The sequence below is a fragment of the Aedes aegypti genome, chromosome 1, assembly GCF_002204515.2.
Source record: "Aedes aegypti strain LVP_AGWG chromosome 1, AaegL5.0 Primary Assembly, whole genome shotgun sequence".
In the NCBI taxonomy this organism is placed as follows: domain Eukaryota; kingdom Metazoa; phylum Arthropoda; class Insecta; order Diptera; family Culicidae; genus Aedes; species Aedes aegypti.
The window spans coordinates 98,127,300-98,271,364 of NC_035107.1; the positions used below are offsets into that span (position 1 = coordinate 98,127,300).

Sequence of the window (144,065 nt, forward strand, 5' to 3'; positions counted from 1 at the left end):
CTACGTTTTGAATTTTGTGTCACGTTTACCTCGTCCGCGTTCTTTTTTTTCTCAATTCCGCTGGAGAAAATTTGATTCGGCGGTGCTACGTCTTTGGTGCTACGCCACGTGCAAATGTTCTGTGGAAACAAGTTTTTAGAAGTGATAGATGTGTTTTCATCGGAGATGATATCTGAAGATGTTTTGTGAAGTTTTGTTTTTTACTTTTATTCGATTTGCTTGCGTTTTGCTCGAGAGTGTTCTGTAATGGCACCATCAATTGAATTCGTTTCGCGTGACTTGTTTTTTTTATCTCCCGTGCGTGTTAATTCAAAAATTGAATGTGGTTCGTGGATGTTCGATTCGGGATGAATTAAGAACTACACTGCCCATAACTGCATATTTGTAACATTCGACAAAAGTAGGCATTGAGTAAATGGCATACAAAGTGTGCATTTTAAGGCAGTATGGGAGGAAACTAAAATTTCTCAAAATTACAAGGAACTCAAAAGTGCTTATTTGAGGCTGATATTTTGTACAACGCATATCGCATACTAGGTGATACTCAGAAAATTATTCTGATAGAAATTTCATTGCTATTACATTACGAGGCTCATGTATAATCTCAATGTGACTGTTATGCGATTATATATAATTACCAATAATTATATAATATAATTACCAATAATTTAATAATTTAATTACCAATGTGACAAAACAACTTGGTATTTTTTTCGAATTTTCTAGAACAATCTCACAGATTTCAGTAAGTTGATCGAAAGTAATTATCATTTGATGACTCTCCATGGTATTAACTCCAATTTGTCAAAAATGTCGAATGTGACTGTTATGCAGTTATGGTCAGTACAGTGCGTGCATTTTGATAGGCAGGGCTAAATTACGGCTCACGCTATTGTTCAGCGACAGATTGCAGCGGATTTTCGAAAAAGGAATTTGGTGAGTTTGTTCTGATCAGCAGCGCAAAATCACAATGCGTAAATACTAACCATTTGTCGGCCAGAACGTCTACCGAACGTATCCTATGTCACTACCCTTTCCATCAACATTCCACAACATCCCGTAACACCTATGAGAGGTCGTAGAGTTCTCTGCATCTTTCTTAAGTAGGTGTTCAATCAATCATCCTTTCCTATCCCCCAGCTTTCGCAAGGACGTGGCCAGGACAGCTCTCGATTATTGGAGGATGCGTCAATCTTGTCCAAGAGTTAGAGGTTAGTCCCAAATCTCTAACTTTGGTAACGGACGGGAAGGAGGCAACCCTCATACAATGGTCTAGGACTGTACCACCTACGAATTTGTGCGAAATGCTTAATGCTAATGCTAATTACTGAAAAAGATCGTGAAAAATCTCACAAAATCAGAGCGACTGCTATTCAATGGACCATCGAGGTAGTCATGAAAGGGAGTGGGATATTTCGCATAAGGACGTTTGTCATAATGGGCATTTGAGTGCCTAGCATAGAATCCGGCTTTGAAAGATTGAGAAAAATTACAAGATGATCATGATTATATATTTATTGAGTTGTAATTTGTACATAGATTTTGCACATTTCTTATCGATCCCGTTTCCCGACGATGCGCATATTCTTCACGCATCCACAGAAACGAGACTACGACTCGTATCCATTGACTAGAACTGTTATTTGCGGTGCCAACGCACGTGACCAGCTAACACTATTTACATGATTAGAAGTTGGTATTCAATGTACAACTATGATTATCCTCTAATTTTATATATAAAAAAATATTACTAACGCAAACTGAACGCAACAAAATCTGAACGGAATACAATCACACGGACTAGAAATCGGTTGCACTTCACGCACACTTCTCACTGTAACTTTTGTTCAAACGTGATTTCCTGACTTGTCCAAACCGTGCTCGACAATGTTGACAAACCCCGAGCCTTCGACTGTTACAACTTCATGGGGAGCCGCTTCTTCTCCACATTGTTGGACAATTGCCGGAAGGACATTGCTGGTGCTAGAACCGACAGCACGTCGTCAAGTCATAATGTTGTTTCCGAAATAGTTGAGATTGAAATCGTCCTCAAACAGGATTTGGTCCTCGTCCTGGCTGGAGCTCATGTTGATGCCCAGTTCGATAGGATCGATCGTGGTGATGTAGTAGTCTGTTGGCGGCACGGCGTCGGAACGGTGACCTGTAGCCGATCGAAGTCCGCACTCCTGAACTATTTCCTCCTTTGAAACAGGATTCAAATAGTCCGCTAGATAGTAGTCTGAAAATATACATAAGTGGTTTTTGGGATCAGAGAGCGCTGACAGAACGTGGGAAGATCAAGTACCGGAATCAAGCAATGCATACGCCTGGAAGTTGTTTGAATTGATCGGATGGACAATCTGAACCTCGACGTTTCGTCGAACGCCGTTCAGAATTTCACCGGCTGATCGTTTCAGTTCCTCACCTTGAACGACCTCAAATTGATTGTTCGGGATATTGGCATACATTGGCTGTTGGGCGCCCAGGGGTGGCTGTAGACTCTGTCCGGATGAGCCCGGCTGCGCGTGGCGGTAATCTAAGGACTGGATGACATTCTGTTTAGAAACTTTCTTGGCTTTGGATAACTATGGTTGCAATTTACCTCATTAACGGGTACCTGACCGGGAGAGTGTGGCTCGTACTGCGCTAAACTGGCAGTTGCCGCAGCTATTTCCTCCGAAGTCGGTGATCCTGGTGGAGGATCTTTCTGGGTTTTGGCATTTGCTGCTTCCATCTTGAAGAACAACTCTAATCGTTGGCGTTTCTGGAAACAATAGTAATTTTACGTAAAAGCGGTATCCTGAATCAAGATAACGAATCTTCAACTTACATGCTCCCATGCTAGGAAATTTGCTTCGGAATCCCTGCTGGAGATGGTCCACAGGTGGCCTGCTCCTTGCGGTGCCTTATTACCTTTCCGGAAATGTGGGTTGATCGAGAGGTTATGACGAACCGAGTTCTTCCACCGATCATCATTCGATTTGTAGAACGGAAAATGGTCTCTGAAAGTGAAAAAAAGGAATTTATTTCATTACTTTTTTGTTTGGTACATTACTATCATTTCAAACATTACTTTCATTTCTTATATGGCGTTCTTTGTTAAGCAATCATCCTAATTTGGTAAAACTAAATTAAGCTTCATTAATATTTTATTATCCACACATTAAATTTGATTTGCCGTTGCGGTTCAAAATTCTCACATGAGATTTGTTTTCACCTGCTTATACTGCCGTAAATCGCAAGTCAGTCCCATCCTGTATAAAATAGGCATTGAGAAAATGGGCGGTGAAATTTTCAATTCGTTTTCCATACGAATTTAAAAAAAAAATCCAAAAGGATTGCAACATGTAGGGGAAGCCAGTGTTTCTCATAACTCACGCTTGAGATTTTTCATGCGTGAGCTGTCAATCACGCAACTCCGCAGTCAAACATTTGGGTTTCACGAGTTTTTGACGGGTTTTGCGACTACTTAATCATTTTTTTTACAGTTTGAGTTGATTGAGTGATTTTGCATCATATCTCAAGCATGAGATTTGCGTAGCAGATCTATAATGAGTTTACTCTCACGGGAGAGCGTATTGATTGAGATTTGAGTGTGAGTCTATCAACGCTGTTATGGAATATTTCAAGATACAGATTGACGCAATACGCTGTGCGGATTCTACCCCATTACCCCGAATCCCATTAACCCGAATGCCATTAACCCAAACGCCATTACCCCGAATTCCAAAACCCCGAACGGCCCATCACCCCGAATGACATTACCCCGAATTCCAATAGCATGAGGAACTGTCATCAATATCATCATGTCAAGATAATTGTTAATTCGGGGAAATAGCATTCGGGGTGATGGAATTCGGGGTAATGGTACATTCGGGGTAATGGAATTCGGGGTGATGGCATTCGGGGAAATGGTATTCGGGGTAATGGGGTAGAATCCGCTGTGCGTGTTTTTGTTTGAATATTTACACGGGTTTTCAGAAATTTTTTGTTCTAGCATAAACATGGTGTTCGGAAAATCTGGACAAACAATTGAAAATGACCCAAGAGGTCTTGAGCCTTTTTTCAGAAAAGTTGCTGTTGAGCCCTTCTTAGCCCGCCCACGCAAACTAACACCAATATCAGAAAGATTGGTGTTAGCTCTTCCTGATAGTGGTATTGGTGAGCATGATCGAGTTGAATTGGGCTCAACAGCGTCTTGCAAAGCTAGTGATTACCAATGTCGATGTGCCCTTTTGAAATGTTTGTCTAGAAATGTGTTAAAAACATCGAACTGATTTCTCATTTCGACACTGAACGAAATCTCCTGCCATCAACTGATTGATTTTTGCCTCATCCGAGCCCCATACCTATTTTCAGACACAAACAAGATGATTTTCATCGCTGTCAAAATCTTTTGTTTACAAATCGCATCGTATGAAAATCATCCAATCGAAAAATGATTTATATTGAAATAAATTAAGTTTAAAATAGAATGATTATCAGACAGACATGTAAACAAACTCCATTGCATTCTGTTTCCTGATTTAAAATAAATCTAATTGAAAATAAGTAATCAGCCATTGATGGTTTCCACTTCCTTTATTTTGATGAGCAATGCAATATAAAAATCAATTTATAATTAACACACTAATGAGCCGCATGTAATTTAGCTGCATGAAGCAATTCACAGGACACTTCATCGCATTAGCTACATCAATGTCCCTGCATCGAGCCCTGGATATAGGCGATGATCGGTTCTCAGTCGCCTTGAAAATAATGAACAGGATGCAAGTAAATATGTTCTAGAATACTTCCATAAAAATGGGCAATTCCTGCGCAATCCGTGAAGAAATGCCAAGTTCCGCTGCTGCCGCCATGTTTTTGTTTAGATTGACACGGATGATTTCAGTTCAAGGAGCATTTGCTTTCCGAATGAAGTTTTAGACTATAATTGAATGATTTTTGGTTTGGGACATGGAAGAAATGAAAATCCATCATAAGTCGCATGTTATTCATATGTGTTGTAAAACTACTACAACTATCAACACATTGTCATACATTTTTTCAGCAGTTGGTGAATGCATCATATTATTTAAAACCATTCCAAATCTCGCACAACTTATGATCTCGCCCTAAAAGCCATTGGTCATTCTCATTCTGAGAATTTGAATGGAGTTACAAGTTATTTAACAACGTTATGGAGAAGAAAGTATCATTCTCTACCTGCCTGTGGTGTTTGTTTCGATGCTTATTCATTTATTTGCTCAGAAACAACGAGCTACACACGTGGTTACCAATGGCTTTTAGAGCGTTATCCCAGATTATGCGAGAAATGATGAATATGAAGATTTGTAGCCATGTGAATTACAAATCATTCAATTTAAGGTAGGAGCTTTTGTTCAGTGGATGCAATGGATCATTGAAGGTAACTCATTTGGCACTCACCGCATCAAAACAGCGGCGCCACCGTATATGTCAAACACACGAGACTGAGGTGGCGCAATCTATGCGTTTCATAGCGGCCGTTTTGGCAATCCGGAGAAACGTCCTTTCTTTCATTATTGCCACGTTAAGTGACAGTATTGAAACCCACTTTTTTTGAAGGAAGTTGTGAATTTAGAAATTCACCCTTACTTATGTTCGTGGTAACAATAATATTCAATAAATATTCAGATGTTACCTTTTGAGAAGTGTTTTCCCAAGACGATTGTAATATGTCAGAAACCCCTATTATAGCAAAGATACTATAATTGTTTTTCTCACTGAACACAGATGTCACCATAGCGAATAAGCTATTGTAAGAAATATCTAATGTCTACTGTGTAGACTTCCTGTACATATTGTATATAAAAGATGCAGGCTCCCTAGGATAGCCCTCTTAGACCTAGACGATCCACTGGACAGTAAATGATGATTAGAAGTGGATGTTCTGGTGTTTCAATAGTAAGTCCGAACACGTCAACCATGTCCAAGGAGGATTACCACAGTCAGCTTTTGCCAACGGGTCCAACGAAACATCAAAGGCTCGAGTCTTAACGAAAGTCGCAAAGGGACCAATAGGCTTAAAACGTAGCAAAAGTCCCTTATTATGCAGCTTCAGGAAGTTTCGAAGCGTATTGCATATTACTACATGGGTTGCTCCTCTTCAGTACGTCGCATTGCAAAAGTTCTCACGCTTTGCTGACCGAGCATAACCAAATCGTCAGCCGTCGCGCAATGGCTTTCAGACAAATCCTTTCCCCCTCGGTAATGGATACCTATAAGGCTTGATCGTGCAAACGTCAATTCAACGGAAATTTATGTGTCACGACATGCCCCTCGGAGTCCTCGGAGAATGTCCTTCCCGTCCTGCCCGGTTCTCGTGACCGATGGACGATGCTCGGTGAACCGTGAAAATGGTACACTTAACTGCACCCCCGAATGGCCATTACACACCTGTATCTGTTTTCTAGTAGGATGCATGCGGCGTTGCGTTCCATATCTGCTTTCCACCTCCCTCATCAAATGTTTCATATCCTTGTGCCGAGCTACGATTCGAAACCTCGTATAAATGTTTACGCTGAAACCATTAATCATGCACCCAAAAGCTCACACCGTTCTATTCCGACCAGTCGACCGAGTAAGGGTATGTGGTATAGCGAGGGATTCCGTCAAATATGTACCATTCGAAACGAAATAACGAACGCTACGGAATCCAATGAGGCGAAATCTCCAGGCAATGGACATGCCCTATATCAACTGCAGCGATTTGCAGTAGACAGGATGTCCCGGGCCCGATCTATCTGACAAGCCAATCGAGCCCTCTGTCACCATAGAAGATGGTGTCTCCATGCATGTCGATAGCCTGGAAATCTCGATTACTTTTTCAAATCGAGAATCACAACCTGTCTTCTAAAATTGTTTTAAAATGAATCACCTTTTTAACATTTTGTCGCCGTGTACATCGCTTAAATTCTACGTACAATCAGCTCGCGTTAAAAAAACTAGGTAGTTTCTATTATTTCCCACAAAAATAATTATAACAAAATGATAAGCCGTTTCATTCAGTCACTTTCGTCGTTTTTCTCCCAGTGTAAAATCGCCTCAAGTAGTGTTTTGTTTTGATTCGTGGTTAAGTCACTTTGTCTCTCCATACAACGGAGCGGTGAAAGTATCGGTTGTGTTACAAAAGTTGAAATTCTTACTTACGCCGTTTTGTGATTCCAGAATTAGACGGATTTTTTTCTGCGAAATACGTAGGATCGATGAGGTAAGTTTGTTTACTATTTTGACTAACGACTCAAAACGAGTCACTATTTTAACTTGAGGCTACTTAAATAAGTTTTCAAGAAATATTTGATATCAGATTTCGTTTCGTCCAACAGAAACATAATTCGCCGAGGTGTTTAGGGATTAAAAAAACATCAACTTAAATTTTGAGCAACTTCCAGTTTTTGTTGAAAGGTTTTGACGTTTTGAAGTTCACATGTAAACGACGACACACGTGTCAGTTTCAATTTCAATTTGTACCTACATTTGACACGTGTTTCGTCGTGTACTTGCCAACTTCAAAACGTCAAAACCTTATAACAGCAAGATTTCACAGGCGGGAATTGCTTACAACTTGATCATTAATTAACTGTGCAACTTCTACTTTGTTAATAAAAATCCATATCGCATATCCTTACAACCGACCACTGCCTACATCTACGCTAAATTTGCAGCAGGACGACGAATGTCCTGTGCGGAATTCGTCTGGGCAAAGTAGGGTAGCCAGGGTAGCGTAATGAAGGGAATGAGGAAACCAATATCCGCAGTCCATAAATGTAAATGTTTATTCATGTGGAACCTGTGCTGCTGCTTCCGTGTGCGCTTTGCTTTGGGGTCGCGAACAGAGCTAGAGCTATCGTTCCTTAATTTTTATGGTTCATACATGACGACAAGACAGATAGTGTATACTGCCTATGCCTACCCACGGCAACGTCGTCATCGAATGGAAATTCAGGAAGGGAATCAGTTGAGGAGTTGTTCAGCAGGAATATGAATGCGACATGTGGGAGACAGGACAGGTTGAGGTCGTAAATTATCTCGACGACCGAATCGTCTACTCAGTGTGTATCGTACAGAATTCTAGATTGAATGAACAATTCAGCTAGGGAGATTTCCATAATCGGAAAAATGAAATATTTCCAATACCACATGGGAAGTAATTAGCCTCACAAAAAAAAAAGATAATTTACACCGTCTTCAGCCAAGAAGATAGAAGAAAATATATAGATTGACAAGTCGGGTTATTCTACTCCCCGAGTAAGGATGGGTGATACCAACTTGAAACGGCGAGTAGGCAAATAGTGAGATTGCCCCCGTTCCGGTAAAACCTTGAACGAAATTCGCGAACAGTTCGAAAAAAGAGGAACGGGAGATGGAACTGAAGTTCGAAAGGGCGCAAAACGAGAAGAAGATCGCCGAAGAGCAGGGCCATCAGAAGAAGCTTGCTGATATGCGGACGGAGATGGAAGAAAGACTGAAGCAACTGAACTTGAAGCGGAGTGAAGTGCCAACGGAGGCTGAAAAGGTTCCAAGGCAGTTTGAGACAACGGAGCGGAGAGTTCGAAGAAGCGGTCGCTGAAGACGATGAAATCGTATAAAGTGAAGCTAGGGAAAATGCTCGAGAAAGGAAAGTCGGGAAAAATACAGTCTGCGAAAGCAGATTCGGCAAAAGTGTGTCCAAATGATCCTAGAGGAGCCTACCGCAAACATTCGACGCTGAAATTCACACAGAAGCTCGCAAAGAAGTCGTTTGGTGTTGGAGGTCCATCAAGTCTGCCGGAAAGTTTCCTGATCAGTCACGAAGTGCATGAAACGCCCTTCGGACATCCAGAGATCAGATCCTCAAGAAGGAAGAGAAGAAGCACGGAAGGACGATGCAGAAGAAGAAGAGTCATCCGGAGAAGATGAAAGCTGCGCAAGAAAAAGGTCTCGACGAGGAAGAGCGCTCCGAGGAGGACGATGTTTTTGTCGAAGGCGTAGAAGAGGAAGAAGAAGGTAGAAGAAGGTCGCGTCGGAGACGTAGAGAAGCGGACGTATATCGACGTGTTCATCAACGAGGGCCGACGAAGGCGCAACTGTCCGCCCGTCAATTCCTGTCCAGCAAAATGCCTATGTTTGCGGGAACCTGAAGGAATGGCCAATGCTCATAAGCAGTAATGAGACGTCGAAGAAGGTGTGTGGCTTTTCCGACGTGGAGAATCTGGCGCGACTACAAGAGTGCCTGAAAAGAGAGGCGCTGAAAACGGTACGGAGTAGGCTGCTCCTGCCGAAATCAGTCCCGAAGATCAACGAGACGCTGCGCATGCTGTACGGCCGGCCAGAGCGTCTGCAGAATATGCTGCTATCAAAAGTAAGCAACGCAGCGCCACCGAAAGCAGATCGACTGGCGTGTTTCATCAGTTTCGGTGTATTAGTTCAGCAGCTTGCCGATCACCTGGAAGCTACCGGGCTAACTACAAAATTATTAAACCCGATGCTAATCCAGGAGTTGACCGAGAAGCTGCCCGCTGGAACACAGCTTGAATGAGTGCGGTACAGGAGGAAGAGCAAACTGGTGACCCTGAAGACACTATCAAACTTCCTCTCGAGCATCGTGAAGGGTGCCAACAAAGTGCAACGTAGCTGATGCTGTGACAAAGTGGGAGAAAGGGAACACCTTCCGTTCCGATGCGCCGTGGTTCCGTGCCCCAAAGTTCCTCTAGAGATCGGCTCAATCCGACCACTTCGAAGACGAGATTAGAACGCTGAAGAAGAATCAACAGCTCACAACAAAGCAACTTCACCAGCTGGAGAAGTCCAGCAGCTTGTACAGGTTGAGTCCATTCCTGGACGATGATGGAGTGTTACGGATGGAAGGCAGAGCGGCGCGAGGATCGTCGCCACCTTTCGAGCTGCGCTTCCCGATAATTCTACCGAAGCAGCATCCTGTGACAAACAAGCTGCTAGAGTATTACCACCAGCGAGTAGCCCACGGAAACGTGGAGACTGCCGTAAACGAAATCCGACAGCGGTTCAGCATCGCGAACTTGAGAACGGAGATGAAAAAAATTGCATCTGGTGTAAGGTGCAGATGTGTCGCCCGACGAACCCTATGATGGCTCAATTTCCGGAGTCGCGTGTCACGCTGAACCTACACAGAAAAAAATCCGTTCTCGTATCCGTGAACAGCAGGCGTGAGCTCGTCAACAAGCAAAAATACACCGTGAACTAGATCATGTATACGAGACCAATCATGGTAGTTCACGGTGTATTTTTGACAGTTCACGTTTTCCAGAACGCTTTTTTGAGCGTGTACCACCATTCAGCCATACCGGCGTGGACTACTGAGGACCGGTGACAGTGGCTGTTGGCCGCAGAACGGAGAAACACTACATCTGCCTCTTCACGTGCATTACGATGAGGGCTATCCACCTAGAGATCGCTTACAGCCTGGCGGCTCAAGCGTGTCTGATAGCGTTAGGCCCACAGCCCAATGTGAACGGCAACGCGGTACAACGGCAAAACGGCATGCCCATTTTGATCTACACATTACTTATCAATCCCATGTTGACTAAATCTTTTTCAACATTGATTTGACAAGTAGAGTGTAGCTCAAGATGGGCATGCCGTTTTGCCGTTGTACCGCGCTGCCGCTCACATTGTGCTTGGGGCTTTACGGCGATTCGTGTGCCGCAGAGGAAAACCGTGGGAATTTCACTTCGACAATGACGCAAACTTCCAAGCTGCAAGCAAGGCGATTGTGCAGCAGATTCAAGCCGCGAGTGAAGACGAGTTCACAGATTCCAGAACCCAGCGCCCCACATGGGAGGAGTTTGGGAGCGTCGATGGTCGGACGATAACCGACGAAATGTTGGTGACGACGATCGCGGAGGCCGAAGACCTGATTAATTCACGGCCGCTGACGTACGTCAGCCTAGAACCAGGAGCGGAAGCAGCGTTGACGCCGAACCACTTTGTTCGTGGTGTCGGTGCAATTGAGATGCCGTTCCACGAACCAGCGAAGGCAAGGCACTTCGGGATCGCTACAAGCGGTCACACTAGCGGACTAGCTCTGGGCTCGCAGGGTAACCGTGGCGACCTGGTGTACATCGCTGACGAGGCCATGGCATCCGTGGCATCGTAACCGAGATCTACCCAGGAGCAGATGGTCGAATCCGTCAAGCCATGATCAAGACAGCGAACGGTATGTTCCGAAGGTCGGAGACACCCAAGTAACCACTAGCCCGCTTATTCGCCTTTTTGGGCTTATAAGGCTGTTATACGGCTAAAATAGGGCATTTCAGCTCTATAATAGTCCTATATTAGCACGGAGGGTGAATTAAAGTGCTATTTGGTTCCCTGGTTAAAGCTGGCGGTGCTCCATCGTATTAAGCATTGATCAGTGAGAACTGCAATTTTCCCAGTATTGCAGTGAATGATGCTGATACAAACCGATGCCAAACAATTCTTTCTCAAAACGGTTTTAGCATTGTACAATAACATTTTGATAAATCTTAATCTCTTTTTGGAAATAATGCATAGAAAATGCATCTCACCGTATTCTCAATCCGTCGTATCGTTTTCAACTCCGTCGCAATCAGTTTCCAGATTCGTCTCACGACTTACGGCTCACTGTGATGTATTGAGTGGTTAAAACACAACATATCAACGCTATAATAAAATGCTTTACTAGAATATATAGATCTACGGGCATCTCCCTCCATTCCTTCAGCATGATGGAATATACTAATTTCCTTTAAAATTAATTGTTCGTCATCAAAATTCAGCCCAAACATATGAACACAATTCCTTTTGACCGTACAATTCTGGCATTTGCTCACAGTACAGCGAAAACAACACAATCAAAGGAACCGTATTTTTACGTCGAGCGTCGCGCACACATTGATGCGCACAAACTTTTTTTTCTCAGTACGACGGATTGAACTTTGTTTACATTCTCAATTATACGCGGCGGTTAAGGAAATTTCGTAAAATTTTGGGATTTATTGAAGTTTTACGGCGTGTGATTGGAATGAAATCCTTCAGTGAAGAAGTACGAAGGTTTTCCATAGTGAAAATAAGTGCCCGGCAATGTAAGTCACACAGGGGGCGGGAAGAAACTTGTGTTAGAAAGTGGTGTGACTGATGTCGATCGCTAAACATTTCTCTCAAATCGTGTTCGTCCATGCGATTTCGGTGAAAAAGTGTAAAGTGGATAATTGAACTGAAGTTATTTATCGAAATACAGTAGTTTCATTACATTTTTGGTGTACAGGTGGATGAATCATAAAAGCTTTCACAAAATTACATTTGGAAAATGAATCTATGTTGCAGGTAAGTTGGAATATCCACCGTAGTGGAACATTTTAAGTTTGATACGACGAATAGTAGCTCTTACGACGAAGTAGAACGAAACCCTAGGTCAGTTTGAAGATTGAAGATTTTTTAAGTAGATAAAGATGAGGAAAGAGTGCGAAATCGTTGAATTTGTGTAATAATTAATAACGTAACATTTAGGAGTACTGGAAAGCACCTTAGGTACAACCGCCATACCTGAAAGAGGAGAAAATTACTCTACAAACTATTGCGCATTTCTTTCACCACTGGACTATCGCAGAAGTTTTTACAAGTGCGGAAATGCTAATAAAAGTGCGCGATTGCTTTAAATCGAGTCGATGTCTTCAGCGGGGTTATTCCACGAAGTCCAAACTACAACCCCGCTGAAGACACCGAAATGAGTTGATGCAATCCCGCACTTTTTTTTCGCATTTTTGCACTTATAAAACCGCACTTCGCAGTCAAATAGTGAAAGAAATACACAATATTAAATGTAAGTGAACAATTGGAAAAAAGTATTTTGAAGAAGAATGTTTTAATTAATTATGCACCTGTTGTCTTAATTCCGATCAATACATTTAGTTTCAAGCTGTTGCAAAAGTTTCTTTAGGGTGGTCCAAAAAGGAACAATAATATTACTAGGGGAAATCAGGGTAAAACCGACACTGTGGGTAAGCTCGACACCCTTTGATTTTTCATATTTTGAACAGATTTTCATGCAGTTTCCACCACGCTCTATCATAACTAGTGAAATGATGTATTTCGAATGACATTACAACGGGCGCTACCGATAAACTGCCAAAATAAACAACAAAATCATATTGGATAACATAAAGCAACAGCAGTTGCAATATTTCGCTATTATACTTTAACTATTTCGCATGTGAAATTTTTAAAATGTCATTATTTGTTCTACATCTACATCATTATTTACTATTATTACGTTGATACAACATGAAGGAGAAATTATTTTTTGTTTTTTCGACAGCTGAAAACGCTATTGAAAAATAAAAGTCCACTCGGGGTAAGATCGACACTTTCATTTGGGGTAAAATCGACACCTTTCTTTGCTTCATAATCTAACTTCAGGGAATCTTTGTGATCGGAAGACTATCTCTGTAGTTTATTTAAGTATTTATTTTCAAATTCCAGTGAAGTTCACGGATGGCGAACTTGGTTTCATGTATAATATGACACTATATGGCTTTCCACAAGCTATCATTAAGTATTAAAAAAATATTTCTATGTTATCACTTTCAACTTATTTGATGAAGCTTGAAGAAATTTTTCTCATTTAAAACTGCAGAATTAGCGAGATGGACCAACTAGGTCCGAGCTCTAAAGACAGCAAAGAAAAAAAAAAAATGCAGAATTAATAGAATTTGAAATATTTTCACATAAATTAATCTTATTGTTTATTTACAAACAATTAGGTTCGACAGTTTTTATTATCTAAAAATAATTACACTTTTCTGTTTTGTTAAAATAAAACAGTATTTATTTTCACACCCAATCATTCGCTACAACTTCATCTTCGTAAGCATTCCATTAACACAAATTAATAATATCCATGAGTATTCACCCCAACTTTATAATCTTAGCATGCGACATTTGAAATTTTCTCATATATTCAGTGGATCTTTGACCTCTCCTCAATAATTTATGTAATATGTGAATATTCCATTTGGAGGGAGGGGTCATAAATGTCAAAAGACATGTATAAAGCATTCTTTTGAATATGCAATGTAATGGTGATGTTCACAACGTATAAATTCTACTCAAAGTGGATGTGTCGGTTTTACCCCAACAGGGTGTCGATCTTACCCGCACTCTCAATTGTCTCACCCAAAAATGATGAAATATCAATTTGATTTAAATCACACAGTTCGAACGAAACGTGTAAATTTCTGAGACATATAATGCACATAATTGGAGCGTGGACTGTCATGGATATTTACATGATATGTCATGTAAACTTCAATTATATGTCATGTAATCCAGCAGGATCCTGAGTGATTACATGACATATAACACATCTTTACATGATTTGAGACTTAAGTTTACATGACGTCATGTTTACATCGCATAAATGAAGTTTACATGACGTGTATTCTTCATTTTTTTTAACAGTGCATTATATAATCTTAATAAATCATCCAGCGATCGCAAGGATTGATAGATTTATAACCAATATGTGATTCTACAACAATTTTAGGTTCGTTTAACAAACGAAAGTACATAAATTTTATCAAAAAGCTTAGGGTGTCGGTTTTACCCCGAATTCCCCTACATTCCCGCTATATATCGCACAATCGAGCATGGAGACAAATTCATGGTAGTTATGTAAATTTACACGCTTTGAAGCATAAATTTGCGATAAATTCTATAATGATTTGACAACAAAGATTTTTTTTAGAATTTTAGAATTTAAGCTAGAAATCTACATCCTATGAAGAGATCTTGAGATTACAGCAACATAAAATTATGAAATTACTGCCGAGTTTCAGGGAATATCAGTTCTTTTCTCGAATATCACTTTCCTGAATGACTTATTTCCCCGAAAAGAGATGTAGTTCAATAAGATGCTAGCAAACTAGGAAAAATTGGAAACAATTAAATTAAAGAGATATTTGGCCAATATTAACTAGACACTAGATGTGGTAAAAACGAGAACAGTAAAACTCGAAGGAATCGCCAATAATATAAAGAATGGGTGTGTTTAGTGGGGCCCAGATAGCCGTAGCGGTAAACGCGCTGCTATTCAGCATGACCAAGCTGAGGGTCGTGGGTTCGAATCCCGCTGGTCGAGGATCTTTTCTTAAAGGAAATTTTCTCGATTCCCAGGGCATAGAGTATCTTCGTACCTGCCACACGATATACACATGCAAAAATGGTCAATCGGCAAAGAAAGCTCTCAGTTAATAACTGTGGAAGTGCTCATAAGAACACTAATCTGAGAAGCAGGCTCTGTCCCAGTTGCGACGTAATGCCAGAAAGAAGAAGAAGAAGAAGGGTGTGTTTAGAATCGATTAATTTTTATGATCGTTAAGAATTGATTTTCATATATTATTCACCCGTATAAGCCTGAGTGAAAGAAAACATTCTAAAACCCTCACCGCTCAGCGAATTCTTAAAGGATTCAAATGATTTTTTGTCTGTTCACTGGCCCACATATCTAGTTTCTGGAAGTGGCCAGAGGAACTCAGAAATATTCCTGTGGCCGGAGTTATTACGGTGGATCACTGGGTCAGGTCAGGTGAAAAGGGTACTATGCGTTTGTGCTCCTGAAGGTAGGCAAATTTCAAGTAACAGATAATTTCCGGAATCGGTTATAATGTGGCCACTAAATGACGGAATTTTAAGAAAATTGCATCAGTGTAAACCTTTTGAGAAACGATTGAATTGGATAACTATGAGTTTTGCATTTGAATAATCCTACAAATGACCATTTTCGGGTCCCGGGACTCCTCAAACATCTGTGCCAAGCTTATGGGAACGCATTTTAATGCACAATTATGTTTGATTTCTACTCTTCAAGAGATGAAGCGGTTTAGTATCTAACAAATCTACAACCGGTTCTTCCGGGCATTACGTCCGAATGGCCACATCAGGTATATTTTAAACGGTGCAAAGCTCTTTATTTATAATGTTGAATATCAGATCCTAAAGGTTTATGCAAATTAAAATGGTTGTCATTGCAAATAAAAAAAAGTTACTTGGCATGTCCCAAAAAAATAGCCCTTTTTTACCCGACCTGACCCAGTGACCCACCGGAATAACTCCGGCCACAGGAATATTTCCAAGTTCCTCTGGCCACTTCCAGAAACTAGATATGTGGGCCAGTGAACCAACAAAAAATCATTTGAATCCGTTAAGAATTCTCTGAGCGACGAGGGTTTCAGTATTTTTGCTTTCACTCAGGCCTATACGGGTTAAAGGTCATTATTTTTCAAAGCTTCACACAGTACATCGTGCAAAATTTATGAATTATTGTAACTACGATATAGATAGGTTATTTTCATGTGACCTGCTATAAAATTCTCCACATTCAGGTGTGAACGATGATAAAAGCTATTATTATCCCACACGTCGCATTAATCATGTCAACCTGAAGCGCAAGAACTTTCTTGCTTTTGTCGTGCATTCTGCTCCACCGTTACGAAACCACAAAAGCAATATGTCATTCGTGGGGCACTGAAATTGGACACCGCATTTTCCATTCGTCTTCGCCCATGCCACAGAACCGCGAAAAACTGTCGGAAAAAGCCTCCTGTCATGTCAGGAACGATGTAAATCACCTATCTCCGCTTTTGACGAATGGCTTTCTTCCGTGTGATGCGCGAAACGAAATATTATTATTGCGATTTCTTACAACATGATTGATTTTCCACCGATTACTTACGAGAGATTCTTTGTGGCAAACGGCGGTGGAAGTTGCAGATTTTCTCTCTCTGCACTATGCACCCAACTACGGTTGGACCCTTCCCTCTTCTGATGCCATACTTTGTGACATGTGATTTATGGAAGTCTGTTTTTGCTTCAGTCCAGTGACTCAGCTACTGACAATGTTGTCTCCTATTGTGACAAAAATTTCAACCAGTTAGTCATCAAGTAAGATTTAACCCTATAAAACCCAAACTAGTGTAAATCGCTATCACACAATTACATGGCTTTTGATTAAAAAAAACTCATCTGATTTTAATATATAACAGCTTTCTTATAAGCATGAGCATGATTGACCGCCCGTAGTAACTACTCCGTTATTGCAAAAACAGTAAGGAACGTGCAGGAAAGGCAGCGCTAGTAAAAAAGCTGAAGGCGCTATTCGGTTTAGTGCTAGAAGGGGTATACTCAATGTGTAATTACTGGTGATCACTAACTATCACTAACAAACTATTTTAATTATAATTACCGAAGGGTACATCAAATTGTCTATCCCAATGCAGTTTCTTTACATACTCGACAAGAGTTTTTGGACGTGCATGATTTTGAATATTTTGAAAGACCAAGTGTAAACAGTGAACCGATCTCAGCAAAAAAATACTCAATGGTACATTCAAGAATTGTCCATTTTCAAGTATCTCCTAAATTCCGAGAAGAAATTTCTACATAGGTAGTTGAAAACATTCAACCCTTATAAACGCAGCCATTTGTCCTGCAAATTGCACTAGAAATTCAGAGGATAATTAAATAGAGTAAAGACTTCAGGAACTACCGCACAGGCGCATGTCCATTTCCACAGCTCCTTTCCAAATCCCACAGCAATGTTGTTGGTTGATTCCATCCACTTTTGCTAAATTTGGCTGAATCCAATAATGGCACCGAACGCAAAGCGTGGACAGGGAAAACTTTTTTGGGGGTGAATTTTCCTTTCTATAGAAGAATCCCACCCGTAGGCATCGACCCGCCAGGACAACGCTAACGTCGCACCGGGGGCATTCAAACTCTAGTGGAACTAGTAGCGTAAGTAGTTGGCTTGCCTAATTGACTCCAGACACGAACGAAAAACTACAACTTTCAGAAGCGTGACTATCGCATAACTTGTATTTTTCTTCTTTTTTCGGGTGCATCATCGATCGATGATGATGGCGATAGGAGAACATAGAACGAGGCAAAGGAAATGAAAATGTCACACAGAAAGTTATGAATATCATGTGGGCACGAATGATTTCGTTGCAACAAAAATCACGATGGTTATGAATGATCAAATTTGAAACCTTTGGGGCCTTCCTTAGCCGAGTGGTTAGAGTCCGCGGCTACAAAGCAAAGCCATGCTGAAGGTGTCTGGGTTCAAATCCCGCTCGGTCCAGGATCTTTTCGTAATGATAATTTCCTCGACTTTCCTGGGCATAGAGTATCATCGTACCTGCCATACGATATACGAATGCGAAAATGGCAACTTTGGCAATGAAAGCTCTCAGCTAATAACTGTGGAAGTGCTCATAAGAATACTAAGCTGAGAAGCAGGCTGTGTCCCAGTGAAGACGTAATGCCAAGAAGAAGAAGAAGATATTGTCATATCTTTTAATCTTGATGTATGAAACTCCATATGAAGATATAATTGGATGTTTGGAAAAAAAAATGATATTTTAGAATAGACACTAATTGAAAGCTGATAAATAAATTTGAAGATGACGTTCCATTCGAAAAAAAGAAGTTTATGTTATGAATAAATAGGTAGTACTATTTTTTTTCTCTTTTTTGTTACGGATTTGCAGTCCATTATGTTTACTTTCTAAGGAAAGTATTCATTTTCGGCAGATAGCGATATGTTAGCCAGCATTAAGTGTAATTGTGGTAACAGTATGCTACATAATCTTTAAACCCAATGTTACTACAATTACTATTATTTTTTGCTGAAATATCTCTGAATATGCCGATATTGAATACTTTCCTATAAAAGGTGTTTTTCCAATAAAACACTTAAGACTTTGTGTAGAATGTTGAATTGTAAATGTATACCTGGTTTGAATAAAGAGAGTTGCAGCTGCTGATTGAGGTATCAGTCAGTTAGCTGCCCAGTTGAAGGAAACATCTACTGTATTGTATTTATTTATGATTTGCAATCGGATGTGGACGGGCTAGTCTTGCTAGGATCTGCGTGGTCTTAGCGGACTAGCTCTTCAACAAAAACGTGAAGCGATATAAATGGTAACAAAAGCAGCAAACCCGTCTATCTAAGAATAAGAAGCGCCGCCTGGAAGAAGCGGAATGTGAAGAAATGGAGCAGCTGCATCGTTCACAAGAAACGCGAAAGTTCTAGAAGAAGGTTAACGCATCCCGAAAAGGCTGCGTGCCACGAGCCGAAAAGGATGATAGAATCTTGACGGACGACCGTGAGGTGATTGAAAGGTGGGAGCATCACTACGACGAACAGCTGCCGGAGGAGTGGAAGCAAAGGATCATATGCTATTCCAGATTATCTTCCGTCGTCTATCACCAAAAGCAAATGAGTTTTTGGGTAGTTATCAAGCTGGTTTCATCAATGAGCGCTCGATGACGGACCAAGAAATGCTGTAAATACCAAGTCCCAACGCATCACCTGTTCATTGATTTTAAAGGGGCTTATGATGGCAGTTAATCGTGAATGCGTCGAACACAAAGTACATGTTGATAGGCGGAACTGAATGTGACAGGACTCGCCTAGGAAACAGTTCACGATAGACGTTGATACCTTCGAGGTGGTGGGTAAGGTTGTCTACCTCGGATCCTTGCTGACGGCTGACAACAATGTTAGTTGGGAAATACGAAGGTGCATCATCAGTGAAAGTCGTGCCTACTATGGGCTCCAGAAGAAACTGCGGTCAAAGACGAAAGATTCACCCTCCTGTTGGGGTTTCCGAACGCCAAGTGCCAAAGACGATCTTCGGCGGCGAGAACGGTGTGTGGCGGCGAAGAATAAGCCACGAGCTCGCCCAACTCTACGGCGAACCCAGTATCCAGAAGGTGGTCAATGCTGGAAGGATACGCTGAGCATGGCATGTTGCAAGAATACCGGACAACATCCCTGTAAAGATGAGTAGCTCTTTTCAGCACACCAACAAACAACAATTGTCCCAATGATGCCTTAACCTAAACATAATTTGTTAACAATAAAAAATATAACACATAAGGATATAACTAATCGACATTTAAATTGGAAAACAGTACATAGAAATTACGATGAACAGTTTCACGAGACAAATTAAAATCAAACACAGAAGCGGCCCTATGCAACGTCCGTTGCATGTCTATTATTGCGCTGTTTTTTTCGTAATTAGTGCGTTGAAAAGGTAGTCTTAACAACGAATTATTTCGAAGCGTTCTAGGACGAACGTTCAAGTTCACCGACCCTAGACTATCAGGGCAGTCAATACGGCCTTGTAAAGTATCGGCTACAAATAGAGCTCTCGAAACGTCCCTTCGCACTTCAAGTGTGTCGATATGTGTTGATCGACATCGAATTTCATAGCTCGGTAGATGGAATGGATCACGCCAAGGAAGTCGACGAAGAGCGAATTGTATGAAACGACGTTGTACTGATTCGATCCTCTCTATACCATTCTGATTGACTGTTTAACGAGAAGCTTGTGACGATCGACGCGCCACCATAATTCATATAACGGAGGGTATTAGAACTAATTTGGAGGTGATGATTTCGCAATTTGGAGGTTAACATCACCTCCAAACACTAGCGATTTTGCGGTGGGATGTTGACGTTTGATCACGAATAGTAAGGATGCCATACGCCCGAGCAGTATTCGAGATTGGATCGAACTAGCGAACAGTACAACGATTTAACACAATACACATTCGTGAAGTCCTTTGCGATGCGAAAGATAAACCCTAACGTACGGGATGCCTTCTCTACGACATATGAAACATGCCGTTTGAATGTTAGCTGGTTGTCTAAAACTACACCTAGATCCTTCACATGATCTACTCGCTGAATTACGGTATCATGCAGCCAGTGTTGTGAAAAACTCAATTTCTCGCAACTCACGCTTGAGATTTTTCATGCGTGAGTTGTCAATCATGCAACTCAGCAGTCAAAAAATCATGGATGAGTTGGCTCACCTTTTTGACTCATTGTCTCGTATTTCCACAGTTTACTCACACATGGCAATAATTTCTTGATAGTCTTGTAAAATTATAGTATTCTTTTCTAACGTAAACAACATCATCCGGGTTTCACGAGTTTTTGCCGGGTTTTGCGACTGAATCATTTTTTACGGTTTGAGTTGATTGAGTTGATTTTGCATCAAAATCTCAAGCGTGAGATTTGCGAAGCAGATCTCTAAAGAGTTTGCTCTCACGGGAGAGCGTGTTGATTGATATTTTGAGTGTGAGTCTATCAACACTGCATGCGGCTTGTAGTCAAAAACTACAGGATCGCGAATTCTGTCAAAAGAAATAATGCTGCACTTGTCAGGGTTAAAAACCATACAGTTCGGGGTACACCAGTTCTTGAAGTTGTCCAACTCTTGTTGAAGCCGAATTGCATCGGCTTTAGAACGAATCCTCGAATAAAGCTTCAAGTCATCAGCCTAGGATAAGCGAGGGCCATGAAGCACTTAGTTGGCATCATTGAAGTATAATAGGAATATTAGCGGTCCAAGATGACTTTATCGCTCAGATACTGCTTACTGTGAGACATCAATGTATCCAGGACTATGAGTTCAAACAACTTGGAAATGGAGAACAAAGACGAAATGCCACGGTAGTAGTTTACGTCCTTTCGATCTCCTTTTTTTGTGGACAGGAAACATGATGGCGGTTTTCCAAATAGACGGGAATAGGTTGAATACAAGTCGAAGTGGTGCGATGAGGTTATCGATGTATTTTTAAACGAAAACGGCTGGAATGCCGTCTGGTCCAAGGTTTGTAGATGATTTTAATCAGTATTGATAGACTCGCACTCAAATATCAATCAATACGCTCTCCCGAGAGAGCAAAATCATTAGAGATCTCTTTCGTAAATCTCACGCTTGAGAAATCAACTCAATCAACTCAAACCGTAAAACATGATTCAGTCGCAAAACCCGGCCAAAACTCGTGAAACCCGAATATTGTTGTTTACGCTAGAAAGGATTACTATAATTTTACCAGACTAACAAGAAATTATTGCCGTGTGTGAGTTAACTGTGGTAATATGAGACAATGAGTCAAAAAGGGGAGCCAACTCATCCATGATTTTTTGACTTCTGTGTTGCGTGATTGACAACTCACGCATGAAAAATCTCAAGCGTGAGTTGTGAGAAATTGAGTTTTTCACAACACTGATTTTAACTGCGAGGCAGCTCTAAATATCACGGCGTCATCGATGTCGAGGGAGCTCAGAGTGCTCCCTACCAGCAAAGGAACATTGGATGCAGCTTGGTTGACTTGTTCATCGGAAAATATTTCATCGCAGAAAGTACTCGCAAACTTGTCAGCAAAAAGTTGACTGACTTTTTGTGGCTCTGAGGTAACTTCACCATTAAGAGTCATGGTTGAAGGGAAACCTGACTTCTTCCGTTGAGAACTCACATAACTCCAAAAAGATTTTGGCTTTGCCTGCAGGTTTCGCTGGATTCCGTGTTGGTAATGCCTAAAACTTTCACGAATTCGCAATTTGTATTCGGCGTTCAAACTCCGATATTGATCACGCAACGGAATCGTGCGGTGCTTACAATAATGCCTTAGTGCTGCTTTTTTTTTGCGGTTTTTAATGAACTAAGCTCACGTGTAATCCATGGTTTCCTGTTACCATTGAAAGCATCCTTGGGCACATGCCGATCAATTACATGCCCAATTATGTTTGAGAGAGTCATTGCCGCCTCATCGGGTGTCCTACGTTAGGCATAAACACGAAAGGCGGAAACACAAAATGCAGAATTTCGAAAGGCAGAATTAACAAAAGGCAACTACGTACAAAAGGCGGAATCACGAAAGGCAGAAACACGAAAGGCGGTATCTCTAAAAGCAGAACCACGAAAGGCGGAATCACATAAAGCTAATTAAAAAGACCTCCTAATTTTAATTAGCCTTATGTGATTCTGTTGATTACTTTTAGGAAATAATTAGGCACTGTTTGCCATATCACTCAAATAATCGCAATCCATGACGTCCTCTCTATTGATTCTATAACATTCTCCCGAATCTGATCAGCTTGAAGCAGCATATGTTTCTAAGAAAGGACAATGCCTGCTAACTCTTTAGTGCCTCGTGGCTCCAAACATGTTCAAGGTGATAAATCCAGGAAGAAAAGCCGATGATTAAAAGAAGGAAATATCACTGAAAATAAATTATTTTTTTTTCCGAAGAATATACTATGTTCATCATTCGGGCTAATGTTACTTTCGGGCTAGGGACGTAGATCCATATGATATACGAATGCAAAAATGTTATCTTTGGCATATAAGTGTGGAAGTGCTTATTGAACAAGCAGAGATGCCGGTTCTGTCTCAATGGGGTCGTTATGCCAATAAGAAAAAGAAGAAGCAATAAAACTGGCTAGATTCATGGAACACTTAGAGCACACCTAGGCCTAATAGAAATAAAAACAGGCGCGATTATGTCATCCAATATAAAATTCGCGTGGGAAGATATTTTTCTGTCAGAATGGGGGGCACCATAGCGTAACGGAGGGCATTGGACCCATCACCTATGTATTAATAGGCTAATACCTAAATACAAATTGAAAAAAAAAAAAAATGAAACTGTATGCAGGATGCTACGCTTTTCAAAAGGGAGTCTAAGTCCGCTTGGAGATTTTTTAAATGTTGCTTTGAATGGGAAACGCAAACAGCTCAGTCTAATTATCGTTTAGAAGCCTAAGTAAATAATTTTAATATGCTTTTTGACTGATTCTGCCTTTTCAGATTCTGCCTTATGTTATTTTCCGCCTTTTGTTACACGTCTAAGACAGTCTGCCTTTTGTGATTTCGCCTTTCGTGTTTCCGCCTTTTGTTAGGGTCCCGGTTTCCTGTTACCATTGAAAGCTTTCTTGGGCATATGCCGATCAATTACATGCCCAATTATGTTTGAGAGAGTCATAGCCGCCTCATCAGCATCTCGTCCATCCTGAACGTTTAACTAATCGATGGAGGCAAAATATTCAGCAATTCCACCATGGTCAGCTTTCGGAAAGTCATAGGAAACAGGAAAAATTCCTTTCATTTCGATTGTACGGCGGTCGTTCAACGTAAGAATAAGGCAATCCATGAGACAGCTGCGATCAGCTGGTATTTTTTGTTTACCTTGTGCTTTTGACGTTTCGCAATCGGAGTGATTTTCGATTACAAAGGAAAATGTTAAGCTCCGATAACACTCGCATGATTTGTTTACTCTTTCATTTCGGTTACATTCACACTTCTAGTTGTCAGTCCTATCACGAAAAGTGCTCATGGATAGCCTTATTAACGGAGGGTTATGCCTTGCTTGCTTGACTGACGGCAAGGGGGCAATCGAAACTGTCGGAGCGACATCCTAAGCGCTTACAAAGCAGAGATCAAGGGAACGATTGTTCTCGTTGATCAAGAGTGGTTAATTTGACGTAAAGTGGCTGAAGTAGTTTAGTTGCACCAACGTGCATCGTAGAGCGGTCAGGATCGGGATGAAGGAAACCTTGATGAGATGGTTGCCACGAGTTTCTAACTGATAGGAAAAGTGCTTTGTTATGTGGTCCATTCTGTTAATAAAAAAAGGCTGATATGCAAAGGAATAGCATAAAAATGCATTAAAAAAATATGAAGGAAGGGTAAAGAACTATTTGGGAACTTCCATGATTCTCTTTGGCTTGAAGGTTTTTGCTCGGCTGAATTGTTTGAAACTTTGAAACCAGAATGGCTTTAATACGGTTGTAGGACATTTCCTAGAAAGTAAAACCCCTGAACGACATTCCCCAGAATGACGTTCCCCAGAATCCCATTCCCCAGAATGAGACATTCCCCAGAGATCCATTTCCCAAAATAGGACATTTCCCAGAATCGTTTTCATACGTTTTTAAAGAGTAAAAATTAATGAATTTGGTTATTTAGATTTTATTCAAAATGTAATCCCTGAATTGATTTGAATTCTCTGAAGCTTCGAATCCCGGATACCGACGCCAATTCATCCAAAATATTATTTCACCACAATCATTATTATGGATCTCAAGCGAATAAAATCGGAGTTGAGTCCAAACAAAAATCTTTTAAAAGGCGATTGTTTTTTTCCTTGTCTCAGGCACACCATCTAAAGGGTCGTCCTAATACCACTTCGTCTTTCAAGGGGGGGGGGGTTATGGTTTTGGCCGAAAGCCATTTCTCTGAATGACTCGTTTCCTTGAAAAGAGATGCAGTTCAAACAGATGCAAGAATTGTCTTTAGGAACTGGGCGCTGAACTAGAAAGAATGATTAGCAATAAAAAAGAGTTCGGTTTTCTAGGGAATGTCCCATTCTGAGAATGTTCCCATCCCAAAATGTACTTTAGTCGGTGATTCAATTCTCAACAAAAATACCGCAACAGAAACATTGATCTCTTCTATTCTTGTTGCAATAATATTATTCCGCAACAACAGTTCATCACAACTTGGACAAAATATAACAATAATCGAGCACCGAGTGTAGCGCAATTTTTTTTGATTTGCATTGCAATTTTCCACAAGTTGATTCGTGTTGAAAAACGTTGTTACATTATTGAATAATATGCGAAATAAATAGTTTATGATTGTTGAATAGTAAGTATCATCCTTGTTTTTCATTGATATAAAAAGTGCCCTGCTGCATTGTACTTACACATATACACCCAACTGAAAAAAGCGTAATACTCTAAACTATGTTTGTTAACCAACAACAGATATTGTATAGACATGGAAGTTGTTGTTCTGTGGGAAAATCTGGTGTAGTGCCACACCACAAAATCAATAACAACATAAGTCACTGTAAGTTAAGGTGATTATAAAACGAAGTCAAACTTTGAATTGTCAAGTGCACAAGTCTGGAGAATTTGACAACCGTTCACGTTGAAAATCGATCAAATTGGTTGCTTGCTGGTGGTGAACAATAAGATAAACTTTCAATGCGAAGCGCTGTTTGATTCTCAAGCCTTGAGCTCTTTAGTCGAGTGGTTAGAGTCCGCAGCTACAAAGAAAAGCCATGCAGAAGGTATCTGGTTTCGATTCCCGGTCGGTAATGAAAATTCCCTTGATTTCCCTCAGCATAGAGTATCATCGTACTTGCCACACGATATACGAATGTGAAAATGGCAACTTCGGCGAAGAAAGCTCTCAGTTAATAACTGTGGAAGTGCTCATAAGAACACTGAGCTGAGAAGCAGGCCCTGTCTCAGTGAGGACGTAATGCGAAGAAGAAGAAGAAGAAGAGCTTTTCATAATTCGAGGTGTGACTTCGTTCTATAATTATCTTAGTATTGAAATAAAGAATGTCATGAGTTTATTACAGTACTTGTTTAATAACCCTGCAATTTTCTGTAAAAGACAATCAATTATGCTTTTGAAGCTTAGATCGATCATTTCATTGTTATTTTTTCAAGAAATGGGTCCGCACAAGGCTAATAAATTAAACATTTCATTTCAAATGTCGATATCTGCGTCATACTCTGCTAAAGAAACAACCTCATAAAAATTCCATACCAATTTCGCTCTCACCCTCCTAGTTTCATATCGAACAAAAGGCTATTGGACTTGGACGACCCAACCCACACCACCAAACTGCACTAGGTTCTGCCCAGCAGGCAGCACAATGGTGGACAGCAAAGATGGCGACCACCCTCAATTCGACCAGCTCGCCTAGGAAAAAAAGTGGACATGCGCACAAATCTTGCTCGGGCTTTGAACGGACTCCCACCAATAGCGCGAGAAAATGGGAACGTAGAATAATGATAAGCTTCTTTTTGCGGTTGAAAGGGGATTGTAACTCTGTCCCCGATATGGCCAATGACAACGAAGCATTCTGGGAATGGAAAATGCGACATGAAATGAGGTTAAATGGAGGCTATATGGTAAGCATTTTTATTATAGGTTGCGGTCGTAAAAATAATACGACGGTGATAATGCCCGATGGGGATGGTTTATTACGCAAATGAAATGGGAAAAAAACATAAAAAGGTACATGGGATAAACGAAGACGCAAATATACTGGTTCCACAGAAACGCTCAAAATTAAATCAGCGTCAAAATTAATGCACGTCTATTTGTTTCAAGCGAAAGCGTCGTTTGCGTGCAAAAATTTGTTTATACACTTCCCACCAATCGAACCACAATCAATCATCCATCCAGCTAGTTCATTTACCCATTTACCCAGATATGGCGACGCCCGTTTGATGGCGCGGATAGCGATTTTTCCTTGACTTTGGCCAAGGCCGTCGCCTAGGAGTATACCAAAGCGCGCCTCCAAATCCGGAAAACATATATTTAACTCTTCGCCGAGGTCCCGACACTGCCGTTCAATGGAGTAGAGTAGTTCACTGTCGCTAACAACAACAGCAGCAACAATATCGTCCCGAAACATATTATGGCACAACAATAAACAAGCAACATTACCAACAATTAGATATGCAATCTGTATCTCATCACGGAGTGTCTAAAACTGGTATTGTCGAAAAATAAATGCCCAAAAATTTGGTACCTATCATTCGAGAAATATAGGTTTTCGACTATATAGGGTAATTTACGGCTTCGGCACCATTCGACTGTTATTGGCTACCAAATTTGAAACACCAAAGACACAGCGTTTTTCTATTAAAAACACCAATGAAAACATTCAGATGATTCTTTGTTCTGTCAGCTTCCCTCTGACGAGATTTCCGAGATTGTACAAAGAGTTTCGCCAAAAATGTGATCAATTCGAATGAATTCGTCTCAAAATGCGGCTGTTTCGGAGCTGCCGAAGAAATTCGCCGACAGTTCTTATGGGAAAGCTGCCGAAGAAAACGAGACTGCCGACAATAGTCACACTGGCAAGAGATGTTTGAAGCGTTGTAAAATCGTTTCCAAAAAGCTTTTAACAATTCTGCCCGTGTGAATCGATAGAGAATTGAGCAGCGCATAAATGTTAACAGACAAATACGTATTTTTTCTGCTGATGTAAGAGATTATTGCAAAAGAAGTGCAGCATCGGCTTAGGCTGCCGAGAATACGTAAATTCCCTTATATAAATCATTATTAGTGAACTGACTGAGTTACCATCAGGTATGAATTAAGCATTAAGCATTGTTATATCCAAGCCTCTTCTCCCTCCATTTGAAATCTTTTTATCGAGAGCATCAAGCAACGCTATCGCATGAGGGCTCACCATAGAACTTGAAACTATTGAGAACCAGAGCTGCAGGATGGCTATGACCGTGGTCATCATGTAAAAAACAAACGAGCAATGCTGTATCGTGTCAGCACCGAGGATGCAGCCGCTCTAGCACGATTTAGGTAGTGCAATCCTGGTTAGGTGGCCTATTGAAGATTTTTCACCAGTCGAGAAAGGTAATAGTAGAGCATTTTACGGCAACAAATAAAGGACAACGATTGAAATGTCGGATCTTGAAACGTGAGAGCTTTGAATGAATCCGCACGTGTTGGGCTCTGGCACTTGCACTAAGGAATATCGGCGTGAACGTGACTGCTATCCAGGAAATACGCTGGCCGTAAACCGGAGAACATGTATTCCGAGCGGAGGATCCCATCACCAACACTTCACTCAAGTATCAACAGCAGCAGTGACAGAGCAAAACGAGGAGTTGGGTTCATAGTGATTGAGATGCAGATGAATCGACCGAATCTGTGTGTTGAGAATGCAGAGCAAGTTCTTCAACTAGAGCAGTGATTCCCAAAGTGGGCGAATTCGCCCCCCGGGGGGCGATTTTTAAGCCCAAGGGGGCGAAAATTTGTAAAACAGAATTTGGGGGGCGAAAAATCCAGAAAGGGGGCGAAAAGGTTAACACGGAAGCATTTGAAAATAATTACTCATAATCTTTTAAGGACACACATCTGAAGGTTAATCAATTCAAAACTTAACTAATTCCAGAAATATTTTACCTTGGATCGATATGTTTCCAATCAGGGTAATTTTAAAATTATGATAGACTACACTTTATAATTGTCAAGCACAAGTTATTCATTCAGGTTTTTTAATATCATGTGAGTTTTAAAAATGGCCGGTACTTGAGATTTTCACAAGGTCAGATGATTAGCCACAGATAACATTTAAAACACAACATATTTTGAATGTACAAAACATGAAAATTTTTAGAACTTTTTGCAAATGCCCAATATTTTATATAGGGATTTTTTCATGTGGGAACTCTGAGGTTAGGAAGCTAATGTTTCTTTCATTGGCATCCAGCTTTTTAACAGAATAATAAAATCTACGGTGCCCATTTTGATGTTTTGGTTTCACGGTTTCTTATCATTTCTAATGGTACACATCAATTTCTTGTTGTTAGAAAAAATATGAGTTGAAAAAACATTATGGATTGTCATATATTTGTTTGGTGTTTTGGATTGAATAAAAAAAATCGTTCCCAGAAACGTCACACATTTATTCATCACAAATTCTGAAAATTATTGCAGTGATTTTAGTAATAAGAGATAAATCAGTATGAAACCACCATTAACGAATCATCCCCCAACTACGCCACAAGTAGACGCCTATGCATATATTACACTCAATTAGTTCAAACTGGGCCGAACTTGTATCGAAAACTGATTCAATAGCCTGTAATGCACGCAAAATATTGTTAAAATTGCTATTATAAATTGCATCTAGTAAATCATTCCTAACCATTTTGAGATATCGATATTCAAGAAAATATTTTTAAATGTACATAATAGTTATTGTGGATATTGAATAGATTCTGTAGATATGCGAGTCGAAGACATTTTTTGACGTACAGCACTTAATAAAATAAAATATTGAAATCAAATATCAGGGGGGCGATTCCAGATAAATGTGGGCCTCAAGGGGGCGAAAGTTGTAAAAGTTTGGGAAGCACTGAACTACAGCATGATCAGCATATATGCATCAACAAACAATAAGCCCAATGACAGGAAGGATGAGTTCTATTAGAGTAACACGTGCTGTTAACCGAGTTCTCAGTTGTCATAGATGTCAGGACCTTTCAAGGTCCTAATATCGACTCGGATAATTATGTCGTATACGATAGCTATAGCTAAAGTATATGCTCGGTTATCCAGTGTCACGAGTTCCAATATTGAAAGAACGCTGCACTTAAATATCCAATGCTTGTCCAATGCAGCTATCCCACTGCACAGTACCGCCAGCAGCTAGAGGAGCAGTTGAAGTTGAAGAAGTGAGGTTGAAGAATCAACGTTTCTGGAGATGTCAACAGCGGAGATATTACAACAACGGCACAGGAAGTGATTGGCACTGGACAACGACTAAGACGAAGCAATTGGTTCAATGAAGAGTGCCAGAGAGTGACAGACGTGAAGAATGTCACGAGAAGCCGTATGTTTGTTGCCGGTAGAACGGAGTATGGTACAAATCAGCGAGTGCCGAAGAAAAGCGAATCCACCTCAAAAAGAAAAGGCAGCATGAAGAAAGAGTGGTAGCTGAAGCTCAAGACAGCATTACCCGGAACGATATGCGGAGATTTTATGCAATGGTCATAGGCGTGCTGCACAATACTGGCGGTGGCTGCCAGGTGGAACGTGAATGGTGAAAATGGAAATGTAGCGAGAAACAGAATGAGCATTGATGATGAATATCAAGCTGTGGACCCATCGACTATAGAAGAAATTTAAGATGCAATCAGCGAGGTAAAAAACTGAGGGGCTGTCTGGAAGAACGAGATCCCACTTTTATTACGCTGTTGACGTTATCCCACTCTGCGCAGTCTGCAAGTGGTTTGCTCTCGCATGTTGAGCAGACTGCCTATTCATCTTCTTCCGCTTCTCTGTCTCCTTCCGTCGTTCATCCTCTTCTTCCCTTCTCGCTTCCTTCTCCTCTTGAGATCTTCTGGCGTCGGAGGTTGTCACCAGTACCGGTTAGGGAGACGTCCGCACTGATGGTGCCCCGACTACCGGCGGCTATCGCAGGGGAGATCTTCGTCTTCTTTCTTCGTCAGGCTAACTCGATTGCCGAGGTCGGGGTTGAGTTCAGGTTCATTAACGCCCCGACGACCCGGCACTGCTCTCTGCCTCTCGCTTCGCTACTCTTCCCATCAGTTTCTCTGCAAGATAGACGTTATCTTCACCACCATATTGTTCACCAGATAGCAAAGGTTAGGACCATTTTGCTTAGCATTCTGTCTGCATTGACGTCCTGTCCAAAAGCAGCCGCCGCCTCGCTTCGTTCCGTGTTGAACCTCGGGCAATCGAAGACCACATTTTCCGGCGTTTCTTTTCTCTCGCAACACACGAGACAGAACGGTGACAGCGCGTGGCCGAACCGATGCGAAAACTGTTTGAAGCAACCGTGACCTGACAGGAACTGCGTCAGCTGGAACTTCACCTTGCCATGCTCCCTGTTTACCAAGTTTCGACTCTTTCGGGATGGGTCAATGGTTTCACTTACCTTTCTCAGAGGTATATCATTCTTGCTGGCACTTGACGAGCGAGCCGATCCTTACCAATTGCCTCACCTGTCTAGTGCCTCTTCGCTGATAACACTCGATGTCTTCTTCCAGGGTGATTCAAATCGGAATCATCCTGGTGATAACACATACTGCCACTAATATTTTTCTGTAGCGCTTGCTACTCTCATTGCCTTGAGCTGGAACGTGCTGTGGTTTTTTTTCTGATTGTGCTTGGTTTGCAGTGCTGCACCACAGTATCGACGATGATACGCTAGTCGAAAGGCGCCTCCTCTCGGGCCATGAGCGTTCGGCATGATCCTTGTAAGTGCATTGGTCGCCTTTGCCGCCTTCTCACATGAATAGTCGACTTGGCTGTTGAAGTTAAGCCGATCGTCTATCATCACGCCCAGGTGTCTGAGTGACCGCTGTGATGTAATATCAGCCTGTTGAACCCCTTTGCGATTGCTTACTTCGTTTTGCGGTGGGCTATCTTCAGCTTGACTTCATTCACACTAGCGCTTCCACTTCCTCTTGCCTTTCGCCTATTACTACAGCAAAGCCGACCATCTCGAAGCCAGGTAACTCCAGTGATAAAACCCTGTCGTACATGCCATTCCACAACGTCGGATCCAGTATGGAGTCGGTTACATACACCAACACCCGATTCTCGAAGCAGCTCTGCAGAATCCGGCACAGATAGTCAGGAACCTGCATTCCATGCAGTGCTGTGGCAATGGCCTCCCAACTGGCGCTATTGAACGCGTTCTTAACGTCAATCATAACTACGGCGCAGTAACAAGTTCCTCTTCGTTTTTGCTTCGATGCCTTCTCGAGCCTCTTCATGACCATCCGAATTGTGTATACCGTCGACTTTCCCCTCTGGAATCCGAACTGTCTCTCTGATGATCCATTCTCGCTCTCCGTACATTTGGCCACCTCGTTTATGATGACCCGTTTCAAGAGTTTGCGCAGTGTATCCAACAAGCATATAGGCCTGTATGATGATGGATCACCAGGTGATTTTCCTGGCTTTGGCAGCAGCACCAGCTTTCTGATGTTCCATAAATCTGGAAAGTACCCTTCGTCAAGGCATTTCTTTATCGTCTTCCAAAACATACCCGGGTACGCTAGGATAGCCGCTTTAAGTGTCACAATCGGTATTCCATCCGGTCCGGGGGCCTTTTTCACCCTCAATGTTTTCGCCGCTGCTACAAGTTCGCCATTGGAGACCTGACGAGTTTCGGCGTTTGCTTCTTCTTCGTCGACATACGGTGAGGGTGGCCACGGTGTCAGATCGTGCGTTGGGAATAGACCCTTGACAATAACCCTCAGTTTTTCAGCACACGTTTCAACCGGCATTGATGGACCCTTGACTTTCGTCATGGCCACTCGATAAGCGTCGAACAAGGGGTTGGCGTCAGCTGCTCGGCACAGCTCCTTGTAGCACTCAGAATTGCTCAGCGTTTTCTCGCATTTGAAAGCAGCTCTGCCTGCTCGGAGTACGACCTTTCGCTCCTCTTTGACTTCTACGTTCCTTGCTCTATGGTAACGCCTTCTGGCTTTAAAACAAGCAGTGCGGGAGGCGTTGCGCGCCTCGTTCCACCAGTAAGCGGGACATCGATCGTTGCGGGGCTCCCGTTTTCGTGGCATCGTTGTATCACATGCCCATCGTTGTTGTCAGCCCTTCCGCATCTCAGTTCAGGGCATTGCTGTCGGTGCGAAGTGCCTCAACGAAGAGATGTTTGTCGAGAGCCTTCGCCTCCCACTGCCGGTGGCCAATTGTCTTCCTCTGCACTGCCGCAGTATTCCACTGGCCAATCTTGTAGCGTATCGCCTGGTGATCACTATGGTAGGTCGAAGATCGACTCCCGTCCGTCTTTCCAAGATGTGCTAACGGTGCCTTCGTTGCACAATCGTGCGTCTAGCTTAGCTAGAGCCTCCAGTAGGTTGTAACCTCTGACATTGGTTACCCTGCTAAACCACTCCACGGCCCATGCATTGAAGTCACCTCCAATCAGCACTGGTTTTTGATCAACTAGCCCGTCGGTCAACTCCTCCAACATCCGATTGAATTCTTCGAGTGTCCATCTTGGAAGCGCATAGCAGCACGAGCCCCACGTTTGAGCTGGTCACCACTTCCTGGGCGGGAAACCTAAACCGTCACTTATATCGCCGCTGCGCCTGTGCTATCCGCCTCCCCATTGGCGTTATTGAGTGGTACTCGATACGGTTCAGCTATTATCGCAACCTCACACTCAGTTTCTGTTGACGATTACCACAGCAATTGCTGAGCGGTGTCACAATGATTCAGGTTAATCTGAGTTACCTCCGTTACTGTTGGGCTGCGATCGCCTTTTGGTACGCACGATAATTGAAGCTGCCCGTCGAATGGGTGTTTCCTTCCACCAGTGAGCAGAGCAAGCACCATGGTTGATTCTTGCAGTCTTTCCCAAAGTGACCTCTACATTTCCTGCACAGTTCGGTACTGTCCAAACCTTTACAGCTCGCCACCGGGTGTCCGAATAGTAGCCGAATCGTCGCTGACCGTCGTATGACCTCCTCTTCAAAACTGCATTGCTTACGCTGCTCCTTACTCATCTTGCCCACGGTTGTTATCTCGTCCAGATATCTGCACTCAACAACTGCTTCCTGAGTAAGTGCTCTTACGTCGGGAGATCCTAATTTGGTCGCCTTGTTCGCCAAATATTTCGTGACTTGCTCCTGATAGGCCAAGCTCTTGATCGCTGGGTCAACACTTGTGACATGTGACAACTACGTAACCAGTTTTGGTGCCGTAACTTGCAAACGGAAACTAAATTCGCTCTGTATAAAACATTGATTATCCCGGTGGCTCTCTACAGATACAAAGCGTGGACATTGAAGGAAGCAGACCAGAAAGCCTTCGGAGTTTTCGAGCGTAAAGTGCTGCGGACAATACTCCGTGGGAAACTCGAAAATGCTCGAAAATGGTCAGCAGATTCCAATGGGTTGATCACTTAATGCGAATGTCGGAAAAAAGAATAGGGCAATATTCAAAACTGAAAAGGCAATAGATGGCTCTTTTTCAATGGTAGTAAAAACGAAATCCTGAAGCAAAGAAAGCATAACGGAAGGTGAACTAAACATAAAAAGTTATGTTTTAACTTTACACTTGATTTCTTATCACTACTCTTTTGATCCAGTTTCCCAATAGGGCGATATTCAAAACTGAAAAGGCAATAGGTGGCTCTTTTTCAGTGGTAGTAAAAACGAAATCCTGAAGCAAAGAAAGCTTTACGGAAGATGAACTAAACACAAAAAGTTATGTATTCACTTTACACTTGATTTCTAATCACTACTTTTTTGATCCAGTTTCCAAATTGCAAGTAATTTACGTTTTTCATTATTTTCCATACGTTTTGACAGTTCTCCGACTACCTTTCTTCCATGCGCTTGTGTTGAAAGTTTGAGAAATTTGAGATTCCAGCGTAGCGAGATCAGTGAGTGGAATACAAACATCAGTGTCGCCGCTCGGCGGCCGGTAAAATAATCTAAATGTTCGAAAGGTTGTTGTCTGTAATTTTTGCCGCTGGCGCCAACTGTTAGCGTTTGAGAACAAAATAAACAGTCATTACCCTATTGTGAAAATAATATTCTGCAGGGAACCAGGTAGAGGTAGGCGACTTCGAGGAAGACCACAAATACGCTGACTGTACGCAATGGAAGAAAACCTGACGACCCTAAACGTTCGGGGTAACTGGAGAAGAATCGCTCAAGATCGACGAATATTGAGCTCTACAATACGCCCGGCAATGGCGTGACGGTACGCTGTAGCAATCAAGGTACAAGCTAGAAATGCTACGTCCATTAGTTAAGGACTCCTCTCCTCTCCCTCTAAAATTCTACTTCATTTATTACGACTCCAAACATCTTTTGATGCTTAATCCAAACCTGATTATTACCTAGTTAGTTTACAAACTGATAATGACGCACTAATAGAGAATATTTTAAACCTGGGAGGGAGGCATCGATACTACACACGAAATTGGATACAATTGTTTTCCAAATTGCAAGATAACTCCAGTTTGCCAACGACAATCAAGGCAGGCTTAGTGAAAATCGCTAGTTTTCAAGTGTTAATTTTCAGTTTTAATGAATACAGTAAAAAAAACCTCATTCCAATACGTTACATTTAATAAGAATTAACGGTGCTCTCGTGACGTTACTTTTAAATGTGCATGAATTGATTCTAATTCGATTTTTGCTATTTTTGATGAAATGCATAAATATGCTTAGGCTAATTACGCGCTTTTATCATGTTTGTCCATTGTTTAAGATCCGGGCTCACAGTGACAGTTCGTGACAGCAAAATCTCGGCTCACTGTGACGTAGAGAAATTTTGTATTGGTTTCTCCCTCCCAGTTTTAAACCATTTGAATATCCCATCAAAACAGCCTAAAGCCTTTCAAATTACAATTTCTCCCGATACCTTCGTTAAATTTTTCCCAAAATGATGGAGAAGATACTCAAACACTACATATCTTGAATGAAGCATCCCAAATATGTGAATATTTTCTTTTTCGTTAATAACGATTTCAGACACACCGTGCCCTGCTTTTCACTCTTCGGGCAAAGGATCTAAACCCATTGACTGGCGTCGTTGTAATGCACCGGAAGGGCAGGGGACAGGAATTTCGCCAGACATACCCTTACGATAGATACGCGTGTTCTTTTCGCACGCCATATGCCACACTTTAACCGGATTTTTGTTTACAAACGCCAAACAGATTACCTACCGTTGCTGCTCCTTCAATTACAATTAGACCGAAACTATCCGCCTGAACTCGGGAATCAGCTGATTTCCGAGCGGTATCCTGGGATCAGTGCCGGAGGAGCAGCACCTTGTTTATTGTTTGTAAATATTTGCAGTGGCTTCCTATTTAAAATAATCATTCAACAACGACGTCGGCGGTGGCGCCCGAGTTTGTTGATTGGCCTTTTGGCGTTGTTGTGATGATGAGAAGTGCTTTTTATACACGTTTGATGTATAGGAAATCCGATATAACACCTGAACCGTGTAAACAAATAGCAACATGTGCCTCTTGAAAAAAAGGTGTCTCAATGTCAAAAGTCTTTGACCGAGCAACGGAAACCGAAGGATCACATGGCGAAGGACAATTCAAAGGATGGTCTACTTACGAAATCCATTGGTAGATGCCGGAAACCGTGAGTTCTCCTTTATCTTCCAGGGCATACTCGATGAGTTCGGTATAGGTGAACGGCGGCTTTTTCGTCCTGTTGAGATAATCATTGAAATCATAATCATTTTTCAATCCTGCACAAAATACGTTCATAATGAAAAACAGAAACTCACACTTTAGCAGTGGCGGCCGATGCAGCAGCAGCACTGTTTTCGATAGTAACGTTTTCCGCCACGTTCATGTCGTCTTCTTCGATGGCCGTGGTTTGATCCAGGCCCGAGTCGGATTCCAAATGAACTCCGAGGGCCGTTGTTGAAGTTGATGTAGAGGTGGCCGTTGGACCTCCCGATGACGGACCGGTGCCATTTTTCGGTGCTTGCTTGCGTTTGGCTTCCGGTGACAGATGAGGAAGATCTTCCAGCTTGAAGTTGAACAACCAGGATAGATTCTTGTCCTCTATGTCTTCTGGCGCTTCAGGGGTGACTGGTGGTTGTACTGTCAGAAAGGAAAAGAAATGAATATGGTTGGATTCGATGAGTAATTATGAGATTTATTTCTGGCGCGCTATTTGCGCGGACAATGATCAATTAGATAATTAGACTAATTAGAAAAAAGTGATTTTTAAAAATGTACAAAAATATTTTAAATGTTTGATGCTCCCACTTTCTCTTCCTTCTAATTGATTGGGGCAGGTGAATCATATTATTGTCATTAATTACCATACAAACTATGTCAATTAATTTAGCCGACTATGGGGTCTATTTTATAAGTCGAATCGATCAAAATGAGTCGACTGGAGTCACTGTCGACCGAAAAAATCGCTCGACTCAGCTCTGTCATTCGAGTTTTTCGACAGTTGTCACTCTATGTGACTGGATTACTATGGGAGTCGACGGGTGACATCTGAAATATGCATGCTTGCTTTGATCGACAATGAATACAGACGAGTCACATGAATCTGCTCGATTTACAAAATAGGCCCCTATATCCTAAAATGTTGTTTTCCCGTTAATTTGAATACAGTATGACCCATTAAAAGTGAAAATTGTTATATCATGTTTTAAGATTATTTTTATATAGAAAATGGAAACGAAACAAAATTTTAATTCATTATTTATATTGTTTAATCTTTTTAGAATCTGTTTTTTGCTTTGGACATGATTTTTATCTGTTACTTTCTTTTTCATTCAGTCATCGAGTTCGTAACTTTTGTGATGAAAGCTTTCGAAACGTCAACGATGGGATGAGATACTTCACAGACCTTGACCTATATTAACTTATAGAATGGATTCATACAAGGACCGCTGGGGACTTAAACATATATGAGAATAAACGGCTCATTCTGGAGAGTCATGGTTGAACCTTTGTATAAGTGTTATAGATGGCTCTGTTTTGCTCAAAACCTATGAGCTAGTTTTGGTCTAAGTTGTCTCTTACCGAAAGAACAAACTTCTTCCTCAAAAACGCTTATACACCTCTGAAAAACAAAAATGATTGAGTCGTTTTTGAAATGCAATATTCAAGGAAAGTATTACTGAAATCGGCCAACAAACTAACTTTATAAAGTTGCTGGAAATTTGTGAAATGATACTACTCTAATTTAATTTTTATATTATTGGTCTTCCCACGAAAAACGTATGTTATCAAAAAAATTGTCACTGAAATAATGATCACAAATTGAATACACTTATTTTCAATCTGATAATCTACGAACGAGACTTGCACACGTTAGGATATACGCCACCATAAAATAAAACAATATATTTATTTGTCCATAAAATTGGGATTAGGTGCATATAGTCGGTGTTTAGATAGACCGGGCTAGATGATATTTAGGCGATCAATAGATTCGCTAAGGACTCCTTCAATACTGATATTTCCGATTCTCTTTTCATACAGATGTATCATCATATAGATCAGTTCCATTATTACAGCAAATGCAAAGATTTTGATTTTTCGAATGCCTGGGGTACGCTTTCCTGAAACCATTAAAAAAATACTTGGTCTAATTTGTCTGAACACCAACCATATAATCGAAGTACATGAAATCGAGGGTCCATTATATCGAAATATATTTGTACAGTAGACCTGGTCATGTTTGAAAAAATATAATAAGAGTTTTAACATTGTTTGAACGAGATTTATTCTCCACAGTAACCAGAAATCACAGTTTCCTGGCATATAACACACATTGCCATTAGTTTTTCAGGCAATATAATAAATTTATCAATTCATTAACCATTAACAGCTCACATAATTCTCTAGGCAGTAAATTACAAAAAATGTAAAAAGATCGAACACCGCATCGAAACCGGTGCTCTTGGTTCACCCACAGCGGATTTACAAATATGCTTCTCAATTAACTATTTTTAACAATTTATTTTCGTAATATATATTGTAACTTTAAACGGGTTGAGTTCAAGATATCATCATGTTCTGGAAATTAAAATTCCTAAATTTTCATACAGGTTTGTTCTTCAGAGAGAATACTTAGCAAAAATAGTGATTTTCATGAACTCCGAAGCACAAATCTCAACCAAACGGTGTTAAAACTTGCTCCATAGAATTGAATTAACTATTATAAATAATACATGTAGAGGTATTTTAGATAATTTTTAGTGTTTCGTTTGGTGCTCATAAATTTTTAAAGCTTGAAATTAGGCCAAAAACACATAATTGATTTGAAGCATAACTAAGTTTTCTCCAAATTGACTGAAATTTCGACCAGGTTGTCATTTTGACAAGAAAATCCAAATATTAGTTGATTGGTAAATTTACAGACTATTTTGAAAATATGAATAGGTCTATTGTACAGCATTGTGGAATTGGCCACTTCCGTCAGGGTATAAAGAACATGTCCAGTGTGACCAGGCAATCCAGAATAATCGTTGAACTTTCTTACAGAACTTTTCTCTCATTACTTGACGAATCATGAAGTTGGAGGTGTTGCACACATTATTTTGAAAAAAAAAAACTAAGAAAATTGCTATTACCCTCGAGGTATCCGGAGTATGTCCAGTGTGCCCTGGTTCTAATGGTCATTGTAATGTACAGGACATTTATTATCGTAATTGTTTCCACAAATCATGAAGTGGAACGCATGAACGGTTTATACAGCATTGTGGAACTGTCCACTTCCTCAAGGACATTCGGAAGATGTACGTTATGACCAGGTCAATCCTGAATAGTCAATGAACTTCAAAACATGAAGTTTGATGTGTCCAGTGTTATGAAAAACTCAAATTCTCATAACTCTCTCCTGATATTTGTGAGTTGACTCATCTGTTTGATTCATTAGCATAAAGCAGTGTTTTCTTATTAGTATGATAAGAATTATAATAATCTTTTCTAACGTAAACAACAACATTCAGTTTTCACGAGTTTTTGACGGGTTTTATGACTGAATGATTGTTGACGGCTTGAGTGTGATTGAGTTATTTTGCATGAAAATATCAAGCGTGAGATTTTAGAAAAAGATCTCTAATGAGTTTGCTCTCGCGGGAGAGCTTATTGGTTGAGTTTTGAGTGTGAGTCTATCAACACTGTATATGTCGCATGAACGATCGTAGAATTGTACACTTCCGCCAGGATTTCGGATGTCCTGTATGAACGGTTTGACCAGGTCAATGCTGAATGGTCGTTGAACTTTATAATGACCATTTCCTTTCATGCTTCTGGAACACATCTGCCACAAATAAACGGATTTTCGTGTCAACAGAGGTCGCAAACGCTTAGTTGTTTCAATTGTATATATCGATAGTATTTTATGTGTAACAATATAAAAAAGCACCAGTCGAAAAGTGAAATATCATATAGGGTCGGTGTTCCCTTAGTGGACGGTCCCCTATAGTCGCACTAGTGGCGTTTTACGGCCGTTTCACTGGTAATCGTAGCAAAATAATTTTTGACATGAAGATCAGTAGCTATTTATCTAAGTACCATTGACACACAGCTCGATTTTGTTCAAAAAATGATCGAAATAGTTTTGCTTAAATTTTAGCTCCCTTGCACCTATAGTTAACCTATTATTCCTATAGTAGCACTACTAAGAGAAACTATTTTGTTATTAAACAAAATAGTTGATAAATTAGGAACTTTTTTACATCAATCGAACGCTTTTGATCCACACTTCAAAGGAAAAATATAAAAGTTTTGTAAAAATACGGTTTTGATTTGTGTTTTGCCTATTCCGTGAGGCTAGTGCTACTATAGGAACAGAAATTAGGAATAGTGCTACTATAGGCACATGTGTTCCTATAGTGGCACAGGCGATAATAAATACAAAAACATGAGTTTTCTTATGTTTCATAATTTTTCCACAAAGCCAAGATAAAAAGCTTTCAGATGATCTAAAAATAATCCCGCTGGATTTATTTTTCGATTTTATACGAATATTTGTTCTTAGCTATGCGGCTATTGGTACATCGACCCTATGTATTGGCAACACCGCCTACTACTATTATCATTCCCAGCACTGGTCATGCATTCGCAACGTTTCATGGGTTCATTATTCTCCACCAGTATTTCAAGTAGAGACCAAACTCTTCTTTCAGGCATTCATATTGCATAACCAGCCCATTTGAATCTTCTAGTAGGTAATACGATAAATATTATCCTCTTTTTCTTCTAATTTGGAAACTGCTAGTTTGAACAAAGCACAAGCACTGACTTAGGGCTGTTTGGGCACGTCAGGAGATAATCATCAATGTTAACTTCCTTTTCCCGATCAGCCTAGATAGCCGTGTAGTGTCGGTAGCGGTTGTTTCAATTGGCTAAGAATTAACACTACGGACTGCCTGTTCCGGTGGTAAAAGTCCACCTCACAGGTGACCCCTAATTCATGCGGCTTTAAGCTTACCATGCCTAAGAATGAATGGTTAGGGGGGTCTAAATAAAACCTAACCGCAAACGGAGCCTGTGGAGTACCAGGGCGCCCTCTACAGTATTATGCCCTTTCTGTGCTACCCGGAGCAATGGTGCACGTGACCTTGTGTTTCTCCGAGATAATCGGCTGCCCTTCTTCAGTCTCAACCCTGAGGCTAAATAAGGGTGGGATTATTAATACGTTGAAATTTAGTTTAAATTTTCACCTTAATGGTTTCGCATTATGCGTTTTACACAGTGTATTCTGTGCTTTTCGCCTTTGGCGACTTTTTAGAGATACCGATCTGATTTTTTCGCTGCTGGTCTTTTTCGTGCTGAGATTGTGAAAAACTTAATCCTGCCTAGTTTGGGTAGTGGCTACGGTTAGGATAGCTTAGTTAGACCAATCTTCAGCATACAATATCAGCAACGATCAATCTTTGTAGACTCATGCAAATGGTACAGTTCAAGTGGCGCTAGTCCAAAAAACTTACTTTTGTGAACTTTTATCTAGGTAACCTTGTGGACCCAGTTTTTGCTACTTTCAGCAAACATGAAATGGCAAAGTCGCGTTCCATGCCTTGTGCATGCGTGCTCGTTAATAAAGCAATCGTTGCTACACTCATTTCTGAGTCAACTACCAGAGATGTATGTGCTGTCACAATTGATATTTCTGTTGGTGACCTCAATAGGAAATACGTCTTTCATTTTGTGGTGTATTTACTACATGATGAACCATCCCCTATGGATGATTTCAAACGAGTTGTCGTCCATTGCCTATGAAAAGGCCTTCTGCTGATTGTGGGCAGTGATGCTGATATTCATCACATGATCTGGAGCAGCTAAGATATCAATTTGAGAAGCTCCAGTCTGATGGAATGAATAAGTAGTTCAAATCTTGGATTACTTATTATAGGAAATTGCCGCACCTTCATGGTATCTGCTAGAGAAGAAGTGTTAGACATAATGCTCTGCTCGAGGAGAATCAGTCACGAGTTGACGAATAGGCATGTATCAGATGATGAATCATTATCTGATCATCGCTACATCTCTATATGAATGTAAATTCGCAGACTTTGCATTTATTATATTCCACAAACTGGGAATTAGTTATGACCAAATTTCATGGATTCTCTCCGTCCATTGGAAATCCTAGTGATCTGGATGTTTCCATTTCCACTGTGAATTGGGACACAATTGTCCTTGCTTCGAGTGATCTCACAATTGCTTGTCACTTTGCTTATAGGAAATGTTCCTCACAACTTCCTTCGCGGGACGAGTGGACGATTCCAATTACTTGGTAAACACTTATTAAGTGAAACTGATTTCAGAAACCTGAATCTTCATGACATTCTGTTATTTTTAACCAGCTGTGGTAATGAGCTATAGGCTCTCTTTACGCTCATGCGTTTTGCAGTGCCCTTATTAGGGCGCTGTTCGAACCCAATGTGGTATTGAGCTACATGCTCTCAATTCGCTTATGCGATCTTCCCTCTTCAAGGGACCCCACTCCTATTTCCTCCCATCTTTCCCTTCCCCTTCCTCTTCCATCGGGTAGATGATGAAATAGGCTCAAATATGGCGATGGCACAAATCTCCCAAATGGCGGGGAACGTGCCTCTGGAGCCGGCCTTCTGATACCATTGACACACAGCTCGATTTTGTTCAAAAAATGATCGAAATAGTTTTGCTTAAATTTTAGCTCCCTTGCACCTATAGTTAACCTATTATTCCTATAGTAGCACTACTAAGAGAAACTATTTTGTTATTAAACAAAATAGTTGATAAATTAGGAACTTTTTTACATCAATCGAACGCTTTTGATCCACACTTCAAAGGAAAAATATAAAAGTTTTGTAAAAATACGGTTTTGATTTGTGTTTTGCCTATTCCGTGAGGCTAGTGCTACCATAGGAACAGAAATTAGGAATAGTGCTACTATAGGCACATGTGTTCCTATAGTGGCACAGGCGATAATAAATACAAAAACATGAGTTTTCTTATGTTTCATAATTTTTCCACAAAGCCAAGATAAAAAGCTTTCAGATGATCTAAAAATAATCCCGCTGGATTTATTTTTCGATTTTATACGAATATTTGTTCTTAGCTATGCGGCTATTGGTACATCGACCCTATGTATTGGCAACACCGCCTACTACTATTATCATTCCCAGCACTGGTCATGCATTCGCAACGTTTCATGGGTTCATTATTCTCCACCAGTTTTTCAAGTAGAGACCAAACTCTTCTTTCAGGCATTCATATTGCATAACCAGCCCATTTGAATCTTCTAGTAGGTAATACGATAAATATTATCCTCTTTTTCTTCTAATTTGGAAACTGCTAGTTTGAACAAAGCACAAGCACTGACACAAGAGCAACAAGAAATGTATCGCTCACACAGAGTTTCAATCAATTTTGTTTTTAGCTCGCTGTTTTTATTTTTATGGAATGACATTCACACACGGGAAAAAATTCTGTGGTATAATTTACTATTGTAGCAGACTACGCCTATGTTTAAAACTGTCATGGAATTTCAGAACAAATTACTATGTTTATGGTATACCCCACCACATTACTGGTACATTTGACAGAACTCATTTTCATCCATCAGGTTTCGACTACAGACATGGTAAAATCAACCGCATTTCTGGTCTGCTGAAAATTAAACCCCCCTAAAATGGTAGTTTTTACCGTACATTTTTTTTGCGTGTAATGTGTGTAAAAATACACCGCAGTAATAGAAACAAATAAAGCAAAATGCAAATTTTAACGGATTTAATATTGCGTAAATTGCGTTGTTAGTGATAATGCAGTTCACTAACGCAATTCATTGTTTTAGGGATTCTGTAAAAAGTTTTTTTGGAGACGATTAAACATCCTATACAAAATTTGTAATCAAAGATACGGGTTCCATAAAATTACCAAATGCTCCTAGCTGGAACTATGAGTTTCCTAACTATACTCTGGAGAATACTCAGGGGATTCATGGTTTTAGAGGGCATCTCAGACATTTCAACGGATTCTGCAGGATGTCTAGAGGTTCCTAGTGGACACTGTGAGTTTCTTGCGGGATCCTGAGAATGTGTAATTGGTTATTGGGAATGCTGTGCGAAATCTGGTGATTCCTAATAAACTCTTTCAGTTTCTAGGGTATCATGTGAATTCCTATCGGGATATTGTAGATTTCAGGCGAAATTTTGGGGATTTTAAAAGCTTTCCAGTGAAATTTGGAGAGTATTAGTGGTAGCCTTAAAATAATGAACTTTTGAAAATATTCGCAGGAGACTTGAAAATTTTCAACACTAGTGCAATGGAATCTTAAGATGTCAAATCCCTTCGGAATACTAAGTAAGATCCTGAGAATTATAAGTGGTATCCTGTGATTTGCTAGCAAGATGCTTCAGAGTCCTGTAAATTTTCGTAGGTTTATAACATAAACAGGGTGTCAATCAAACATAATGAATTCAATATTCTTGCATGGTTTTTAACATTGGCTTATTATATTCTTAAGAAGTAAGTTTGGCACATTTCCGATTTCAAATAATTGCAAGACTAACCCAAATGTATTGAGGTGTCTTAAAGGGAGCTGTTTTCCGAGCTTTATGACGGAAGAGAAAAGTCCATAGAACTCACTGGATTCAATTTAACATAATTTAAAAACTATACTAACTATATACCAAGCAACTCCTATCCCTACCTCCTCGTGGTACTGGCCGGGGTACGAGTAACCTTGGGGAAGATCGGGTAACCAACCCCCGGTGGGAACTTTGGTCGTATGCTGACAGGGAAGGGGGGGTTTGCTTCTGCAAACCTTGAGCGTCAGTACTCCATGTTAGGAGCGGCTCACAACAGCGTCTGTTCCCCATGTCAGGGGCGGCTGATCATCGTCCGAGTGCCAGAGAAGGACTCTAAGCTAAACTGCGCACTATGGCCCTCCGAACATTTAGGGGGAATGGTCCTCCGGAAATCTAGGGGGTTGGTGTCAGGCCCTGCAAGCCAGCCGTAAAAATACACCAGCACAGGAACGTCAACGAGAGAATACGGACCGGAACAATCGGCAAAGACCACAGCGACGAAAATGGACTAGCGATTGGAAACTCGGTACGTGGAACTGCAAATATCTCAACTTCATCGGAAGCACACGCATACTCTCCGATGTACTGAAGATCCGCGGTTTCGACATCGTAGCGCTGCAGGAGGTGTGCTGGACAGGTTCGATGGTGCGAACATTTAGAGGTAATCATACCATCTACCAGAGCTGCGGCAACACACGTGAGCTGGGAACAGCTTTTATAGTGATGGGTGATATGCAGAGGCGCGTGATCGGGTGGTGGCCGATCAACGAAAGAATGTGCAAGTTGAGGCTCAAGAGCCGGTTCTTCAACTTCAGCATCATAAACGTGCATAGCCCTCACTCCGGAAGCACTGATGATGACAAGGACGCATTTTACGCGCAGCTCGAACGCGAGTACGACCGCTGCCCAAGCCACGACGTCAAGATCATCATAGGAGACTTAAACGCTCGGGTTGGCCAGGAGGAGGAGTTCAGACCGACGATTGGAAAGTTCAGCGCCCACCGGCTGACGAACGAGAACGGCCTAAGACTGATAGATTTTGCCGCCTCCAAGAACATGGCCATTCGCAGCACCTACTTCCAGCACAGCCTCCCGTATCGATACACCTGGAGATCACCACTGCAGACGGAATCACAAATCGACCACGTTTTGATCGATGGACGGCACTTCTCCGATATTACTGACGTCAGAACCTATCGTGGCGCTAACATTGACTCCGACCACTACCTGGTGATGGTGAAACTGCGCCAAAAACTATCCGTCATTAACAATGTACGGTATCGACGCCCGCCTCGGTATAACCTAGCGCGACTGGCCCAACCGAACGTCGCTGCCGCATACGCGCAGCATCTCGAGGTAGCGTTGCCGGAAGAGGGCGAGCTTGACGAAGCCCCTCTTGAGGACTGCTGGAGCAACATAAAAGTAGCCATCAACAACGCAGCCGAGAGCATCGTCGGGTACGTGGAAAGGAGGACATGTGACGATTGGTTCGACGAAGAATGCAGGCAGGTTTTGGAGGAGAAGGATGCAGCGCGGGCTGCAATGCTGCAGCAAGGAACGCGACAAAACGTGGAGCGATATAAAAGAAAACGAAAGCAGCAAACCCGCCTATTCCGGAACAAAAAGCGCCGCCTGGAAGAAGCGGAATGTGAAGAAATGGAACAGCTGCATCGTTCACAAGAAACGCGAAAGTTCTACGAGAAGCTTAACGCATCCCGAAAAGGCTTCGTGCCGCGAGCCGAAATGTGTAGGGATAAGGACGGAAGCATCTTGACGGACGGACGTGAGGTGATTGAAAGGTGGAAGCAGCACTACGATGAACATCTGAATGGCGCAGAGAACACAGGCGCCGAGGGTCACGACAGCGGAGGAAGTGGCTACGTCAGCACGGCGGATGAAGGAAACCAACCTGCCCCCACATTGAGGGAAGTTAAGGATGCCATTAACCAGCTCAAGAATAACAAGGCCGCTGGTAAGGATGGTATTGGAGCTGAACTCATCAAAATGGGCCCGGAGAGGTTGGCAGCCTGTCTGCACCGGCTGATCGTCAGAATCTGGGAAACGGAACAGCTGCCGGAGGAGTGGAAGCAAGGGGTCATATGCCCCATCTACAAGAAGGGCGACAAACTGGAATGTGAAAACTATCGTGCGATCACTATCCTGAATGCCGCCTACAAAGTGCTATCCCAGATTATCTTCCGTCGTCTATCACCAATAACAAATGAGTTTGTGGGAAGTTATCAAGCTGGTTTCATCAACGGCCGCTCGACAACGGACCAAATCTTCACTGTACGGCAAATCCTCCAGAAATGCCGTGAATACCAAGTCCCAACGCATCACTTGTTCATCGATTTCAAAGCGGCTTATGATAGCATCGACCGCGAAGAGCTATGGAAAATCATGGACGAGTACAGCTTTCCCGGGAAGCTCACAAGACTAATAAGAGCAACGATGGACGGTGTGCAGAATAGCGTGAAGATTTCGGGCGAACATTCCAGTTCGTTCGAATCCCGCCGGGGACTTCGACAGGGTGATGGACTTTCGTGCCTGCTGTTCAACATCGCGCTAGAAGGTGTCATGCGGAGAGCCGGGTTCAATAACCGAGGTACGATTTTCACAAGATCCAGCCAATTTGTTTGCTTCGCGGATGATATGGATATTGTCGGCAGAACATTTGGAACGGTGGCAGACCTGTACACCCGCCTGAAACGTGAAGCGACAAAAGTCGGCCTGGTGGTGAATGCGTCAAAAACAAAGTACATGCTGATAGGCGGAACCGAGCGCGACAGAGCCCACCTGGGAAGCAGTGTTACGATAGACGGGGATACTTTTGAGGTGGTTGATGAGTTCGTCTACCTCGGATCCTTGTTAACGGCTGATAACAACGTTAGTCGTGAAATACGGAGACGCATCATCAGTGGAAGTCGCGCCTACTATGGGCTCCAGAAGAAGCTGCGGTCGAGAAAGATTCACCCTCGCACCAAATGTACCATGTACAAAACGCTTATAAGACCGGTAGTTCTCTATGGACATGAAGCATGGACCATGCTGGAAGAGGACCTGCAAGCACTTGGAGTGTTCGAACGAAGGGTGCTTAGGACGATCTTTGGCGGAGTACAGGAAAACGGTGTGTGGCGGCGGAGAATGAACCACGAGCTCGCTAGGCTCTACGGCGAACCCAGTATCCAGAAGGTTGCGAAAGCCGGAAGGGTGCGCTGGGCAGGACATGTTGCAAGACTACCGGACAACAATCCTGCAAAGATGGTGTTCGCGTCGAATCCGGTTGGCACAAGAAGGCGAGGAGCACAGCGAGCGAGGTGGCTTGATCAGGTGCAACAAGATCTGGAGAACGTGGGCCAAAATCGAAGTTGGAGAGACACAGCCATGGACCGAGTAAATTGGCGTAACATTGTTAACGAGGTTTTATCAAATTAATTGATGTAACACCAACTAAATAAATAAATAACTATATACCAATGATGACGAGATATTTCTCGAGAAGGAACTTTTCAAGGACTTCATACTATCCCCATTTTCAATTTCCAGTCTATCATGAAGGCACTAACCTGTAGATTACTTCGAATAATAATAGGACATTTGGATTCATCTCTTTTAGGTTTTAGGGATAACACATCTTCAGTATGACTAGCGGCCCTCAGGAAAAACGTCTCCGAAAAACTATCTCAGTAACAAGCAATCATTTCAAAAATTTTTAAAGATGTATTTTGTGTTAACATATAGATATAGACATATAGAGAAAAGGTACATGGACATTGATTTTTCATTATTTTCAATGCGAGACCATCTTTCCAATATTTTGCTGTTCGGATAATTTGCGGACACCCTGTATTAAGCACAAATTCTAAAATATAGGGGAACCTGGTCCAATTCGGACTCTGTTCTAATTCGGACCATCAAGCATTTCTTAATACTAGCGCTATTGTAAAGATCGTATATACCGTTTTTCTGCTCACCGTTTGGCTTAGATCTAAAATTATAAATTTGACGCCTTTCAGTTCAGTCGGTGTGCGTTATTGCCAAGCTTCTGTAAACGACAATAATATTTCAGCTGCACTAATTGAATAATATGATTTGTTCGGAAAAATAGGAAAAAACAGCAAGTCAAATTGTCCCATAATGAAAAGAAACCGCATATCAGTCCCACTACAGACTTCCGCACCGTAGAACACAAAAATGTAGCTTGTTTTGATCATCTTTATATTTTTCTCGGAAACATATCGCAGTCATAAGCAAGTTGTGAAAGTTTCATTAAGATTGGAACATATTCTAACCTTTGAAATTTTTTGAATATTCGTATGGAAAACGAGTTTGAAAACATAACAACCCATTTTTTCAATGCCTACTTTTTACAGATGGGACTGATCTGCGATTCACGGCAGTTTAGGTCCCATAACAACTGTGCAAAATTTCAGCCCGATCGGAGAAACTATATTTTAGCGCCAGCCGTTCAAAGTTTGTATGGGATTTACTATGGGAAAACTTACTTTTGCAAAGAAAAATCAACAGAGGTCGCCCATTGACCTCTATAAAAATTTCGAACACAGATCTCGATAGGTATATCTACGATGAACAACATTGCCGAAGACCGAAAAGCAATCCGATGCTTGTGAAAAAAGTTATTAAGTAAAGACTATTCGGAAATTTTGCCTGATTTTCTTATTATTGTTATTCCTTTACGTGTTAATCAACGGTGCCTTGCCAATAGGTTTTCATTGAATAATTTTTTTCACAAATGTCGGATTGTTTCGCGATCTTCGGCAATATTTTACATCGTAAAAATAGGTACCGAGATATGTGTTCAGAATTTTTATAGAGGCAAATGGGCGACCTCTGGTGATTTTTTTTTTGCAAAAGTAAATTTTCCCATAGTAAATCCCATACAAGCTTTGAACGGCTGGCGCTAAAATATAGTTTATCCGATCGAGCTGAAATTTTGCACAGTTGTTATGGGACCGAAATGCAATCAAAAAAGTGGACTGGAGCGAGAATCTAAATTTTGTCCCACACTAGTGATCATACCGTTGACTCTCCACATTTTGGTGTTCTATCCCGATATATCTCCCTATGTCGAAGATTTTTTCGATCTTTTCATTCTGCAAACATTTTCACTTCCCATTTCTCGATATCCTGCTCATCTCGATATCTTCCTATCTTGACGTGATTTGCGCTTTCGATTTTCTCTCCGTATCACAAAAAAAAACATGATCATCAGCTTTTTCAGTATCAAAGACTGAAAAATTGCCATACTATATTCGACAAAGTTACTGCATATGTTAGGCAGCAACTTTTGACATTCACAAATTTTTGATTAATTTACACATAAGTGATATTAAATTTTTATTTTCTCTGTTTGTCGTTAACAGCAATTGGTGTCTTCGACAAAAATGTTGGAATTGTTAAATGAAAAAAAGTTGTGGAAGACACTTTAACTCTAGCTATTAAAGGATTTATGACGGTTTTCGTATGAAAACCAATTCAAAAGTACAAATACTCACTTAGCTTTTTTCGTAGCGGTTTTCATGGCTTGCAATGTTCTGGGACTATGTATATATTTTCAAAATACAAAACTTTGCTGAACATACCAAGACAATATCTTTATTTTTTCTATGAGTTATAAGCATTTTATTGTCCAAAAAATTTTTATACCGCAGCAAGCTTTAAAGCGACACAATTAATATTCTTTGATCAGGTTTTTAATATTACAGAATGACGTATTTCAGGGTCACTGAACTGTCCTTTAATGCTCATATAAGACATCAATCAGACGCTCAAAATTTAAAAGGCTGCAATAGTAAAAGCATCCACATAAACTTCTCTGACGTGTGCTTCTATTAAACAACTGTGTGAATGTCAATACCCATTATCAAAGGCTACTAGACTAGATTTTAGGGATTCAAAATAATTTGCGAAGATGAAATGACGTCTGTTTGTTTTCATTATATATCGATAATTCTATAAGTCGATGGTCCCTTGAAAATCGAGTTATGGAGAGTCGACTGTAATTAAAATTTTTTTTTTTAAAATGGGTACCATTTTTGGAAACGGAAAACTTTGACTTTGTTGCCATAAACGTAATCCCACTGTACTCCATTTTCTTAACGCCTACTTGTGTCGAATGTTACAAATATGAAGTTATGGGCAGTATACTGCCGTGAATCGCAAGTCAGTCCCATCTGTAAAAAGTAGGCATTGAGAAAATGGGCTTTGAAGTTTTCAAACTCGTTTTCCATACGAATATTCAAAAAATTCCAGAGGATTGCAACATGTTCCAATCTTAATGAAACTTTCACAACTTGCTTATCACTATGATATCTTACCGAGAAAAATATAAAGATAATCAAAACAAGTTGCATTTTTGTGTTCCATGATGCGAAAATCTGTAGTGGGACTGATTTGCGGTTACTTTTCATTATGGGACAATTTGACTTGCTGTTTTTTCCTAATTTTTCCGAACACATCATATTATTTTATTAGTGCAGCTGAAAGAGCATTGGAAAAGATGTTGAAAACTGATTGATTGATTGATTGATTTGACTTTATTAACGAGATTTTTAGCCCTGGGCTAGTTCATCTCGGGACCAACGGCTTCACTTCCCTTCCGAAGGAAGTCGTCACTATAACTTTTTACGTCATAAGTGACTATGTCGGGGATGGGATTCGATCCCAGGTCCTCGGCGTGAGAGGCGAGTGTTCTAACCACTACACCAGGTCCGTCCCCATGTTGAAAACTGAACTCAACTCAATTTTGACGAAAATGCAGATGGGACTGACTTGCGATTCACGGCAGTATAGATAGCACAGAACAGATAGCCATCTTAGAACAAAAAGCCATTTTCGGCTAGAATACGAGGAAACACTTTGAAGAGTAGGCGAATAAAACATTGTTTGTCCCATCGGAATTTAGAGTGCAGGATATTGACGTTAATTTCGTCTAAAATGGTTTCCTTGGCTCGTATAATTTGTTTGACGTTATATAAACCTAAGACAAGACCGGACAGGTCAAAGTACAAAAATGAAACCAATTGCCTGTCAAAAAAGACCACTTCTCATTGGTCGTTTTGGCAAAGGCCTACTTTTACATCGTTGAGTTTGATTGCAACAGGGCACTTTGTTGCTAGCCCGGCCGTGTTGCTAATTCATTTGTTAGAGTTTTCATCAAAAATTTGGAAATTTGAAATGAAATATTTTTGTTTCAAATCTATTCATATTCGATGTTAGGTTCAAAGCATGTGGTCCTTCAATGTTAAAATACATAAAAATGCATTATTGAGACCAATATAATGGAAATTGTGTCAATTCTCTCTAAAATATCGTCGGTCTTGAATTAAAACCTGATTTGTTTTTTAATATAGCATCCTTAATGCACTAAATGAATGAATCGCACAAGAAACAATCAAATTATGAGCCTTTATATTTGAATTTGTTCACAAGATTTGCTTCAAAAGGATACTGGTAACACTGGCTTTTGTATCGTCAAGGTTAATGACTGAAACACAACGGGGCAGTCTTAGTTGAGCTGTCACGTCCTGTCCTAGATATAAACATTATTGATCTGCTATCACAGTAAGCCTTGAACCTAAATCGGAACATTTGTCAACAAAGGCCCGAAACTTTAAGCATTACAAATATAAACAGTTTTCCCCTGATAATTGGCTTTCACATTCTTTTGGATTGGGAAAGTGTAGAAACATGGTATGGCAACTGGTTACATGCTATATGTGGGACCGGAGTTTTTGACATGAACCAACAATTGCCAACCTTCTTCAGCCCCTTGTGGCACGGTGAATGAATTTATTATCGAAAAAAAAAACATTAAATTCAATCATGTGTACCTTTTTCATCCATCGTGTAATGCTCAAGCATGAGCCATCATCAAACAAAATTTCGTTCGAATTAAAGCCAATTCTCATGGAAATCTATGAACGCATTTCAAATTTCATGTGCAGTGCAATGAAACACGCAGCGGCTCTTCCATCACGATCGCGTTAACACTCTCGTGAAGGATGTGGTTGACATTATTCATTCATTACTATGAATTGAGTTTTCTTTATTGTTTCCCACCAAAGGTTTGCTATGATGTAAGTAAAACAGAAAAAATAGCTGTCAGTCTGTTGTGCAAGTTTTTAGACGAGTGCAAGGTTGATTAATTTGTCGTGGTGTTACGCTATTTTATTTCATTGATATAAATGAATACAATTTTAGTTTTGCACAGGCACCATAAATTTGAAATGCATGAAAAAGATTTTTATCAAAATCTTCAGACTCAGCGCCTGTCATGGCACGTTATATAGCGCATCATATTTGCTATCCAGAGGAGAATTGATGGCTGACTTTTGATTCATAGCCAGTGAGAAGAAACGATAACCTTATTCTGGTATTCTACCAGAGTGCGTTCTCCAAAATTAAAAAAATATAGCGCATTTATTAGTTGTTGTTTCTGTAGTTTATTAAATGGAATTTATACTAATCGTTGGTAATTTATCTCCACGAATTTCTTAAAAAAATCGGGTCGAAGTGCGGAATTATATCGAACCGATTAGGCGTCTTAAGCTAAGTATGCTGTTTCGCTCAAGAAAAGTAAAGAAATTCCCTGACTGAATGGGTCAAGATATTTCTTACAGGGAGCCCCCCTTGAAGGTACATTTCTCTTCTCAATTGCGTACTGGGATCAAAAATGTGATTTTCTTGACCATTTCTGGGGAAGAAATTTTTCACGCATCGAAATAAGCGATTCCTTTTCATGTCAGTAGGAAACCAGCCTTTAACCGCAATGTTGAGCGTGATATGAGCAATAAGCGTGGTGTAAATACCAAACTAATCCGATATTTCTAATATGATTTGTGGTTGTATCATAATGGTCGCCAACTCTAAAACTAACTCCACTTCATTGTTTTTTTTCTCAATATGTACAGAATAATTATTGTTTGTATAACTGATATTAAGGTGATTATAAAACGAAGCCAAACTTCGAATTTTCAAGTGCACAAGACTGGAGAATCTGACAACAGTTCGCGTTGAAAATCAATCAAATTTCCTGTTTGCTGGTGGTGTCCAATGGGATACATTTTCAACGCGGAGCGCTGTTTGGTTCACAAGTCTTGTGCTCTTGAAAAATTGAGGTGTGGCTTCATTCTATAATCACCTTAACATGGATGAACATGAGCCTGGTTCAGTAAACCAGCAGGCCGTTCAAACGTCAAAAGACATTATAAGAAAAAGTTTAGAATATAGTTTTTGGTGAATTTACGTACAATTGCTGACCCGACATCCCAAGTATCACTATATTAGCTGAATAACTACTCTACATATTCAACTAGGCGAATTAAAAATCAATAGACCTGATGAAGAGAAGTTTTTTTTTGTTCAAAATCCTCTGAAATGCCAAAAAAACCTGGAGACTCTTGAACAAATACACCAAGCGTTTAGGTCACATACCATTTATTTTGAATTTAAAAAAATGTAAGTTTTTAAAAATATCTACCTTTACTCTCTTCTTAGTCTGATCATCAAAGAAAAGAAAGACCCGAAAAAGTTGAGGAAATGTTATCGAAAATTATGTTCAAATTGTAAAATAACTTACTACACACATTGTTGTATAAGAAAAATAAATTCCAAATCTGGAATATTGTGCGAAATTTGCATGATATTATTTTGTTAATACAGTACTACACAATTGTCAAGTTTGAAGGCTACTAATGCTTCGTTTGACCTGAAGTTTTCACCACAGCTTGTAAATAACTTGACAATCGCTCAGCTGGAAATTTACAGTATCTCACAAAAAACCTTTTGAGTTATAACAAAACACAAATTAAGACGAAAATGGCAATAAATCCTCCTCTGTAAATATGACACATTTGTTGATACTTACAAGTTTGTTAATAAAATTTTACAGTAAAATTGCTTGTTTTCAAAATTATTATATGCCGTTTTTGCTAAATGTTATGTTTGCAATAAGTGAAGAACATTGTGTGTAAAAATAGTGAATTTTAATTCAGGAAAAGTTATGTCTGAGCTACGATTAAAATTTCAAGTTAATCGGAGCACTAGAAGCCGAGGTCTATGCTTCCAAACTTGACCATTTTGTGTTCAGTAACTGTAATTTAAATTTCTGGAAAAATTGCAGATTAACGTTCAAGGCTCCGTCATCGAAATCTTTGTCATCATCGAAACTTCAAAAGCAGTTTTTCTGTTAAAAACTAAAAATTATTCGATGCAAATGTGTTCACTGTATTTCGGTTGGAGAATACAATACAGTGAACACATTTTCCTGATAATTTTCTTGATTTAAGCCTGATTTGCTACTGAAAAGGAATCGCTAGAGAAATTTCTCGCCGATTCCTTGAAGAAATTTTTCTACAGCGACTCCCATTTTAACACGGCATAAAAATTAACAAGGCATGCTCTTTACTGATGTAAATATCAAGTTTGATTGTAAACATGTGACGTCACTCCTATCCTACCATATACCTTCCGGACCACTAGATCATTTTTTTAAGAAATTTTTTGAAGGTTGATAGGAATGACGTCGTCAAGTAGCTGTCAGTTTTCGGAATATACAGTCGACTCTCCATAACTCGATATTCAAGGGACCATCGACTTATAGAATTATCGAGTTATAGAATGTACCGAAACAAAAAGTCACAAAACCGAAGGAACAAATTTCTGTATTTCTAATGCATAAATGATCACCTCTGTAAGAAAATAATTTTATTTTGTTGATTGTACTTTACAAACTATTATTTGAATTTTTTTTCGAAATTCTCGAAAAATCAAATTATTTTGATTGACAATATGTTTTTTTATTTCCATGTTTTTCATCTTTCATTACAACTTGCATGTATTTTTTCATCTCCAAACAAGAATTGGATCACTTTTCTCCAAATAAGAAAGATTTTTAAATAGATATCGAGTTATGGAGAGAAATTCCCCTCTCACGTGACATCGACTAGTAGAGATATCGAGTTATAGAAATATCGACTTATGGAGAGCACGATGTATGGACAATTGAAGGGACCGAAAAATCCATCGAGTTATAGAGTATATCGAGTTATAGAACATCGAGTTGTGGAGAGTCGACTGTATCACCTTCTTAATATTTGTACATCGTGCATTTGAACTGACATTTCTTTTCAACTGCGTACTGCGAGCAGAAAAAAGCGCATTCTTGATCGATTCCATGCAGAAATTTTCCATGCATCAAGATTGGCCGAGAAATTACTTGTCAGCAGCAAATCAGGCTTTAGAACGAAAAAACTGCTATTGAAAATTCCGAAATCAATGACGGCTCCTGCCCCCTTAAATTAAAGGTTATGATATTCCTGAAAGATCTAAAAAATGATTTAAACGAACATTTATCTCATTCGTAAATAAATTCAGTTCTATAAACTATTGTACGATCTTATTACTAAAATAGGGAGGAAATACAAAACCATCTAACGTTAGACATAGACTTAGACTAATAGAAAACATTCCACTTTATCTGGAGATTACCTTTCTTTTACAACAACCTTAGAGTAGAGATCTCAAAAAATATTTAGACGAGTTTTCTTGTCTAATTCAGTACATTTTTCGAAAACTTTACAGTGTAAAAAGCTTGCCCGCCGCCACCATGTGCGCTAGTGTTCGCGTTAATTTTGGCAGCTGTTTTTGTTGTCATCTTTCCCATCTGTTCTGTGTAGATAGTCTACGCTTTGCTATGTATGTTATGTAACCGCAAGTACATATGTGTTTAGTGAAAAAAAATAAAGATAATAATAGCTGCAATTGAATCAAAGTTTATTTCACAAATAGCAAATAAAGTAGACGAGAAGTGAGAATTCAAATTTAGATATTTTTCACCTATTTCACGCTTCACTACCCACAATTATTGTTCTGTTTTGTCCCTTCTTTTTGTTGACCACCGCGCACCGCTTATGACCCTATCATTTTCACCCCGTAACGACAAATTTCACTGATCATGTCAACACACACGTGACCTACCGCTTTGGGCGGACACACAACAGGAAATTACGATTTAAATGCCATATTGAACTTACCTCGTCTAACATTCCCCGCGCCAACTCCAGCGACTGAAGCAGCCGTCGAAGTCCTGCCACAGCTGCTGGACGTAACGATCGTCAGTTCTTGCGTTTTCGTGTGATTACTCCCACACTGAGGGTGAACCGCTTGATGAACGTGGAAATTACCCTGCTGTTGGTGCTGAAGTTGCTGCTGCTGATGATGATGATGAGGTTGGTGATGGTGGTGATGATTATGGTGATTGAGCAGGTCCTGCTGGAGTTGTTGATGATGATGATGATCGGCGCTAACTATCGGAAACGCGTGGTGACTATCGGTTTGGATAGTCAGGGTCGGCTTCCGATCCAAGTCCAGCAACTCTTGGGTGCTGGTCCACGTGGACGAACTGATATCGGTCAGCACAATCCCATTGCTGGAAGTGGGAATTTCCTGGGCGATCATTTGCGATTCCGGAACCGGAATTGCTGGAACGCTTGCACTTCCGGACACTTCATAGATGTAACCAAGTTGCTGTTGTTCTTGGTGGATGTGATTCTGATTATTATTACCGTCACTTGCGGCAATTACTTGAAACTCCGGAGTCGGACCATGGAACGCCTGTCCAAACCCATGGAAATGATCCACGTCTTGCAACTGCAGGTGATTATCCTTGCGAACCTTGTGAATCGAATGACCTTGGTCTTGATAATGATACGCCTGGAAGCGCTCTTCACTGTGTTTCCGCTTGAGCTGACGCATTGCCGAGATCTGGTCAGTTTGATCCGTTTCGTACTGTTCGAGGGGAACCATTACCGAACCACTTGCACTAGCACTGGTCACTACCGTGAAAGGGGGCGAAGAACGACTCATTTTGATCTTTAGAACACTTGCACTCCTATTTATTATTCAACACTTTGACGTTTCGATTTAACTTTACCATCCCAGGTGTCTTGGATCCCGTCGCAAATCACTTTCAATCGAATTGCACCTCGCTTCCTATGATTGCACCACAAGCCCACTTTTCGATTCGGCCACCATGTTTGATTTCTCCCTTTCTACGTCGTCCTTCCAGGCTCGATGTCGCGATAAGAAATTTTCCACCGTCTTGGCCTGAATTCAAAATGGCCGACGAACTGATTCAGACTAGAAAATCTACTAAGACTACATCTTCCAATAGAGTTCGATAAACTACTTAAAAGTTCACATTGTATCTTTAAAAATAACTACAATCCCTCACATGGCACTTGAGAAATCCTAAACTTTCCACCAAAATCCACTTAAGCTTAGAACTAGGTTTTCCTACAGAGGACCCGATCCAAGGACCTCAAAATTCCCAGAGCCAGGTCCAACCACAACTGGCGAGTGTCTGTACAAGACTGAATCGGTTCTCAACGGTGTGACTCGGAAAAGGTGTCCTGAATCCGCGACGAGCCTGTTTACAGGTACCCTTTTGGGGGAGGGATGGCTACCGTTTATTTGTATTGTGTGCATGAGCAAAAACCACCACGGCGAGAACTAGTGAGGTGGAAAAACTATAAACGTTTCCGGTTGAGTGAGTGAGCTCAGGATTTTCGCCTGCTTATAGGGCAGTGCTTGTTCGAAATGCGAAAGAGGATTATTCCATAAAGCATTTGAGTTGGATTGAAGGTGTATTGATCATATAACGATATATGTATAATTATGTATGATTCGCTTAAACATTAATATATTCTGCGAAATCAAGGACAGCTAATGGTCTGATATCAGTGCTCCATAACACTGTAGATTTTTTTTCTCTCAAAATACCGCTCACGTTGTAAAGACTGATAAAGAGTTTGGGATCGTCGGCTATAATAACGTATTAAAATCTACATTTTGGTGTTGCAAATCTCCAGCATTGTCCACATCAAATTTCGTTTGCAAAGACATATCTTTGCACGCCAAGATAAATATCGATGTATGTTCTATATGTATTCCTCTCAGCTCTCAACTCATTGAAAGTGAAGCTGATAGGATTGATAACCACTTCATTGAACATTTTAAATATACCGTAATCCGGGGTAACAATGGTCAGCGGAATAACACTGATCGGAATGACCAATGTCGTAAAAAGTTCGAATTAACATTCATCTATGGAATATTTTCAATGCATGAGCTGCTGTTTCTTATATCTATTAATTTATGAAAATCAGATTTTATTTTCTAAATTCTAATTGTTCATTCGTAAATTTTTCAACTTTTCAAAACAACCATTTCTATGATCATGGATGACACTACCGAAGTTTCATGTCTCGCAAAAGTTCTGCAAACGATATGAGCAAGAAAAATATAGTTGATACTAAAAATGACAACGCTGAAAACATTTCCGTTGTCAAAACTTTTAATTAAGCAAAACTATCAGTAAAACTGGGCTGTCCATTAACCAAGTGGTCCCCCTCATGGTCATGTGGTCGGTGTTCAGACAGACTGGACTAGACGACATTTTGGGGTTCTAAAGATACGTTTACAACTCCATCAATTCTTTTTTTTGTTTTCAATGGTATTTTTATACAAATAGCAACAATTCGATAAGTTCCTTTATTACAGCAAATATCGCAAATATGTTGATATTTGGAATGCCAGGGCTAAAATTTTAAAATTGTATGGAACGTGGCCATTGGCCAGGATAAATAGTAGTAGTTTATACGCATGTATTGTAGGACGGTTCAAATTTCATAGCTTTGCATTCCGATTTGCTCTTGATGCTCTAAGAAGACTAACTACTAGATATGGCCGGATTTGGTTGTTGTATTCCGGGGCCGGTTCCGTCTTGTTTCTAGCGTTATGTCTCAACCCATGCCCCTCAGCTTGTTCTTGTTGAAAAGCTGCGAGTTTATCGCTATGGCTATATGGCCTCCTAAACATTAAGTTGTCATACTCGAATAACGATTTCCTGACGAATTATAACTTTTGACAGCAATCGAAATTTTGGGACAAGATTCAAAATTTGCTAACCTGGTTTCTTCAGGACTTCTCTCGAAATATCTCCGGAGACTCTTCCAGAGATTTTATAAGAAAATCCTCCCAGATAATCTCTATCGTAATTCATACAGTGATTTCGGCAGGGATTTCACCAAGGCTTTTGCCAGAGATCTCTCCAGGAAGAACTTTTGTTCGACATGAGACATTTAAGAACGTTTCTGATGGGGCTACAGAATTACCTTCATCAATTCCTCAAGAAGATCATCCATGGGATTTTTTGCATGGATATTTTTTTGTTTAGAAAATTCGTGGTTCCTTCAAAAATTCCTCTAGTAAAATCTTCCAGGAATTCCTTCTAAGATCTGTTACAGAAATTCTTTCAAGAATACTCCGGAATTTTTTGCCAGGGATTTTTCAAGCGGTTTCTCCTGGTATTCCTTCAGAGATTTCTAAAAAAAATCGTTCAGAGATCTCTACAAGAATTTCTTTAGGAAAATCTTTATAAAAATTCTTGCAGAGACATTCTCAAGGCATTTTCCAGGAATTGTTTCAGGAGTTACACTAGGACAATCTCTATAAAGATTACTCAAGATATTTCTCTAGTAATTTCTCCAGAGCTTCCTCTGTGGATTCCTCCTCAGATACATACAAAGATATCCTCAAGAAGTCCTATCAAGATTCGTCCATGAATCACCCCGATTTTTTTTTTTGGATTCTTCCACGACTCGCTCCATGGATTTTACCAGCAATTCTTCCAGATGTTCAACAATTCACGCATTCTTCAAGGAACTCCTCAAGAATTTTATCCAGGAATTCTCCCAGAGTTACCACCAGGAAAATCGCTACATGACTTACTCCAAAAATTTCTCCAGATAACACTGCAGCAATTCCTCAGAGATTTCTCGAAGAGTTTCTGTTGAAATTCTTCTAGAGATTCAGACATAATTTCCTGTAGGATTTTCATCAGTAATTATCCTAACAATTTCTCTAGGGATTTGGAAAATCTCTCCATAGACTCCTGCCAGAATTTCTTCTGCATATTTTCCAGGAATTCAACCGAGGATTCCTCCAGAGCAGGGGTATTCACCCGTTTTGGCCTGTGAAGCACTTAAAAAAATTGTTGGGCAGATTTTTTGGTTATGAAATTTAAATAAAGCTCGTAAATATTCTAAATTTTGTATCACAGTTTTAAAATTTAGTTTATTTTAGAAGTTGCATGTTCTTCAGATTTTTTTCGACTAGAATAAGTATCCCAACAAAACTTTCAAGAAAGGTCAATAATGATCAATATTTTGACACCTTCTGTATAAGACTCGTAAAATGCCATCAACCATAACTTCGAAAACATCACAAGGTGAATATATTTTAAAACCCCTTCTAAATTTTCAAGAGCACGTATCAAGAAAAAAACAGTGATTTTAATTGAAAATGAACGAGCTACGAATCGATCAAATTTTTAACGCGGTCTGTTCTTTGTTTACTGAATGTGTACTTTTGAAATAATAGGCATGGCTTTACCGTATTTCAAAGAATAAGTTGAGATATTTTATGGCGTAAGTACAAATTTTCAAAATAGTCACGGAGCACCTACCAAGACTTTGCGGAGCAGAGGTTCCTCCATGGATTACTCCAGAAACCCCTCCATGAACTTTTCCAGGGATTCCTGAAAAAAACTTGTAAACTCTTGAAAAAAAAAATCATCGCGGTTATCCTGGAGAACTTCTTATTCTTTCTTATGGAATCTCTGGAGGAATACATGGAAGAATCTCTGCAGAAACTGAAAGAAGAATTCTTAAGGGAATCCCTGGAGGATTTTTGGAGGCCCAGAACGAATCTCTGGATAAATCTGGAGGAATCCCTGAAGGATAACCTGAAAAAACCATTAGAACAATTTATGTAGTGATTTTCCTGGGAAAATTTGTCAAGGAAACTTTTCAGAAATCTTCATTGGAGTTTATGAATTTGTTTCTTGTAGAGTCCTCATATGAATTTTTGCTCGAATCTCCGGAAGAACTTCTGGAGCTATCTCTGGAAGAAAAAACTCAGGAATAATTCGTAGAGGAATCTCAAGAAGAAATTCTGGAGAAATCACTGGAAAAATATCTGAAGTAATTCTTTAAGAAACAGTCGTAGTGTAACCTGGAGAAAGCTATGAAGACATCTCCAAAAAAAATCCCTATAGAGATTTGGTATTTTTTGGAGGAATATCAGGAGGAATCTTAGGAAGAATCTTTGAAGAAATTCTTAAAGTAATCACTGCTATAATTCATGTAAAAGTTTTCTGAGAGTCATTGAAGAAATTCTTGGACAAATGTCAGTAAAGATTTTGCTTTTTCTGGTAAAATCCCTGGAGGAATCTTCGAAAGAGTTTCTGTGCTATAGAAAAGTTGACGTTATTTGCTTTTCACTCTCCGCATGGATCGCATCTCAGCAGGCAGCAGATCGGCTTGCTCTGACCGGGCGTGCTTCTCAGGCACAGATATCGATAGCGAAGCACCCCCCAGCCCCCTTTTTGTACTGCTTCGCTCTAATCAAACTGACCGTCGACCGGCTGAGAGAAGATGCCGTCCGAAGCCATCACCGCTTCCGCCGCAATGAAGAAGAAGAAGAGGAAGCAGTCCACGGGAGAATAATGTGGTTGTGGCCGCCATCGCAGCCCTAAACGAACGGAACGGGTACTCCCTGCAGGTGATCGAGAGATACATCGGCGGAAACTACAACTGCGATGTCGGGAAGATTGACAAGAGTGAAGTGTAATCCCGGGAAACTGTGGCTGAGTAGAAGGAGGAGGAGAAAAAGAAGGCAGTTCCTAAGCAAAACCCCACCAAGTTTCAAAGACCGCCGCGTTGAAGGACCCCCAAAGAAGCCGCCACCGCAAACCTCATCGGGCGATGAGGATTTCAACCAGTGCGCCTGTCCGTGTTAACACTCCCCCAGATCTAAGCGACATTATACGGCAACAGCAACAAACAGTCGTAGCGATTTCGCTGATGTTTCGCTACATTCACTGTTTGATGAGCGCGTCTTAGCCACAGCGACGCGATTTTGCTGCGATTTGCGTCGTGTCAGTCAAGATGGTTCCAAAGAAGAGTGCTTGCAGCGACACAACAACGAAATCGCGACGATTAGTTGTCGCTGTCGCCGTAAAAAGTCGCATAGATTTGGGGAGCCATAATTCGAATTGTTTGTCCATATTACTCGAATCTTGAATCTCACCGTTCAATCGGCCCTTTTCAGGGCCAACAAACGTGTACTATAGACTTATTTGTGTAATATTCCCTCAGTTGTATACCACATACTTTCTATAATCTCTTGATTCATCTCGTAGCATCATACAATATCTGATTTGTTATGAATAATTCATTAGCCGAGTGGTAAGAGTTCCATTCCCGGTCGGTCCAGATTTTTTCGTAATTGGAATTTCCTTGACTTCCTGAGCATAAAGTCTCATCGTACCTGCCACGCGATGTACGAATGCGAAATTGGCAACTTTGGCTAAGAAAGCTCTCAGTTAATAACTGTGGAAGTGCTCATTGAACACTAAGCTGAGAAGCAGGCTTTGTCCCAGTGAGGACGTTATGCCACGAAGAAGAAGAATTGACAATACGGCAAATTGAAATTTACGGTGGCGATGACGATATCGATGAATGGGGCACTTCTCCAAACGGAGAGCTCCTCACTGATCCTAAATTCACATACCATTACATTCTGAATTATAACTTAAGGAAGGTTGCAATTATGACAATTGACTTGAATTCAAATGCAGAAAATCACATGGCGTAGTTAACGACATGCGGTCGTGTCTTGTACGCAACCTCCATATTTTAAAGTATTTTACTTTGAAATCCGAAACTCTGAAAAAGCTTCCGAACCAAATGACAATCATAGCACCTTTCATCTATCATCAAACATCCTATCATATGCGAAAAGCTACCGCACTGTTGTTAAAGTCTGACCCAGAATTGATCGAAGTTGTGTCCATAGTAGTCCTACGTCAACCCCAATTTTAGTTTGGTATAAAAATGGCGGTTTTCTTGAATTCTCGTAGATTTATGGTAACGGTCGTATTTTGGACCCCCTAAGGAAGTGATTTTAGTTTTTTGTCCCAATTAATTGATTGCACAGCGTTATCAAGTCAGAGAACATGCCAAAATGTAGAGAAAAGCTTCCTCTACGAGTTAAAAATGCCCATACGGTCATGTAGGATTAAAAAAAAACATCGAAAATAGTTGAATTGTGAAGCACTGTTTTCCATTATTTTGGACACACCAATACATTTTGGACCCTCAAAGTATATACAGTATTGGACAAAACAATTGCAACTTTTTTGATTTTCCATACAAAATGACCAACTTTGGTAAGCTAGATCTCAGTTATTTATCGTCCGATTTAAATGAATTTTTCACAGAACATCAGATATAACTTGAATTTTAACATATATTTTTGAGTGATTTTTCCAAGCACGGGTTTATAAATTATAACGGTTTATCTAAAGTGTAATTTTCGACGAAAAATTGAAAACTATTTATCTCAAAATCTGATAGCCCTTAACAAAAACTGTCTTCAGCAAACTTGTTCACCTCGTTAAAATCTACAACTTTGCTGAAGATACCATGAAGCTATTCCTTCAATATGTTTAGTTATGTCATTTCTAAAAAATCGTCAAAAAAATCACTTTAGTCAAACCGTTACTGCTTTTGAACTTGTGATTGGAAAAATTACTCAAAAATATATGTTAAAATTCAAGTTATGTCTGATGTTCTGTCAAAATTTCATTCAAATCGGTCTATAAATAACTGAGATATAGCTTACCAAAGTTGGTCATTTTGTATGGAAAATCGAAAAAGTTGCAAATGTTTTGTCCAATACTGTATTTTGGACCCCCGGTACTTTTTATCGTTTGCCAACAAAGTTCACGACACTGGTTGTACAATATGCTTGCCCATAGTCTAATCAATCAATTGACAATGGAAAACCGAAGAAATTCTACGCTTTTAGTTCAGAATTTTGAAAAAAAGTTTTTGTTTACATTTGCAAAATTTCTGACGACTTCAATTTCTGAGTGTAACGTGTTGTAACGGTTGCATGGATGAACCGATTAAATTAAATTGATTTCAGATAAAATAAACACATTTTCTATGCACAAACGGTTGATGCAAGTGCGGAATAGTCCTATCTTTACAAATGGCATGCGGATTAAGTTGGTTTTTCGATTTGAACTGGGAAATTTGCAGGAAAATGGCCCAGGGGGTCCAAAATATATAGAGGTCCAAAATATATTGGTTACCCTATTCAAACAGACTCAAATCAGAAAAGTTAACAAATTTACTTTATCAATCCTCCGTGTTTCGCAGACGAAATTCTACACGTTCCGCTCTGAACCAACTCGATTTTTTTTTTCACTTTTAGAACGTTTAATTTCCGGATTTGCAAAACGACGAAAGTAAGATTCTCCACTTTCGCAACCTGACCGCTACTTTCGCCGCTTTGTTGTATGGGAGACAATGATTGAAACGGCTTATCATTTTGTCATACATTTTTTGTGAGAAATGATAGGAACTACCTAGTGTTTTAACGCGAGCTGATTGCATGCAAAATTTAAGCGATATACACGGTAAAAATGTTAAAAAGGGGATTCATTCAAAAACAGTTTTAGAAGAAAGGTTGTGATGCTTCTCATTTAACTTTCTCAAAACAGTATGAAAGTTATTTACGTCGATTTGAAAATGTAATCGAGAATTTATAACAAGCACGTCATTATTTTTACAACGGCTTTTCTATTTGCCCATCGCTTGAATACGGGAATTGTGTCTTCCTCATGGGACAGAATTCTCGCGTCGAGAAGTCGGGCAAATTATAAATCCGTTGTCAAAATGAAGACTGCGTAGCCGAAAAGCATATTTCAATAAAACACAAAGTCAATTCTCTACCAGCTTTTACAAGCACCTTACTTAACCCCTCTACCAGCAATTTCATTTTTAACCGTAAAAAATAACATCGCGGTTATTTGTTTTTGTTTCTCAACATTTTTGCACTATTTTTTACAAGTTCTCCAAAAACTCATCTAGATTAAAAGCCGCATCGGTATTAATCATTGGTGATCTGATTTTGAAGATATTCCGATATTCCTTCGGAGATCTACATTCTCCATATAAAATGTCGTTGGCGACCATTTTGATTTTGGTCAATTAACCAAAAAATAAAAATAAAATGTGTACTATACAATGCCAGGTAATAGGGAGCTACCCTGAAAATAAAAATACCAATCGGGTAAATATTCTTGGAGATATCTAAAAAATAAGATATGATGTTGTTTTCTAAGTTATCAAGATCTTTTATTGGCCAGCGTGGTACCAGAAACCTTAATGCTCATTACTCGAAGACGACTACACCAAATTGCTTCATTTTTGCACAACATACTCTAATTAATGTATTGTTCCAAAGAGTGCTGTAGCCGGTGCAATTTACGTGGGTTATGGCTACGCGTCGGTCCCCCAAGGAATTTTCGAATATCGCCGGATCGCCGGATGAGCAATGATCAATATCGACACAGATTCTAAGACTAGAAGAGCTTTTTGAGAACTTGTGAAAAAAATGATGCAAAATAAAATAGAGAAACAAAAAAGTTATCGCAGTTTGAATATTTTTGTGGTAAAAAAAATAAGCTGTTAACTAATGGTCTTGGAAAGAGTTCGGAGCTATTCAACGAAATTATTGGATGAAATTTTACTTTTTATTCATTAAATCCTACAGCACTGGAGATGGATCGTAATGATCCCACTCCTTAATCTCATTGAACAGCGCCTTACCCGGGCTGGCCGTCGCCGAAATCTGCTTAGCTCCGTACAGCAGATAATTTTCATCCAGCTCTCCCATGTTAACTCCGCACTGCAGAAGTTTGGCCGCGACTCGCAACGCTTTCGCCGATGGAAGCTCCTTCGTGAAGTCTCCAATGAACGCGATGCCAATCGACTTACTGTTGTACCCCTTAGTATGAGCTCCAACTCGATGCCAGCCAATTCCTTCGTACACGTTTCCGCCATTGGCCACCAAAAAGCTGCAAAAAAATGGTGAGAAATCAACCAAATAAATTTCTGGTTATTAACTTAGTCGAACTTATATAATATGGTATTTTACAAACCGTTAATACTTCTCAAAAAAGGAATTGAACCCAGACGGGTTTTGGACTCCAATTTTCTAACTGTGAATCAAAAAGGAGGATGGATGTCCTCCATAGTTTAAAGTTTCATACAAAAAAAAATCCAGAGGTTGTGCAAAACGATTGTTTTATCGTAGGAACATTTAAGGTCACTCAACCCCCTCTTTGTTGGAAACTCAGACTATGCCCATGAGAGGCTTACACTTCAGCAATCCTTACTTGTAACCAATGTCGCTCCACTTGTTCTGCTTCTGGTGCTGATCCTGAATCGATTTGACGATCTCCTTGCAGACGGGCATTTCGTTGCAGCTTTGCGTTGCCGTATGGTGGATCACCACATGCTGGACCGGTTTGATCTGGTAGGTAACGTTGGACGATTTGGAGGCACTCCATCCGGCACGTTTGACAATGTTCGGACATCCGTTGGGATCCTGTGCGAGGGCGATCCATGCCTGGAAGCCGATCACAACAAGAAGCACCGCCTTGACGAAAGTTGACATCTTATCACGCTGTGGGATTGACTTAGACTGAGTAGAGGAGATAAACCAGTTTTTTTGTGTACGATTCGAGTGATCTTCTTCATATGAAGTAAGGAAACGAGCGAGAGAATGAAACGCAAACGAACGTTTGTTATTCTCGATTGGAGGGGAATGTCTTGGGGATTCACCTCGTACTAAGCTGAAACGGTTAACATAGTTGATTGTACGCAGTCATGCTGTTGCAATAGGGAGGCTATAATGTGGGCGCAAAATCACTTGCAGAGAAAGTAATTAAATTTTAATTATACGTATGATTGTACCACATTAAATCTCACAAATGTAGTCTCGGTATCATCTTCTAATACCCAACGAAGGATTGGAGTACTTAACAAAATTTTGATCATACATACAGTCACCCCACAGTTATGGATAGCACACAGATATGGATCAGAATTGGCTTAAAAGGTGAAAAACACATCAAATCAAAGTTACAATTATGCAAAACACGTTTTACCCGTATAGGCCTGAATGAACTAAAAAAAGTTAAAAATCTTCCCGCTAAGCGCACACTAAACGGATTCCAATTATTTTTTGTCAATATGCTGGTACACAACTCTGGTTTCTGGAAGTGGCCAGAGAAACTTTGGATTGTTTCTGTGGCCGGAATAATTCCGGTGGGTCACTGGGTCAGGTCGGGTGAAAAGGGTACTGCGCTTTTGTGCCCCTGTAAGTAGGCAAACTTCATTTCACAGATAATTTTTGTACTCGGCTAGAATGTGAGTACTATATTTAAGAATTTGAAGAAAAAAGTGTGAGCCTTTTGAAAAACGATTGAATTAGATAACCATGCTTAATGCATTTGATTGATCCAACGAATGGACATTTTTGGGTTCCTTAGGCCATCTCAAATTTACAATAAAGTGGCAAACTTGCATCTAAACATACGTGCCAAGCTCATGAAAACGCATTTTAATGAACGGTAATGTTTGATGTTATGTTCGTGATTTGAAATGGTTTAGTTAACCTACGTGAACTATGGTTCTATACATTATCGTGAACAATTACAATATGCTTCCACAACCAATTATTATATTGTTTCTTTCGTAGGAAATGAAATGTCAACAATATTCCAAGAAGCGTCGTTTGATAACTGTGGGGCATTGAAAACCATACCACAGTTATGAATAAAAAATTAGACGATTCCGAAAGAAACGCCAAAACGTATGCTTTCACAAACGTTACCATTCGTTTACCTCGCAGTCAACAAAATATTTAAATCACTATGACTTTTTAGTTTCTCGATATTTTTGCACAATTTTTTCACAAGTTCTCAAAAAACTCTTCTAATTTTAGAATCTATGTCAAAATTGATCATTGGTGTTCTGGATCCGACGATATTCTAAAATTCCTTGTGGGACCGATGCGTTAACCATAACCCACGTTAATTTCTCAGGCTACAGATTTTTTTTATCGTATTTGGATATTCACTCAATATTTCATTCATAAGCTCTATCTGAGGGGCTGATGTGCCGATAACGCTGATATCGTCGACATACGCAACCAACAAATCGTTGCCACATGCTTGTTCGAGCCTACACTTCAGCGGTTGTAATTAAAGATCGAATAGATGCATGGACAACGGATCACCCTACCGGACCGAACGTTGCATTTCGAACGGACGTGGGAGACGCCCGTTGATAAGCAGCCGAGAGTTGGATCGACTGGCAATGCGCGTGAGAAGAAAGACGAGATCCTGACTGAAGCCGAGCGAGCACATGGTGCCGAACAGGAGACTGCCGGACCCGATCGAACGCGCTCTCCAAATCAAAACTTATAAACTTACCGGCGCGCCGGCGGTTACGGAGACTCGCAATCCGGTTTTTAAGAGCTTGAAAAATGTTGCTCTCCGAATTGGAGCATTTCTGCCCGTCGCTCAGCACAAGGTGGGCTCGAGTGACGCACTCTAGCCTAGTTTTGAGAATGCGCGAGAAGAGTTTGTAGTCGCTGTTGAGGAGCGAGATGGGTCGATACTATCGGGCCGTATTCTCCCCTCCCTTCTTCTTCACCAGCACGATGATGCCCTCCACAAAAACAGGGCCTGCTAGTGTTTCGTTGAGCAGGAGATTGAGCTCCCGATGGGTTACGTCGAGGAGACGCAAATAAAATTCCCGAATAGAATACCATCATTGCCGGGGGAACGCCGTGGGGCACTCGCTCAGATGGCAGAGAGGATTTCGGTACCAGTGGTGATCTCGTCCATGCAGGCTTGATTGATGGGATCATCGGAGGGGATCACACGCTCGCATGTAAATCCGTCAACGTTGTTGTTTTCTGCTACTGTTTCCTCCGTGTAGAGACGCGAGAAGAAATTTAGCAGATTCGCTTCGAGCGCTGCTGGCTCGGCAAAGGTCTCATACTCCTCCGTTCGCAACTGGGTGATGACGGTCCTTCTCTTTCGTCTCTCCCACAATTGAAATAACGAGGCGGGTTCTCCAGCCACGTGCGTCTCGTTCATTCGCATAAACATGTGCGAAAAGTTGCGTTGAAGCGCCAACATTACGCCAACATTACGCCGTCTTACGCTAGCCGAAGCTCCGCATTAACGTGCTGAGTGGGATAGCGCAGATAGTAGGCGAGAGTGTCGTTGAAGAAATCCTCCCTTGCTGCGCGCTGAGCAGAGCCGAAGGGAGCGTAGAGGTTACAGATCGTGGTATCATGCACTCGCAGAGCAATTAGGTGGTTGTCTTGGCTTTTCTCGATGTGAGAGACTTGAATGTTTTCTTTCAGAGCAACAGCTGTTCCTCTTCTCGTATGGTCCACTTCTTGCAGACACACAATATCGAGACTTTGGCTGTTGATGAAGGTGCACAGCGCTGCTATTTTCGTGGATTGGTGATGGTGCCGATGTTGCTGGACGCGATATTGTAGGATGTGAGAGCCATTACTATTCGTGATCAAACGTCAACATCCCACCGCTAAATCGCTAGTGTTTGGAGGTGATTTTAACCTCTAAATTGCCAAATAACCTCCAAATCATCACCTCCAAGTTAGTTCTAATCACCTCCGTTATATGAAATATGGTGGCGCGTCGATCGTCGCAAGTTTATCGTTAAACAGTCAATTGGGAATCCTCATGCCGCTCGTCGTCATCGTCTTCTCGGCGTGGCTTTTTGCCGGGTGGTCAACCTATGCTTCGCCTGCTGCTCGTAGATGCCGACGATTCATCGATCTCGTTGCCGTTGCCATTCTTGCTGTTGCGATCGCAGCGTATGGATCGGCTTTTTGAACAAGTCCACCACAGCAATATTGGGTTGGGTAGCTTCGGTGGCTTGTTGAGTCGATCGGTGAGACGACGACGAACCGTGAGCGCGTTTATGTTGCGGGCTGGATGGACTTTTTGTTATCGTCACCGGGGCAGACTGTTCGGTCCGACTCGGGGGCTCGGTAGCTCGGGAAAAGCAGCCGACGAAATGGGGTGAGGTGAGTGATGGCGCGGTAGGACCTACCGGTTTCTCGGTGGTTTCACACCGGTCGATTTTTTCGGTGGCGGACGGTTGCCACTCTGCTTTGCTACGTTGGCGTAGCTCTTCTACACCAGAAGTTTTATTTGTTGTGGACACATGATATGCCAGAGTGTGCCTGCTCTTTGCAGAGCTTGCATGATATCAGCTGCCCCTTGTACACCACTTACGCCGGCTGCCATGGTGACCCACGAGTCGATGTTTTGGTTTAGTAGCATACGGGCCGACCATATGCCGAGTGGTACGCCGGTGAACTCGTAGCCCTCTCCCCACGTTAGTTCATGGATTGAGATCACTTCACCGAACGCACGCAAGAACTCCACGATCTTCTCTTCCGGGGAGGTCGTGGACCTCCACCTCAACACTTCCATCTTCGATGGTTAATCGAAGCTTGTGCTTTTTCCCATCTAAATCCACTTCGTGTCAATCGTTATGTTCGTCCACTATTTTCTGTGCAGCGTCAGGTCGCTTCAAAGTTTGTATGGGAATTACTATGGAAAAAGCAAACATGCCATAGTGCTTGCCCATGTGCGCTTGAGTCTTAGAGCCAAGTTGGTAGTGAAGACCGTTTTCAAATCGGGTGCCTCAGTAATTTGTTATTGATTTTTGTATGAATTGAAAATCTTCGCTAAAAAAATGAATTAAAAGCTGCAAAACGAGGGCTAAACGAGTTTGAACTTTGTGTAAAGAAAATTGTCCAAATAAGGACTGTTACGAACTAAATTTGAAAAATTCAAACAATGATAACTTTCGCTTTAAAACCAATGCATCAATGCATTTCAAACATGTAAATAACACTCTTTAAAGCTTTGTTTGTGTGGTAATAGACAGAAAAAAAGTTAATTTATTTTATCCAAATGCATAGAAAATTCAAAACACGTGTGTTGGCACTATAGTCGGAACTGGTAACCCTATACATAGCTCAGCTGAAATAATAGATCTGTTGAAGAAGAGACAGTCTGTAAAAAGTTGAATTCGAGAAGGATTGTTTGGAAAGCACACTCCTAAAAATGGAATTCACATGTGACCTAATCCAATCAGCACTGAATTAATTTGTGACACAAATGCATTTACAACACAATTTGACGTTTCTTTTGATTTGAAGTTCAAAAACGTGAAATGAAATAAGATTTTCAATAAACGCTCTCTAATTTAACTTTGCAAGCACATGTAACATTTGCGTCAATTTTCTAATTTTACATGTTACATGCCGTAGAATATAATTATGAGGCATGAATTTCAATTTCAGAAGACCTAAATTTACATGATCTTTGACTTTTTGCTGGCATCATGCCAATCATTGAGTTTTTTTTTCAACATGGCCGGTTTAGTACGTCGCAACCTGGGAGGGAGGCACAGATAGTACACACGAAATTGGATACAATTTTTTCCAAATTGCAAGATAACTCAAGCTTGTCAACGACAATCAAGGCAGGCTTAGTGAAAATCGCTAGTTTTCAGTTGTTGTGTACCTTCGATCTTTCTGGAAAAACATTGAAAAAGGGCAGGTTTCTATGCCATTAATTTTCAGTTTTTATGAAAACAGTGAAAAGAGCCTCATTCAAATATGTTCTATTCAATTAGAATAAACGGTGCTCTCGTGACGTTACTTTTGAATGTGCATAAATTGATTCTAATTCGATTTTTGCTACTTTTGATGAAGTGCAAAAATATGCTTTAGCTAATTACGCGCGTTTTTTAATGTTTGTCCATTGTTTTAGACCCGGGCTCACAGTGACAGTTCGTGACAGCAAAATCTCGGCTCACTGTGACGTAGAGAAATTTTGTATTGGTTTCTCTCTCCCAGGTCGCGACCGTTCTCGGGAGTGTTTATGTGCGAAATAAGTGAAAATTTATTTTAAAGAACTTGATTTTTGCAAATATCATTTTGCAATGAAACTGTTAATGGTTTGCTTCAAACGGAAAAGTGTGGATGTGCGGTGCCTACACTGAACGAAATCTCCCGCCATAGATTATATGATTTTTGCCTCATCCGAGCCCCATACCTATTTTCAGACACATTCAAAATGATTTTCATCTCCGGTGAAATCATCTGTTTACAAATCGCACTGTATAGAAATCATCCTATCTTGAAAGTATTTTCATCCTTTCAAAAGATGCTCGAGTTTCATTATTTGATTTTCATACGTCAATGTAAACAACCGCCATTAGATGCTTGATAATAATAAAAATTATACAAATCGACTTCAAACGATAACCAAACGTTTATAGTTTTATACACATTATATTTTATTGTAAATTAACAACATCACAAATTCACATTAATCCAGGAATTATTGATCTTCTGGCCGCATGAGCCGCAGGCGTCGACACCTGCATGAAGCGGCTGCTGATGTGACTCCAGAATTCTAACTAAAGCCTTTGGGATGCACAATTTGTGGTTTTTGTACACTTGAATGCGAGCTTGAAAGTAATAAACATAATTTCTATAGAAATAATTCTGGAAAAATCCTTCATAAAATGAAATTACCTGTGAAATCCAAAAGGCAAATCTAGGAACACCACGCTACTTCAACCATTTTTAGGTAAACATTCCAAGAATAATTTGAAGTTTAGGATCGTTAGTTTTCCGTATGATGTTTCACACGATAGTTGAATGATTTTTGATTAGGAGCATGGTAGAAAATAAAATCCACCAGTTGTTGCATGGTACCGTAAAATCGGGTGTAATTGATCAGAAGGGTGAAATTGATCATCGTATCACACGATTTTAATTATTCGCAATGGAGCACAAATATCAATGTAAGCTGCAGTAAACGAACGTTGATTGTCGTTACTATTGTCGAACAGTGTGTTGTGAAGTTTTTTGCGTTATAGAATGTTTATTACTATGAAAATAACGTAAAATTTCAAAATCATGCACGTATTGACAAACACCTATGAACTTTTATTTCTAAGCAAGGATTTGAACATGGTCTAAATCTGAAAGTTTGTGAAGATGCTTGCGATATATCCCCAAACCAGATTTCATCACCAAAACTCGTACCAATCAGCTAATATGGTTGAAATAATTGAATTTCTGTTAGATATCATTGAATTCATTAAAAAATTGCATAAATTTAGGCGTTTTTCGCATAATTCTTGAAATTTAACTATTCGTTATTTATATAAATATTGCATTGTTAAGAATTTTACAAGCATATTCGAATTCAGGGAGCTCAAATTTATCATATAGAGTTGTTTTGGAAACTAACAATAATGTCATTGACAAGTGATCAATTTCACCCCGAAATGAGATCCTCTGATTTTTTATTTTAGAGGTATTTGTTAACACTAAAATGACATTTGTTGAAAATTTTCGGTACGTAAGTCGATGAGGCTCACCTTCGTACTTGTTTTCCTGCATTAAGTTGTTTGGCATTGTTAACATTATAGAAAACAGACTTGAAAAACCATGAAAAATGATCAATTTCACCCGAAATTACGGTATTCATTTGTGTTCTCTTAATTCAACTGTCTACTTATTGTCATACGGAAATATAATAAAAGTCATTTCAGAATTGGATGATTTTTGTTCAGATGCATGAGGATGCATCATACTCCTTCATAGTCATTCAAAATAAGGAATATAAATATTTTAAGCCTTGTGTATTACAAATCATTCAATGTAAGGCTGGAGCTTTCGTTCAGTGTAGTAAATAATGAGTCACGAGGCTTGTCAGGTGTGAAAATTTGCTTCATTTGGCGTGCGTCGGCTGATATTTGCCTAAAATTTGGAAGAAGAGGTTTCCACTGTTACCATCAGAGTTTCGTCTATCAAAGTAGTACAACTGATGAAAGAATCATTTTTTGCTACACTTTAAAGGTTTGTCGTCCCATAATATAGTGTGCGTTTGCCGAAAATAAAGCAATTAAAATGTGTTTCAAATGTTACTCCTGTGAGCAGTGAAGGAGTCTACACAATGTGTCAAGAAGGCAACGATCATTAGTTTATTTTCCAAACTGTTGATAGTCGTATGTGTATTCATAGTTTATCGTCAGCAGCAAAAGGTATAAGTATTGAAATTTCTTTGTTCAAAATACCGTTTTGATTCATATTACGGACAGCTTTTAATTCCGGACACTCCACTTTGTATGGGAAACATTTCACACAAAATGTTTCAATTTTTGCCGTTCAAAAGTTCTCACTTTCAAGGCTCGTATTAACAAACATTCTCCATAGACATCTATGAAAATTTATAATGCCCAACTTCTTTAGGCGTCTCTCTAGTGGTTTAACTATTCAATTTGATGATTTGACTTTTCTTTTTATGATTTGTTTGGTCTGTCCGGAATTCGAATCGAAGTTTCCGGATTATGAGGCAAAAGTAAGAAAGCGTCCGGATTAAGAATCATGTAAAGTCCACACAATTCTATTTATTTAAAATTTTTCATGTTTTGGAATCGAAATCTTCACTCACCATTCGAAAGTTTAGGGGTTTGAAGGTTCGATAACAGGGAGGAATCATACGGAGTGATTTATTTTACATGCTTATTTGTGAGTTATACTTCACTGAGGCCTTAAGTGTCCGTAATATGAATCAAAACGGTATATCCGTATCTACGCAAGAGCATTCGTTGATATGTTCTTGAGGCAACGAAGACAAAATAAGCACAAAATTACACGTCGTGACGTAAAAGACAGTTGTTATGGCTTTACGTCCCGGCGTGTATTTTTTTTGGTTTTTTGTTGTCACGTAATTTTAAGAACAGATGTAAATTTATGTCAAATGATTCGCTTCTTTTATGTGCATCCAAGAAGACGTAAATTTACCTGACTTTTTATAAGAGTGCAGCTTCATTATAATTAGTTGTTAGACGGTTTGAAACCTAGCGGCTAGAAACACTGATTGCAGTATACTGTTATATGTTTTTATGTTAAATTATAATTTTAACCTATAATATTACAATAAATCTATTTAGTTTAAGCTGATCAACATAGAACGGCCTTTCGAACTGCTACAAGAAATCAGTGTCGTGATTGAATCACTCCCAGCACCTCAACAACTTGAATCGATTTAGAGAAAAAATAATAATAGAAAACTGGTGGTATAGTTTTGTCTATTTTCATGTTAACCATTTTGAGATTAATGAATTTATGCAACTTAAAGGTTTATGAGTTTGATCCTTTAATAATTTGCAGTAATAGAGGATCCGTGCACATTTTGAAAGTGCTATTCATGCATTTTGAGTGCTATATCAAAATTTTGGTATGAAACATATTTTACTTTTGCTGGCTCTACGTCGTTCAACGTATTGAAAACGATGGAGCCAGAAAACCAGTTTTCGTTCCCTACCATAGGAAAATATCTAAAAAAACTTGTGTTATTTTCTCATAGAAAGTCTCTAGCTCTTCTCTGATAATGTATTCAGATTATGATAAAATTCTGTTTAAGTCGTGGGACCTCTTAGGCCCTTCTTCTTCTTATTCTTCTTGGCATTACGTCCTCACTGGGACAGAGTCTGCTTCTCAGCTTTGTGTTCTTTATGAGCACTTTCACAATTATTAACTTAGAGCTTTCTTTGCCAAAGTTGCCATTTTCGCATTCGTATATCGTGTGGCAGGTACGATGATACTCCTTTGCCCAGGGAAGTCAAGGAAATTTTCATTACGAAAAGATCTTGGACCGACCGGGAATCGAACCCAGATGCCTTCAGCATGGCTTTGCCAAGTAGCCGCGGACTCTAATCACTCGGTTAAGGATGGCCCCTGTTTAGATGCTAATTAAATAAATTATTGAATAAACTCAAAATTAACATTACGGTATTCACTGAGCTGGTCATCAATTTATAGCTTACAAACAAAACTTGATTTGTAGTTTCACATTTAATGTTTATTTCCCACAATGTTTCCATTAAGTTTTTAACAATCACACATTAGCAGTTGATTGTAAACTTTTGAGGGTGAGAGATGTACAGCACACCTATCCCTCTGGCGGTCGTCACCGGTACTAGCGGTCAAAGCTTCGTTTCGCCACGAACTGCGTCGTTCGTCCGTTCGCTCGTGTAGTTTTTTTTAATGTTTGGTGTATGTTTGCTTGCTGACTTTTCACGGTCGGTAGGTAGGTATATTTTTCATTTATATAAAAATAAATCGTAAGTATTGCGATTTAGAAATAAATACCATACTTAAAGCAAAAACAGTCTGTTGTTCATCAGCACACGACGGCTCAGGTTTCTGGCAATCGTGGCCTTCAATCACAATCCTTGGAAGAGTAGCTGCAGCAGTCGTCGCTTTTGATGCAAACCACTCGGTGCGGTACGTCGGGAGGAAAGACATACGCACCGAATGCAACGTCCATCACCTTGACGTGGCGCAGCTCGAATGTTTCTAACTCCGGAGGCAGCTGTACTGGTAGCGAATTGCCCGTCACGGTCAATCCGAACAGTTTCAGCGACTGAAATGGCAAAAAAATAAAATTAGGATTTTTAATTATTCTAATACACTTGTAAAAATTGAGTAAGAGATCAAATTCTTGACACTGTGCTAATTTTCGACCCATTGGTAGAGCTGTTTCTTTTTTCAACTTTGAACAGATTCATTCTTCTTCTTCTTGGAATTACGTCCTCACTGGGACAGAGCCTGCTCTCAGCGTAGTGGCAAGTACGATGACACTCTATGCCCAGGGAAGTCAAAAATTTCCATTACGAAAAGATCCTGAACTGACCAGGAATCGAACCCAGACACCTTCAGTATGGTTTTGTTTAGTAGCCGCGGACATGAATTTTAAATATTCATTACGTTTTGTTTGTACGATTTTTAAGAAATTTGCATTCATTTGTCGGTTATACTACTCAAAATATTCTACTTTAACCCTACCTTCAAATTCCGATTACGGAATATTTGAGCAAACACCGGGAAGGAGAGCTCCAAGTTGGGATTGAATCCACACAACGTAATCGAGGTTACATTGTTGCAGTGTTTGAACATCTCGTTCAGCATCTGATCGCACTGCAGCGGGGCATTGTACGCGATCAGCGTAAACTCGGTGATGTTCCGGAAGTGCGGGATCAACCGATCTAGATCCGGCCGAGCCGAGCTGACGCGAATGCTCAGTTCCCGCGTGTTCGGGAATGGTTGGAAGAAGTGTTCTGGGATGTCCGAAGCGTAGAGGTCGAGCTGTAGTTTTTCCAACGGGGATTTTGTGGTTAGATTGAAGTCAGAGGCTCCGTTTCGGGACTGACGTAGAGTGCTGAGCATGGGAGCAGCCACGTTAAGGATGTGATCGTTTTGATTCGTGATGTTGAACCATTCGAGGTGCTTCAGGACGGGTAGGTACAGAGTCCTATTGGACTGCAGTTTTGCCGTTTCCAATCGGAGATGTTCCAGCCGTGGGAATACTCTGTCCGCCGATAGGAATCCTTTAGTTAGATCAACATTGTCTAATAAGAGTACGCGTAGTTGCAGACAGTGGCGGTGTATTGCTTCCAAAATGACGTCATCAGCCTCCCACATTTGAATCGATTTCAGATTTGGCATATTAGAAAACATGCAATCCCAGTTACGGGATTGTAAGTCTTGTGCTTTATGTGAGATGGTGAGATGTTCCAAGGCATCCAATTTCTGTTCGAAAAATCGGTTCCACATTCTCGGATGTAAATGAACCTTCAAGGATTTTAAACACGAAGTCTGACTCAACTCCATGAAACTGTTGTGCCAAGACACTCCACGATCTGAATCAGAATCGCCAAATCGTACCACCGCGGAATGAAGCTTAGGTGCCTCTATTACAAACAACGGCCTCTTATTCTGTAGATAATCACTAGATACAACTTCTCTCCAGAATAGTGTCTCCAATTGGTCCAGCTTTAAGACACATCGATCGGCTATCAATCTGCTATCCATCGTTTCGGTAGATACTTGAAGCTTTCGAATGCGCGCCAACAGCTCCCCATGCGTGCGGAAGAAATCAGAAAGCATTTGACCGAGGGGTGCGTCAATGATCAGCCCTTCCAGCAGGCATTTCTCGTCCAGTTCCTTCAGCATCCGATTGATCGACGTCAACACCTCCGGGCCCGAATCCTTGCACCATTTCACATAGGCCACTCTATAATCGCGCTCGCTAGCCTCTACCACTGCCTCATCTACCACAACCACCTGCTCCTTGTCACCGCTCGGTCCCCAATCTCCCCGACTCACCTCGATGCACAAATTGCGACTTAGCGAACGGGAGAAGACGGCCTCGTTCCATCGGCGGCATACCAAGGACAGCGGTTTCCGATCCCAGAAGTCGAGATTCTTGAAGATCTGCTCGTAGAGCTCCAACGGTAGACTATCCCAGGACATGTCTCTCTTCCAATCCAATCACGGAACGACGGGACGGCGACCAGACAAACCGACGACGATGACGACGCAGTGGAACTAGGCTCGCACGCGAACGAAGCTAAATGACTACTGGTAGCGGGTTGTGGTATTAGCTTGCAGTACAGGTAAATGCGTATCGGGAAAGGGCCCGAGAAGCTTCGAGAAATTTCAGCGTTAGCTTTGGTGGTGTGAACGCGCATGACCGTTTTGTTGCAATCACGTTCCTCTAGATGTCGGTATTTTTCTTGGAAAAGCTTTCCCTTTTGTGTTCACTCTAGGAAGATTATATTTGTACAGGAAACTGTATTGCGTTTAAAATACTTGATCAATAATAAAGTTCATGAAATATTTCTATCAACATACATCTTTGGATTCATGAAAAATTGTCAAATAGTTACCCAATTTCATATTCGTACAACTATTTATTAAAACTCAAATATACAGCATTTTTAAGCAAATTTTAATGCTCTATTTGATTGCTCAGGACCTTCAATTCATTGGTCAGGTGAAGTGTAGTGAATTTGGATAATTTATGAGCGGACATATATTAAACTTAAGTAAATTTTGTTGATGGAACTAATTTAAAAATGCTATTCGTGAACACTGAAAGAGTTTGCATTGAAATGTATTCAGTTTAAATTGAATATAAGCATATTTTGTTACCGTTAGCGTAGCTACGGATAAATTGAATATAAGCACATTTTGTCCCCTATAATTTCAGAAAAGTGTTTTATCATACCTTTACCACTCTTCTGAAATGTTATCTTCCATCAATGTTGATCATTTATTTTCCTAAATAACATGAAGAGGTTAATTTTGAAATTATCTGTAGAAAAAATTTGAACCACGAACTTTGTTATACAGCATGCAGGCCCGGATTTGGGGGGGTGCCGAGGGGGCCCCCCGAGAAGTGAATACTGTTCAATGAATTATTTTTACATTAATGATTAAAGATTTTAAATTGAAAATACAAATCCGATACCATTTCTAACAGAGATATTATGACATGAGATTATATTTTTTTTAAGTGAGTAGCTAATTCAATACGATGTTTGTCTCATTTTTCCAGTACCAATGAAAATCCTCTCTGATGAAAATCATCAAGGTTATATCAAAAACTTTAAAACTTTTCGCGGGTTAATAATAGCAAGCTGTCGCAACTTTTTGGAGAGAAACTGTCAAAATTACAGTGCTCTTTGTCCTGGAATGATCTTGAAAAGACGAAGATACTCGATAATTCGTGGATTTTCCTGATCACGATTTTCCTATCACGATACTGAAGCAGCTATTCTATCTGAAATCCTACCGGAATTTCGATATTTCCATATTCTACTGTAGTATTTTCCAGTTGTATTTGTATATATTTGTATAAATATTTTCTTTGTTTTCTTGTAATATATCAAATTTTAATAAATGCTTAGAATTATCTACAGTTTTGACCCAAATCCACATATTTCGTTTGAATATAGCAATATTCACTAAGAGTTTAGAATATATCATAATTTTGGCCATAATCTACAGAATTTTTATACAATTATACTTTCCCCGATTCTTAAATTATTATCTTATAGATTATCAAGGTAATTTTGCTATGGTCTTTGCAGGATTTCCGCTTGATAGGCTATTTACAGATACTAGAGCATCATCTGCAAGTTATCTAAGTGTCCATAGTTCTTCCAAACTGTTGTTAATATCGTAACATTAAAACTATAAAGCAAGTAACTAAGACTTTATCCTTGGGCACTAGGCCATCCCTTATTTTTCGAAAATGCGAAATGTTTTTAGTTCGTTATTATAAAGTGCTCGTTTTGGTAAGAAAAAAATCAGGTAAAATTTTGAAGTCCCTACGTGGACGCTAAGTAGTCCCCCAAAGGCCTTAAAGGTATCAGGTGTATATGAACCCCGTGCGCAAATCGAGCTCGCTGCTCTAGTGCACGCTTCGTGACTACGTTTGTTTTCTTTGTAGTTGTTGATTTTATGTAGGCGTGCACTGTAATAAAGATGTACAAAGTATAAAATATTATTTTAGTAAATAAGTTCCTGTCAATTTGTCAAATCAGGTAAAAATAACCTTATTTTTCTTTATTGTCAACATTTACCCTACTACGTGGTACTGGCCAAACTAATAACTTGTTTTAAGCAATAAAAATCTATTGAACAAAGCTAGTTGATATATAATTCACAATTACAAAGGAAATAAACTTGGAGAATGTGTAACTAGTGGCTGTTTATACCCATGTAGCGTGCCCTAGAGCAGCAAGCTCGATTTGCGCACGGGGTTCATGTACATGCTTTCCAAATATCTTATTTTCGTAATACTAAGCTTTCCCGATCATTTTGTACCAAGGGCCCCTGTAAAGAGATCTGACCCGGGCCCCCCGAAGCCCAAATCCGGCACTGATCAGCATGCTACCCTACACCATGCTGTTCATTAGGGTGCGGCTTATTTTTCGAAGGTTCTTTAAACTAAAAATTCGTGTGGTCTTCTGAATTCAAATCACACACTCAGGCAAATGGACTATCGATAAACATAGGAACCCCTTATAAAAATTCGCCACAATAAATCGGGTTGAAATTCATAAATTTGCCTTATGAAACCAGAATTTGGAAACAAAAAAGTTTACGCGGCAACCTGGAATCGAACCAAGAACCTTGCGATCGATAGGCCCGAGCGTACACCACACGCCTATCGACGCCTTGATGTAGAGTGATGCTAAAACGATACATAAAGCGTTCGTATTGCAATAATCGTTCCACCTTTCATAAGGCAAAATGTATGAAATTCGATAGTCCAGTTCGCTGCGTGCATCAAAAGGGAAACCTCAAATTTTGAGCCAAAAATATTAAGATTTAGATGTGGCGCAAGCAACTTAAAGAAGAATTTTCAAGTTTTGAAAAACGACCATCAGTGAAGTCGTCATAACCAGTGCTGGGAATGGTAATAGTAGTAGGCTTGAATTTCGCGAAAATCACGTGGTCTTCCCAGTACAGTAGTTCAAAAACGTGAAACTCATCAAGCAGCCTATGTTGGGTGCATGAATTTTCTAAATCGTTAGTGTCATTGAAGGCTCTAAATGCGGAAAATAGACCATTTTTCTACAGTATTTTTGGGTTGCCCTTAGCAACGGGTATTTTGCAATTTTCAAGACTTTTTGCCTACAGCAGCGATGGGCGTGAGATTCACTGGCTTCGCTGACTGTGATTGGCCTTGCTTGGCTACTATAGACTGAATTTCAGAATTTTTCCCAACCCTGGTCATAACTTTGTTAGTTTCAAACCAATTTTAAAGCTCTTAGCATCATTATTTTAAAAATTAAATTTATGAAAAGTTTGTGGAATTCTAAATTTATCTGAAATCAAAACTAGTCTTAGTTAAACGCAGTTTTCTTAAAAAATTTCCTCTATTTACTAAAAAAAACATTTTTGTTTGACCATAACTTTATGAGTACCATAAAATTGAGTGTAATTGATCCGAAGGGTGCAATTTTATCATCGTATCACACGATTTTATTTATTCGTAATGGAGCACAAATATCAATGTAAGCTGCTGTAAATGAACGTTGATTGTCGTAACTATTGTCGAATTGTGTGTTGTGAAATTTTTTGCGTTAAAGTATTCTAGTATTCTAGTTTTTAGGGTGTTGGAAGTCATTCCCACATAACAACATCGACACTCCTTGCAGTTGATATTGTAAAAAACATTGCTATTTTCCAGCGGTGGAAATGGATCTTTTGCAGTTTTATACAGAGATTTAACCACTTTATTATTTATAGGTGTTATACCGACTGATGGTATCTGTAATGGGTAGCTCCGGACACTGAATAAATTATTTTAAACTCTGGTTTACAACTCACACTTCGATTTTATTTCACCTGTTCAATCTGTTCAATTTGTCCCACTATACACGTCACTAATTCCCGATCCATCTCCTTCTCTCACCCAGCTCCCTCCCAAGGTAATCTACTTTCAGGTTCATCTCATTTCTGTTGTCATAGTAGTAGTAAATTCCTACATCCCACTTCACTTCTTTTTCTTACAAATTTTTTATGCTACATAATCTTGGAACTTTTTCGGAGCCAAACGTGTTCGCTTATCTGATACCTGAGCACCTGTATCCACAGTTGATTCTCCCTGTTTGAAGCCTTTTGCTCATCACCTGCTGAAACTTTTGAATATCCTTCATCTCTGTAAACTTCGTCCAGGTCCGTCACACTCGGGCTCAGATTGGGTACCACTTCTAGTACTGCATTTGATCCCTCGGTAGTGCAAAAGGTACCCAAGTTTGACAGATCGCAGTACACTTTTCACGGCATTCTAGATTACCTTATGAGCCATAAAATTTTGGGCAACTGCAAGGGACATGGAGGTCTTTAATTTGTCTTTGCTTCGTCTCTCCTCAATAACTCTCCCTCATTATCTAGATCTGATCTTCACTCCTGCTCCTGCGCTTTATCTTCTGCTTTCTTTACATATGATACATATCGCTTATATTCGACACCTGATACCGTAGACTTAATCGTAACTTCTGCTCTCTTTTATCCATTAACTACCTTGAACCTATGCTTGGCTGCTTGGGCACGTCAGGAGTTAATCATCAATATTAACCTCCTTTTCCCGAGCAGCCTAGATAGCCGCGTAGTGTCGGTAGCGGTTGTTTCAACTGGCTAAGAATTAACACTACGGACTGCCTGTTCCGGTGGTAAAAGTCCACCTCACAGGTGACCCCTAATTTATGGTGTGATGCGTACCGTGCCTAAGAATGAATGGTTAGGGGGGTCTAAATAAAACCTAACCGCAAACGGAGACTGTGGGGTACCAGGGCGCCCTCCACAGTATTGAGTCCTTCCTGTGCTACCCGGAGCAATGGTGCAGGTGACCTTGTGTTTCTCCGAGATAATCGGCTGCCCTTCTTCAGTCTCTATCTTGAGGCTTAATAAGGGTGGGATTATGAATATGTTGACATTTAATTTAAATTATCACCTATATGGATTCGCATTATGCGTTTTACACAGTGTATTCTGTGCTCTTTCGCCTTTGGCGACTTTAAATAGATACCGATCTGGTTTTTTCGTTGCTGGTCTTTTTCGTGCTGAGATTGCAAAAAGCTTAATCCTGCCTAGTTTGGGTAGTGGCTACGGTTAGGTTAGCTCAGATCAATCTTCAGCATAAAAGAACAGCAACGATCAATCTTTGCAGACTCATGCAAAATGGCGCAGCCCAAGTGGCGCTAGTTCAAGAACCCTACTTTCGTAGAGGGAACTTCTATCTAGGTAACCTTGTGGACCCAGTTTTTGCTACTTTTAGCAAGCTTGAAATGGCAAACTCGCGCTCCATGCCCCGCGCATGCGTGCTCGTAAATAAAGCAATCGTTGCTACACTCATTTCTGAGTTGACGACCAGAGATGTATGTGCTGTCACAATTGATGTTTCTGTTGGTGACCTCAACAGGAAATACGTCTATTGTTCGGTATATTTACCACATGATGAACCATCCCCAACGGATGACTTCAAACGAGTTGTCGTACACTGCGTAACAAAAGGCCTTCCGCTGATTGTGGGCAGTGATGCCAATGCTCATCACATCATCTGGGGCAGCTCGGATATCAATTTGAGAGGCTCCAATCTGATGGAATACTTAAGTAGTACAGACCTTGGATTACTTAACATAGGCAATCGCCCAACCTTCATGGTTTCTAATAGAGAAGAAGTGTTAGACATAACGCTCTGCTCGAATAGAATCAGTCACGAGTTGACGAATTGGCATGTATCAGATGAGGAATCATTATCTGATCATCGCTACATCTTCTTTGAACATTCAAATGTAACTTTGCGTTTTAGGAATCCCCGGTCAACAAACTGGGAACTCTACATTGAATTGGTTGCGACCAAATTTCATGGATATTCTCCGTCCATTGAAAATTCAAGTGATCTGGATGATGCCGTTGATACTACAACATCCTACATTATGGAAGCTTTTGAAGAAGCATGTCCTCTGCGGTCTGTAAAGACTACAAGAGGGACCCCATGGTGGAATTCCGATCTGACTAGACTCAGGAAACAATGTAGAAGGAGTTGGAACAGACGCCGTTCAGCTGGATCAGAGTCGTTCAAGTCAGCTCGCAAGGCTTACAAGAAGGCTCTTCGTTCTGCTGAACGATCCGGCTGGAAAAACCTTTGTACAAATGTTTCCAGTTTGAGTGAAGTCAGTCGGTTGAACAAAATTCTTGCAAAATCTAAGGATTTCCAAGTGAACGAAATTCGCTTACCTAATGGTGACTTTACTTCTTCCGATGAAGAAGTTTTAGAATGTTTATTCAATACACACTTCCCCGGATGTGTGGACATAGCATCTACGGATGAACCAAATGTCTTTTCATGTAGTTACGAGTCTCTGGCCTCGGCTCGCAGTATCGTAACTACTGAATCGATTCAATGGGCACTTAATAGTTTTGCTCCTTTCAAATCTCCAGGAGCGGATGGGATTTATCCTGTTCTGCTCCAAAAGGGATTTGAGTTTATCAAACATGTTTTGAAAAAGCTACTTGTAAGCAGTTTTGCTACCGGGTACATTCCCAAATCCTGGCGTGATATTACTGTAAAGTTTATCCCAACAGGAGGACGTGCGTCGTATGAGGAAGCGAAGAGTTTTAGACCAATCAGTCTGACCTCTTTTCTTCTGAAATGTCTGGAACGCATTATCGATCATCACATCCGTGATGTTTATTTGGCAAACATGCCTCTTCATGTGAATCAACATGCTTACCAATCTGGAAAGTCCACTGTGACTCTTTTACACAAAGTTGTATACGATATCGAGAAAGCATTCGCTCAGAAGCAATCCTGCTTGGGTGTTTTCTTGGATATTGAGGGTGCCTTTGATAACGTGTCTTTCGATGCCATATTGGAAGCAGCACGAAACCATGGGCTACCTACAATGATTACCAATTGGATTCATCAAATGCTCACAAACCGACATCTCTTCTAGACATTGCATCAAGCAGCGATTCGAAAATTGAGTGTTTGCTGATGCCCCCAAGGGGGAGTCTTGTCACCACTTTTGTGAAATCTCGTAGCAGATACGCTATTGAGGCAACTCAATAATAGCGGTTTTCCAACATATGGATTTGCCGACGACTATCTAGCTCTGATAGTTGGTATGTGCATAAGCACCCTATTCGACCTGATGCAAAGTGCTCTTCAGGTAGTCGAGAGTTTGTGTCGCCAATATGGCCTTTCGGTTAACCCGAATAAAACATCTATTGTTCTTTTTACGGAAAGACGAAACCGCGATGGAATTCGACCTTTACGTCTTTTTGGCACTGAGATTAATGTGACTGATCAAGTAAAGTATGTCGGAGTCATTCTAGATTGCAAACTTTCATGGACACCTCACATTGATTTCAGAGTCAAAAAAGCTTGCATGGCCTTCGGTCAATGCCGGCGAACCTTTGGTAAAACTTGGGGCCTCAAACCCAAATATATCAAATGGATTTACACAACAGTTGTTCGACCAATATTGGCATATGGATGTCTTGTGTGGTGGCAAAAGGGCGAATTGAGAACAATCCAATCAAAATTGGGCCATCTCCAAAGGATGTGCTTGATGGCGATGTCTGGTGCGTTCTCTACAACTCCCACAGCAGCGCTCGAGGCCCTTTTCGACGTTGCGCCACTACACATATATCTTAAACAAGAAGCACTTTCTTGCTCTTACCGTTTATGGGTACTGGATCTACTGGAGAAAAATCCAGTGAATCGTAGATCTACACACACTTCGTTGTTTCCACTTTTGGTGAATTGGGACAAAATTGTCCTTGCTCCAAGTGATCTCACAATTGCTTGTAACTTTCCTTACAGGACATTTACCACACAATTCCCTTCACGGGAAGAGTGGACGTCTGGCTATTTGGAAAGAAGTATATCAAACAATATAGTATGTTACACTGATGGCTCCCTTCTTGAAGGTAGAGCTGGTGCAGGAGTATATTCTCGTGAGCTAAGGCTGAATCAGTTTTACTCACTTGGTAGAAACTGCACCGTTTTTCAGGCGGAAATATTTGCTCTTATGTGTGGAGTGCAATCAGCACTTCAACAGCGCGTAATGGGTAAAGTCATATACTTCTGTTCAGATAGTCAGGCTGCTATAAAAGCTCTCGCTTCGGCCAACTCAAGGTCGAAGCTTGTTACCGCATGTCGAACTCAAATTGAGGAACTGAATTCAGTCAACTCTGTAAACCTTGTATGGGTACCTGGCCATTCTTCCATCGCTGGAAATGAATTGGCTGATGAGCTAGCTCGCGATGGAGCATCGCATGACTTCATTGGCCCTGAGCCGGCTATTCCAATTTCGAAGTGCTGGGTGAAGCTTAAGATAAACTCTTGGGCGGCAACTCAGCACAAGCAATATTGGAATAGTTTGGAGTCGTGTCGTCAACCAAAATTGTACATTTCTGAGCCATCTCCAAGGGTGGCGAAGTATTTAACAAATCTGTCAAAGCAGAATTGCAGTTTCTTGGTCAGAGCGTTGACAGGCCACTGCCGACTCAACTATCACATGGCAAATATTCAGCGTGCTGACTCATTTGTGTGTGATAGTTGTGACTCCGATTATGGAACTTCGTATCACCTGATATGTAACTGTCCAGTTTTTGCGCAAATGCGATTCCAATTACTTGGTAAACACTTATTAAGTGAAACTGAATACAGAAGCCTGAATCTTCAGGACATTCTGTTATTCTTAACCCGTTGTGGTAATTAGCTATAGGCTCTCTTTACGCTCATGCGTTTTGCAGTGCCCTTTTTAGGGCGCTGTTCGAACCCATTGTGGTATGGAGCTACATGCTCTCATTTCGCTTATGCGATCTTCCCTCTTCAAGGGACCCTACTCCTATTTCCTCCCATCTTTCCCTTCCCTTTCCTCTCCCATCGGGTAGATGATGAAATAGGCTCAAATATGGCGATGGCACAAATCTCCCAACTGGTGGGGAACGTGCCTTTGGAGCCGGCCTTCTGATACCTGATACCTGATACCTTGAACCTATGGCGCGGTAAATGGCTGGGCATGGCGTACCATTGGTACCTCGCGTACCTGCAGGTATAAAATAGACCCCTTTGTGCGGTCCTTAGCCTCTTGCTCAGCAACTCCTATCCCTACCTCCTCGTGGTACTGGTCGGGGTACGAGTAACCTTGGGGAAGATCGGGTAACCAACCCCCGGTGGGAACTTTGGTCGTATGCTGACAGGGAAGGGGGGGTTTGCTTTTGCTTTTGCTTTTGCAAAACTGGAGCGTCTGTACCCCATGTTAGGAGCGGCTCACAACAGCGTCTGTTCCCCATGTCAGGGGTGGCTGTTCATCGTCCGAGTGCCAGAGAAGGACTCTTAGCTAAACTGTGCACTATGGCCCTCCGAACATTAAGGGGGAATGGTCCTCTGGAAATCTAGGGGGTTGGTGTCAGGCCCTGCAAGCCAACCATAAAAACACATCAGCACAGGAACGTCAACGAGAGAATACGGACCGGAACAATAGGCAGAGACCACAGCGACGAAAATGGACTAGCGATTGGAAACTCGGTACGTGGAACTGAAAATCTCTCAACTTCTTTGGAAGTACTCGCATACTCTCCGATGTACTGAAGACCCCGGTTTTGACATCGTAGCGCTGCCGGAGGTGTGCTGGACAGGAGCATTGGTGCGAACGTTTAGAGGTAATCATACCCTCAACCAGAGCTGCAGCAACACACGCGAGCTGGGAACAGATTTCGTAGCGATGGGTGATATGCAAAGGCGCGTGATCGGGTGGTGGCCGATCAATGAACATATGTGCAAGTTAAGAATCAAAGGCCGATTCATTAACTTCAGCATAATCAACGTGCATAGCCCACACTCCGGATCATAGGAGATTTGAACGCTCAGGTTGGCCAGGAGGAGGAGTTCAGACCGACGATTGGAAAGTTCAGCGCACCCCGACTGACAAACGAGAACGGTCTACGACTGATAGATTTTGCCGCCTCCAAGAACATGGCCATTCGTAGCACCTATTTCCAGCACAGCCTCCCGTATCGGTACACCTGCAGATCACCTCAGCAGACAGAATCGCAAATCGACCACGTTTTGATCGATGGACGGCATTTCTCCGACATACCCGACGTCAGAACCTATCGTGGCGCTAACATTAACTCCGACCATTACCTGGTGTTGGTGAAACTGCGCCCAAAACTATCCGTCATCAATGATGTACGGTACCGACGCCCGCCCCGGTACAATCTAGCGTGACTGAAATAACCTGATGTCGCCAATGCGTACGCCCAGCATCTTGAGGCAACGTTGCCGGATGAGGGCGAGCTCGATAGGGCCCCTCTCGAGGACTGCTGGAGGACAGTCATAGCAGCCATTAACGACGTTGCCGAAAGCGTTGTCGGATAGGGGTAGTCGGGGCGATTTGGCCAATGGGGTGATATGAGCACCCCTTGAAAACAGCAAAAGTTCTTGAAATTTCATCTGAAATAACATGTAACCCTAAAGCAGACAAGGAAAAGAAGCAATAGATATGCTACAAGTCAGTGTTCTTAACTCAAAGAAAATTAAATAAATGGAGTTCGAAAAAGCTGCCCATATTGACCCGGATAGCTCTTTCAAATTTCATCATTTTAGAATGATGAAATTTGACTGATAGTATGTTTTTTTAAATTTAACCCTTTTGTACGGAGTGTTTATAAATACTAATAACTTTCAAGTGTAGTGAAAAAAACATTATTTTTTAGATTATATGAAATAATTTTACAATCAAAAATAGGGTGCTCATTTCACCTCATCGGTAAACAATCGACTCAAAAAATGTCAAATTTTGAAAAATCTATCATTCGTTCGGGAACTTTATAAGACAACGGAAATCATACAGATCTAGTGTATTAATCTAAGAATTATTGGAAATCAGGCAAAAATCCAAGGTTTTCATAATTTTTTCAACACTTTTATTGACTTTTTCTTAAGGTGGCCAAACTGCCCCACTTTCCCCTATGTGGAACAGAGCTCAAGAAACGATTGGTTGGACGGGGAGTGCCAGGAGGTTTTAGAGGAGAAGAATGCAGCGCTGGCTGCAATGCTGCAGCATAGTACGCGTTAAAACGTGGAACGATACAGACTGAAGCGGAAACAGCAAACCCGCCTATTCCGGGACAAAAAGCGCCACCTGGAAGAGCTGGAATGCCAAGAGATGGAGTTGCTGTACCGTTCTCAAGAAACGCGGAAGTTCTATCAGAAGCTCAACACATCCCGCAAAGGCTTTGTGCCACGTGCTGAGATGTGCCGGGATCAAGATGGGAGCATCTTGACGGACGGACGCGAGGTGATCGTAAGGTGGAAGCAGCATCGTAGTGCTGAATGGCGCAGAGAACACAGGCACAGAAGGTCAGGACAGCGAAGGCGATAGCTACGTCAGCACAGCGGACAGCGGAAACCAACCAGCTCCCACGATGGGGGAAGTTCAGGATGCCATTCAACAGCTCAAGAACAACAAGGCCGCTGGCAAGGATGGTATCGGAGCCGAACTCATCAAGATGGGCCCGGACAGGTTGGCCGCTTGTCTGCATCGGCTGATAGTCAGAATCTGGGAAACGGAACAACTACCGGAGGAGTGGAAGCAAGGCGTTATATGCCTTATCTACAAAAAGGGTGACAAACTGGAAACTGTGGAAATTATCGTGCAATCACCATCCTAAACGCCGCCTACAAAGTGCTATCCCAGATTCTCTTCCGTCGTCTATCACCTATAGCAAACGAGTTCGTGGGAAGTTATCAAGCAGGTTTCATCAACGGCCGCTTGACAACGGACCATATCTTTTCCGTGCGGCAAATCCTCCAGAAATGCCGTGAGTACCAGGTCCCTACGCACCATTTGTTCATCAATTTCAAGGCGGCATACGATAGTATCGACCGCGTAGAGCTATGGAAAATCATGGACGAGAACAGCTTTCCCGGGAAGCTCACAAGATTGATCAGAGCAACGATGGACGGTGTGCAAAACTGCGTCAAGATCTCGGGCGAACACTCCAGTTCGATCGAGTCTCGGCGGGGACTACGACAGGGCGACGGACTTTCGTGCCTGTTGTTCAATATTGCGCTTGAAGGTGTCATGCGGAGAGCCGGACTTAACAGTCGAGGCACGATTTTCACGAGATCCGGACAATTTGTTTGCTTCGCGGACGACATGGATATTATTGGGAGAAAATTTGAAACGGTGGCAGATTTGTTCACCCGCTCAAAACGCGAAGCAACAAGAATGCTGGTTGACGGAACTGAGCGCGACAGGGCTCGCCTAGGAAGCAGTGTTACGATAGACGGGGATACCTTCGAGGTGGTGGACGAGTTCGTTTACCTCGGATCCTTGTTGACGGCTGACAACAATGTTAGTCGGGAAATACGAAGGCGTATCATCAGCGGAAGTCGTGCCTACTATGGACTCCAGAAAAAACTGCGGTCAAGAAAGATTCACCCACGCACCAAATGCACGATGTACAAAACGCTCATAAGACCGGTAGTCCTCTATGGGCATGAGGCGTGGACTATGCTCGAGGAGGACATGCAAGCTCTTGGGGTTTTAGAACGCCGAGTGCTAAGGACGATCTTCGGCGGCGTGCAGGAGAACGGCGTGTGGCGGCGAAGGATGAACCACGAGCTCGCTCAACTTTACGGCGAACCCAGTATCGTGAAGGTAACTAAAGCTGGAAGGATACGCTAGGCAGGGCATGCTGCAAGAATGCCGGACAACAACCCTGTAAAGATGGTGTTCGCTACGAATCCGGTCGGAACAAGAAGGCGTGGGGCGCAGCGAGCTAGGTGGATTGACCAGGTGCACCAAGACCTGGAGAGAGTGGGTCACAGTCGAGGATGCAGAGAAGCGGCCATGAACCGAGTGAATTGGCGAAATATTGTTGGCGAGGCTTCATCAAGATATTTGATGTAAAGCCAAATAAGTAAGTAAAGTACGTAAAAATCACAATAATTATGCGAATATTATGAAGAGTGTTAAATATAGCGGCTTCAGTGGGCTGGTCACTTAGAGCTTAGAAAGGAACTCGGTAGAGCTCGAACACTTCTTTGAAGGCTACAAATTTGTTTACTCTAGCTGTACGCAGTGGAGTGTCTGAGAAACCTTAACATTTGGGATAACTGGAGTAGTATCGCCCAAGACCGATGGAGATAGAACTCTCCAATACGTCCGGCAATGGCGTGAAGTTACACTGTAACCAGAGTCTATGAATGGAGAGTTGCGCGAAGAGTGAGACCATGTCTACCTATCAAGCAGACCAGCAAAACAGAAGAAGAACAATCATTCAAAGAAGTCTCTCCGCGCAACTCTCTGTACATAGACTCTGACTGTAACCATCAATATGCAAGATGATAAAATCAACGGATGTAAAAAGAAGTTTCGAAGCATAGTATGTCAATAGAACCTGTAGAAATATTACATTTTCTTCATTTATCTCTATTCCACATCATTTGGCTGTGGGCAGCTATGCTTATGGAATGGATTACGTCTTAGCTTGTCCTGATAGGAAAATATCAAATAAAACCTCAATATCAAAACAAATTGAACCCAGTTTTGCTTAGTAAAAACTCATATGTGGACTGTTTATTGCTGTGCGTAAATGGGCAGTAATTGTAAGGCTCACTCATTTGACTAGTTTTGTATTGAAGACATTCCTGAGATAACTTATGCAATTTCTATTATTACCTATTGAATTTAGTGTGTTGTTCAGAGTGATGTAAATGAAAAAGCTTAAAGAATGAGAACAAAATAAGATTTTCCTTTTCACTGCTGATTTGTTTAAATAGGTTTGACTTTCAACTATGTTGTTACAGCACGCGTTCTGAATTGGATAATGGATGAATTATGTTAATTTTATCACACATTCAAATCAAAATTTCATTATTGTCACCGTCCAATTTTTCTCAATGTACAAGCTTTGAATCAGCAGTTTCTGAACAGTTCAACTTCCGACCACCAGGGTCAAAGTGATAAACTTGGTTTCAATACCTTGCTTAAAGCTTATCGCCACGATCTCGATGCACTTGAAAAGGATAATGTTCCCGAAAACATAAACCATAAATACTGCGACTTAGAATCGTAACTTAAAACAACCCGGCGAGCACACGACAGCCCGTTTAGCCGCCGTGTTTGCCATCATTCACAATCACTGGAGGAGTAGCTGCAGCAGTCGTCGCTCTGCAGGCAAACTACTCGATGAGGTTCGTCAGGAGGAAAGACATACGCGCCGAATGCCACGTCCATCACCTTGACCTGGCGCAGTTCGAATGTTTGTAGACCCGGAAGGAGCTGCACCGGAAACGAGTTACCCGTTATGGTCAATCCGAACAGCTTCAATGACTGAAATAGAAAGAGGATTGAGATCAAGGGAGTGATTACATGCAAAAGTGCATCATTCAACCTTCAGATTTCGATTCCGGAATATCTGAGCAAACACCGGGAATGATAGTTCCAGGTTCGGGTTGAAGCCGCATAGGGTCATCGAGGTGATGTTGTTGCAGTGTTTGAACATCTCGTTCAGCATCTGATCGCACTGCAGCGGAGCATTGTACGCGATCAGCACAAACTCGGTGATGTTTCGGAAGTGCGGGATCATCCGAGACAAATCCGGCTGAGCCGAGCTGACGCGAATGCTCAGTTCGCGCATATCCGGGAATGGTTGGAAGAAGTGTTCTGGGATGTCCGATTCGTGCAGGTCGAGCTGAAGTTTTTCCAACGGGGATTTGCTGGTGAGAATAAAGTCGGACGCTTCGTCCCTGGACTGACGTAGAGTGCGGAGCATGGGAGCAGCTAGGGTTAGCGACTGATCGAATAGATTCTTAACGTTGAACCATTCGAGGTGTTTCAGGCTGGGAAGGTAGAGAGTCTTATTGGATTGTATTTCAGCTGTTTCCAATCGGAAATGTTCAAGCTGTGGGAATACTCTGTCTACGGACAGAAATCCGTCTGTGAGATCTACGTTATCCAACAGGAGCACTCGTAACTGAGAGCAGTGGCGATTTATTGCGTTCAGAATCACATCATTGACTTTTCTCATTTGAATCGACTGCAAGTTTGGCATGTTTGAGAACATACCATCCCAGTCACGGGAATATTCTTCCTCTATCCTATGGTGAATTGTCAGATCTTCCAGTGCATCTAATCTCTGTTTGAAGAATTGGTTCCACATCCTCGGATGTAAATGCACTTTCAATGATTTGAGACTTGAGGTCTGATTCAGCTCCATGAAACTGTTATGCCAAGCAATTCTCCTATCTAAATCAGAATCACCAAATTTCACTATAGCAGAGTGGAGCTTAGGGGCTTCTATCACAAATACTGCTTTCTCGTTGTAAACGAGAGCACCCGGAACAATTTCTCTCCAGAACAGTGTTTGAAGGTGGTCCATCTTCAGCACACATTGGTCCACCTTCAATACATTATCTCTCGTCCCGGTAGAGACTTGCAACTTCTGAATGCGCGCCAACAGCTCCTTATGTGTTTGAAAAAAGTCTGACAACATCTTCCCGAGGGGTGCGTCAATGGTCAGTCCCTCCAGCAAGCATTTCTCGTCCAGTTCTCTGAGCAACCGATTAATTGACGTCAACACTTCCGGACTGGAATCTTTGCACCACTTAACGTAAACCGTACGGTAATCACGCTCACTAGCCTCGACCACTGCGTCATCCACCACCGTCACCTGTTCCTTCTCTCCGCTCGCGTCCCACACTCCTCGACTCAGCTCCATACACAAACTGCGACATAGCGGACGGGAAAAGACGGCCCGATTCCAGCGGCGACACACCAAGGCCACCGGTTTCCGCTCGTCGAAGTCGAGATTCTTGAAGATGTGCTCGTAGAGCTCCTGCGGCAGACAATCCCAGGACATTATCTTTCTTCCAATCCAATCACGCACGACGACGACGATGAAGGACGGCGATCAGACAAGCTGACTGATGGATTCGCACGTGGTCGATGCCAGATGACGACTGGTAGCGGGTGACGGCATCAATCTGCAGCACAGGTAAATGCGTAGAGCGCAAGGGAAATAAAAAATGCCGAAAAGCTACGAAATTTAGACGGGTAGAGCTTTGGCGGTGTGAACGGGGCTGAATTGTTGTTTACACTCATGTTCCGCTAGATGTTTGTTTTCTACGCAAGCTTATGATTTGCTGTGGATATTAGTGGAACGTGTCTTCAACGAATAAGAGGTTCAGAGAAGCGTGATCCTTGTCTATCCCTACATTTTTTTTTTGACGTTGGATAACGTCCTTCGGCAACATATGGGGGTACAATTTCAAAAAACGAAAAATTGAGCATGTAACGAAAAATGGTCAGGTTTTGACCGCTAATGACTCATCCATTTGTCGATAGATTTTCAATATTTATACATCAATCGATCGGAAATTTATCTACGCGTCGATTCAAATGGAGGACATTATTGATTATTGGCAACAAACTATTGAAAAATCGTAAAATGTTGACCCCTTTCTTATCTAACCAATCACGTTCAAGCACATTTTTGGGTTCCGCTTCCCACTATAAAAGCGCACCGGTCCTGCTTCTTCCTTCAGTCTTCTTTTTGCGGTCGGACTGTGAACACGGTCGGGCGAGTTATTTTCGCTTTGCGTTTGCTCCCGCCGTCACAGTTCAATTTGTGTCGTCGGAAGAGGAAAACGCAAGGTTGATTTGCGGCGGCGATGACGATGGCTTGGGCGCTTCTCCGAGCGGCGAACTATTGCCGCTCGGAAAAGCGTCCAAGCCGTCGTCATCGCCACCGCAAATTTATCCGCGCTTGCAGATTTCGACTTTGAATTCAGCATCGGTGGTCAAGAAGCAAGCCCGCTAGGAATGAAATACCACAGACCCTCTGAGTTGCTGATCCTAGGAGCTGCTGCTAATCGTGCGTCGGACTTGTGAAATCGCTCAAGATTTTAAGAGTGAGCATCGTTTGCAGATTTCGACTTATGCCCGGTAATCCACAACCCGTTGCTGTTGTGCGCCATACATGTCACGTCATTTAGCTGGTTCGTCGTATAAGCAAATCGGCGCTTTTCAGGGCCATCAGATGTGTTGAAAAGAGTTAAAAGAATAATATTTCCGACCTTATTACATCTTATATTTCTCAATCAATCTCACAGCTTCAAACAAAATTTAATTTGTCATGAATAATTGATGGCACGACAATTTGATACTGTATTCACGGACGCTGCTGCAGTGCCGTCACAATATTTCACAACGAGTGGCATTTCCAACAGCTTCTTAGACTTGCCATATTTTATGAGAACATATGTAACAAAATTGCGACATATTTAGAATGCTTCTGAAAAGAAATTCTCATTGAACAATTTTCATCATTTTGGCACCCATGGATCAGAAATTTTCCTTCATACAAAAGAAAACTATTGATTATCAATAGCTAACCATTGAATATTGGAAATCTTTCTACGAATCGACGCCAATAATTAAAACTATTGATTTTCATGAATAAACTATTGAAAAATTGATAAATATTAAGGCATATCTTATTTTCCATAGAGAAGCACTTTTTACTTGTGTATTCCTAGCACAGACATCATTGCTCGCTATCTTAGCCACTTTCGTCATGCAAAGGGAAACGCCCCTTTCGGTCTTCTTCTTACTCCTCTTTATTCTATCGTGTTCAGTCGAAGCCAACCAAGCTTTAATGAGCCCCGCGCACATCAGTCAATCGTCGACCAGCAATTGGAAAAGGACTCCTATCGGACTAAATTTTACACATTCGTCGCTGCCGCTGCTTTTGCTCTTGTTTATTCCCAATCCAAGCTAAATGCTGCGGGTTCCGTGAAATCGCTCATCATGGCCATGGGCATCCAGCTAGACCATCAAATTCGAGGAAAACGCGTCTAGAAACCTTGAAAATTGCCGTCGGAGGAGTGAGCTAACCAACGAAAACAAGGAAGCACAAAATTACCGACCGCATTTCGATTTACCGTTTTGACTCATATTCCGAACACTTAAGGCCAACAGTGACTTCCAATGTATCTGACTGACATGAATTGGCGGATATTTGTGTAAATGTTCATTTCTTCGCAAAGTCGAACTGTTAGCTGTTGGGTGTACCGATAATTATGTTAATTTAATTAGTTTTAGTATTGTTTTTACTTTAAAGTATGGAACAACATTTTGATTCAAATGCCGAACGCTGTGTTCATTCTGTCTCATATTCCGAACACCTTGATTCAAATTCCAAACAGCACGAATAAATCGTGTTCAAATGAATAATTTCGCAAATAAATGTATCTGAGCTTGTTCTACTGGTCTCAAACTTGAGAATCATCACTACTCCCGCGGTATAAATGATATTGGAGACGTTAAAATTGAATTGCAATTGACTAACGTTTCCTTGATATTTGGTGACATATTTCAACGAAACATTTCAACCAAATCGCCATACAAAAACCGAGTGTTCGGAATATGAGTCTGTTCGGAATTTGAGACAAAACGGTAATCGTCTTCGGTAATCTTTTGGTGTGTTTCTGTCTAACAATGGATTGACAACCCAGTTCGATCGACGGTGACTAGCCCCAACCGTCCTTTTCAGGACGATCATTTCATTTTGAAAGAGTTGTGAGAATTTTCCACCGTGAAGAGCGACACTACTGGTGATTGAATGTGATTGATTCAGATTTTGGTCAGTAATTTGCATGCAATCATTTATCACTGCTAAATAATGCTTCTCGAGAATCACGGTCCAAGAAATAAAATTCCCATTGTGCGCGCGCGGACAATCGTCGACCGTGTCTGCATGAGTCGGATAAATCGCGAACGGCACTTGAATGAAGAATCCATCTCGGTTTGCCTCGCATTACATTGGCGTGGATCGCGTACAGGTTGGTATCCTCAAACAAACCGACCAGTTAGGCCACGCTCGCTTCTTTCAGGGCCATGACGGTCGTGCTCTTTTTTTTTTTTTTATAGATTTCTCGCACTTCTAGCAAAAGCTAGAAACATTCACCATCCACGGTTGTCTTGGCGCCGATTGGGATTTGGCTCTGTGGTTCTCATTCGTATGTCTTCTATAACTATTCCGGCTCGCTTGAGTTGTTGTGAAAGAGGAAAAAAAGGGGAAAAAACTCAATCACACCACATATAATCGGCTTTGGAAAGAAGCCTATGTGTCCCCCGGAACTACCTCATGGTATTACTTCGGGAGACGGGGGCTTCAAATTTTTTAACGCCGCCATACTTTAAGCTCTCCGCTTCTGTTTCTTGCTTTCTTAGGCTGACTCCCTCTCGCTCTCTTTGGCCCTCCTGTCTCCCCCCGGCGACGGAGGTTGTCCACTAGTTCCGGTGGGGGAAAACTGCCGCACTGTGGGGCCCCGTCTACCGGCGGATATCGCAGGGGAAATTTCACGCGCAGTCTTCATCTCCGGGTTGCAGAGGTGGTCCGACAGTTCCGGTTTGGAGATGACGTCCGCACTGTGGGTGCCCTACATACCCGAAGCTCCTCTTCATTTTTCGTCGGCTGGCTTGTCAGGTGCCGAGGTCGGTCCGACGATTCCGGTTGGGGGATAACTTTCGGTTCATCGGCGCCCCGACGACCCAAGGCCATACCGCACTAATTTCTTCTTCTTCTTCTTCTTCTTCTTTCTTCGTCAGGCTGACATTCAAGTGCCGAAGTCGGTCCGACGATTCCGGTTGGAGAATGGCTTCCGGTTCGTTGGCGCTCCGACGACCCGAAGCCAAGCACTGATCTTTACGCTTCATGTCGCTGCTCTACTCTCCACTTCCGCTGTAGTGTCGACATTATCTGCGTTACTATCCTGTTCACCGCATTCCATTTATCCGCGTCGTTGCACATCCGTTGGATGACATTGTCAACGTTTACATCTTCACCAAGAATGGCTTTCATCTCCTCTCGTTCCAGGCCGAACCGCGGGCATGCAAAAAATATATGTTCCGCAGTTTCCTCCGTGTTGCTGCATTCGGGACAGGATGCCGAACTTGTGTGACCGAATCTGTGCAGATATTGTCTGAAACAACCATGTCCAGACAAAAACTGCGTCAGGTGAAAATTTACTTCACCATATGGTCTTCTTATCCACATCGACAGACTTGGGATAAGACGATGTGTCCATCTGCCAGTCGTAGCTTGATCCCACTGATGTTGCCATTTTCTGATGGTGTCAGCACGTTCTCTTTCTCGGACTCCTCTTGTGTGGCGGTCCGTGTAGCACATGCGATCTTCCTCGAGAAGAAGGCTGATAGGTATCATCCCTGCTATCACACAGACTGCCTCCGATGAAATGGTGCGGTACGAACTTGAAACCCGCATAGCCATCAACCTATACGTACTGCTCAGACGCGATCGATTCCTTTCGGTCTTCAGTGCAGTCACCCATGCTGGACCTGCATATCTGATGATCGATGTTGTGACGCTCGCTAGCAGCCGCTTCTTGCTGCTTTTAATCGCAGAGTCATTTGCCATGATCCGGGATAACGCCCCTATCGCCTTTGCTGCTTTTTCACATACATAGTCGATATGTTTGTTGAAGTTAAGTCGATCATCAATCATCACCCCCAGATGCTTAACTTCTCGCTTCGAGTCGATGATGCAATCACCAACCGTGATTTTTGCCTGCTGCACAACCTTACGATTGCTTATCATAACCACTTCAGTTTTGTGGTGAGCTATCGCCAGCTTTTTGTCCCGCATCCAATCTTCTACAGTCTCGATCGTCTCGGTGGCGAGTACCTCCACCTCCTCTCTTGATTCACCGACTACCAATAGCACCACGTCGTCCGCGAAGCCAACAATCTTCACGCCCCTGGGAAGATTCAATTTCAAGACACCATCGTACATGATATTCCACAGAGTCGGGCCGAGAATAGAGCCCTGAGGAACGCCCGCCGTAATTTGAATACTTTTTACTCCTTGGTCTGTCTCGTATATCAGTAACCGGTTCTGAAAATAGCTCTTTAGAATCCGGCATATGTACTCAGGTATTCTCATGCTATGCAACGAATCGGCGATTACTTTCCAGCTAGCGCAGTTGAAAGCGTTCTTCACATCTAGTGTGATCACCGCACAATAACGGTTTCCTCTCCTTTTCTGCTTCTGAGCTGCCTCCATCGTTTCCACAACAGTTTGGATGGCGTCCACAGTAGACCTTCCCTTCCGGAAGCCGAACTGCATATTCGACAGCCCGTTCTCGTTCTCCGCATGCTTCGTAAGCCTGTTCAGGATTATTCTCTCGAGCAGTTTGCTGGACGTATCCAGCAAGCATATCGGCCTATACGCTGAAGATTCGCCAAGTGGTTTACCCGGCTTTGGCAGCAACACCAACTTTTGTCGCTTCCAGGAGTCTGGAAAGCTGCCATCGTCAATGCAGTTCTGTAGTGTGGTCCTGAACATATCGGGGTTCTCGAGGATCGCTGTTTTCAGAGCCAGATTTGGGATTCCGTCTGGTCCTGGGGCCTTCATTGTGTCCAATGCTTTCGCCACACCGATCAACTCCTCATTTGTTACTCGAGATTCTTCGTAGTCTCCATCCTGCACTCCGTAAGGAGTGGGCGGCCAGGTTGTGGCATCGTGCTGCGGGAACAGTCCGTCAATAATAACTTTCATTCTCTCCGGGCACTTTTCCGGTGGCATGGTTGGTCCTTTTAACCTCGCCATGGCTACTCTGTACGCGTCGCCCCACGGATTCGCGTTTGCTTTGTCGCAGAGTTCTTGAAGACAAGCTTTTTTGCTAAGCCTGATTTCGCTTTTAAGTGCGGATCTTGCTGCTCTGTAGATTAACCTCCGTTCCTCTCTTTCAGCGTTGTTGCAAGCCCGCTGCATCCTTCTTCTGGCTCGTAGGCAGCTCCCACGTAGATCGGCAATGGTCGAATTCCACCAGTAGGCTGGACGGCGACCGTTAGCTGGTTTCCCAACTCTCGGCATGGTTACATCGCACGCACGAGTTAGTGCTGCCGTTAACTCGTCTGCACTGAGGTTCAAAGTGATGTGTTCAAGTCTAAGCGCTTCGACGAACACGTCCTTCTTGAAGTCCGCCATTTTCCACCTTCGTACGTCTGTCTGACTTTCGCAATATACTGGCTGGAACCTGCCCCCGATGCGGTACCGGATAATCTGATGGTCGCTACCGGTATACTCTTCGCACACTCTCCAGTTCATGTGTCTTGCTAGCCCCGGGCTGCAGAAAGTGAGATCGATGATGGACTCTCTGCCCTCCCGACGAAATGTGCTGATGGTACCTTCGTTGGCTAGATGAACATCTAGCTTTGCTAATGCTTCTAAAAGACTGCATCCTCTTGCGTTAGTGAGGCGGCTTCCCCACTCGATCGCCCAAGCATTGAAGTCGCCGGCTATGACGAATGGTCTACGATCGGTAAGCTCTTCCGTTAATCTGTCTAGCATACGGTTGAATTCTTCTAACGGCCATCGCGGAGGTGCGTAGCAACTACAGATGTACACACCATCAACTTTGGCGATTACGAAGCCTTCTTCTGCGCATTCCACCACTTCCTGAAAGGGGTATCTTCCAACCGTCCAAATTGCCGCTGTTTTACTTGTATCTGCTACCCAATTCCCATCTGTAGGTGGGATTCGATATGGCTCAGAAATGATAGCAACGTCACACTTCATTTCCGCTACGGACTGCCCCAGCAAATGCTGAGCAACCTCACAGTGGTTCAAGTTTATTTGCGCTATCTCCACTGTGACATGTTTGCAGACGCTTGTTTAAAGGCCGGACATCTTGGGCCTCCTGTGACGTGTTTGTTGTCTCCGTTGTTAGCACAGATCAGACATTTCGGTGATTTCTGGCAGTCTTGCGCCTTATGGCCTTCTTCTCCACACCTTCTACACAGTTTGCTTCTGTCTGGCCCATTGCAGAACCGTGCAATATGACCAAACCCGAGACACTTAAAGCACGCTACCAGCTGATAACGCTCAGACACACTAATCGGACAAACCGACCAGCCGACTTTGATCTTGCCGGTTTTGAGGGCCTTTTTCGCTGCGTCAACAGGCAGCCTGACCGAGGCTACTTGCATCCCTCTGGGGCCTTTTCTAATGCGAATTGACATTGGAACGTTACCCAATGCGCACTGCTGCTGCATGGCTAACCTCAGATCTTCCTCCGTTGAAATCTCGTCCATATTTTTACATTCGAGAGTCGCTTCCAGACACACAGCTCTTACTTCCACCTTATCCCCCATGGCTTTTTCGGCTAGCTCTTTATAGAAGGAGCTGCTTGCCTTTGACTCCTTTCTTAACTCGAGGATCATCTCACCATTCAGGGTACGCCTGACTTTTTGAACGTCTTCTCCTAGCTCTTTGAGATCTGGATTCGACCGCATAGCACGCAAAACCTCCATGTACGAATCGTCACTTGCTTTAAGAATGAGCGCTTCGCCCTTGTTCCGCCCCTTAATGGACACACGATTTTCGGATGGGTTCTTTTTACTCGTCTTCTCTTTCTTATTTCCGACCACTTGCCACGGAGTTTGGCTGTTTTCCTCAGTAGCTTCCTCGGTTGTTGGATATACCCCAGTACCGGGGGTGTCCTTGTGCTTTTTTGGGCCACCTGGTCTAACATCTTCTGGTGACGCTCTTGCCCTCTTCGGCGTGAAGAAGGGCGTTGTTTGCACGCTACTGACATTTTTGTTCGTCACTGGGGCTTCATCCGTTACAGTACTCGTTTCCACTTTTCGCGATGCAGAGGCTCGCATTGCTTCTAACGCGGACTTGGTCACCGCCAGCTCTTTTTCGGCTGTATCAGCCCTCGCCTCCAGGGTTTTCCATTCTTTGACGGCCGCTCCAAGGGCTCCTTGGATCTTCGTCACCAACAGTTTGATGTCTTTGTGCACATTGCTTCTTTTGTCGACATACTCGTGCAGCTCCTCCACAAATTTCTTCGCTGTAACTACCTTCGGTAGTTTTGGTACTTTCGACCACATACTAAACTGCTGCTGTTGCTGCACGTTAATTTGCTCCTGCTCGCACTCGTGCTGCTGATGCGCTTGTTGTGTTTGAAGCGTTGGTGATCTTACCAACCCGCTTCTGGCAAACGGATTTGCCGCGCTTTCTCCGATGTTATTTATATTCTCCATTCTTCAGGGTCCCCCCTCCAGACCGCTATCATCAACCGCCGTACATAGTCGCCTTTCATGATCCCATGGTTATCTATGCGAGCAGGGAGGCCATGCTAGGGTTGACACGATCCCTTATGAGGATCGTGTTCAGAGCCGGATCGGCGTAGGTCGGGAATGGTCATCTGAGCCTAGTACTCATCACTTAAGATGGACGGGTTCTGAACGTATCCAGAGGCCTGCCAAGGTTTTAACGGGACGGAGGCAGTCGCGCCATGAGCCTACTCGCCGTTTCAAGTTGGTGTCACCCTTCCTTACTCGGGGAGTAGAATGACACGACTGTCAGCCCAATATCGCTGTCCAATCCAAAATCCTTGCCTTGTCCTATTTGAACGCCGTGACCAGTATACCAAAATCAGGATTTTACTGGCATCCATCCTGATGTGCCGGTTGGCACTCCATGGGGCTAAGGCACTTTGAAAGCGGTACCAGGTCGCTTGTTCAGAACTACTTGCAGATATGTGGTTTTTTGTAGAGATTCAACAGAGCCCACTGTTGAACCCCCACCACACCCTAGGCAGACTCTGCTTGAGCTTCTGTTCTGATGGACCAGAAGCTCGGCCACCTCCCGGAGGAAGTGCCAAAGGTGGTATTTCATACGGATGTATGAATGTGTGTCGCTTGGAATAGGAAAAAATCCCAAGCTCCCACCGGGACGGTCGTGCTCTGGAATCGCAGATCGGTCTTAAGGTGACACGGGAGACCGTGTTATTTTCCCTATCTTTTGTCTCACTCTAACAATTATCATCAAAACTTTGCAGTAGCAAATCTCTAGTTTTAGTGAACCGATTTAGTGAACCGAAATTTTATGGGTTGTGCACTACATATATATAATGCTAGTGATACATTTTTCGCATCGATATACTGAGTGGTACTTGAGATTAACTTTTCAAATGGAGAGGGTGATTAAAACACCGTCCCGTGGCCTTAATCAAGAAGTCCTGATCGATTTCACCGCCAGCAACAACGATTGCTGTGGCGCACAAGATTCGCAAACTCTACACCTGTTATGATGTGGAGCTGGGCTTGTCAGATGATTATGGTGATATTTGCGCTGCCGAGATCACTATAATGAATTGTCGGGCACTAATGGTTTGCCTCTACATTTCTCCGGATACCACAATGAAGCAGAAGAAGTTCTTCATGGCGCGGAACTTCTTCGAGTATCAAAAGGCCAATCTTCGTGACAGGTGACTTTAACATCGATTTGAGCAAAGAGGAGTACACAGAGTTAGCGGACTTCGTGGACAAGAGCCTCAAACTGGCTTCGGAATCCACTAAAGCAACCAATCTTAATGGATCATGAATGAACCTAACGTTCAACCGGTATATTTGTTTGGAGAGCAAAAGTGACCGCTCATGCTTCATCTTCCATCGACCGTTTCTATCGGTGTTGAAGTGTTAACCAAACCAACCAAATAATAACACTTAATGTCCATAATAGATCAAAATTGACATGCAACAAATAGTTTGAAAATTGATTTTTTGTCAATACCTAGAAATCTTTCATAAGCTCGTGACGGTCCTAAATCAGGAAATAGAAGAAGCTAACGATATCCAACGTCAACTTGGCGGTCGTATCTCTGAAATAACCTCTTACTTTTTAGTGTTCATACAAAAGTGTTACATAACGTATTCAATGGACGTTTCCTTATTTGTAAAGGTCGGGCTGTGGATTGAACATGACATTCTACCGCACACAGAGAAGTGATAGCCTACCTGCCCGTTCAAGAGCCTGACAGACTTTATTCTATCGACCAACAATACTACTCTACTCATCTCTACAAATCTCGGTCCTGCCACGAAGGCTCAGCCTTCGTAAAGATTGCGATAGTCCATTTTACGAGACGTTTTTGAACAGCTGATCAGGAGGCGGTGTCGTAACGTGTTAAAGTAACAGCAATATCATCAGTGTTGCCGTATCGTAAAATGGACTTTGAGCCTGTGCATGCTATAAAACGTTTGACTTTTACTGTGTGCCTTATTTTCAAAATGCCCGTGAGAGAGAGCGAGACAGCATCTACACACGGCGCACAGTAAAAGTCATGAGAACAAAAGAATTTATGGCACGTACGGAGGCTCATGGAACCAGTGCGATTCTTGAGATGGCGTTTCTCTTCCCTATTCGTGATCAAACATCAACATCCCACCACAAAATTGCTAGTGTTTGAAGGTGATTTTAACCTCCAAATTGCCAAATAACCTCCAAATCATCACCTCCAAGTTAGTTCTAATAACATCCATTATATGAAATATGGTCGCGCGTCGATCATCGCAAGTTTATCGTTAAACAGTCAATTGAGGTGGGTTTACTTTTACTGTTGCCGTCTGTGACGTACCACGTTATGCGTGTACCTTGCAGTAATAAATCCACGTACGCTGCATCTTTCATTTCCAGAATCTGTCTGCACTCTTCATTGAACCAATCATTCCATCAACGCCAGTGGTCACCAACCTGCGGCGAATAGGTTTTGAAAATCAATGTGTTGCATATACCGATATACCGATATACCGATTGAATGAATTGATTGTTTTTCCCATAGTAATTCCGATATAAACTTTGAAGGGCTTGTGCAGTCTCAGTTTTCACTCGAATGAGTTCAAATTTTGGGAGGACGCACAGTGCGTTGCTCCATAGACAAAAATCAAATTTCTTTTCCAGAATCTGTCTGCACTCTTCATTGAACCAATCATTCCATCAACGCCAGTGGTCACCAACCTGCGGCGAATAGGTTTTGAAAATCAATGTGTTACATATACCGATATACCGATATACCGATTGAATGAATTGATTGTTTTTCCCATAGTAATTCCGATATAAACTTTGAAGGGCTTGTGCAGTCTCAGTTTTCACTCGAATGAGTTCAAATTTTGGGAGGACGCACAGTGCGTTGCTCCATAGACAAAAATCAAATTTAAAGTTATTTTATCCGGAGATAATAAGTATCCACAAGTGTTTATAGGTAGCATCCGTTATTGAAACAAGTATTTACAAGCTATACGAAGCACTAAAACTATTACTACAAGCATCGAAAGTGACAATTGTCGAAGTAGCAGAAAAACTATTATTTTTTCGCATGTTTTCATCAATCCTCTCAACTAGCACGGAGAGTGTTGAAACCAATTTATTCAATCAAAATCTAAAAGAGAACATGGCTGAAGGTTGGTAAAGTATATTTGATGTGATAAGAACACCAATTTTTATTTTGAATGTAAGAAATTGGCACGTTGAGTTGGCTATGAAATCAAACTTATAAAATACATGTTACTTTGATTATCGATTCAAAAAAAGTTCCACCGAATTCCACACTAAATCACGCACAGACATGTCTCTCAGAGTGTCCTTTGAGTGGTCTGAAAGATATAGCTGCAACTTCCTGCAACTCTTCGAGATTTTTGACTATTTTTAGCTATACTCCTTGACCAGTATAAGTATGGAAATGAGTTGTTTGTGATAAAATATCCGAAAATCTTGCAACGCTATGTGGTCACGGCTTAACCGGACATTACACCAGAGTAAGTTTATGCTTGAAATAATATATTTTAAATGTGGTTTCCAAGATTTTATTCAAATTTCATATAAAATATTGAAAATTTGAAAAAAAAAATTTTCTTCATGAAGGCGTATAAGTCACTTTTGCAGCTACGAGTTTGAAGAGACATATTTGCAAAAAACTTCTTACATCATTATAGGCAATAGAAGTACAAATTGCATGATTTTTCTTGGAAAATAATGAAATTGGCGCATGCACTCAGGCAAATGGACTATCGATAACATAGGAACCCCTTATGAAAATTCGCCACAAGGAATCGGGTTGAAATTCATAAATTTGCCTTATGAAACCGAAATTTGAAAACAAAAATAGTTTTCGCGGCAACCTGGAATCGAACCAAGGACCTTGCTATCGATAGACTCGTACGTACACCCCGCGCCTATCGACGCCTTGGTGTGGAGTGATGCTAAAGCGATACATAAAGCGTTCGTATTGCGATAATCGTTCCATCTTTCATAAGGCAAAAAGTATGAATTTCGATAGTCCAGTTCGCTGCGTGTGGGGCAGTTTTGCGATTATGCGTATATTATATGTCATTTATGCAAATTATAGCTCTTTTGACCAGAAACAACTTTCCCTTCCATACCAAGGTACTCAAATGGCATGATCTTCCAGTTTTGATTTTTGTCCCGCATCCCCATACATTCAACCCATTCAACGCACTGTGGGACGCTCAGAATTTGATTTAGAATCGAATGAGCGGTGTGGAGCAAAAACGATTTTTGGAACCACTCTAATATTGCATAGTTTAGATGACAAGATTAATATTCCTTTGTTAGTTTTGTCACCATGGCAAAATTGATTTAGATTTTTTCATGTTGGTTATCATAGCTATACAGGTATGTTCCGTTTTTATCAACAAGATCGGCAATTTTCAGTTGACAAAAACGGAGCCATGATAAAAACGGAATAATTTTCTAAGACAAAATATTTTACAAATTTGAAAAGAAAATTACAGTTTTGTTAGGATAATACACATTTTCATCATATAAATGCACAGTGTTGATGTTTAGGAGCTGTGAGGAGCATTTAGATTGTTCATTCTTATAGGTTCGTAATGAAAGGTGATTGCAGACTCTTATCAATCAATATGATTTAGTAATAATTCATTAATAGTTTTAGTTTTCTTGGTTAGAATTTCAATAAATGTAATATAGAATATTAAAAAGATAATCACATAAATGTCCTTTGTTTGATAAAATGCGTCTAATTTGTCAAAATATCTTCAGGAAAGTTGGTCAACCTGATCATTGTTTTTTTTTTTTTTAAGAAAGATCAAACCAGAAACAATTTCTTTTTCTACTGTTCATCTTCAACCTTCTGCTTCTTCTTTTTCTTTATGGTATTACATCTCAACATGGTATTACATCACACACAATTGGCGATCAAATTCGAAGCTGTGATGCGAAAATTTTGTATCTGAAATAAATATTTAGGGTTTTCTGTGCTTTGAACTGCCAAAATCTGATTAGTTAAGGTGAAGATAAATCGAAGCCAAACCTCAAATTTTCAAGAGCACGCATCTGGAGAACCAAACATCCGTGTAAGCTGAAAACTTAATCGATTGGTCACTCGCTGGTGGTGTCCAATCGATTAAGTTTTTAGCTCAAACGGGTTTTCGGTTCTCCAGATTTGTGCTCTTGAAAATTTGAGGTTTGACTTCTATTCATCTTCACCTTAAATTATTGTGGTGATCTTTTTTTAAAGTTATTACTACCAACTTCGACAGGGATGCACTAACCGCCAATCTAGAACAGCGCCACCATCTCATTTTAGCTTCACGTTTGATTACGAATAGACTGGCAATAAACTATCCTAAAGCTTTAGTTTTTTGTTGAGTAAAGGCTGGCTTCCTACTGACAAGAAAAAGAATCGCCTATCTCGATGCATGGAAAATTTCTTCCCATAAATGGTCCAGAAAATCACATTTTTCTGATCGCAGTACGCAGTTGAGAAAAAAATTCATTTGAACTGGGGCTCTCTGTAGGAAATTTCTTGATCCATTCAGTCAAGGAATTTCATTACTTTTCTTGAGCGAAACAGCATACTTAGTAGACCTGTTCATATTTAAAAAAATGTCCGGAAATCTACCGGTCAAGCAGTATTTGGAATTCTCATGCCAAGAACAATGTCTGGTAAAATTTTCAGCTCATTTGATAAAGATTTCAGTATGCTTCAAGTTGAAAATATGTTTTTGGGCTTATTTCAAGGTTTGAAAAATCATAACTAGCATGTGAAAAATCAAAACCACTTGCAATTACCACTATTTGAAAGCTTATTCTATTCTGTTAAAGTTTGTCGAACACGCTAATGAGATTAAATTGAGTTTTAGCATTGTTTGATCCAAATTTGTTCTCCACAGTACCCAGAAATTACAGTTTTCTCAATATACATGGTACCGTAATCCGGGGTAACATTGATCAGTATGACCCTTCTCGTAAAAAGTTCGAATCATCATTTATTTATAGAATATTTTCAAAGCATAAATGGTGCCTCTCCTTCTTACATTCATAAGCTAATATTAATTGAGGTTTTTGCGAAAATCGCGTTTCCTTTATGCGTAAATTCGTCAACTTTTTGAATCAATTAATTTTATCACTATGGATGACACTACCGAAGATTCATGTCTCACATGAGTTCTGCAAATGGTATGAGCATAGAAAATGCGGTTGTTGCTTAAAATGACATCGCCGAAAACGATTCCGTTGTCAAATCTTTAATAAGTTTATACAATTTAGTAACATTAACGAACTACTATTAAGAATGCAGAAAGTCCTTAGGAAATTGCCTACCTTTAGGCGTATTACGCGGTTCAAAGTGATTTTATTTTTGAAATAACTCAAAAAGCATATGACTTGTAAGAGTTTGGTCTTCATATTCGGCTTCAGGGGCCATGATTTAAGTAAGCAACGACATTTTCAACATTACCGAATGTTGTTTACATGGGTGATCAATGTTACCCCATATCAGCTTAATCAAAAAATCACTTAAAACATTTATTTAAACTTACATAAATATTTTCAAAACTGAAATACAGTATACAGTCACGAGCGGTGGGTGCCAGTACTTGTTTTAAAAATATAAAACTTGCCACATTTGCATTTTCAAATGAACAGTTTAAGAAATATCCCAAAAACTGAGCAATGTTACCCCGGATTACGGTATATAAAACACCCATTGGTATTATTTTTTCAAGCCCTAGTCGACGGGAATCAAACATAATACATTTATGAATTCATTGACCATCAACAGCTTACATGTTGCTTGAGGCAATAAATTACAATAAATGCCCAAAGATCGAACACCGCATCGCAACCTGATGATAGTTAAATCATGCATGACACATGTACCGAAAACGAGTGAATTGAACAAGTTAGCATTGCTTTTTCTTTCCGAGTGATGATTGTTTTGATCGCATTTCACTGACCATTTAGAACAATTTGAAAACAATCATCATCATCGACTGAGAAAAGGCAGTGCTAACGTGTTCATTTTTTGTATTCTTTGAAGCTCACGGTGGTGCTCTTTGCTCACCCACAGTGGATTTACAAAAGTGCTTCATAATTACCTAATTTTTTACAATTTATTTTTGTAAAGTAAATGGTAACTTTGAACGGGATTGACTTTTAGATATGCACAGTCTTCATGTCTGGAAATTAAAAATCCGAAATTTTCATGCAGGCAAGCTTTTTAGTAAAACCACTTCCCGAAAAATGAGATTTTTAAGAACCTCGAGATACAAACCTCAACCAAACTATGTTAAAACTTGCTTCAATCATAAAATCGTGTTCGGCAAAAGTTCGTATAATTGAATTAACTACTATGTAGAGATATTTCCGATACATTTTGATGTTTCGTTCGGTAGTTATGATTTTTTAAAACTTGAAAATAGCCTAAAAGCACAACTAAATTTACTCTAAATTGAGTGAAATTTTGGCCAGAAGTTCATTTCGCAATGAAAAATCAAAGTATTGGTTGACTGGGGAGTTTCCAGACATTTTTGAAAATATGAATAGGTCTAATACTTAGCTTTAAAAGTAATATTGAATACTAGTGGTCCTTGCAAATTTCGCTTTGCCATCATGGCTGCTGAAAAATGGCATGAAACCAGGGGGGTATACGCAACGAAGTTCGCCTACCGTTCATGTTATGTGAGTGTGTTAGTGTGACTCACAACGCTGCTAGACATCCCGATGTTTGAGTGTTGGAAAGCATCAGCATTTGCTGCCTGGCGTGGCCCGCGTTTTCACCCTGTGCTGTTTGGGCCGACCCGCGTGAGAGATGATTGTTAGGCGAGCTTTGTTTGTAGTTGACAGCCGTACACCCGCCCTGCATGAAACCTCCCATACAAAACGACTGATATGTTTTCAGTTGTTTTTCCACTTATTCCAGAAAATTTTCCAAATCACTACTATCAGGTATCAGAAGGTATCAGAAGGCCGGCTCCAAAGGCACGTTCCCCACCAGTTGGGAGATTTGTGCCATCGCCATATTTGAGCCTATTTCATCATCTACCCGATGGGAGAGGAAAGGGAAGGGAAAGATGGGAGGAAATAGGAGTGGGGTCCCTTGAAGAGGGAAGATCGCATAAGCGAAATGAGAGCATATAGTTCCATACCACAATGGGTTCGAACAGCGCCCTAAAAAGGGCACTGTAAAACGCATGAGCGTAAAGAGAGCCTATAGCTAATTACCACAACGGGTTAAGAATAACAGAATGTCCTGAAGATTCAGGCTTCTGAATTCAGTTTCACTTAACAAGTGTTTACCAAGTAATTGGAATCGCATTTGCGCAAAAACTGGACAGTTACATATCAGGTGATACGAAGTTCCATAATCGGAGTCACAACTATCACACACAAATGAGTCAGCACGCTGAATATTTGCCATGTGATAGTTGAGTCGGCAGTGGCCTGTCAACGCTCTGACCAAGAGACTGCAATTCTGCTTTGACAGATTTGTTAAATACTTCGAGATGGCTCAGTAATGTACAATTTTGTTTGACGACATGACTCCAAACTATTCCAATATTGCTTGTGCTGAGTTGCCGCCCAAGAATTTATCTGAAGCTTACCCCAGCACTTCGAAATTGGAATAGCCGGCTCAGGGCCAATGAAGTCATGCGATGCTCCATCGCGAGCTAGCTCATCAGCCAATTCATTTCCAACGATGGAAGAATGGCCAGGTACCCATACAAGGTTTACAGAGTTGACTAAATTCAGTTCCTCAATTTGAGTTCGACATGCGATAACAAGCTTCGACCTTGAGTTGGCCGAAGCGAGAGCTTTTATAGCAGCTTGACTATCTGAACAGAAGTATATGACTTTACCCATTACGCGCTGTTGAAGTGCTGATTGCACTCCACACATAAGGGCAAATATTTCCGCCTGAAAAACGGTGCAGTTTCTACCAAGTGAGTAAAACTGATTCAGCCTTAGCTCACGAGAATATACTCCTGCACCAGCTCTACCTTCAAGAAGGGAGCCACCAGTGTAACATACTACATTGTTTGATATACTTCTTTCCAAATAGCCAGACGTCCACTCTTCCCGTGAAGGGAATTGTGTGATAAATGTCCTGTAAGGAAAGTGACAAGCAATTGTGAGATCACTTGGAGCAAGGACAATTTTGTCCCAATTCACCAAAAGTGGAAACAACGAAGTGTGTGTAGATCTACGATTCACTGGATTTTTCTCCAGTAGATCCAGTACCCATAAACGGTAAGAGCAAGAAAGTGCTTCTTGTTTAAGATATATGTGTAGTGGCGCAACGTCGAAAAGGGCCTCGAGCGCTGCTGTGGGAGTTGTAGAGAACGCACCAGACATCGCCATCAAGCACATCCTTTGGAGATGGCCCAATTTTGATTGAATTGTTCTCACTTCGCCCTTTTGCCACCACACAAGACATCCATATGCCAATATTGGTCGAACAACTGTTGTGTAAATCCATTTGATATATTTGGGTTTGAGGCCCCAAGTTTTACCAAAGGTTCGCCGGCATTGACCGAAGGCCATGCAAGCTTTTTTGACTCTGAAATCAATGTGAGGTGTCCATGAAAGTTTGGAATCTAGAATGACTCCGACATACTTTACTTGCTCAGTCACATTAATCTCAGTGCCAAAAAGACGTAAAGGTCGAATTCCATCGCGGTTTCGTCTTTCCGTAAACAGAACAATAGATGTTTTATTCGGGTTAACCGAAAGGCCATATTGGCGACACCAACTCTCGACTACCTGAAGAGCACTTTGCATCAGGTCGAATAGGGTGCTTATGCACATACCAACTATCAGAGCTAGATAGTCGTCGGCAAATCCATATGTTGGAAAACCGCTATTATTGAGTTGCCTCAATAGCGTATCTGCTACGAGATTTCACAAAAGTGGTGACAAGACTCCCCCTTGGGGGCATCAGCAAACACTCAATTTTCGAATCGCTGCTTGATGCAATGTCTAGAAGAGATGTCGGTTTGTGAGCATTTGATGAATCCAATTGGTAATCATTGTAGGTAGCCCATGGTTTCGTGCTGCTTCCAATATGGCATCGAAAGACACGTTATCAAAGGCACCCTCAATATCCAAGAAAACACCCAAGCAGGATTGCTTCTGAGCGAATGCTTTCTCGATATCGTATACAACTTTGTGTAAAAGAGTCACAGTGGACTTTCCAGATTGGTAAGCATGTTGATTCACATGAAGAGGCATGTTTGCCAAATAAACATCACGGATGTGATGATCGATAATGCGTTCCAGACATTTCAGAAGAAAAGAGGTCAGACTGATAGGTCTTAAACTCTTCACTTCTTCATCCGACGCACGTCCTCTTTCCGGGATAAACTTTACAGTAATATCACACCAGAATCTGGGAATGTATCCGGTAGCAAAACTGCTTACACGTAGCTTTTTCAAAACATGTTTGATAAACTCAAATCCCTTTTGGAGCAGAACAGGATAAATCCCATCCGCTCCTGGAGATTTGAAAGGAGCAAAACTATTAAGTGCCCATTGAATCGATTCAGTAGTTACGATACTGCGAGCCGAGGCCAGAGACTCGTAACTACATGAAAAGACATTTGGTTCATCCGTAGATGCTATGTCCACACATCCGGGGAAGTGTGTATTGAATAAACATTCTAAAACTTCTTCATCGGAAGAAGTAAAGTCACCATTAGGTAAGCGAATTTCGTTCACTTGGAATCCTTAGATTTTGCAAGGATTTTGTTCAGCCGACTGACTTCACTCAAGCTGGAAAGAGCACATAATACACTGTGTAAAACGCATAATGCGAATCCATATAGGTGATAATTTAAATAAAATGTCAACATATTCATAATCCCACCCTTATTAAGCCTCAGGATAGAGACTGAAGAAGGGCAGCCGATTATCTCGGAGAAACACAAGGTCACCTGCACCATTGCTCCGGGTAGCACAGGAAGGACTCAATACTGTGGAGGGCGCCGTGATACCCCACAGGCTCCGTTAGCGGTTAGGTTTTATTTAGACCCCCCTAACCATTCATTCCTAGGCACGGTACGCATCACACCATAAATTAGGGGTCACCTGTGAGGTGGACTTTTACCACCAGAACAGAGGCAGTCCGTAGTGTTGATTCTTAGCCAGTTGAAACAACCGCTACCGACACTACGCGGCTATCTAGGCTGCTCGGGAAAAGGAGGTTAATATTGATGATTAACTCCTGACGTTCCCAAGCAGCCAGAAAATTTTCCAAATCACTACTATTATTATTGTCGTTATTAACGAGACTTTCAGCACTTGGCTGGTTCGTCTCGAGAAAAAAAGATTTCCAAATCATTTCGTTCACTCAAACTCGTCGGAATACTTGACCAATTCAACAGTGAAATAATCATGTAAGTCTATTAGCCCGTTCTTAAGCCATTTCGTGATATACATCAAAAATCGTTCATCAAAAACACAAAAGTATAAAAGCTCTAGAACAAGTATCACCAGAACTTTTTGGTAAGGAACTCTTCGTAATTTTTTTTTTTGAATAAGCGTATGGCTGTTGGTAAAAGACTCCTGATTTACCTTTTAGTCTCCATATGGAGATGTGAACCCCAACTGCTCAAAGATCAAGATCCCAGCAAATTTGGGATGGCAAAGAGCGTGACGTTCATCAACAATCTCACAAATTTTCATTTCACCTTAATACACAGACAAACAGATGATCAAAATCATAGCCGCGAATGCATGTACGCCCAATGCTTAACTCGGTGTGTTTGGTCAATTGGCCAACAGGCCAATAAAAACAAATAAAAACGATGCGAACGCAGCAGTGGTCGATTGATATATACGAATCGACCGTTTGAAAGGTGGTCGATGGACATCGATGAAAGTGTGACGTCTGTTTGTCTGTGCTTATTATATTGAGATTCAAAATTTTATCAGATTTTATTTTTTTATAGATTGCTTAGTTTTGCTGACCTTTTCCTCTACCTCTTGGAACGAAATCTAATCAATGGCTGTTTGCTATAATTTGTGCAGTGCTATTAAGTTTGAGATATACAGTCATCTCTCCCTTACTCGATATTCTGTATCTCGATATTTCCCCTAACTCGATGGAATGCGCTGTCCCTTCAATCTAGCATGCTTTGATACCTCTGTAACTCGATACCTCTCTAACTCGATGTTCCCTAACTCGATGCTATCTGTTTCAAATTCCCAAGTAAATTTACCTCTCCAACTCGATATTTTCATGAAATGTTCCAAATGTCCTCCAAACGTTAATAAATTTCATGAATTTTATTATTATGATTAAATTGATAGTAAAATTAAGGTTAACAGCCAATTTCTGGGTGCTAAAATTTTTATTTTTTGCAGATTGGTAAACAAGTGTCACATAGGTAAATGTGGTAAAATTGTTTTGTTATTCACGTAAAAATAACTATTCAGAAAGTACTTTGTCAAAATAATAAAAAAATTAAAATTTGAAAAATATGTGTTCTGTATCTCGATACCTCCCTAACTCGATGGTCCCTTCAATATCGAGTAAGGGAGAGTTAACTGTAGAAGATAATGTTCAAAATATGACGGGGTCAACAGTCTTATGGGGATTTTTTTTTATTTCCGTACGGGTTTGGGCCGAAAGGTCTCAGATTTTCATGAAACTTTTTCCACAGGCAGGGCTCATCAATATATGAATAAAAAAAAATGAGAAAAATTCAGGGTCGCCTATTTTCCTGGATTTTTTTTTTTTTTGTTTTCCCCTGACACTATTTACTTTGAAAAATCATATCTCAAGAACGAAGCATCATAGAAACAAAGTTTTTTTTTATGAAAATGAAAGCAAATTTTCTTAGGAATAAAAAAAATATTAACTGGAAAAAGTTTTCCACAAAATTTTCCACCGTTGAGGAGAAAATTCGTAAAGAAAAGCCGGAAAAACTATGCTCCAACTCGTGGAAAATTTCCAAAAAAATATTTTTGAGAAGATAATTGCATTAGCTTTAATCGCTGAAATTTTTGAAATGTACTTTTTTTCGTTTTTGAGTTATGGCCAATTTTGTAAAAAATGTGCAAATGTGCCATTTTGAGCCTTTTCTTTGAAAAATCATAGCTCAAGAAAGAAGCATCGTAGAAACAGAGTTTTTTTTTTATGAAAATGAAAGCAAATTTTCTCAGGAATACAAAAAATATTAACTGGAAACAGTTTTCCACAAAATTTTCCACCGTAAAGTAAAGCCGGAAATACTATGTTCCAATTAGTGGAAAACTTTCAAAAATATATTTTTGAGAAGGTAATTTCATAAGCTTTAATCGCTGAAATTTTTGAAATGTACTTTTTTTTCGTTTTTTAGTTATGGCCAATTTTGTGGAATATTACCATATAAGCCTTTTCTTTGAAAACCCATATTTCAATTGAAGCATCGGAAAAACAAAGATTTTTTATCAAAGCAATTGCAAATTTTCTAAAACATCTGAAAAAAGATATGGGGTTGGTTTTAATGAAATATAAGTCGGAATGGATGATATTTTTCATGAAAAATTACACCGCTAAGAAATACTGAAAAAAAAAAACAGTTTCTGCCTCAATTTTTCATTACACTGAAAAGGGATTCTTTCTTTTCTATGGAACAAATAAGATTATTATTATTTTTTTTTAACTTTATTTATTAAATTATTCAGCATATAGGGAAAGTGTACCAGTTATGGCCATAGTGGTGGCCTATTTGGCCATAAGTGAAATTTTAATAACAATCACATTTTAAATCTTTTTGAATGTTTTAACATCAAGATCGATCTTAAATCTTACTATTACAACACACAAACATTTTCAAAATGTGAAGATAGTCAATTAATAACGTATGGCGAAATAGGGAACCATTATGTCCATAACTGGTACACCTACCCTAACTTACATTTTCATCTTAATACTATCTATTTTTTCAACCGGAAAGATTGTCTTTGGTTGCTAACACCAGAAGATTTTCGTTTCTTTGTATTATTAAGAACAAAGCATGCTGTATTTTCTTGGTTTTTCATATGTGTCTGAGAATTCACTAGCAAAAATGCTTCGTTCGTCTTTTGGTATAAATGAATGATATTTTTTTGTTTCAGGAATTGGAACAAGCTTAGAAAATCTTTCCTGAAGAAATTTTTCAGCCTCTGAATAGTCATTTCCAGTTGCATAGATAAATTCCCAATCTTTCTTAAATTTTTGCGACACAGCCCAGTCGAAAAATTGTTTGGCGTTATTAATTTCTGTTGAATTTCTAATACTAGCATCTCTAGCCATTCGCTTAATGTTGCCACCGATACCATCACAAGGACATTTTCCATGTGAGGTTGGGAAAAAGTGCCATTCTGCTTTAATTTTAAAATCATTTTCATGGTTGCATACATTTTTGAAATTTGACATTAAGCGAATGGCATTTCAAAAATTTCAGCGATTAAAGTTTATAAAATTATCTTCACAAAAATATTTTTTTGAAAATTTTCCACGAGTTGGAGCATAGTTTTTCCAGCTTTTCTTTACGAATTTTCTCAACGGTGGAAAGTTTTGTGGAAAACTCCAGTTGATATTTTTTTCTGAGAAAATTTGCTTTCATTTTCATAAAAAAAACTTTGTTTCTACGATGCTTCTTTCTTAAGTTATGATTTTTCAAAGTAAGTAGTGTCAGAGTGATAATAAATCTTCGAGCTGTTTAGTAGAATACCTTTAAATAGATGAAAAAACCGAATTTAGTACACGACACTGAAAACTCTAGTGGAATTAAATGGTATAGTACTAAATTCGGTTTTTTCATCTACTCTTAGTGTCAGAGGAAAACAAAAAAAAATCCAACTGAGTTTTCCGGGAAAATAAGCTACCCTGCATTTTTCTAAAAAATTTTATTCATATATTGATGAGCCCTGCCTGTGGAAAAAGTTTCATGAAAATCTGAGACCCTTCGGCCCACTTTGTACGAAAATAAAAAAAATCCACTTATCAAAAATACTCGATCATGTTTCTTGCCGTTGCCCAAACATTCTTGAGTTCATTCCCAAGTGCATCCGTTATAAAAAAGAACTGAACTGTCTATCAAACTTGCATTGAAAATTCATTAATGCCATGTTATATAAGAAAAAAGAAAGGTCTCTGCAACTATCTCAAGTACGTATTCTACTAATCACAAATTTCAGTTGTTGCTAGGACTTGGCTAGAGCAACTCTCGATTGTTGAAGGATGGGTCAATCTTGTACTATGCCATGCTTAGTTTGAAAACTCCAATTGATTAGTGGATAAGAAGAAGTCTAAACTTGTTGAATCGTATATGACTTGATCATGGCTGTTAAATGTCATGAACATCACGTGACTTTGACAATTGAATATTGCCAATATCATCGTTCCCCGTGGAAAAAATAATCGGAAAATGTTTTTCTCGGTGACCTTTTCCGAATTACTATCGGTTGGCAATAATCGCTAATGTAACATTTCGCGTGGAAGGGTGCTATAAGCATTTAAATTTTTACAAACTTTTGACATTTAATAGCACTGGACTTGACACCTACCATGGATCGTAGGTGCTCAACATTAACATAGTGTCGAAAGTTCAATTCTGAGGCTATTGAAAAACATTTAAGATGAAGATGAATCGAAGCCAAAATTCAAATTTTCTAAAGCACAAATCTGGAGAACCGAACACCCGATTGAGCTGAAAACTTAATCGATCGGTCACCACCAGCTAGTGACCAATCGATTGAGTTTTCAGCTTAAACGGATATTTGGTTCTTCAGATTTGTGCTCTTGGAAATTTGAGGTTTGGCTTCAGTTCATCTTCACCTTAAACTAGTTCAAAATAAGTGTTTAGTTTAAATTCTAAACATATTGAAAACTAGAAAAAAAAACACTTTTCGTGTGTTAATAAAAACGGAATAATTTGTTGACGAAATCGGAACGTGACAAAATCGGAGCGTGATAAAAACGGAACATACCTGTATTAGGAATGACCTGGAAATTGGTTGCATTTATCATTTCAGGAAAAATTAAAAATTCTCTTTAAATTTTGAAGTTACTTAAATTTGAAAGTTTCGTTGTAAAGGAAGCTTTAGTAGACAATAGTTTTCAAAAATTTCTCAAATCCATTAAAACTTCAAGGCTTTAGGAAAATTTTCACTATCCGCTCTTTGAAAGGATGTATAGACTGACAAAAAGTAAAATTATTTATTTATTTATTTATTACATGTCTTCGAACAAGTAGCACAGACTGGTACTTATGAACTAATACTTCTTTTGAATGTTAACTTAGACATATTAAAATCAAATATGTCAGATACTTCGTTAAAACAACGACAACAAACATAGAACGGATTGTTCTGTCCATACAAAGTACGATGCACAGGGAACCGGAGAAAATCAGCTTGTCGAGTAGTTCTAGCGGGCACATTTAAATTGATGTTGGTCAACAGCACTGAGCAGTCAACGTTGTTACTTAAGATGTCAAACACGAACAAGCGTTGAAGCAAAACCCTCCTGCAAGCCAATGTTTCTAGATGAACCAAGTCGCATCGATGCTCGTACGGTGGAAGTCGAACTGGATCAGTCCATGGTAGCCGACGGAGCGCGTAACGAATAAAGTTGCGCTGAATTCGTTCAATCCGGTTGGATTGGGTGGTATGGTATGGCGCCCAAACAAGTACGCCGTTTTCCAGAATACTTCGTACTAACGAGCATTGTAGTAGAGAGACTTCAGGCAGTAGACATCTTCAAACTCCTGAGTGTTGCGTTTGATAAATCCAAGAACCGCATATGCCTTGGCAGTTGTTGCAGCTATGTGCTGAGCGAAATTCAATTTGCTGTCCAATAGAACCCCGAGGTCCTTTACGGTGTTGACTCTGGTGATATTAGTTGTCGACATTCTGTATCCGAAGTAAATCACATTCCTCTTTCGGTTAACAGTGATGACGCAACATTTTTGAACATTCACTTCCATTCCATTCAGCATGCACCATCTCACCAAGGCGTCAATATCAGCTTGCACAGCGCAACAATCAGTCAACGATGACACCACACGAAATAATTTCAAATCGTCCGCGAACATTAGTTTTTGGGATTTAATAACTTCGCAAAGGTCGTTGCAAACAGCACAAACAACAGCGGACCCAGGTGGCTCCCCTGGGGGACGCCTGATATAATTTCAAAGGGATCGGAACTTATGCCAGCAATACGTACATGAGCGCTGCGTTCGGTGAGGTACGAGAGTATCTATCGTGTCAACCAAGAGGGCAGACCCATTTTATCTAATTTTTCACCGACAGTGAGTGCGGTAATCTATCAAATGCTTTCGTAAAGTCAATATAGACCGCGTCGATGTGTTGGCGCTTCTCCATCGCTTCCACCAACGAAGACACATACGACATTAAATTTGAAGTTGTTTTTTCACAAAGCCATGTTGGAACTCAGAGATGATGTGTTGCACGTGAGGGTAGAGGGAATCGTGAATGAGGCTTTCAAAAGCTTTTGGCAGACAACTCAGAATGGAGATGCCACGGTAGTTTTCGACGTTGTTCATATTACCCGATTTGTGTATGTGAGTAATAGCAGCATTTTCCCAAACGCACGGGAATGTTCCTTCGGACAATGAACGGTTGAAGAGAATAGGGTAACGACTGTTTATTTTGTTCTCAAACGCTAACAGTTGGCGCCAGCGGCAAAAATTACAGACAACAACCTTTCGAACAGTCAGTTTATCTTACCGACCGCCGAGCGGCGACACTGGTGTTTGAATTCCACTCACTGATCGTGCTACGCTGGATTCTCAAATTTCTCAAACTTCCAAACACAAGCGCATGGAAGAATGGTAGTCGGAGAACGGTCAAAACGTATGGAAAATAATGAAAAACGTAAATTACTTGCAATTAGGATACTAGATCAAAAAAGTAGTGATTAGAAATCAAGTGTAAAGTGAATACAAAACTTTTTGTGTTTAGTTCATCTTCCGTGGTGCTTTCTTTGCTTCAGGATTTCGTTTTACTACCACTGAAAAAGAGCCATCTTCAGCCATTTTCAGTTTTGAATATCGCCCTATTAAAATCATGATGATAATAAATCTTCGAGCTGTTTAGTAGAATACCTATAAGTAGATGCGATTCTCAATCCTATCAGCTCTACTTTCAATTATTTTCGAGTCGACTGGAATATATATGAAACGCATATTGACTCTAATCTTGACCTTTTTTGATTGACCTTTTAATCTTGATGTTAACATTTCTTTACAAACTAAACTTGATGTTGACAATGATCTTGAAACTTTAACAAATTCCATTGTTGAAGCCAGGAGCATTGCAATTCCAAAATGCGAAGTAAAATTTGAATCCGTGATTATAGACGATGATCTTAAACTCTTGATCCGTCTTAAAAACGTGAGGAGAAGACAATTTCAACGCACTCGCGATCCTGCTATGAAAATCATATGGCAGGATTGGCAGAAAGAAATCCAGAAACATTTTGCACAATTAAGAAACAAAAATTTTGTAAATAAGATTTCTCAATAGGACCTTATCTAAAATCTTGAAAAAAAAACCCCTCAGAAGCCAATACCGGCATTGAAAGAGGAAAACAAATTATTACTAACTAATTGCGAAAAAGTGGTCGCATGTAATTTGGTAAACGCCTGATTTATATAAACTGTCAATTGGGTCTTTCGTTGAACCTAGGAGAGATTGGAGTTGGTTGTTTCTACTGGTAAAAACTAACTCGAAAGCAAACTTTCGTAGGATTGGGCGTAGCTTTTTTGTTTCATCGTTGTAATTGACGGCTATACGTTTGAGTGTTGGTTGTTCATGTGTCAGAGTAGTAAGTGAACGTTTGTATTGTTCTCGTGTTCTTTTGTCAATGAGTTGTTGTTGTAGTTGAGTTCCTTTCTTCTACCAGTTTCACTGAGGGGGATTGTTAGCATTCGATGTATCATGTGATTGAAGGAAGGCATTTTGTGTTGGTGTGAGTGATTTGATGTGTTTCGAATAATACGTTGCGTGTTAGTTGGGTTTCTATAGATTTCAAATGTAAGTGATGAGTGTTCTTTTACAATAAGTAAGTCCAAGAAAGGCAATTTGTTATCCTGTTCCACTTCGTAAGTAAATTCAATGTTTTTGTGGGCTAAAGTTTGGGGTAAGGTGTGTTTTTTAACTATGCTGAACACATAATCAACGTATCTCCACCAGATTTTCGGGAGCTGGTTTTTATCTTCTAATCGTTTCTCTAAATTTGCCATAAAAATTTCACTTAAAAATGGAGAAAGAGGGTTTCCCATTGTGGCTCCATTAAACTGTTGATAAGTTTAGTCTTTAAAGGAAAAATAGTTTTCTTCCATGCAAAGTTTAGTTAATTTAATATATGTACGTACTTGTTTTATCCAATCTGTGCCTTCATATTGACTAAGTAGCCAATCTTCTAATAGGCTTATGGCCTCTTTAACAGGAATGCTAGGGAATAAAGATTTGACATCAAAAGAAACTAAAACTTCATCATTGACTATTTTTAGATTTTCAATTACTTCTGTAAAATGTTTGGAATTTTTAACTGTTTTACTATGAAACTTTTTTGGAATTTCTGAACTAAATACTTTGCAATCTTGTGGGTGGGTGATCCAATAGCTGAAACAATCTCACGCATTTTCTTGTCAGGTTTATGAACTTTAGGAAGTCCTTCAATTCTTGGCAATGAAGGGTTAGATTCCTTCAGTGAGTTTACAACATTACCCAAAACCGGTTTTGCTTCTTTTTAACGCTTTGTCAACACGTCTTACCATTCCTGGAAGTGGATCAGTTCTTTGAACACGGTAAGGTCCATGTTGAATTTTGTTCTGCATTGTTTCTTCGTATTTGAATTTATTCGCTGACAGTACATAGTAGAGTGATGTTCTATTTTAATACCTTCGACGTCCCTCTGCTCATAGGAAAAACTTACATTGGTGAAATGGGAAGCAAGTTACAAATGAAAAGGAAGTTACATCATCTTCAACTCCTAAACCACAATTAAAAAACGTTATTACTGCTGATATGGCTGCTGCTTTTGACCGCTGCAAAGTGAGTGATCGAAATGCGGTATTTCTAATTTCATCTATAGCGAAATCTTTGGGGCACGACGTTTCAACATTATTGTTGAACAAGGAGTCGATTAGATGTTCAAGAAAAAAAATTCGTGAAAACAAAATTTAAGCCACAGGTTAACTTAATAGTTCAGCTGTTCCCCCCTCCAAAATTCAACAGGAATAGAACAGACAGTATCAGTTTATAATGCAGTTGTCGATTGGGGTCTTGAAGACAGGTAAGTTTTTTTAGCTTCAATTTTATTATTGATAATTTCTAAAATATAACGTTCGTTTTTTAGGGTTATCTTTACACCATTTGATATCCCTATCAAACACTGGTCGAAAGAAAGGAGCTTATTGGACTTCCCTGTAGACATCACATACAAGAGCTGTTAGTTGGCAAGGTAATCAAAGTACTGTAATTTGAAACAGCACAATCTCCAAATGTTGAGATCTTTATGCGCTTTCAGATGGAATGGAACTGCTTAGAAAAGAGTTCATACCATTCTGGTTAGAATGACGCGATCGTTAAATCATCAATAACAGACAACGAGAGGGTGATTTTTGAGCGACAACTAATAGCACATCATCACCGCGAAGATTATCGTGAAGTTTTCAGCTTACGATTATTTTTTGGGTGGAATAATTAATGAAAATTTTAAAATAAGAGCTCCTGGTGCTTTCCATAATGCAAGATGGATGGCGCCGCCGAATGTGGATTAAGATTAGCGCCGCAATATTATTGTTTACTGAAATTCGTAGCTTGAGACACACATCTTATATGTACCGTAAAACTGGGTAACAGCCATATGACGCCTTAATTATTACCACTACAACCGAAGTAGGAAGAGAAGCACTACTTGCAGTGCAGGAAATTGGTGGAATACCCATTACCGCCGAGCCTTGCATTAATACCAACAATTCATTATTAAATGCCCCTTAATAAGGAGCAAATCAGCCGAAGAGATCGCAAAAAAACCTCGATCGCAAAGTTGAGAAGAAAGGTGATGGTGGCACTTACATCTTAACTTTCAACGACAAGCCCCCTAGGACTTAGGAAACAGCAACCAGACATTTTAAAAGGCATAGACATGCAACTTTACAGTAGAACGTGAAAACTAAAAATTTGGTTTTCTGAGCGATTGGGCTGAAACGAAACAATAGAATCCAGAAATTCAAAGCTTGATAATAATTACTGACTGAAACGTCATGATAATCTGACGAATGATAGTTTGATATACTGTTGCGCTCAAAAATCGTTTGAAAAACAGTTTGAACTAACTTTTTTCCTGTTTAAGTTACATAATTTTGGTTCGCAGTTTAAATTTAATTTGGATAAATTTAGGTTAAATTTGATTTGAAGTACTTTTGCTATTGTTGAACTCTTAAAGACACAATAATGACATCTGAGAAATTCAAGTTCCATACCTAGAACAAGGATAAAAATCGGCTGTCAATACTTAAACATGTGTATAGGTACATTTAACCGAATAATTTTGCTGGCACAAACAATAATGTGCGGTCATACCTACAGTGTATACCTATAAAATACCATATATAAGGGGCCAAATGCTCTTTCACCGCATCAATCGAGTCTAATCGTAGACAATCCATTGTTATTTCTATTAATATTTTTATTCGGCTTCGGCAACTTCTTTGTCAGCCTCGTAAATTTAAGCTATTTAAACAAATTGAGGTCATTGTTTGCAGACATTGCAGCACACGAAGAAAGAAACCAGTTTCTTAGATATACTTTCACAATGAATACATTAAATCGTGCTAATCCATCTTTAGTTGCCTTAGGTAACGCAAAAGTGTACCGGTAAAGGAACATTTTTAAAGAATAAATAATTTTAGCCATCCATCTTGCATTATGGAAAGCACCAGGAGCTCTTATTTTAAAATTTTCATTAATTATTCCACCCAAAAAATAATCGTAAGCTGAAAACTTCACGATAATCTTCGCGGTGATGATGTGTTATTAGTTGTCGCTCAAAAATCACCCTCTCGTTGTCTGTTATTGATGATTTAACGATCGCGTCATTCTAACCAGAATGGTATGAACTCTTTTCTAAGCAGTTAAATTCCATCTGAAAGCACATAAAGATCTCAACATTTGGAGATTGTGCTGTTTCAAATTACAGTACTTTGATTACCTTGCCAACTAACAGCTCTTGTATGTGATGTCTACAGGGAAGTCCAATAAGCTCCTTTCTTTCGACCAGTGTTTGATGTAGGGATATCAAATGGTGTAAAGATAACCCTAAAAAACGAACGTAATATTTTAGAACTTATCAATAATAAAATTGAAGCTAAAAAACTTACCTGTCTTCAAGACCCCAATCGACAACTGCATTATAAACTGATACTGTCTGTTCTATTCCTGTTGAATTTTGGAGGGGGGAACAACAATAATGTTAAAACGTCGTGCCCCAAAGATTTCGCTATAGATGAAATTAGAAATACCGCATTTCGATCACTCACTTTGCAGCGGTCAAAAGCAGCAGCCATATCGGCAGTAATAACGTTTTTTAATTGTGGTTTAGGAGTTGAAGATGATGTAACTTCCTTTTCATTTGTAACTTGCTTCCCATTTCACCAATGTAAGTTTTTCCTAAGAGCAGAGGGACGTCGAAGGTATTAAAATAGAACATCACTCTACTACGTACTGTCAACGAATAAATTCAAATACGAAGAAACAATGCAGAACAAAATTCAACATGGACCTTACCGTGTTCAAAGAACTGATCCACTTCCAGGAATGGTAAGACGTGTTGACAAAGCGTTAAAAAGAAGCAAAACCGGTTTTGGGTAATGTTGTAAACTCACTGAAGGAATCTAACCCTTCATTGCCAAGAATTGAAGGACTTCCTAAAGTTCATAAACCTGGCAAGAAAATGCGTGAGATTGTTTCAGCTATTGGATCACCCACCCACAAGATTGCAAAGTATTTAGTCCAGAAATTCCAAAATTTTCCAAAAAAGTTTCATAGTAAAATAGTTAAAAATTCCAAACATTTTACAGAAGTAATTGAAAATCTAAAAATAGTCAATGATGAAGTTTTAGTTTCTTTTGATGTCAAATCTTTATTCCCTAGCATTCCTGTTAAAAAGGCCATAAGCCTATTAGAAGATTGGCTACTTAGTCAATATGAAGGCACAGATTGGATAAAACAAGTACGTACATATATTAAATTAACTAAACTTTGCATGGAAGAAAACTATTTTTCCTTTAAAGATTAAACTTATAAACAGTTAAATGGAGCCCCAATGGGAAACCCTCTTTCTCCATTTTTAATTGAAATTTTTATGGCAAATTTAGAGAAACGATTAGAAGATAAAAACCAGCTCCCGAAAATCTGGTGGAGATACGTTGATTATGTGTTCAGCATAGTTAAAAAACACACCTTACCCCAAACTTTAGCCCACAAAAACATTGAATTTACTTACGAAGTGGAACAGGATAACAAATTGCCTTTCTTGGGCTTACTTATTGTAAAAGAACACTCATCACTTACATTTGAAATCTATAGAAACCCAACTAACACTCAACGTATTATTCAAAACACATCAAATCACTCACACCAACACAAAATGCCTTCCTTCAATCACATGATACATCGAATGCTAACAATCCACCTCAGTGAAACTGGTAGAAGAAAGGAACTCAACTACATTTTTGAAACAGGACAATTAAACGGTTACACAAGACAAACAATACAACAACTCATTGACAAAAGAACACGAGAACAATACAAACGTTCACTTACTACTCTGACACATGAACAACCAACACTCAAACGTATAGCCGTCAATTACAACGATGAAACAAAAAAGCTACGCCCAATCCTACGAAAGTTTGCTTTCGAGTTAGTTTTTACCAGTAGAAACAACCAACTCCAATCTCTCCTAGGTTCAACGAAAGACCCAATTGACGAAAGACAAAAAATATCAAACTCTTACGACATATTTCAAATCCTTGGAAGCTTGACGTAGCAGAAAGCATAGAAATTTTCAAACATAAAAACAATAAATTACTAAACAAAGATCAAGGAAATGGGTACTCTTGGCTGTTTAAAGTTTAAAGGTATTTGCTCGCCTTACAAGTGTTTTTAGTATTTTATATTTTTTTGCAAAAGTGAAGTGTTAAAGTTCAATTTGTAGTTTTTAACGAATATTTATTCACTCTCTTTTGTTACCCTGCTTAGCTAAAGGAGGTAGTGGGAATTGTTGTAATTTTGAACCAGTCTGTTTTATGTTGACGATGTTTATCATCATTGCCTTGCGCCGACCCTGTGATTCGTATGTATGTTGTTGTTTATGTTATGTTATTGTAGTAATAAACCGACCGCCGCGACGAGCAAAAGTACTTTGTGTGCCTTCCGTGTTCTTTCCGTTCGCGTACCGAAATTCCCCCGGTGGTTTTGTCGGTACCACTGTGTACCTGGTGGGTCTCCGTGGTTAAAGCCTTCCCACAGGTTATGGGCCCAGGAACGGTTCATCTGCGAGTGTGCCCTACAGGAGGATCGGCCGCATAAGCCGTGTTACGCCGCACGGGATCCGTAGGAGGAGCTACTGATTGGTCGGAGCATGTACAAGCATCGGAGTCGGGCCACTTGTACAGGGCTAGAGTTGAGGAGGAGCTTCGTGATCCTCGGAAGGTAGAACCTCGACGAGCTTCGTGATCCGTTAGGAGGTAGAACCTGAACTTCGTGGTGGATAAGTAGAAGGAGCTTCGTGATCTTCGGAAGGTAGAACCTGGACGACCTTTGTGATGGACGAGATGGTAGAACCTGGAAGAGCTTTGTGGACCTGGACGAGGAGTTTGGCGACAGGAGGAGCAATCCGGATGACGACACTAAGGAGGAGTGTTGAGATTGTAGTGTCGCACCCGTAGGTAGAATATACGGGAATCGTCGGTGGTAGTATTTAAAGGTATGTTATGTTGTGCTTAGTGGAAATGAATTGTAGATACCTGGATGAAATAAAAGGAACAGCAGTTGCTAGTTGAGTTATCAGTCAGTAGCTGTCTGCAGAGGAATGGACTAGCTTGTTTTCTTTGTGCTCAATAAGCTATCCTGGAATTGGAATTGTCTTTGTGTACTTCCAATAGGTTATGGGCCCAGTGTAGTGAAAGAACCGGAAAGTCGCGGTGTGTGCAAATCGCTCCGTGAACATTTATCCTGTGTGGTACCGGTCGGTGGGAGCCAATCATTCAATTGCGCTCGTTTTTGGCTTGTAGTCCAGCTGCTGTGGAAGGTGAAAATGGAAATGCGTGTCGATCTGTGGCATACGGTTTCTGAAGTGAAACCTGAACATGTAACTGTGGCGTGGTCGAGAGAAGATCAAAAGGCGAGGGCCTTGATCATTCTGAACATCGAGGACAATCAGTTAGCCTTAGTGAAGGACGCAAAATCTGCGGTCGATGTGTGGGAACGTTTGAAGAAGTACCACGAAAAGGCTACGGTGACGTCGCGAGTGTCGCTTCTGAAGAAGCTGTGTAGTTTTAACTACGAAGAAGGTGCGGACATGGAGAAGCATCTGTTCGCGATCGAAGAGTTGTTCGATCGGCTGTCGTGTGCGGGGCAGAAGCTCGAAAGTTCGCTGCAAGTGGCGATGGTGTATCGCAGTCTGCCGGAATCGTACAACGGGTTGGTGACGGCTTTGGAAAGCCGGCCAGATGCAGACCAAACGTTGGAATTTGTGAAGCAGCGGCTGATGGACGAGTACCAGAGAAGAAGAATGAATGAAGATGGAGAAGCGAGAAGTGTCCGGTGAGCGCAGTGACCGTGCGCTGAAAGCGAATAACGAGGGCAGAGGAAGAAGAAGACAGCGAGTGTGCTACTACTGCCGGAAACCTGGCCACTTCCGGAGGGATTGCCCAGAGCTACGTGAAAGGGAAGAAAAAGTGCCGGAAGTGAAGAAAGCGGTGAAGAAAAATCCCGGAATCTGTTTTGGTGTTGGCGGACAGCGGAAGCGGAACGGCTGGTATGTGGACAGTGGCTGTTCGAGCCACATGACCAGCGACAGGAAGTTCTTTGATAAGATCGACGAAAGTGTGAAGGTTGAAGTGAACTTGGCGGATGGCTCGGTGCTGAGATCCGCCGGTGTAGGAGAAGGCTTCCTGAAGTGCGTCACTGACAACGGGGAAGTGAATGAAGTTGTGGTGAAAGACGTGCTGTACGTTCCGGAGCTGGACTGTGGATTGCTTTCAGTCCGGAAGCTGGCACAGAAGGGACTGAGAGTGAACTTTGTGAAGTCCAAGTGCCAAATAGTGAGTTCCAGCGGGAAAGTGCAAGCAGTAGCGGATCTTCGTGGAGAGCTGTACGCTTTAGAAGTTGTGGAGAGTGGCAACCGCCGGAAAACTGCAGCTGGGCATCCTGTTGAGGAGGAGGAGTGCTGTGAACAAGAAGAATTTTATGACTGTTTTGACGAGGGAAACCGATGCTAAGTGGACATCGTGTATAGACTGTAAACTCTTTGTGACTTTGTGGTATACTTGACGAAGCAGGAGTGTTTGGTGCAAGAGGAGGAACTTTGTGGAGACTGTGTTGTCCAATGAGAACTGTTCAAGACTTTGTGACTGTTAAGACAAGTGATGAATACATCGAGGAGGAGTGTTGTAATTTTGAACCAGTCTGTTTTATGTTGACGATGTTTATCATCATTGCCTTGCGCCGACCCTGTGATTCGTATGTATGTTGTTGTTTATGTTATGTTATTGTAGTAATAAACCGACCGCCGCGACGAGCAAAAGTACTTTGTGTGCCTTCCGTGTTCTTTCCGTTCGCGTACCGAAATTCCCCCGGTGGTTTTGTCGGTACCACTGTGTACCTGGTGGGTCTCCGTGGTTAAAGCCTTCCCACAGGAATCAGTTAGTTATGTTTTTGTCATTTACTTGCTCACCAATCAGTGATCGATATTAAGGAATTTGAGGAAGAGAGAGAGAGACTGAAAGAATGCGGAGATGACACTTAGCAGCAAGCTCGTTTGATACCGGCGCACAAAGCTCGCTTGTCGTTGCGTGAAATATGAGTATGACACGTTTGTGTCTTGTCAGAATTATTGTGCACTGTTGGGAGTCATCGATCATGCTAAAGCGTTCCTTTCCTAAGGAAAAAATGTTTACTGTACTGTAATCTGATTCCGACGACCTCTCACAAATTTTGTTAATTATTTATCGACAATAGTTAATATACATATATTCTTCCCATTCAGAAGAATGATTTTATGTAGTAAAATTATATCCACTATTATGTGTACTGTCTATTATCTTAATACTAGTTTTTCTTATAAAGAAAGTTGAAATGAATAATGATCAGTCTCGGTAGCAGATGAATTGGTTTGTGTTTCGTTATTATATTGTTTGTTTTGCTGCCGTGTCATAGATCTTGTTTGGATTGGCAGTATGGATAGATTTTTGAGTTCCTCGGAGTCAATCATTACGCGAGATAGAGCATCGGCACCTACGTTCTGGTTTCCGCTAATATGTTCAATGTCAAAGGTAAACTCTTCTAAATCTACTCTCATTCTCGTCAGTTTAGAATTCGGATCTTTCATCGAAAATAAGTACACAAGTGGCGGTGATCTGTTTTCACCGTAAATCGTCTGCCATACAAGTATGGTCGGAAATGATTGTTTGCCCAATGAATAGCAGTCAACTCTTGTTCAATGGTGGATTTGTTACTCTCACCTTTTGTAAAAGTTTTGCTTGCATAAGCTATCGGTAATTCTATGTCACCATGAAGTTGAGCTAAAACAGCATCACATGCGATTTTAGAAGCATCTGCGCTAAGAATAAATTTTTCATTGTAATTTGGAAATTTCAAAATTGTAGCATAGCATAGCATAGACTGACAGTACATGTCAATGGTTGCTACTCCGTGATTGATCGGAGTAGCAACCATTGGCCAAGTCCTAACAGTCAGTTGGGGGTGGGGAAGGAATGTTAGGGTGTAATGATTGTTGCTTCTAGAGACCGAGAATACTGCATCTCCACTCTGCATCTCCACAATCACCACTGGAAGGGTGTTTATTAGTGAGGGAGGAAAAGATCTGGGAGTCACCTCTGGTCGATGATGCGATCCATGGACAAGGGGGAAATATACGACTTATATTTAAAGCTAGTTTTGTATTTTTGTCTCGAGAAGTTTTTGGTAGAAGCTTTAAAAAATACGTCAACATCTATAATGTCGAACAATTCAAAAGATGTTTTTATTAATGGCGAAAACTGAAAATTACATGTATATATTTTAAATTATATGAAACAAGAATAATGCCGACACTTGTAGTGACGAACTATACATAATTTGTTTGAAAATTACATATGAGTATTACTGTGCACTTTGTCTCGATATGGTAGAAGTTTTAAAAAATACGTCAACATTCACAATGTCGAACAATTCAAAAGATAATTTTTAATAATGTCAAAAAGAGATAAATATATGTATATTGGAATTGTATAAGAAAAATTGTATAAATTGTATAAATGAAAGCACATTCCGGAGGAAGACCACTCAACGCAATGGTCATCATCCGTTGAAACTGTTTGGCGAAATATTTAGCCCAAAGGGAAGTCTGCTTAACAGTGAATGTGAGAAAAAATGGATAATATGTAGACCATTACGCAAATTGTACACGAAAAATTGTGTTCGGGAAAATTACCATTTTCAAATGGTGCATTTTTTTTAAATTATAACTTTTGAACCGCTTGACCGATTTTTAATTCTCTTAGACGAAATTAAAGGTAAACATTTTGATTTTTCAAGAAAAATATAAAATTTCACTATAAATGTTTTTTACATGAAAAAAGCTTAAGTGGGGCAGAAAAAAAATGATATGACTCGTATATTAAGCTTCATTGAGTTGATTCTAGTATTTTATTTCAAAATGCTTCTAATCGTTTCCGCGATGCAAAATGTTGGTGAGATTTGTGTGCAAAGTTATTTATGTATTTGAAACATGTACTTAAAGGCACAATAATGACATCTGAAAAATTCATACCTAGAACAAGGATAAAAATTGGCTCTCAATACTTAAACATGAATATAGGTACATTTGTCTGATAACCGTATAATTTTGCTAGCACAAACAATAATGTGCTATCATACCTACAGTATATACCTATAAAAATACCATATATAAGGGGCCACATGCTCTTTCACGGCATCAATCGAGTCTAATCGTAGACAATCCATTGTTATTTCTATTACTATTTTTATTTTATTTAGGGGCATTTAATAATGCGTTTTGTTATTTTTGAGTAGTGCTTCTCTTCCTACTTCGGTTGTGGTGGTAATAATTAAAGCTTTTGGCTGTTTTTTACAATGAACTGAGTAAATTGCGCACTTTTAAACTGCATAGCAAGTTTTTGAGCCTTTTCGCAATTAGTTAGTAATAATTTGTTTTCCTCTTTCAATGCCGGTATTCGCTTCTGAGGGTTTTTTTCAAGATTTTAGAAAAGGTCCTATTGAGAAATCTTTTTTACAAAAATTTTTGTTTCTTAATTGTGCAAAATGTTTCTAGATTTCTTTCTGCAAATCCTGCCATATGATTTTCATAGCAGGATCGCGAGTGCATTGAAATTGTCTTCTTCTCACGTTTTTAAGACGGATCAAGAGTTTAAGGTCATCGTCTATAATCACGGATTCCAATTTTACTTCGCATTTTGGAATTACAATGCTCCTGGCTTCAACAATGGAATTTGTTAAAGTTTAAAGATCATTGTCAATATCAAGTTTAGTTTAGAGTCAATATGCGTTTCATATATATTCCAGTCGGCTCGTAAATAATTGAAAGAAGAGCTGATATGATTGAGAATCGCTTCATGGGATATTTGAAATGTAACAGGGAAATGGCCAAAATCAAAATCAGCATGAGTAATTAGTTGGCTACAAAGATGAATCGAGTCGGTTAGGATTGATTTGGTAATCGTAAATGGATTTCTAGCAGAGGAAAAACATGTAGGACTATCAGGGTATTGGATTGAGAAATATCTTGAAGAGATATCTAATCAAAGTCTACCGTTGGAATTACTTTGAGAATTATGCCATGACCGACGTTTGGCATTAAAGTCACAAATGACAAAACATTTTGACTTATTGCGAGTCAATTTCCGTAAGTCAGTTTGGAGCAAATTAACTTGCTGTCCAGAGCATTGAAAAGGCAAATAGGCAGCTATGAAAGTATATCAACCAAGCTATGTTTCAACAGAAGCATCTAAAGTTTCAAAAACTTCAGTTTCAAATGGCGAAAACAAATGATGTTTTATACGCCTATGAATGATGATTGCAGCTCCCCCACATGCCTCATCAAGTCGATCATTACGATAAACAAAAAAGTTGGGATTTCTTCTGAGTTTTGATCCAGGTTTTAAATACGTTTCGGTAATAACTGCTATATATACGTTATTAACTGTAAGAAAATTAAACATCTCGTCCTCTTTACCATTCAAAGAACGAGCATTCCAATTTAAAATATTCAAATTATTATTTGGATTTATTAGAAAAACGTAATCCAATAGCAATTTAATTAGTAAATTTAACACCAACTTGGACTGCTTCAGTTATAGTGGTGGCTTTGAACATTGCATCAATCATTAGATTTAATTGTTCAGTTAGATAAAATCAGAGGCAGACATATCACTTGAAGTGGGTACATTATCTGATGATTTCCCATTAGAATTTTCGGTAGATGAAGAACTCCGTGGCGGTAGGGTTTTTTAAGTACCTACCGATGAATTTAAGACAATGGTACCGAAATTATTGTGAATTAAATTTTAACCGAGATTTTCCCTGTTACACACCACTATTGAACGAAGTTGTGAACATAATCAAGTTTTTTTTATTAAACTAGACGGCTTATGGTGCGGAATAATATCCCGCCTTTGCTTCCTACATTCTAACATAAATAGTACTACAATAAGCCATAAATTACTGAGAAACCTATAAAATATACGTCTTTCAATAGGTAAACTATTTTGGCAACACTCCTGTTGTTCTACAGGCAATCAGAGGATGATGTTTTTGTTAGTGATCCTTTATAGAGAGATAAGCGGAAGTAAAATGGAATGATTTGGCAACAGAACAGCACTGCTGATTTTGCTCGGTGACGAGAATAATATTGTAACACGGACATGACTTCCTCATTGCTATAAAGTGTATTTTGTTTCGTTATAGATCTTTGAGCTACATATCAAAACTAATAAACAGCCGAAAAAAATCAAAAACTAAAAATCGCATTGACAAACATACAAAAAAGTAAAACATTTCATTTTTTTGTTTCATGCAAAATTGCTTTTACCGAAATAATTTCAAGCGGATTACATTACTCCTCAAGAAAAGTTCAAAACAAACATAACGCATGTTCGTTTGGCTCACACTTTGACAGCTCTCGCTGCTCGATTGGCTCACACTTTGACACACTCACCATAACTTCGGTTATTTCTCACCAATTTCAAAAAAATTAGCATCATTAGTTTCAAAATTAAATTTTGAAATTAAAGTTCATAAATACTCAACCTATTTCAAATATTTGCACAGTCTTTGCTTGTTATAACGACATGGCAAGGGAGCGTCGTAATAGAGAAATGTCGTTATAGAGAATAGTGATAACATTAAAATCGGACCGAAAAATGTCACTATAGAGAGCTTTTGTTTTTTAAAGTGGTCATTTTAACGAGCTTCGACTGTGTTTTGAGCAAAAAATAGTTGTTTCCATACTGTTCATAAAACATATGTTCCTTAAAAAATGGTTTTGGCTTAGTTTTGTAACAAAAACTACTCGAAAACATGATTTTTTAAAGAAAAAATGGAATTTCTTTGGATTATTTATGTTTTTTTTTTCGCCAAAAATTACATTTTTTTCTATTAAACTTGTGTTTATAAACCATTTTGTTTTAATTACGAGTTGGATAGTGCATATATTATTTTAACATGAGCAAAAATATTATTGTTTCAAAATAATTTAAAATTTAGTTTCTAAGATAATGGTGCTAAAAGTTTCAAAATTGGTTTGAAATTACCGAAGTAATGCCTATGGTTATGGTTATGGTTATGATGACTTCACTGAATGCCATTTTTTATAATTTGAAAATTTACCTTCAAGACGCTTGCCCCTTTAAATCTTAATATTTTTGGCTCAAATTTTGAGTAGTACGATTCTAATTCATAAGAGTACAAGAATTTTTGGTTTTGAATAAATGAAAACGAAATTAGGCGAAATTAGGCAACGGTCTTTGCATGAAAAAAAAAATAAATTTTGTGTTTGAACCGCAACGTTTGAGTCCACTTCCCTTTCCCCTAGAGCGTTACGTAATTTGTGGACGGTGCCTTAGTCTGCATAAACTTAGTGGCGTTGTATATTCAATTCTTATGTTCAATGTTTATAACAGCAATTCTGTTCTCAGTGTAGTCTGTATTTTTCTGCATTGGCCCTTTCAACGAGTAGAACGAGTAGACATTTGCCAGAAAACCATTTGCCAGAATCAATTTGCCAGAATGATTTTTGCCAGAAAACCATTCCCCAGAATGTACCATTCGCCAGAAAGCCATTCCCCAGAATGGACCATTTGCCAGAAAACCATTCCCCAGAATCATTTTTGTAATTCGTTTTCAACCTTGATTTCAATTGATCGACATATTTGTGAAGATGCATCGAAGCTAAACCTCAAATTTTCAAGAGCGCAAATCTAGAGACCCAAACAGCCATTCCAGTTGAAAATTTAATCGATTGGTCACCACCAGCGTGTGACCAATCGATTAAGTTTTCAGCTCAAAGCGCTGGCTGGTTCTCAAGGTTTATGCTCTTGAAAATTTGAGGATTGGCTTCAATGCATCTTCACCTCAAGCCTACCGAAATTTTCGATATTTGTCATTTTTGCATCTTGAATATACTCATTAGACTGGCCCTAAAACAAAAAAGTTGGGATTTCTTCTGAGTTTAGATCCAGGTTTCAAATACGTTTCGGTAATAACTGCTATATATATACGTTATTAACCGTAAGAAAATTAAACATCTCGTCCTCTTTACCATTCAAAGAACGAGCATTCCAATTTAAAATATTCAAATTATTATTTGGATCCATTAGAAAAACGTAATCCAATAGCAATTTGCGTGGGGCATTATTAGTTTAAAACATTTTATCAAACAAAAAGCTTAAGAACTTACGTCACAATAATTTTGCATATAATTATGTATCGTACGCTGAAAATCATAATGATTCGAAAGATTTTACACACCTAAATATTGCTACACAAAGCAAAGTAATGTAGTCATATTTTTTCTGGCAAATGGTTTTCTGGTAAATGATCCATTCTGGCCAATAATTTCGGTAGCGGACCGTTCCTTGTTCTATCTTTCCGCACAGTACTAATGAGCATCGTAGGGGAATTAGGGACATAATGGACACGTTAAGCAATTGTTCATTTTAGGACCATAAAACGGCAATGTTTTTAATTTACCCCCGGCAAATTTTCAAGTTTGATGTTAGTATGACGAGATAGAAAATTGGATCGAAATCAAGGCTTGTAAAAAGGTATCGGGGCGAAATGAACACTTGCATCAAATTTAGCCGTTCGAGATTTTGGCCAATTTTGTTATTATTTGTATTCCTATACGTGTTACTCAACGTCGCATTGCTAATAGGTTTTCATTGAATATTTTTTTCACAAGTGTCAGATTGTTTCACGGTCTTCGGCAATATTCTTCATCATAGCTATCGAGATCTGTGTTCAGAATTTTTATAGAGGTCAATGGGCACCTCTGTCGAATTTTCTTCGCAAAAGTAAGTTTTCTCATACATACTTTGAACGGGTAGCGCGTAAATATAGTTTCACCGATCGAGCTGAAATTTTGCACAGTTGTTATGGGAACTAAATGCAATCAAAAAGTGGACTGTCCCATGCTTATGCTTAAACTGGCTTTTCTGGATTGCTACTTATGGACCAAAAAATATACCAGAAAACTGTTGTAAAACAAACATTATTTGCAACACCGGTGTAAGCTAAAATTTTTAACATCGTCCAAAAAGATTCCAGTGATTTAGACCACCGGTGAAGTTGCCCTTACAATTAAAAAAAAAATGTATGACTTCATTGAGTTGATTCTAGTATTTTATTGCAAAATGCTTCTAATCGTTTCCGCGATGCAAAATGTTGGTGGTATTTGTGTGTAAAGTTATTTATGTATTTGAAAATCAATTACTCTTGAAACATGAAGACACAATAATGACATCTGAGCAATTCAAGTTTCACACCTAGAACAAGGATAAAAATCAGCTGTCAATACTTAAACATGGATGTAGGTACATTTGCCTGACAACCGTATAATTTCGATAGCACAAATAAGAATGTGCGATCATTCCTACAGTGTACACCTATAAAAATACCATATATAAGGGACCACATGCTCTTTCAAGACATCAATCGAGTGTAATCGTAGACCATCCATTGTTATTTCTATTAATATTTTTGTTGGGTACTCCAACGATTTCCTGCACTCCGAGTAGAGCTTCTCTTCCTTCGGTTGTAGTTGTAATAATGAAGACGTAGGAAGATTTGTTGGAACGGATCAAATTTATTACTCGTAAAAGTTGATGAGATCCGCGGAATCCGAACTGTTCATTGGCAAAAATTTTCATTGATGTGGGCTTTGAGGATGAATTCTGTTCAAAATTACCTTTTCAAAAAGTTTACTGATGGAGGAAAGCAAACTGATTGGACGATAACTTCTGCGGGATTTTTGTCTGGTTTTAAAGTTTTTGAGCCTTTTCACAATCAGTTAGTAATAATTTGTATTCCTCTTTCAATGCCGGTGTTGGTTTTTGAGGTTTTTTCAAGATATTAGATAATTACCAAAAGGGCGTAGAGCCAGGGTCCAATTGAGAAATCTTATTTTCGAAATTGTTGTTTCTTAATTGTGAAAAACGTTTCTTGTTTTCTTTCTGCAAATCTTGCGATATAATTTTCAAAGCAGGATCGCGAGTACGTTGAAATTACCTTCTTCTCACGTTTTTAAGACGGATCAAAAGCTTAAGATCATCGTCTTTAATCACGGATTCGAATTTTTCCTCACATTTTGGAATTGCAATGCTCCTGGTTTCAATAATGGAATTTGTTAAAGTTTCAAGAGCATTGTCTTGGGATATTTGAAATGCAACAGGGACATGATCAGAATCAAAATCAGCATGAGTAATCAGTTGGCTACAAAGATGACTAGAGTCGGTTAAGACCAAATCAATCGTAGATGGATTTCTAGAAAAGGAAAAACATGTAGGTCTATCAGGGTATTGAATTGAGAAATATCTTGAAGAGCACTCATCAAATAAAATTCTGCCGTTGGAATTACTTTGAGAATTATTCCATGACTGATGTTTGGCATTAAAGTTGCCAATGACAAAAAAAATTTGACTTATTGCGAGTCAATTTTCGCAAGTCAGTTTGGAACAAATTAACTTGCTGTCCAGAGCATTGAAAAGGCAAATAGGCAACTATGAAAGTATATTTAACAAACTGTGTTTCAACATAAACACCTAAAGTTTCAAATGACGAAAACGCTGATGTTTTATACGCCTATGAATGATGATTGCAACTCCCCCACATGCCCCATCAAGTCGATAATTACGATAAACAAAAAAGTTAGGATCTCTTTTGAGTTTAGATCCAGGTTTTAAATACGTTTCGGTAATAACTGCTATATACACGTTATTAACTGTAAAAAAGTTAAACAGCTCGTCCTCTTTACCATTCAAAGAACGAGCATTGCAATTTAAAATGTTTAAATTATTATTTGGATCCATTAGAAAAACGTAATCCAATAACAATTTGATTAGCAAATTTAACACCAACTTGGACTGCTTCAGTCATAGTGGTGGCTTTGAACATTGCTTCAATCATTAGATTCAATTGTTCGGTTAGAAAATTAAAATCAGAGGCAGACATATCACTTGAAGTGGGTACATTATCTGATGAATTCCCATTAGAATTTTCGGTAGACGAAGAAGCGGAGTTACCTGTGGTGGCAGGGTTTTTTCATTTGATTTGAAACAAGTAGAATGGGTACTCATAGTACAAACAGGGGAGGAGTTCAAATTTCTTGCTACGATATCGGCAAAGTATTTTCCGTGGGTAGATACATTCGAAATTGAAAGAATCGAACGGCTACCCGACGGATTAAAATTAGTTTGTGAATGAGCATGTTTATGATCTTCCTGATGGGTATGATTCATGATCAAGCGATCGTTAACTGAAAAATGAGTATTGTTCGATATTCTACCAGGGAAATTCCGGAAACGATCGTTATTGTAACGGATATTATCTTTCATCTGCCTGGCACGAGCCTCAATGACTCTATTGCGTGAAGGGCAATTTCAAAAACGCAATTAGAGCATATGAACTTGGTGGTATCTTCCTTTACTGAACAGACGTCCTTGGCGTGAGAAGAACCTCCGCAAATCATGCATTTAGCATCCATGCGACAATTTTTTGTACCATGACCCCACTTTTGGCACCGACGGCACTGAGTGGGGTTCTGGTAATTTCCTCCAGGTTTCTGGAAATGTTCCCATGTCACACGGACATCGAACATAAGTCTTGCTTTTTCTAAAGCTTTAATGTTATTTAGTTCTTTTTTGTTAAAGTGAACTTTTCGGAAAAGTTCGCATTCCGGAGAAGCGTCCTTTCTTCCATTCCTTCCACGTGTAGTGACAGTTTTAAAACCCACTTTTTTGGTAGGAAGTAGTGAATTCAGAGATTCACCCTTCCTTTTGTTTGTTGTTGATACCATGTTTAATTAATAAACGAAAGTAGACGTGACCTTCGAGAGGTTTTTCCCAAGACGGTGTCCAAGAAGGTTCACCACCGCTGGCTTTCGCCAACGGGTCCAACGAAAAATCGAAGGCACGGGTCCAAACAAGGATCGTAAAGGGACCAATAGTAGAAAATAGTACTGAAAAGTACTGTTTTAGTAGCACTGAAAAGTACCGTTTTTAATTTTAGCACTAAAAAGTACTGTTTATGTAGCACTGAAAAGTACTGTTTTATTGGTTTAGGTACCGTTTTGACTCATATTCCGAACACTTTAGGCAAACAGTGACTTTAAATGCATCGCATGGCCATAAATAAGATGATATATGTGAAAATTTAAATTTCTTCGTAAAGTCTAACTGTTAGCTGCTGGGTATGCCGATAAAAATGTTAATTTAAACTTGTTTAGTATTCTTTTAATGTAAAAGTATGAAACAACATTTTGATTCAAAAGCCGAACACTGTGTTCATTCTGTCTCATATTCCGAACACCTTGATTCAAATTCCGAACAGTGCGAATAAATCGTATTCAAATGAATAATTCCGCAAAAAATTTATCTGAGCTAGTTCTACTTATCTTTAATTAGGAAATCATAACTATTTCCGAGATCTAAAATAGATTTCAATATGTTTAAATTGGATTGCAACTGACTGCCATTTTCTACTAATTCGATGACATATTTCAACGAAACATTTCAGCCATATCGCCATACAAAAAGCGAGTGTTCGGAATATGAGTCTGTTCGGAATTTGAGACAAAACGGTAGTTTTTAAGAAAACTTCCAAGAGCAGAGAGAATTCGTGTACGCACAGCGCGAAGGTACGATGCGCACTGCACACTGTGTATTGATATATGGTTGTCTAGGGTCTCAAGACCAATCTTTAGGCTTGGCATAATGGAAGACTTAAAGACGATGCAGGATGCTCTCTCTGTAGTCCGATTTAGGAGCCAAAACCTATGTTCTCTAAGAAATTGCGTCCTGTCTTTGCTTTTTTACCAATATCATACTAAATAGTAAAATCTGTTATGTATTATCATTGACAAAATTTGAGGAAATTCCATAACGTAACCATGTACCTTTCTTTCTAATGGCACCGAAAAGAAACGCGAGCTTAATGATGTCACAGCACAGTTGTTTGCACTTTTAATTGGACATTAACTCGAGCATAGAGCGTAAGTATACTGGAAGCCATTTAAGACGCGCCAAAACAAACGACTTCGATTCGGATCTCATCATTTTCCACCGTAATGATGATCGTGATTCAAACAGAGACTAATGTGAAATAGAAGAAAAATAAAATGGATCAGGTTTCTCTCTAAGATGGCCCATTCAAATGTCATCAATACTCCACGTGATTTGTGTGACAATTTCCGATTTCTTAATTCGAGAAATGAGACCAAATCCATCATGTAAGGGAGGAATGCCATCCTATGTGGGGGAAACACGTGCAAATCGTGACACACGGGATCCGAGTTATTCAAGCGATTTGATGGTTTTCCAAACGAAAGAGAAGACGACTGTCAAATTATGTAATTATAGGTTTGATTTAGCAGGTTCTCAGAGCAGTGCGGTAAACTGAGGCACGCAAAAATCATAAACATGTGATTAATGCAACCGAATCAGACAAGCATATCATGATCACTTGATCTAGCGAACATCTCGATCTGTAGCTGCCCGTAGTGTAAGGTGAAGCGAGGATTGCTCAAGTTCCACAGACGAATCTTGAGCGGCATCACGATCTTGTTGTACATGAACGGGTGCATCTGTGATGTTTATTAACCTTTGCGTACCTTCAACCAATTTTTTAGATTAGATGTGGGCAAATGCATGAAAAACCGATTTTTTTTTATTTTAATTCAATTTTTCTTTAAATATTCTGAACTAGGTACCATGTTTTTTTATAAAATTAGGCTATTAAATTTAAATTAATTAACTCATTACGAGTGGTAAAAATGGATAAATTATGGGTGAAATTAAAAAAAATCCATTCATGGGCTAGAAATTTAGGGATCGAGTTTACGCCGCGCAAAAAGCATAACTGGTTTCATTTTCTAGGAAGCGGAATCCAGCCCAACTAGAGCTTGTGGAAACAGACATCGACCAGCCCTTGACTTCAAAATATCTTGGGGTCTGGTTTGATTCAAAAGCCATTTGGCGAACTCATATTAGGTATTTCATGGCAAAATGCCAACAAAGGATGAATTTTCTACGAACAATTACCGGAACATGGTGTGGTGCTCACAGCTCACCCGGAAGTCCTCTTAAAACTTTATAAAACAACAGTTTTCTCTGTTATTGAGAATGACAAATGAACTTTAACACTTCACTTTTTGCAAAAAAAAAAAATAAAATACTAAAATCACTAAGGTGAGCAAATCAACATAAATTCAACTAATTGTACGTATTATAACAACTTTACAATTTTTGGGAACACTGTATGCCGATTGGAGATGGTTTTGACATCATAAAATTGATTTCTGTTCTTGGAAGGTCCTGTAAAACAAACATTTCTCTACAGTTTTTGTTCTACGAGATTCTTAACCTCATGCCTAATCATAAAAAATCAACCGTAGTATCATTCCTTTGCCTTTTTGGAACATTATTGTAGTACATTGTAGTGCAAAGAGTAGGCCTAGGCTAGTGTAATGAAGAGCGAAGAGAGAGAATAAATTGAGAAGATGAATATTAATGTTATGTTGTATATATGTTGTTGAGCAAAGAGGGGAGAATAAATGCAGGCGAAATTTATAGTAAAGTTTATGTTGTTGAGCGTTCAATAGTGAAGAGTCGTCAATAAATGTTTGCGTAAAGATTTTGCATGTTAATTCGGTCATAGTTTTATGTATTTAATTTATTTTACTTTACTGGGGCGGTTCCCCGAAACAACCACTGATGCTCCCTATTTTTCCTCTAGTTAGATTGATGATTGGTCAGGTCGGCCAGTGATGAGAACCTAGCGAGTTTAGTTTGCGGTATCGAATCTTTCGTATGTTTCACGAAATCCCAAATCTTTTCTTCCTTTAATTGTTCTTCCCAAAGTTGGACGTCAGCCGGCTCGAAAATGTCTTCGATCGGGAGTAATTAGACCCATTCCCTGGGGGTCTCCACGGCCGAGCAAGCCCTATACTGGTAGGTGGTCTCCGAAAGGAGTGGCGCGTAAGCCACCTTACTTCAAATCCCGAAACGCGTAGGCTAGCGTGTTACACGGGGTGAGCTGTCATTATGTAAATTGAAATGTAATTGAGTCTATAGATTGAAATTTTCTATAATCATTCATGATATCAAAATCAATATAATAATAAAATTGTGTTATACTTAAAAATATGTGTTCCTTTTTTAACAAGCTATAGAAAACTGTAACTTTTTCATTATTAAACAACCCAAATGAGGGGTGAAATAGCTGATTCAGTGTTATTTGTTTAGATGTTTACTAAAATAATGAGTTTTTTAGGTTCATCTACCTTTCTTTTACCATACAAGATCTATTTCGCCCCAGAAATGAATGAATGAGGTGATCATAGGTTATCGGATGTCTTTCTTTTTAAAGAACTCGGTTGGAAAATGAGTTACAAGCAACTGATTGAAGATTTAAAGATCCTGATAAACTGACGTTGGGTAGGCAAAGGTTAACCAAACCCTCCAGAGCTCCATTTCG

At 40.2% G+C, this 144,065-nt stretch overlaps 4 protein-coding genes across 4 annotated transcripts; all 4 read right to left on the reverse strand.

The window, feature by feature from the left end:
* Nucleotides 1–1,489: 1,489 nt before the first annotated feature.
* On the reverse strand, nt 1,490–58,335 carry LOC5571999. The gene is made up of 7 exons (XM_021843314.1): nt 56,996–58,335; nt 36,672–36,993; nt 36,497–36,592; nt 2,831–3,002; nt 2,603–2,764; nt 2,306–2,543; nt 1,490–2,239 (listed from the first exon to the last, which is right to left on the reverse strand). The coding sequence occupies exons 1-7, from the start codon at nt 57,825–57,827 to the stop codon at nt 2,004–2,006; spliced, it is 2,058 nt and encodes a 685-aa protein (XP_021699006.1). The 5' UTR covers nt 57,828–58,335; the 3' UTR covers nt 1,490–2,003.
* Nucleotides 58,336–66,611: 8,276 nt separating this feature from the next.
* Nucleotides 66,612–67,680, reverse strand: LOC5571998 (peptidoglycan-recognition protein 2). Its single transcript, XM_001660053.3, has 2 exons — nt 67,276–67,680; nt 66,612–66,954 (listed from the first exon to the last, which is right to left on the reverse strand). Exons 1-2 carry the CDS (start codon nt 67,554–67,556, stop codon nt 66,645–66,647), a joined length of 591 nt encoding a protein of 196 aa, XP_001660103.3. The 5' UTR covers nt 67,557–67,680; the 3' UTR covers nt 66,612–66,644.
* Nucleotides 67,681–77,066: 9,386 nt separating this feature from the next.
* On the reverse strand, nt 77,067–79,464 carry LOC5571997. The gene is made up of 2 exons (XM_001660052.2): nt 77,877–79,464; nt 77,067–77,454 (listed from the first exon to the last, which is right to left on the reverse strand). Exons 1-2 carry the CDS (start codon nt 79,341–79,343, stop codon nt 77,251–77,253), a joined length of 1,671 nt encoding a protein of 556 aa, XP_001660102.2. The 5' UTR covers nt 79,344–79,464; the 3' UTR covers nt 77,067–77,250.
* Nucleotides 79,465–92,816: 13,352 nt separating this feature from the next.
* LOC110676240 lies at nt 92,817–95,410 on the reverse strand. The gene is made up of 2 exons (XM_021843336.1): nt 93,810–95,410; nt 92,817–93,748 (listed from the first exon to the last, which is right to left on the reverse strand). The coding sequence occupies exons 1-2, from the start codon at nt 95,274–95,276 to the stop codon at nt 93,545–93,547; spliced, it is 1,671 nt and encodes a 556-aa protein (XP_021699028.1). The 5' UTR covers nt 95,277–95,410; the 3' UTR covers nt 92,817–93,544.
* Between the last annotated feature and the right edge of the window lie 48,655 nt (nt 95,411–144,065).

Coding starts and splice junctions, on each gene's coding strand:
- LOC5571999 (XM_021843314.1), bottom strand. CDS start 57,827: ATGAGTCGTTCTTCGCCCCCTTTCACGGTAGTGACCAGTGCTAGTGCA. Junction 36,994..56,995: donor CGCGGGGAATGTTAGACGAG/GTAAGTTCAATA, acceptor CCTTTCTGACAG/TACAACCACCAGTCACCCCT. Junction 2,544..2,602: donor GTCAGGTACCCGTTAATGAG/GTAAATTGCAAC, acceptor AATGTCATCCAG/TCCTTAGATTACCGCCACGC.
- LOC5571998 (XM_001660053.3), bottom strand. CDS start 67,556: ATGTCAACTTTCGTCAAGGCGGTGCTTCTTGTTGTGATCGGCTTCCAG. Junction 66,955..67,275: donor TGGAGCGACATTGGTTACAA/GTAAGGATTGCT, acceptor ATTTTTTTGCAG/CTTTTTGGTGGCCAATGGCG.
- LOC5571997 (XM_001660052.2), bottom strand. CDS start 79,343: ATGTCCTGGGATAGTCTACCGTTGGAGCTCTACGAGCAGATCTTCAAG. Junction 77,455..77,876: donor TCCGTAATCGGAATTTGAAG/GTAGGGTTAAAG, acceptor TTGCCATTTCAG/TCGCTGAAACTGTTCGGATT.
- LOC110676240 (XM_021843336.1), bottom strand. CDS start 95,276: ATGTCCTGGGATTGTCTGCCGCAGGAGCTCTACGAGCACATCTTCAAG. Junction 93,749..93,809: donor TCCGGAATCGAAATCTGAAG/GTTGAATGATGC, acceptor TTTCTATTTCAG/TCATTGAAGCTGTTCGGATT.